The following is a 138,492-nucleotide window of genomic DNA, read 5'->3' as shown; positions in this document are numbered from 1 at the left end:
CACCTACCTATGGGGTCCTTCCACACACCTGGTATCCCAGCCTTGTACAGAGCCTGCCCTCTGTACTGAGCACAGCCCAGACAATGCCAACTTTCAAACCTAAAGGAAACTCTTCTTTCCTCCTGCTCACTTCCTACTTGTGAATAATGCCTAAGGCAAAATAGGTAGCTGGGGAGAACAGGATTTCTATGCCTTGGGCAGCAGGCCCAGGGAACATACCAACCACAGGAATGGCAGACTTGCTGGTCTTGGCAGGGGAAAGCAGTCGCTTGCAGGGCAGGTACTAACACTCCTTGGTACCACAGGCTCACATCTACTCCCTGGGGGCCACACTGAAGGCTGCCTTGGAGTTTGTGGCAGAACCAGAGCTAGAGCCCAGGCTGAGCCCAGACCTGGAGGGACTGCTGAGCCAGATGCAAGCAGAAGACCCCAGGGACCGGCCAGACCTGGAGGTAAGCTCCCAACTGGACATGCAAGTTGCACACACACAGAGACAGCCCAAACCCTGCAGCCTCAGCCAGGTTCCTTGGTTAGTCTCTGGAGGCAATGCATTATGTTGAAATAGAAGCTGGTTTTTGCTATACATTTTCTACTAAAGACTATCAGGGACAAAACTGAATCTTCTTTTTCTGCCAGGATGTATGCCTTGCTGTTTTTTATTTAATGCACCAGAAAGTGCATGTGGAAACAAGTGGCCTGATCTGGGGGTGATGGGTGCCATCCCAGAGCTGTGAAGTTGGGTGGGTCTTAGGAGGATAGGCCTCCTTGTTGAGCTGCACACCTGAGAGGCACCCTGGTACCTGCAGAGCATCATAGCACTGTGCGAGGAGAAGATGCAGCCTGCATCCTCATGCCGCCTATGCCGCAGCCTCTCAGCCATCGGAAGAAGGGTGCTCTCCATTGAGTCCTTTGGAGCATTCCAGGGTAAGCGCTACCACCTACATGTCTATGCCTACCCATGTATACATGTGTACATATACAGTCATACGTGTGCACACGGACGTGTATACATCTCCACAACCACCCGCAGAAGTAAGCACACACTATGCACATATAGGAAACATGCACCTTTACTCATGCTCTCATGTTCACATACACCATGTAAATACCACACTCACAGTCACACACTTGTTCAAATCCAGAACACGTGTATCCCATGTAAACACACTCACATGTTTATACCATTGCATATATAAATACACAAATGCCTGTTGATACTACACACTCCAGTGTAAGTGTGCACACTGGTCTACACATTCACTTGCACACCACATACATGTACACACGTACAATCTGGGCACACACTGGCATTTTCAAACTCGGGCTTAGTGACTCCAGCCAGCCTTGTCTGATGCGTTACCTCTCTACATGCAAAGCTGTTGCAGTTCATCTGGAACTCATCATAGTCTCAGGATCATGCTGGCCTCCACAACCACCCAGAGCCTCAGAGTGGCTGGAGGGTCCTCCCTGACAAGCAAGCAGCAGTGTTTGTAATGCTGCAGCCCTGGTGACTGCCAGCGTCACCCCAGCAACAGTAGAGGGTAACTTCTGAGTGTAAAGCCATAGACAAAAGATTGAGTAAAACAAGCAGCAGAATTTCTGTGCCATGTATGCAACTTTGTGCCACAGTGTGTGTGTATGTGTGTGTGTGTGTGAAGGCTGTATGCCATAGCATGTGTGCCAGACTGCACTACACATGTCATGTGTGAAGACTGTGTGCCCTGTGCCTGCCACCAGACTTCATTTCTCCCCTGAGGGAGTGGCTGGTGTAATCACAATAGGAAAATGAGGAGCTTTGGGATAAAGTAATTAGATGGCAAGAGCTGATCCCCTGGGAAGCTCAGTCGAGAGGGAGACCCGGAAGCCTCCATTCAGAGACTGTAACTGGGGACCTCTGGTGCCTGTGCTGAGGGGAGGAGTGGGAATCTGGGGTGCAGGACTTTGGGGAGGAGTCTGTGGTAATGAGTAGGACAGGGTCAGGGGTGGCTCTCAGGGTACCACTCTAGCACAGGCTCCTGATCTAAGCTTATCCTGCCTTCTGTTCAGACCTCAGCGAGAACACATGGAGGGGAAGACCTGCTCCAAGAAATGTGGGGCCCAAGAAGATGCCAGGAGACCTCAGCACTGATCCAGATGCACTGCCCTCACCAAGGGGCCTCCAGCCTCCAGACTCCAGAGATACAGAGCAGGAGGAAGGCCAGGGTCCCAGAGCCCCCTCCCCAAAACCACTGCTGTCGGCCCCCATGAGAAACGGTGAGAGCCCAGGACAAGAAGGGCTGGCCAACCTTGTCCTGGATGCCAGGTGCCCCCTGGGTGAGCTGGACAAAGACATCCTCAGGCGAAGCCGGCTGAAAAAGGCTCAGACATTTCCCAGGCTACCGCAGGAAAACCTGGAGGCCAGTACCCTCTGCCTGTCACTGACCAGCTCAAGAAACCAGTTGACCGTATCTGAGTTCTTTCCCCCAGACCCCAGAAAGCTCTTCCTGGAGGGGAAAAATGGCCTTTCTGGTTTTAAGGCCCAGTCCAAAAGCAGACTGTGGCCAGAGCAGGAGGAGCCTGGAGTCCAGCTGGAGAAGGCACCAAGTACAGGCCGCAATCCGCATAGGAGTCCAGGAGCCTCAGGGCAGTTGGAGGCTTCGTCTCCTAGCCGGGGACCTGTAGAGTACAAACCTTTGCCCTGCCCTGTAGACCCTGGAGAATCAGACCATGAAAGCCAAACATCTAGGAGTGAAGAGGAGATTCCAGAAGGATCTGGACAGATGGAAAGTGCAGCCACAGAACAGGTACGTGGAGTAGGAGGGGTCAAAGGCTGCTTGTCCTTAGCTTGGACGAGCAGCTCACACAGGACCTGCCCCACCCTGCCTTCACTCCTGGCTAATAATTAACAATGTCTTTTTAAGATTTATCTTTTTAAGATTTATTTTTTATGTAGTGTTCTGCCCAAATGTATGCTTGCAGTTCAGAAGAGGGTACCAGATCTCACTGTAGACGGTTGTGAGCCACCATGTGGTTGCTGGGAATTGAACTCAGGACCTCTGGAAGAACAGCCAATACTCTTAACCCCTGAGCCATCTCTCCAACCTCGGATTCCCTATTTTTGAAGAGAACTTCACATGCAAAGTGGGGGAAGGGCTGGATGTCACCCCAGGCATGGATCTCCAAGCCTTTCTAGATGTACAAGTTCACCTCAGGACAGCCTAGAAAGAACCAACTTCCTCAGCCCCGGTCCACCCATGTATAGGTACATTCCCATGGTTCATTACCTTCCACAATAGAATAGACAGCTTCTAGTAATACTGCTTCAAGGGTCCAATCACTTCCCAAGCCTTTACCTCAGACTGGGTCCCATGAGCTTCATATCCACAGCGGGATGAAATTCTAGTGTGTGGGTCTGCAGGTTCGACACGGACCACAGCACTGAATGTTTTCCCCCCCTTGGTTTTTCTTGTTTGTTTGTTTGTTTGTTTGTTTCTCAAGACCGGGTTTCTCTGCAGCTTTGGAACCTGTCCTGGAACTAGCTCTTGTTGTAAACTAGGCTGACCTTGAGCTCACAGAGATCCGCCCTGCCTCTGCCTCCCAAGTACTGGGATTAAAGACGTGCCACCACCACCCAGCTATCCCCCCACACACACTTGGTTTTTCAATGGGTTCCTCAAAGCCTTGTGTCCTCATGTGTTTCTCAGAGTGAGGACACCTGAGCCAGTGGCCCGGCATACATTTTTGTCTATCTGGAACCATCAGCCCTATTTCCCACCAGGCCTTGTTGCCCCAAAGGAGAGGAGTATGTGAGGCAGGTGACTCTGTGGGTGTATATTATCAGTTGTACACTGATGAAAACTTGAAGAATCCCCATGGGCAGTGTGGTTACTTAAAGAGATGTCTGGTGTAGGGTCGGTGATGCAGATGATCGGTGCTGTCTGGGCCTGTGACGCTCACATATGCTCAGTCACCAGCATTTCCCCACAGGGCACAGCCACCCGACCACACCATCCATCTTCTACATAGGCCTGGGTAGCTGGGTGGCCTGTGGTAGAGAATGCACTGCCAAGGGGAAGAGTTGAGGTCTCTAGCTTGGAAGAGAACAGAATAGACCAGTAAGCCTGGCTTTCACCCTAACCATCTGGTCAACCTGCCTCAGACAGAGTATACCCAGGACCCACTAAATCTCAGACTCCGGCATAGGGATGCACCAGAGCTGGGAGCTCTCACCTCAGCTTCAAGGCTCATTGCTCCCACCCCAGGATACAGGGCACTACCAAAAGCAGAACAGATGAGCTGGTAAGTAGGGAACCACAGGACTGAATTGTCTAATGTATCAACCCTTCCTGTGCACAGAGCCAGTGGATAGCACCTCAGGTGAAGGTGGCAGCTTCTGAAAGCTTCTGCTAACATGTATACTTCTGTGGTGACCTCCTTCCCAGACCTCCTGGTAGCCTCTCCAGGCAGGAGCTATCTTCTAGGCCCCATTGGTTCTTTTTGCTTGAAGATGTGTTAAAATACACATAAACACAAAATTTACTATCTCAACCACCTCTAAGTGCATGGCCCAGTATATTAAAGACATTCACATCTCACTATCTCCAGAGCAGCCTTTCTCATCCTGGGGGTCACGACCCCTTTTGGGGAAGTCAAAGGACCCTTTCATAGGAGTCTCCTAAGACCATTGGAAAACACAGATATTTACATTACAATTCATAACAGTAGCAAAATTACAGTTACGAAGTAACAATGAAAATAATTTTATGGTTGGGGGTCACCACAACATGAGGAACTGCATTAAAGGATCACAGCATTAGGAAGACTGAGAACCACTGCTCCAGAGGTTTTCCATTTTCTACAGCTGAGCTCTGCCTCCTGCAAACACTGACTCCCCTCCATCCCTCTGCCCAGCCTGCTCGCCTTCTATAATCATACAAATGTGACCTTATGTGTGAAATCCAACAGCTTCTGTTCTGTTGTCTAGCTTGTTTCCTCAAGATCCACCAATAATCAACACTGAGGGACTTTTTTTCTCCTCTTTTTTCTTCTTGTCTCATGGCGCCCAAACAGTACTGGAACTCACTATGGAGCCAAAAATGGCTTGGGTTCTTGGTCCTCCTGACTCCATTTCTCAAATGCTGGCATCACGGGTGCCACACCCAGCTCCTGGATGTTCTATTGACTGGGTCATGCCCTTAGAAATAGTTAAAACATTATGTTTTATGCTATGTATTTTAATACACACTCACACACTTACTAAACACACTCACATACATATATACACACATACACAGGGAAGTAAATCTCTTCCTTTTAAAGCTTGAGCAATACTATACAATATTCTGCCCCATGGATGGCCCACATTTCTTCTCTCCCTTTTTTTAAACATTAATTTATTTTTACAAATGTTTTGCCTTTATGTATGACTGTGAGCTACTGTGTAGGTGCTGGGAATTGAAAGATCCTCTACAAAAGAATAAAATGACCTTAACCACGGAGCCATCTCTCCAGCCCCTGGGCCACATTTCTTTATCCATTCATCCATTCGTGGATGTTTGAGCTGCTCCCCCTTTTTGGATCTGGTGAATGGTGCTGCCTTGAACCTGGGCAGACAACTGTCAACTTCAGGTTCCTTTCAGGTCTTGGGGTAACCTAAAAGTGGAATTGTTGGACCTTAGGGTGATTCCCTGTACTTTCTTTAAGGAACTGCTGTCTTTTCCTGTGGCAGATGTACCACTTCATGGTTGAGGACTCCAGTTTCTGCATGCACTCGCCCACACCAGTTCTGAATCTGGAGCCTTTTTCCAGCCCCTTGCACAGGGGATGCTGCATGTGGAAACCGAGTCACTATTCGCCTGCCACCCTCCATGGAAACCCTTTCTTGGCACCAAGTGGACTGAGTATTCTTACATGACCCGTCTCTTCCACAGAGCCTCTCCCTGCAGGACCTTCTGTCTAAGCTAGGCCGGCCCTTTCGAGAGTACGAGCTGTGGGCCCTGTGCCTCTCCTGCCTTAGGACTCTGCAGACACACATGGAGCACCCAGGTGATGGGTCGTCTTGCTCTGCCTGAGCCCTGGGCCCGAAAGCTGGGGAGGGAGAGAGGGGAGTAGCAAAGTCAAGGCTGTGTGCCCAAGGCAATGATTCGCTTTGCTCCAGCAACACACCCTAGGAGAAGCATCTGGGTCTTGGCACAAATAGGGACAGTAGAGACAATTGTCTAAAATGTGGTTCTAAAGCCAATGACCTCCCTCCCCCGCCCCCAGGAGTGAGGGAAGGGCTCAAGATGTTACACTAGTGTGTGACCCTGCGTGTTCAACCCTGCTGGACAGACAGATAAATGGACAGTTCATCTGTGTTCTCAAGGTGCCATGGGCAGCAATGGAGGTAGCCCCTGAGGGGACCAGGTTGCCATCCTCAGAGAAATACTCTCCAGGGACAATCTGCTGTTAAGCTGCCTCTCAACCATGAGTCTGGGAAATTTGAAAAGCCCAACCTCCCTCACCCAGCCATTCCCAAGGGCAGAGCAGTGTGGGCCGTGTCCCCACCCACCCTCCTGTTTATTCTTAACATGATGAGGGTGATATGCCCCAATAGTGTTCCCAGGAAACTCTTGCCTGTTAGGATGAAAGGCCCTCAGGTACCTGTCCAATCTTGACAGGTCTCTCTGGGCTCTCTCTGTGTCCTGGAGACCCCTGATGCTGGCGAGAGAGCTGCCCACATGCAGCTGCATCCTTGCTCTGCTCTATTGCAGCTCGCCTGTGCCTGGACAACGTGCTGGTGGCTGAGGACGGGACTGTGCTCTTCGGACCACCCCCTGCCAATGGTACACACGGGCCACTCTCGGAGGGGTGAGAGTCGGGGGCGGAGGACCAGAGCTGTCTGCTAAAGTGGGAAGGAAAACCAAACTGTGGTTGCACTTCTAGGCTCCTACAACTCACTCTTCCTGGCTCCCGAGGTGTCTGAAGAGAAACTGGTGACGGAGAAGGTAAGCGCATCACCTCTTGCGCCATCCACGCCCTCTGCCCACTCGGTCGTGGTGCCTGATGGCACAAACGTGACACCCAACTCGCGTGTGGGGCTGCTGGGGCGACGTTCACTGCAGTCCTCTGAAAGTTAACGCTGTGCCTTGGAACCTTGGGCGGGAGACACGCCTATCCCGCGGGCCTAGACTCCACCACCATTAACAGGCTAACAGGCTTTTATTTATTTATTTATTTATTTATTTATTTATTTTTCTTTTGCTAACAGGCTTTTTATAAACATTTTTTAAAAGAAATTAGCTAAATTACACTCAGAACCTGGTGCAAACCACCACCCTGGGGACCACAGCAGCTGATCCTCCTAACTTTGACTCACCTGGTACTGGGCAGGGCAGGGGCCAGGTTGCTTGAGGGGAGAGGGAGGGACAATATAGAGGGCGGGGCCTTGAGGGGCAAGGCGGAAACGTTTTGGGCGGAAGGAGTAAGGGAACAGGATGACACCAAAGAGGGCAGAGCAAGCCCAGTGGTTTTTCATCCTCATGTGCTGGACCCGCTGCTAGAGAAATGGCCCCTGGGAAACTCCGCAGAGGCAAACAGAGCCTCCCCGAGGCCAGGCTTCCTAGCCAGAGGGCCAGGAAAAAGCAAGGTGACTTCAGACGCCCTGCCGGCGCCTGCTGCTTATGCAATGCACACGGGGCCCATTGGCCAGCTGAGACGGAGAGCACAGAGGTACACTGGCCTTGGCTCTGATGCTGAGGATCCACCCACGGCAGCTGCGGGGGAGCTAGAACCTTAGATGTTTGGACAAGAAAAAAACACGAGACCAAAAGTTGAACCTGCCTGAGGAACTTGTCCTAGAAAATGGAACATTCGTGTCATTAGAATTGTGGAAGGAAAGAAAACAATGGGTGAGGCAGAAGAGTAAGCAAGTGATGAATGAAAAAGATCCAATTATAGCAATACACATTCAAGAAATGGGAAAGAAAAGGGGGATAAACCTAAAGAAACCAACACCAAGTTATAGTAAAACCTCTGAAAGCTGAAATCAAAAGAGAAAAAAGTTTATCTATGTATAGGGGAAACAGTTCAAATGGCAGTGAGTTCCTTCCAGATGACCTTTCACCTAGAATCTTCTGCAAGCACATTTGTGTCAAAATTCTCTCCTGTGACTGCAGTGAGATGGTCCAGTGGTTAAGAGCATGGGCTGGCTGCTCTTCCAGAGGACCTGGGTTCAGGTCCCAGCACCCATGTGGCAGCTCATAACTGTCTGTAACTCCAGTTCCAGGGGATCTGATACCTTCACACCAATGCACATAAAATAAAATAGATTATTTGAAAAAAGAAAAAGAAAGAAAGCAAGCAAAGAGCCTGTTAGGGAAAAAAAGAGAACTAAAAATGGATCATAGACTCTAACAGTGCTGTACTTCTAAGCAGCACTGGGCTGGCAAGATGGTTCTGTGGGTAAACAACTTGCTAAGCAAGCCTAACAGTCCAAGTTCAAGCCCCTGAATCCAGGGATTCTGTGACGGCTCAAAGGTTCAGAGTGTGCACTGCTCTTCCGGAGGATCAGAGTTTTATTCCCAACAGCCACAGCAGGTGGCTCCTGTAACTCCATCTGGTGACCTCTTGTGACTTCCTTAGGCACTGCACTTACATAGGCAAATACCACACACACACACACACACACACACACAATTCTAAAATAAAAGCACAAAAACTTTAGCTGAAGAAATAAGACTATAGATGGGGTTGTTTATGTAGAATCCAAGGAATCTACCATACAAACAAACAACCATCCTAAAACTTAGAAGTGAGTTCTGCAAGGTCACCGGATGTAAGATAAACATTCAAACAGAATTATGGAGGGTGGAGAGATGGCTTAGCAGTTAAGAGCGCTGGCCAGCTTTGCAAAGGACCCAGGTTTAATTCCCAGCACTCGAATTACAGTTCACAACCACCTGTAACTCCAGTTCCAGGGGATTCAGTGCCCTCTTCTGGCCTCAGAAGGCATCAGATATTCATGTGGTATGCATACATACATGCAGGTAAAACACTCATACACATAAATATTTTAAATGTCAAAAGAAGGCTTCATTTAAGAAAAGCTTCAGTAAACACTGAACTGGCACTTTCCCAGGCATGTGGCTTCAGTTGGCTGTGGATTTTGCTCTTGGGCTGTCTGTACCCTGAGTGTCTGGAATATGACAGTTGTGCATTGGTGAATCCGTGGAAGCTAGAGGCTGGCTGTGAAAGAATATTTGGATCAGGGGAATTACAAATGCACACATTGTGGCTCAACTACTATTTTGTTTATCAGCCAGACTATGGTTTGAATATGAACTGTCTCCCACAGGCTGGTGTGTTAAAACACTTGTCCCCGGGTGGTGCTGTGGGAGGTCCTGGAAGCTTTCAGGGGGGAGTCTAGCTGGGGGAAGTAAGTCAGGGGCGGAGTCTAGCTGGGGGAAGTAAGTCCTCACTGGAGACACGTCCTTGGGGCTGTACCACGCTCTACCCCACTCACACTTTTTCCTGGCCACTATAATAGTTTTGCCCCACATTATCCCCCTGCCATGGCAGACTAACACCTCCTTTAAATTGTGTATTTCAAGTTGGGCAGTGGTGACACATACCTTTAATCCCAGCATTCAGGAGGCAGAGGCAGGCAGATCTCTGTGAGTTCGAGGCCAGCCTGCTCTATTTCCAGGACAAGCTCTAAAGCTACACAGAGAAACCCTGTCTCGAAAAACAAACAAACAAACAAAAACAAAGTTGTATATACCAAGTACTTATTTTATCATTGTAATTTTAAAAAAACAAAAAGCAAAACAATCAGACAAAAAACTGGTGCAGGCTGGAGGGATGCCTCAGGTTAAGCACACAGACTGCTCTTCTAGAGACCTGTGTTCTGTGTTCAATTCCCAGCATCCACATAGCAGCTCACAACCATCTGTAACTCTAGTCCCAGGAGATCAGACTCTGCTGGTCTCTGGGATCATTGCACTCTCACAGTGCACAAACAAAATCAACAAAACCCGCATGCATAAAATTTTTAAAGTAAACAATATAAACAGCCCTGGTGCCAGAGATCGGGCTGACTGTTCTGACTGCCTGGAAAGTGGTTCTAAAGCCCTGGGAATTGGTTTGTGGAAATTTGTTAACACTGAATGAGGCAGACTAGAGAAGCCCTCGAAAGCTGTAAGCAGAGCTCAAAGGGCAAAATAAAAGCACAAGAACTATGGTTTCTGGTAAAAGTTCAATACAGTAGTGGGAAAGAGGTAGTGTGCGCCTTTAACCCCAACATTCCGGAGATAGAGGCAGGTGAATGCCAGAGTTGGAGGCTAGCTTGGTCTACAGAGCGAGTTTCAGGATAGGACAGCCAGGGCTACTCAGAGAAACCCTGTCTGGAAAAAGTTGTTGTTGTTGTTGTTGTTGTTTTTAAAAAAAGAAAGAAAGAAAGAAAAAGAAAAAAGGAAGGTGGGGGAGAGGCGAGGAAGGAAGTTAATTTAAAATGCTGATAGAAATGCCACCAGAAAAGGCTGGGCACACATGATTTCAAGTGAAAAGAAGACCTTACTGGGAAATGGACTGGAAGTCGCTTGTGTTTCATTCTGGCAAATCACTTCAGTAAGAGACTAAATTCAAAAGTAGTGGACTAATTACATTTATGGAGGAAGTTTCAAGATACCACATAGTTTAGGTTGTGGCATGATTCTTGCTGAGACTGATTTTCACTAGAATTTACAGTGAGACTTGGGATCAAAAAGTAGAGTGGAATTGCAGTTTGCCCCTAATAGAAGCATCTGGAAAGTTGGGGCCAAGGCAAGAGATTGCTGAACAGACTAGAACCATTAAGAAGACAAATACTGCTGGGCGGTGGTGGCGCACGCCTTTAATCCCAGCACTTGGGAGGCAGAGGCAGGCGGATCTCTGTGAGTTCGAGACCAGCCTGGTCTACAAGAGCTAGTTCCAGGACAGGCTCCAAAGCCACAGAGAAACCCTGTCTCGAAAAACCAAAAAAAAAAAAAAAAAAAAAAAAAAGAAGAAGACAAATACTTTGAGCTGGGACAATGGGGAACATGCCTGGATGGAACCTCAGGAATGGCCTGATTCCACCCATGGGGACCAATTGTAAAGGCTTTTAATAAGACCTTGCCGGTAAAGATAGGAATGTTGTTTCAGGGTGACCTGTTTGCAAAGATGAGCCTGGAAAAATGTTTTCCCGGTACTCCTTTCACTGAGCTCAGCCTTCCAGACTCTCAGACACTCCTACAGCCATGGTCCAAGTGGCTGCTGCTCCAGCTGACTGTATGCCCGGCATCATCCACGGAGTGCTATTGTGTTTTTGTTGTTTTGTTTTGTTTTTGCTGAAAGCGCAGGAGTTACAAGAGCCCTGGAGGCTCAAAGGGAAGACTTCAAAGGAAAGCAAGGCCAAGGTGTGTCCCTGACAGGTTAATGCTTGGAGCTAAAGCCTAAACTTCAAAGGAGATCTGGGACTTTAGTCAGCCACGGACAATAATATCCCTTTATCCTGTTTTTCTCAGGTGTTGATCACAGCAGTGATAAAAAATGGCTAATAAAATCAGGAGCTAAAAAAAAGTAATCTTCTACCCAGAGTTTTGGGTTCAGCTGATTATTTTGAAGTTGGGTAGCCCAGGCTGGCTTCAAACTCTCTGAAATCTACCTGCGTCAGCCTCCAAAATGCCAGGACTAAAGGTGCATGACTCTCTCCACTGTTAGGCTTTATTCTGCTGTTATCTATCAAGATCAAAGAAGGGGGTGGGGTGGCGCACGCTTTTAATCCCAGCACTTGGGAAGCAGAGGCAGGCAAATCTCTGTGAGTTCAAGGCCAGCCTGGAACTGAGCAAGTTCCGGGAAAGCCAGGGCTGCACAAACACTGACTCAAAAAAAAAAATTTTTTTAAAGAAAGATCAAAGAAAATCTCCCAGGCACGTGTGAGGAAGCATGTATTTGCCAAAGGCTTCTATTGATGATGCAGTTGAGTAAAAACTGAGGAGAGCATTCAGTATGAGCCATTGGCCCGACAAAGAGAACATCTCAAATCCTGTGCAGTGCACCCCTCCATCAGAGAGGCAGCGGCTGCTCTGTGAGCCCGAGAGCTGTCCACTCAGAGCCGGTTCTTAAGCATGTGGCAGCCACTGTTAATTGGCATGGAGTTCCTGCTGCGCAGGTTCTGGGTGATAGATTAGAAACTGGTTTTCAAACTATTGACCTTTTGATCTTGCGAGGAAGGAGATGGCAAGCCCTACTGGGGTCTTTTGCAGTGTCTGAAAACCAAACAGAATGGGGGAGTGGACCTGGTGCTGGCACTGAGCAAGCTACTGATCTGAGGGACTGTGCTCTGGGTGGGGGCCGTCAGGCCTGGTGATCTCCCCTGCTCCCACTGTTACTACCTCTTTCTCCTCCTCTGTCTCCCCACCGTCCAGGCGTCTGTATACTGTGTGGCTGCAGTTCTCTGGACAGCAGCCAAGTTCAGTGTACCCCGAGACCACAAACTGGCCCTGCCGCGCAGGCTCAAGACCCTCCTTCTGGATATGGCCAGACGCCATGCTTCAGAACGGCCGTCTGCAGCCGAGGCCATCAAGGTAACACACTATGGTCAGGCCTACTCAAAGTCTCAAGGGTTAGGTTGGGGGACAGTAGGGAGTTCATGGCCTCAGCCTATGATGCTGAAGCTGATAACCAGTTATCTTCAGAATGCCTCTCACCCGTGTAGGCAGCATGCAAAGAATTGCCACATCTTGTACATGGTCCTGATCCAGTCCTGCTGTGACCCTCCTTCCCAGTGCCTGCCTCTCAACTCCCCAATACCAGGCAACCCATGGCACCCCCCACCCGAGCCCCTGTTATCTGAGACTCCAGCTCTTCAGTTTTATTTACAGCTATGACAGGAAATCTAGACACCAGGCTGCCCAGGACTAGGATTATGCAGAAAAGTGCCAAGGGTCTCTGTCACAAATGTTCCCTACGGTATCAGGAGAAATGGGGCAGGTGCAACAGAGCCAATGCCTGCCCTGCTGCGCTATCCTGGAGGTATGTCATCTTTATTTCAGGTGTGCAGCAGCTACCTCCTTCAACGAGGCATGGACAGCAGCAAGATTCTGGCCCACCTGCGGGCGTCCACCTGCAAGGCAAGACAATGCTTCCCAAAACTCACAAGGACTATGCCATGCTGTTGCTTGCTCCCACAGGGCCCTGCTTGTCTCTAGCTGCTTTGGAGACTTAGGGAGAATCTAGGGAAGAGGCAGTGATTAGCCAGCTGCCTTCCCAGCAGCCCCTGCCGAGATGTGATGCCAACCACTGTACAATGCATGCACTTCCTCAGGAAGACTGCCTCCTCTCTGGTCCCCCCACAACCTTTACATAGGAATTTGTAATCCCCTAACAGGGAGGGGGACCCAGAAGGGAATGCAAACTGAGGATTACAGGTACTGGGCTGGAATACTGGGCTCTCTGGCAGACTTTGGGGGTTGGTTTCCACCATCTTAATATTCCCTAGAAAGCTACCCAGCTTCCCTGAAGGGGCCCGATGGCTCCGACTCTGCCTGTGCCAGCTCCCCCATGCCACAGAAACCTCCTTGAACTAGCCTGGAGGCAATGTCTGGTGACTGTAAAGCACACATCTATACAATACCTCCTTCTCAGCCCCAGTGGACCCCAACTGACCATTTATGACCTTCCACTCCAGGTTCACCCAGAGGAAGAGACCATCGGTCTCCAAAATGCCTTCTCAGTGGTTGAACTGAAACCTCCCATGGAGCCTGCTCCTGAGAGTAGTCCAGGTGGGCACTGCCCAAGCCTTCCCGCTCATTGGCCCCTGTACCCCTTAGCCACAGCTGACCCCTGTCCTCCATTGTAGTCCTGCCCCAAGTGGACACTTGCAACACATTTGACCCATAAGGCGGGATGGCCAGGTCAGAGCGTGCTATCTGCCCTTGGCCTGAGCGTTACCCTCCCTCACTGAGGACTCTGCCACCTACAGGTGCTCTTCGCAGTCAGTCCCAACCTTCCTTCCCCAGTCTTCATCATTTATAAGCCAGTGGATAACAGACCCCACCTTATAGCAGCATCGCAGCCTCCTGGCTAAGGCCCTGTCTCCTTGCTATAGCTCTTCCCAGGTGTTCTCTCTCTCTCTCTCTCTCTCTCTCTCTCTCTCTCTCTCTCTCTCTCTCTCTCTCTCTCCCCCTCCCTCCCTCCCTCCCTCCCTCCCTCCCTCTCTCTCTCTCTCTCTCTCTCTCTCTCTCTCTCTCACACACACACACACACACACGCACTCACGCATGCACCCTTAGGCTCCAGGGCTAAGCTTGACATAGAACTGCCGATGGACATATGGGTGCCCTGCTGTGGGATCGTATGTGTAGGGTCACACAAAGGCCCACTGATCCTTCTGGCCCCAACTGCCTACTGTCCCCAGGCTTCCTGCAGGTCAGCAGTGATACCAAGCTTGTCGCTGTCCCAGGACCTGTGCCTAGTCTACCCCACTGCTGCAAAGAAGCCTGCGAGCTACCAGCGGCCTTCACCTCCGAGGCCACTCACTTTAAGCCCATAGTCCTAGCTCAGGACACGGGTGTTGCCAGGTGAGTGTCCCTATCCCCTGCTAGCAGTGGTTCCAGGCATAAGTGGCCCCTCTTGAGGTCTCTTCTCTCTCCACAGAGACCAGTTTGCCTTGTCTTCAGAGCCAAATGAGAAGCCCAAAGATGGAAGCGGTCAGCTGGAAAGGGAGGGACCAGGAAAGCAGGCCTCCCGGGAGCTGGCGGAAGACACTGACTTGAAGATGTCTGACCAGCTGCCACCCGACCCTGCTGGTGACTCAGTGCCCCACAGCTCAGCCAAGAAGTGCTCCTGCCCACATGGCCCCTCTCTGGCCACCCAGCAAAAAGGAACATCAGGAACACCCAGCTCTCCTGCCTCTTCCCTGCCCCCTGAGCACAGGCCAGATGGTCAGGGTTCACTAGGAACCACTCTGCCCTCAGGGTCCACCTCAGCCAACCAAGGCCCTCGACACCCATCTAAGCCACCCAGGGGCAAGACTGCAGTGAGTCCTGGCAGCCCTAGGGGCCCAGATGGTCATCCTGAGAAACCTCGGCCAGCAGACCGCAAACTCTGTCCATCCAGTGTGGATACCTCATCACCCCCTAAGATGACAGCCTGCCCTTCACTGCAGGAAGCCATGCGCCTCATCCAGGAGGAATTCGCCTTCGATGGTTACCTGGACAACGGGCTAGAGGCACTGATCATGGGTATGGAAGTCACAGGGGACTCTCTGGAAGCTCAAGACAAGGGAGAGGTGGAGGGAGGCGGTCCAGAGAGCATCAGTATAGAGGGGACTCAGGGGTCCACACATCTGTCCTGCTGGGGTCAGTCAGGACAAACAAGGGCAGCTTCCAGTTTATATCATGTAGGAAGAGATCCTTGGGGCCCTAAGACCTCCTCCCAGTGACCCAGTGCAAGGGAACCAGAAAGCCTCCCTATATAACCTGAGCCATCCTTTGCAAAACAGGGGAGTATATTTATGCCTTGAAAGACCTCACCTTTGCCACTTTCTGTGGTGCCATATCTGAGAAGTTCTGTGACCTGTACTGGGATGAGCAGTTGCTGCATAACCTCTTCAGGGTGGTCAACGGGCCAGCCTCACCCTCTGAGAGGTAAGTACCTGGGCCCAGCCATCCCTGTTCTGGGCAGACAGAGCCACCAAACCCTGTGGGCTCAGTGCCTACAGCCACCCTCATCCACTCTGGCTGCCCCAGGGCAACTCTGTGGTGCTGCACGTGATTGTTGCTGGTGTTCACGGTTGGGGACAGTGGCAGGAAGGGAAGGAGACACTGGTGACCAGAAGTTCTACTTTTTAACAATGAAATTGCACTAGGCAGCCAGGCATGGTGGTATACATTTTTAATTCTAGTACTTGGAAGACAAAAGCCGGAGCATTGTCATAGTTAGGGGCCAACATATTGAGTTCCAGGTCAGCCATAGTGAGACCCTGTTTAACAAATATAAACAAACAAGCAAATGAATAGTCACAGGCAAACATGCTTTCCCCATACACCCAACCCTATAGTATTTCCACAGCTAAGAAGGCTCTCTGGACTATACCCACCCTCTTCCAAGTGGGGAACTATGGAGCCAGTGCCCAGGGAGATGACAGGGTCCCATCCTACCAGAGTATGCCCAGGTGACTTTCCATGGTGGTGCCACTCTGCACAGGCCTCATCCAAATGGGGGCCTGACTGATGCTCTTATTCCCAGCACTTCTGAGGAGCCTGGATCCCAGCCAGAACACTCGCCGAGCAGATGCTCACTGTCAAGCAAAAGGCCCTCACTACATGGACTCGGTAAGAGACAAGCCTGCATCACGAGGACAGGCAAGAACTATACTCAGTGGGGTCCTCTGGACAGCTGCAGGAAGACTTCTGTTGTCAAGGACAGCCCTGTGCTGGGAGACATCCAAGCAGCCCGGATCTCAGGGCATGGAATGTCACGGGACAGTTTCCCATGCTTTCCTCAGCCAGCATTGACACTGGCTCTTCACAGCTCCTCTGAAAGTAGAAGCCACTTTCAGCTCTACTGTAAGTAGAGCTGGCCTTCTAGATTGCTAGCCAGAACCAGGTCAACAAAAACTCAAAGAGCTGGACCTAGGGGTGCACGCCTTTAATCCCAGCACTCGGGAGGCAGAGACAGGATGATCTCTGTGACTTCAAGGCCTGCTTGCTCCACAGAGCAAGCTCCAGGACTGTTAGGACTACATAAAGAGACCCTGTCTCAAAAAAAAAAAAAAAAAAAAACCTCAAACCTCAATAAGCAGTTTGAGGGAGAGAGGCCCACCAACCATCTGGAGGTCCCTAGGAACCAGTGCAGGGCTGTGATCACCTGGGTGTGTCTACTGGCTAGGATAAGACCATGGTGGTGCCGGGCGGTGGTGGCACACGCCTTTAATCCCAGCACTTGGGAGGCAGAGGCAGGCGGATTTCTGTGAGTTCGAGGCCAGCCTGGTCTACAAAGGGAGTTCCAGGACAGGCTCCAAAGCTACAGAGAAACCCTGTCTCAAAAAAAAAAAAAAAAAGACCATGGTGGTGACTTCATCCCTATTTAAGTAAGTCAAGGAGCAGGGTGATCATGTCTTGGGCACAAAATTTACCTGCTCCCGCATGGCCAAGGAGCCAGAAGGCTGCTAGCACAGAGAGAAGCTTCTGGAGTGGCCAGAGTTCCGAGTACCCTGACAGGTTTGTATATGAAACGTGTGTATAGGTGAGCTAGGCTTGATTTTTAAATACTCTAAAAGTGCACATAGGAACTGAGGGAACATATCCGTTTGGGATCAGTTCTGGGAGAGGAGAAAGTCCAGGTCCCAGAGAGGTTCAAGACAGCAGGGTGAGTACCTGAGGGAGCTGGGCCTGGCTAAGTCTGCCCCTTCACAAGCACTGCTGTGTCCCCCAACCCCCGTTCAGTTCCACCTAGCACAGTAGCTGTGGCTAAGGTCCTTCATGAGGGTGTCTGGGTTTCCTCCACAGCTGAGGATGGTGGTGAGAGTGTGACCCACTGACTGTTATCTTTCTTTCAAGGCAAGGAGAAGCCAGCCGCAGCCTGGGGCAGTGGGGGGCCCTGCTCGCCCACAGCACTATCAGATATAGATTCCGACACGCTCTCTCAGGGAAACTTTGAGGTTGGATTTCGGTCCCAGAGGTCAATAAAAGTCACACGAGAGCAACAACCAGAGGCCGAAGTGGATGGGCAGCCAGGCCAGAGCCAGGAGCCAACCAGCAATGCCTCAGGCACGGTGACCCGGCTGGCCAAAGCGGAGGACCGTGGTCCAGCTGTGTCCCCAGGTGCAGCCGATTTCCAGAACTGCAGCCCTGGTTGGTCCAGTGCCTTCTATGAAGCTGACTGCTTTGGAGCTGATGTCTACAACTACGTGAAGGACCTGGAGAGGCAGAAAGCCAATGGGCACACAGAACTGGAAGCCCAGAGTCCAGTGAGTCTGGGGAATCTACCCAGTGCTGACGGGGAGGGCATCTGTGGCCTCAGGAGCACCACAGGCAAGGAGGCTTCTGCTCAGACAAGGCTTCCAGGCCCCCTAGGCCCAATGACAAGACTCTAAGAAGACCCTATCCAGGCTGCGTGTGTTCTCTGTGCTCTACCACTCGGCGGCCTGGCTCCCCGTAGCCTCCGTTAAGAGGTTCTATACTGTAGGCACATGTTCCCACAGCTGGGAGCAGAGAATGACTTCTTTCCTATTAGCTGAGTCTGTGGCTTCCAGATGACACTACTCAGGGAGGGGTCACTTGGTCTTTGTGAGCATGATTAAGTGTTGGGTTAAGCCTTCTGAAGATGGGCTGCAGGGGCAGGAATCTCTTCCGTATGGGGTCTTGACCCTAGGTGAGAGAAAACACCAGAAGCAGCATGCCTGCAACAAGTTTAAGCTGGCCTTGGGGTCAGTGTGGATTAACAAGGGTTTCCCTGACAGACAGCACCAGGAAAGACCTAGCCAATAGGAAGAAAGGAGTCTGGCCAGTATGGTATACAAAAGAACTTTGATAGCTCTAGCATGGACATGCAGACCCGTTGCTGGGAGGAGGGAGTGTCAGTAACTTGAGCACGTCTATGTTTATGGCATCTGTGAACTACAGGCATCTCCACACTTCACACAGGCGGCCCCTGCCACCCCAGCATCCTGGCCTGGTTCTAGGCCTTGCTTTTGGCATCCAGGGGAGTACTGCGGTTCAGTTCATCTTTATCTTCTTTTTGTCTACAATTTCTTGTTACTCTGCTTTCTTCTGATTGTTGTCTTATATGTATATCTGATCAATATTCATCAGCCTTTTCCCAACTAAACCCAGTTGCCTTCCTGCTTAAATTATTCCTCAAGCCCCCCCCACACACACACACACAAGGAACCAAAGCTTTTTAAAATTTTTTTTTTTTGGTTTTTTTTTTTTTTGGTTTTTTCGAGACAGGGTTTCTCTGTGGTTTTGGAGCCTGTCCTGGAACTAGCTCTTGTAGACCAGGCTGGTCTCGAACTCACAGAGATCCGCCTGCCTCTGCCTCCCGAGTGCTGGGATTAAAGGCGTGCGCCACCACCGCCCGGCCGCTTTTTAAAATTTTATAATAAATTCAGATCAGATCTGGCCATATATAGCCTGTGTGTCCAAACAGGGAGCAAACATCAGAGCCAAAACTCATTTCCATGAGATACAGAGATATGACAACCACATACCCAAGCCCACTGCCCATAAGGTCATCTGTTTCCACAAGAGCCTGACAAAGTGAAGGGCCTGGAGAGGAGGCTCCCTATGACCAAGAAGGAAGGTAGTCTACCCTGAGCCAGGATGAGCCCGGGAGGCTGGGGACAGTAGAGGGGTTTGGGGCTACACCGACGGGGCCTGCCTTTGCTTACTGAACAAGCCTCTGTCTTAGTAGACCCCGACTCTGCCGATGGTCCTTAAGAGCAGGGAAGCCACAAAGAGACTTGACCCTGGCCCTTCTGAGTCGGAGTCTAGAGAACTCTCCAGAAGCAGCCAGGTGGAACCAGCCTGGTGGGTGAGGGGAAGGATACCTCAAGAGACAGACACATCCTAAGACTGGATCATGTCTCAGGAATCATCCCTAGGGGATGATGGGGATCTTCACTGTGCCTCCCCTTTAGGCAGTCAACCCATGGGTACCGGTGGGGTCTGGCATCCTTGAGAGATCATCCGTCAAGCAGTGGCTTCAAGGTGAACCCCTGGAGCCCACTCTTAGTTTTCGTTGTGAGCCTGGCCTTTAATGGCTGAGCCTTGTCTCTCCAGCCCCCCAGAGCCCGCTTTTATGGTGTTCTCTCAATTATTTCGTTTGTCTTTCTTATGCCAACCAACTGGCTGCAGCCCTAAGACACACTTGTTCTTCCTGTGGCCGCTCAGGCAACTCACCAGGCTAGTGTGCCTTCTGTGTCTGCATCTTGTGTAGAAGACAAGTGGTATCTGAACGTTCAGTTGCTCTGGCTTCACGCGCTGTGCTTCCTCTTAGGAGCTGGAGCAGCAGCTCATGATAGAGAAAAGAAACTACAGGAAGACCCTCAAGTTTTACCAGAAACTCTTACAGAAGGAAAAACGGAACAAAGGTAACACTGTACGCCAACTACCTGCTACAAATGAGGTATGTTGGGGCGCCTGGAAACCACCTGCTGACTCTGCTCTGCCCTCAGGTTCTGAGGTAAGGACCATGTTGTCCAAACTTCGAGGACAGCTAGAAGAAATGAAGTCGAAGGTGCAGTTCCTGGGCCTGGTGAAAAAGTACCTCCAGGCAAGCAGACGTCTGCCCTGCCCAACCCCGCCCCGAGAATGAGTATGGGCCCTCAGATGGGTTTCCTTCCATCGTTCTATGTATCAAGACATGTTAGCCATACACACAGGCCCTGGGTTCAAAGTACTGAGAAGCCCTGACACCCCTAAGTCGGTAGCAAAGTGACCTATAGACACATATCTAGTGGTCAGCCATAATTCACTTCCTTTCCCCACAGGTCATGTATGCAGAGCGCTGGGGGCTGGAGCCCTGTGCTCTGCCGGTGATTGTGAACATCGCAGCGGCCCCCTGTGACACGTTAGATTTCAGCCCCCTGGACGAGTCCTCTTCCCTCATCTTCTACAACGTCAACAAGCACCCGTGCAGCGGCCGGCAGAAGAAGGCCCGCATCTTGCAGGCCGGCACGCCCCTGGGACTCATGGCCTACCTCTACTCCAGGTGTGTCAGGTACCCCAGAAGGACCTTCTGACCCTGGGGCACAGATGTTGAGAACAAAGGGGAGAAAAACAAGGAAAACCCTGTCTGGTTTGGGTTGTGTAATTATTTAGACTTTGACTCAAGACCTCCTCTGGCCCTGATACTGGGTCACGAGGTGTGGGAGCAGCACTGTGGGAGAGCCTAGGGCAGGCTGTAGGTTAACATGTGAAAAAAAAAAAAAAAAACTCAAACATGATTATCTGCAAGGGCCTCCAAGGTATCGTCTGGATCCAAATCACTAATCAAAATATGCCATAGCGGGCACAGAGCTCTAGCTGTGGTAGTTATCTTCTGTCTCTCTGAGTGTGCACACGGCTTTGGTGGCAGCCTGAGAGCTAAATGTTGCAGTGCCTGTCCCCAAGTCAGGAAGAGTCCTCAAATCTATTCACCAGTGCCCAGGGTCGCAAGGCTATTCATGGGACTTGGGACTGGACTCTCATCCCTTTCTTCCTTTCTCCCTCCCTCCTTCCATTCACCCTGCCTTCCTCTGCCCCATAGAGCTCCAGTCTTGCTTTGTTTCTAGATAATTCAAGCTCCCTGAATGAAATTCTCCTCGCCTTGATGGCTGGTCCTGTGTGTAGGTCTGGAGCCAGAAAGGCCACTGTCACCTCCATAGTCCTGACACACTTTTAGAGTCTTCTTTGAGCAAGAGGCTATCAACTTCAAATCTGATTGGCAGGTAGCATTAGGAAAACAATTAGGAAACAAACTTCCCTTTAGAGAAGCCCAGGCCTTCTTGGATACACTTGATGTGTGCATGTTTAGTAGACATGCATATGTATGGTGTTTTGAGGTATAATGTAGTATGACATGTACTGCATATGTGATGTACAGGCATGTAGTGTGCTGTGGAATATTATATAGTGTACATAATTTTGTGTGTATGAGTGGTGTGAGTTTAGTGCATATTGTATGCATGTCATGTGTTTAAGTATACATATATACTTACATGGTGTGTGTAATGTGTGAGTATGTGTGCATGATGCACATGTCAAAATGAGGTCTGGTGTGTACTGGGGGTACTGTGTAATGTGGTATATCTGATACATGTGTAGGTTTGTATGCTGGTGGTGCGTGACATTACTCCTGGGGTGACGTGAATAAATATTTACTCACCCCAGATGGGGAACAAATGACAGACAAGAGTAACGATATCATCAAAGTCTTTCTTGGTGAACCAATAAGTTTATTGAAGTTACATATAGGAATATGGGTGAGGGATTTTCAAGAGCATGGATGCCTCAAGCCAGCGATCTCACTGAAAGCTCACCCCAGCATGAGTGACTACTCACGAAAGCTAGAACCCTTGAGCTTACTGCACAACTTGTGGGTAAATCATTGGGTCACGGTCTCCTCTTGTCAGACAACACAGTTGGTCAGAGACTGTCTCTTCCACACAGGTAGTCTCAGCCTCTCCCAGACAGCTCAGCCGGTCTGGGTCTCCTCAGCAGTCCTGACTACTCATATAACTTAGAGAAGGGGAGGCTGTGGTGTATTGGTAAACTTCAGGGACTTCCTGAGACTTCTGGAGTTGTTGACTTGCTCACAGTGAGTCTCCCTTTAGAACGTCCTGTTTAAAGAGCCTCCCTTTAGAGTGGGTGGAGGTTTTGTCTAGTGGATGTGAACACTAGTGGAAGTATGTGGTGGGTGGCAGTACTGTGTAGTTTGGGTCTGTGGTGTATGTTTGAGCAGAGAGCAGAGGAAGGCAGAGCCTCCCTGTTGAAGTTGAAGTAAACGTTCACAAGGGGTTTTCTCAGCTCTGAGGACTCCATGGGCACTGTCTCTACAGGACAGGCTGGGTAGGGGACTGCTTAGTCTGTGGTTTGAAATGTGGCTATCAGAGTCCTCATGTTTACGAAACTCAGAGAGATAGACCAGTGACTAAGCATCCTTGACCTTGGATGTGGTGTCTTCCACCCTGGAACTCCTGCACAAAAGGCCTCTTGCTAGGACCCCTCACCTTTACAGTTGCCGGCCATTACATTGCCCAGATTGTTGAAGGGTCACATTTAGAGCTCCTATTAACGTCCCTTGCATGAGACTTTCTGGAAACCACTTCTCTGGGTAGATATGCTCAATGAGATCCAACAAACCCCAGAACATACTGTACTAAGGAGGGTTGTCCCTGGGAGCACACAGGGTCACTTACCTCACGCAGCAGCTCCTCCTGTACACCCCACTGAGCACGCACACCTGCCTGTGGTTCTAGCCCTCGGTACACAGGACCCCGAACTGCAGGCACTGAGAGCCACGGTGATGGTCTGGCAGTGAGGAGGGCCTTACCAAGCCTCACGAAAGGCATGGGTTTGAAACTGGGTCACTGACTCTCTATTGCTCCCCCAAGGAGTCTTTCAACAAACTACCGTGTGCTGTTCTCACACAGAACTAACCACCTCAGGGGCTGGAGAGATGGCCCAGAGGTTATGAGCCCTGGCTGCTCTTCCAGAAGTCCTGAGTTCAATTGCCAGCAACCACATGGTGGCTCACAGTCATCTATGATGAAGTCTGGTGCTCTCTTCTACTGTGCAGGCACACATGCAGGCAGAAGGTTGTATACATAATAAATAAATAAATCTTTAAAAAAAAAAAAAAAACTTACCGAGCCGGGCGGTGGTGGCGCATGCCTTTAATCCCAGCACTCGGGAGGCAGAGGCAGGCGGATCTCTGTGAGTTCGAGACTAGCCTGGTCTACAAGAGCTAGTTCCAGGACAGGCTCCAAAACCACAGAGAAACCCTATCTCGAAAAACAAAAAACAAAAAACAAAACAAAAAAAAAAAACCTTACCACTTCTCCCTACATATGCTCGCAAACACACAGTTCATATATGCTCACACAAGATTACATAAAACTCAGTTTGTTCACACCACACATAGCTTTCACACACATCACACAATACATATATGTTTCCATTGCTCTCATCCACACAGATCTCTCTCTCTCTCTTTCATACACACACACACACACCCTGAGAGGCTGCACACCTATTCACATATACACTTAGAACACACAGGCACACCCACTCACTCCAGGACACTCACTCACTGCAGGGCAAGGTTGGAGGGAGGGTCCCGGCTGGCGTAGGCTCAAGAACCAATGTCACATTCTACCCTCAGTGACGCTTTCCTTGAGGGCTACGTCCAGCAGTTTCTCTACACTTTCCGGTACTTCTGCACACCGCACGACTTCCTGCACTTCCTCCTCGACCGAATCAGCAGCACCCTATCCAGGTACCACATGGGCTCCTGGCTAACAGGGGTAGGACCTATTAGCCTGTGAAGGACCCTAACAGGGATGAAGTGTCCCTGGGAAAGGTCAGGGCAAGATGGAGAAACTGAGGGATCATGGGTAATGGAACCCAGCTGGAGTTGGCAGCTGGAGTCTATGTGCTAGGGTGGGAAAGAACACTGGCAGGGACCTGACTGCTTCCAAAAGAAAGCAGGGGATAGCCGAGGCTCAACCAAGAAGACAAGAGGGAACCAAGCTCACCAGCCTAGCAAGGATAGTCCAAGTGGAAAGAGGCCTGCGGACCATAGCTTCCTTCCACAGGGCACCTAGGCCAGCAGATTGGGGAAGGGCCACCAGATCGGTGACCAGGTGGGTGGTGAACATGAAGGGAGTGATCTGTCCTCAACCCTTATCTGGCCTGTCATCACTTGGGCTCTCCCCAAACTCCTCACCCTGCACGTGCCCAGCTGGGGCCTATGCTGACCCTTACTTACCATCTGCCTCCAGGGCCCACCAGGATCCTACCTCGACCTTCACCAAGATCTACAGGCGGAGCCTCTGCGTCCTGCAGGCCTGGGTGGAAGACTGCTACGCCGTGGACTTCATAAGGAACGCGGGGCTTCTAGGACAGCTTGAGGACTTCATTTCTTCCAAGGTGATTACTGCACTGGCCAGCTCAGTCAGCCTCCTGGGCTCTGGCAGAGAAAAGCACTCACTGCCACGTCCCAGGAACAACAGTGACACCCTGTGCCTCTGCCTAGATCCTGCCCCTAGATGGTACTGCCAAGCACCTGCTGGGCCTCTTGGAGGTGGGCACTGAGCGGCGGGCTGACAGTACCTCGCGAGGTGCAGACCTAGAGGATCCTAAGGAGGCAGAGGAGGACACCAGACCTTTTAATGCCCTCTGCAAGAGGTTCTCAGAGGATGGCATCTCCCGGAAGGTGGGGAATCTCTCCTGGGGATGGTTTCTCTAGGCAGGAGTGCATCCTAGAAGGCATGATGTGTGCAAAAATACACATGCAGAAACAAGGCATGCATGCACGCATGCCCATATGCAAGCACACATATAGACATGTACACATACACATGAGTGCTGCTTATGCATGACCCAGGCATTTTCCTGCTGGACCTGCACTTCCTGTCCTGTGGAAGGAAAGCCATGGATTAGCAGGGTTCATTCTATCCTAGCCAGGGTCCTACTGTGACTCCCTGAACTCACCTTCCTGATTCCCAGGGCAGCAGACTGAGTGGAAGGATCCACGGGGGTCAATGAATGCTCTTCCCACCAGTACATGGAGATAGCTCCAAACCTAAGCAATGTGCATGGGTGGTCTGTTCAAGTGACCACGACGGGAATCCTACCAACGTGCCTACATGGAAGGGATTTACTCTCTGGCTCTACTTGAGCCAGTCTGAAGAGTTCTAGGTTGGGCCAGCCTACCCTCACTCTGCCCCATCCTGGCCTAGCCTGGCCCACTCAACCTGGAGGGGGCATCTGTCTTACTTGCAGAGCTTCTCCTGGAGGCTGCCCCGGGCCAACGGGTTGGTGCTGCCTCACCATAAGGAACGCCAGTACACCATTGCATCAGCCCTGCCCAAGCCCTGCTTCTTTGAAGACTTCTATGGCCCTTATGCCAAAGCCAGTGAGAAGGGGCCTTATTTCTTGACGGAGTACAGCACCAACCAGCTCTTCACCCAGCTGACACTACTGCAGCAGGTGTGCGGGAACTAGCACCACCACGAAGGGGACACAGACCTCCACATTCGGGTCAGCTGCTGGTGTCATGGGATGGGCCCAGGGATGCTCTCGTGTTGATGAAGACACAGCACACACTTTGTAGGGGAACAGCTGGATGGTCAGTAGAGGGATCTGGTTGCTGGGCGCACAAGTTCTGTCTTTAAAGAAAGAACACCGTGCCCAGCAGGACTTTCCTCTCTAGCTACACAGGGCACTGGGCATCCCCCTGCCAATACAGTTCCTTAGGTCCTTGCCCAGCCTGGGCACCGATCAACTACTACCTCTGTTCTTGCCCTCATCCCAGAACCTAGGCATAGACTCTTCACCATCCTGTAACCCAATGTCATGAGGCAGGTGACAGTGCCGAGTGATCCTTGTCACTATCATCAGACCTGCACACAGGAAACTCTTCCAGCCGAGCCATGACATGCTTGGCAGGTTGATCTCTGGTTGCACAAATGGCTTCAAAGTACTGAAGCCCTCTTTGGGACACTGCCTTGACCATCAGGTCCTTGGGAGCAGTGGGCTGACCATCTGATTCCGTGTCCCCAACAGGAATTGTTTCAAAAGTGCCACCCTGTCCACTTCCTAAATTCACGGGCCTTGGGTGTCATGGACAAAAATGCAGCCATTCCCAAGTGAGTATTCACTCCTCAGGGTGGGCCTGGGAGTCCTTGGTTTGGAAGGTGAGAGGGTCTTGGGGAGGGGGATTCTTCTAAGGTCCTGGCTGAAGGGAGACACTTGGTTCTCAACCTGAGAGAAGGATACCTTGCCCCCCTCCCACTCTGCACAGAGGCCCCACACCCCCAGGGCTTGGCAGGACACATTCTCACACCCCCAGGTGACAAGCACCATGTTTTTCCTCCAGAGCCAGCTCTTCTGAGTCTCTGTCCGCCAAAGCCTGCAGTCTGTTCCTCCCCAACTACGTCCAGGACAAGTATCTGCTACAGCTTTTAAGAAACGCCGATGACGTCAGCACCTGGGTGGCTGCTGAAATTGTGACCAGTCATACCTCCAAGGTAGACACCTCCATGGCTCTAGGGTCAGAATGACCTGTGGGGTGGGTTCTGCATGGCCGTGCTCCTGCGAGACCACAGCCAGTCCCTTCTCCGGGTGCAGGGAATCCACACTTTGTGTCTCAGCGCCACAGTCAACTCAAGGCAAAGGACAAGAGTGAGGTGTTTACTAATGTCAGCAGAGACATCCCACGCACGAGCTCCTGAGTGCACGGTAGTCACGGCCCAGCCTCTGGATCTCCTCTGCTGGGGATGATCCAGACCTGTGGCTCACCCGGAAAGCAGGCTGTGTGAAATCTCCAGCAGGACACTGTGCAGGAGACTGTGCACAGTCTCTTACATACACACAATCACTCATCTGTTCTTTGTACACACAATCCTTCGTACACAGTCCCTCACAAGACACGGTCACACATGGCGGGGCAGGGAGGGAGAAAGAAAGAAACCGACGCATCGACACAATCCCTTACAGTCTCTCTCTCTCACAGCCCCTCACACCCACACAGTTCACCTATCTAGCCCTTTGCAGCCAGTCACCTGCAGCACACACAGTCCTCATGGACGCAGTTCCTTGCACACTCACAATAGCTTACACACTGCCCTTTACAAAGCTGTCAGCTTTCTTTCTTGTAACCGCAAGGGAATGTCTGACGTAAATGAGGAGGAGCGGTTTGTTTTACATAGAGCTCCAGAGTTTTCAGTCTATCGCGGTAGGGGTGGCATGACGGAGTCGCTCACATCATGGTGGACAAGACATGGAGCTGAGACAGGAAGGGGTCAGAGCAAGACACGCCCTTTCGGACCCATTTCTTCAGCTATGCCATCCTTCCACAGCTCTGTCAGAGTCCATTCGGATGTGGAAACCATCAGTAGAATAAACCATTCATTAGACTAGAGCCCCAGTCCAGTCAAGTGAACAAGGATTAGCCATTGAATACATAGTCTCTCACGCGGGTGATCCTCAAACGGCTTCGTACACACAATATAGCCTCTCATACAGAGAATCCTCACACTCCCTCATGCACGGCTGTCCACATGCACAGTTCCTCACGCTCATTTCCTCACACCCAGTCCGTCATAGTCCCCCACGGTCCCTTACACTCAACCGCTCTTCATAATACTCCTCCATACCCACAGACTCCCAAACACAAAGGTCTTCTCACACACAGTTCCCCACGTGCAAAATTTTTCACACCCATAAGTCTCCTCACATGTATCCATTCCTCCACTCAGTTTCCCTCAAACACACTCCCTCACCCCACCCCCATCCAGTCACAACACACCCCTATCACCACTGTATCTTGTCCCATCTTTATCTGAGTCTGTTCATGAAAGACTTGTCATCCTGAGCTGCCCTGCTTGCGCTGAGGCAGTGATCTTCCTGGCTAACTGCTGGCCGCTATTCCTCGTTGACAGACCCCTACACTGCAGGCTCTCACCAAGCTTGTGGAATTCTAATACTTGCTCAGTATCTGTTCAAGATCCAGCTTTTGTGGGCCCAAACCCGGGTTCTCCCTTAAGTCCTATGGGCCTTGAGCTAGACTGTGGATGATTCAGAGTGCTCCCAGGCATGTCCTGGCAGTCTAAAAGAGGCTGTCTTTGTTTGGGTTTCTATTGCTGTGATGGAACACCATGACCAAAAGGCAAGGTGGGGAGGAAAAGCTTTATTTGGCTTATACTTCCATATCACTATTCGTTATGGAAGGAAGTCAAGACAGGCACTCCAACAGGCCAGGAACCTGGAGGCAGGAGCTGATACAGAGGCCATGGAAGGGTGCTGCTTACTGGCTTGCTCCCCATGTCTTGATCAGCTTGCTTTCTTATAGAACCCTGGACCACCAGCTCAGGGGTAGCAGCACCCATAATGGGCTGGACTCTCCCCCATCAATCACTAATTAAGGAAATGATGTATAGGCTGGCCTACAGCCTGATCTTATGGAGGCATTTTCTCAGTCGAAGTTCCTCCTCTCAGATGACTACAGTTTGTGTCAAGTTGACATAAATCTAGCCAGCAAAGGGACTATCACCTGCCTCAGGTCAGGACTTCCCTCCAGGTTCCCACCCAGGAAGATCCATTGTCCTCAGCTTCTCAAGACAGGGTCCTCCCAATCCTTAGGGTCTGCACCTTCACCCAGTAAACACTTTGTTACACAAGGCTCTAATTTCTTCGCCTAGTTAGTGCAAGGTAGGATCAAGTGAGTTCCTTCCCACACAAGCAAACAGAAGATCTGACTGAGCACCAGGATGCAGAGGCTGTCTGTGTGATGCAGCTTATTCTCTCTGCAGCAATAAGGATGGGGACCTCGGACCACGGTGGACTCCCATCACCACCAGGACCACAACTCCCCCAAAGATAACTGAACCCCAGTGATCAGGGCTCCCGCAGCATAAAACCCACACTAGCTACACAAATTCAGCATTCACACTTCTGCCAGAACATGGGAGCAAAGGGTGTGGGCTTCTTAGTCTGCTGTAATCTGTGATGCCATGAGTATCATGTGTGACATTAAAATGTGTCAGGGGCTGGGTAGGGTAGCATATGCCTTTAATCCTAGCACTTGGGAGAGAGAGGCAAGTGGATCTCTATGAGCTCAAGGCTTGCCTGATCTATATAGCAAGTTCCAGTACAATCAGGGCTACATACAAAGACCCTGTCTAGAGGCTGGAAAGATGGCTCAGCGGTTGAGAGCACTGACTGCTCTTCCAGAGGACCTGGGTTCAATCCCCAGCACCCACATGACAACTAATGACTGTCTGTAGCTCCAACATCTGACACCCTCACACAGACATACATGCAGGCAAAACACCAATGTATATAAAATAAGAAGAAATAAATTGCTAAAAAAAAAAAAAAATCAGGTCCTCAACAAAGTCCATGTGACTGTGATGCACAGGACCAGAAAAAAGATGATGGAAGTCACGTCACAGACCTCAGTGTCCCTGGGCATGCCCCATCCCCAGGCACCCAGGGCCCCTCCGAGCCTGAAGTCACCGAACCCAATGGTAAAAGCCAGAGTGAATAAGCAGTCCTTCTGGGTCTGCAGGGTGGGACGTGAGGACCTACATCCTGCCCTCCAAGCATCTAAATACAAAGCACCACAGTGACAGCTTGGCCACTGCTGTCACTCACATCATGTAGAAGGAGCCATATTCAGCTATGGATCAGGAACTCTCACTGGGAGACATGAAATAAGACACCGTGTCCTTTTGACCAGTGAGCTTATCACATTTTAAAATACATGTTGTATTGAAGTTCTGCATTTACTTACTAGGGTGCCAAGATACTCCAAAGACTGAGTCTTAGCACTTATAAACTTACAGAAGATTGTTGAAACATGGAGCTTGACTGGACAGTACAGTGGGGTCAACCAAAGGCATTGGGGAGAAATAGTCTGACCCATTCAGATGATGTCATGGGAGCTCATGGGGGCTTTCTCAAAGATATTACACGTAATACACCAAACCACTTGCAGGCAATACTCAGGGCTCTAGATCTACACACCACTTTGTTTTTGAACAAAAATAATTCAAAGTCATGGGGTTCTGTTGCTTGAAAACGGGCTATTTCAGTGGGTCTCGGTTGTTCCTGTTGCTCATCTCTTTTGTTTAGTCTTGTCATGCTGGTTCTGGGCACAAACTTACTGCCTTGTGCATGCCTGTGCAGAATTCCACTGAGCTGTACATCTTTAAAGACGCCGAGCATCGTTTTCTCGTTTCAGCTGCAAGTGAACTTGCTGTCCAAATTCCTGCTGATTGCAAAGTCTTGCTATGAACAGAGGAACTTTGCAACAGCCATGCAGATCCTGGGAGGTTTGGAGCACCTGGCTGTAAGGCAGTCCCCTGTGCGTCACGTGAGACTCAGGGGGCTAAGGGTATGGGCAAATACATGAGGCCACAAGATCTCACCTGTGCTTCCCTCTCAGGCCTGGAAAATCCTGCCTGCGAAGATTGCTGAGGTCATGGAAGAGCTGAAAGCTGTGGAGGTTTGTACGAGTTCTTTGCAGAGCTTCCCCTGAATGACTTGCTGCGTATATCTTAGGGAACTCACAACAGGGAATCTGAAACACATAGGCTGGGTGTGGTGGCACACTCCTACAATCCCAGCACTCAGGAAGCAGAAGCAAACAGATCTCAGTGAGTTCAAGGCTACCCTGGTCTACATAGCAAATACTAGGCCAGCTATAGCCACCTAGTGAGACCCTGCCTCAGGCCTGCTGAATGACTGGTCTGACATCCCAGCCCGGGCTATGGGTGCAAGGGATGCAGGTCTACAAACAGAGCCTGGACCAGGGCAAGTAGGAGGCCTGCCCCAGTGGCAGAGGTGGCCTCGTGAGTTGACAGGCAGGACAGATTAAATGATTGTGCATTTCCTACTGAGGCAGCAGGAGCCTGACAGACATTAGCCTGAGGCAAATACCCAGAATAGTTCTAGCCTGTGCCGTCCCAGAATTCAAAGCCCAGGGCCTCCAGCAGCTCCTGCGGGAAGGGATTCTTTTCTGGAATCAGAAGTAAGGAATTGGCTGTTTGAGTAGCAAAAGCTTTCTGTGCCTGTCGGTGTTTCCGTGGCAGCAAGCTTATGTTATCTGGGCTGTTGACCTACAGTTCAGAAACCGCAGGTTCATTTTGGACTGTATGTCCAGGAAGATATGAGGGGGCTCTCACGCCCAAGGAGGACAGGTATGAACAGGGACAGGTGAGCAGGCCCTCCTAGGTGATGACTATCCATTTCCCATGCTCACTTCCCTGGCTGTTCCTCCAGGTATTCCTGAAGAGCGACAGCCTGTGTCTGATGGAAGGGCGGCGCTTCCGGGCCCAGCCTACCCTGCCCTCTGCCCACCTGCTAGCCATGCACATCCAGCAGCTAGAGACAGGGGGCTTCACCATGACGAATGGAGCCCACAGGTGGAGTAAGCTGAGGTAAGGGACCTTCACCCTTGTTGTGCGGAGCAGTGGGCTGCTTCCCACCACTCGGCTAGCTTTACCCGAAATAATTACATGGAAACTGTATTCTTTTGAACACTGCCTGGCCCATTAGTTCCAGCCTCTTATTGGCTAACTATCACATCTCGATTAACCCATTTTTAATGATCTGTGTAGCCCCACGAGATGGTGTCTTACCAGGAAGGATTCTAGCCTACATCCGTCTGGGGTCGGAGAATCATGGCGACTCCCTGCCTCGGCTTCTTTCTCCCAGCATTCTGTTCTGTCTACTCCGCCTATCTAAGCTGCTGTCCTATCAAAAGGGCCAAGGCAGTTTCTTTTTTTTTTTTTTCTTTTTCTTTTTTTTGGTTTTTCGAGACAGGGTTTCTCTGTGGTTTTGGAGCCTGTCCTGGAACTAGCTCTTGTAGACCAGGCTGGTCTCGAACTCACAGAGAGCCACCTGCCTCTGCCTCCCAAGTGCTAGGATTAAAGGCGTGCGCCACCACCGCCCGGCCCCAAGGCAGTTTCTTTATTAACCAATAGACATATGACCTTCCTCCATCATTTCCCCTTTTTTCTGTTTAAACAAAAAAGAAAGGCATTCATTTTAACGTAGTAAAATTATATATACTCCTACTACACACCTTGCCCAGCAGAGCCCACAGGTAGAGCAAGGTGAGGTGAGGGGCTTCCCTGTGACCAAAGGGGTACGCAGATGAAGTCAGCAGAGGTAAGGGGCTGCACCCAGTCCAATTCATCCCACCAGTGAGCACAGTCAAGTGCATGTCCTCTGCCTAGAGCTGTCCACATGGCCCCAGACAATCTTCTCACCTCCCATCTCTTCTCATTGTCCACAGTGATCAGAGAAAGGCCTTCCTAGGTAGATGAAGCCCAGGGAATCTGGTAAACAGTGACTACAACCTGCCTAATGCAAGATCTGCCTTTTGTGTGTGTGTGTGCACACGTGTATGTATGTGTCTATGTATGTGTGCACGCACATGTGCATACACATATGGAGGCCCAAGGTCAACCTTAGATGTGATTTCTTAGGAGCCATTCACCTTGTTTTCCAAGACAGAGTTTCTCATTGGGACCTGAGGCTTGCTGGAGACTAGGCTGTGTGGCCAGCAAGACTGGGGCTTCTAAATGGCTCCATGTTCCTAATACCAAGACCACAAGCCATTGCCTCTGGCATTTTTATTTACATGAGTGCTAGGGATCAACTTGGGTTCTCATGCTGTACAGCAAGCACTTTACAAACTGAGCATCTAATCAGCCCCAAGATCCCCTTTTTAGATAGCCACCAAGTTGAAAGGAAGGAAGGAAGGAAGGAAGGAAGGAAGGAAGGAAGGAAGGAAGGAAGGAAAAGAAAAGAAAGAAAAGAAAAGAAAAGAAAAGAAAACTCAGTAGCAGTACATGCCTATTGCAATAGAAAGCTATGTGGGCAAAAAGAAGTTTAAAGACGAGCGAATGCCACAGAGGTGGGTGAAGAGCTCTTATCTGCTCTTTACAACTTTATGTATGCACAGACATGACCGTCCTTTAAAGAACAAAAGCAATGAACATACTGTTCTCGAACTGAGGTGGACATGCATATCTGCAGGTCTGTTGTCCCCGGCAGGAGGAAGGGCTTCTGAGTTCCAGGAACCACTAGTGATGTGTTCCCAGTACACAGGAGCCAGAAGGCCCGAGCAGAGCTAGGACAATAAGCATAGGTTTGGGAGGTTTGTTTTTCCGTGTTGAAGACCTCAAGTGGAGCAGCCCGGCACAGAGGTTTTCAGGGAATATTTATGAAGGGCAAAAGGAGTGGGGGGGGTGGGGGAGTGGGGGTGCACAGTCATGAAGTGTGTCCTTGTGACTAAGTACAGAAAACTGCCCCTGCGGTGCTGTGCTTTGGAAAGGCGTGGTTTGCGCCATTCCTGAGAAGACATTAAGATCAGTTGGCTAACATGCAAACTAACGAACTTTTTCTTTCCCCCCCACAAAAGAAACATCGCCAAGGTGGCAAGCCAGGTGCACGCATTCCAGGAGAACCCCTACACATTCAGCCCTGATCCCAAGCTACAGGCGCACCTCAAACAAAGAATTGCCCGTTTTAGCGGGGCCGATGTTTCCATCTTAGCGGCAGATAACAGGGCCAACTTCCACCAGATCCCAGGCGAAAAGCACTCCCGGAAGATCCAAGACAAACTGAGGAGAATGAAAGCCACGTTCCAGTAGCCAAGGGCTCCATCTTGGTGTAGACTCTCTCCGAGTGGTACCAGAAAATGGGTCAAGTGGAAGGAACTCCCAGGTCTGGTTGCAGAGGCTCAGACCCTCTAAGTGGCCTGGAGAAAACTGTTTTTACTTCCCAGAACAGAATTGGAAGCTGCAAGGGACTAGCCTGAGGTCACTCACGTGGAGGGCTGAGACAACTCCAACCTAGCCCTACCCCCAAGGCAGGGTGGACACAGAGTTTGGTGGGCGGGCCTGTTTTGACTGGAATTTAAAAAAAAAAAATCACAGGCGGATCTCTGTGAGTTCGAGACCAGCCTGGTCTACAAGAGCTAGTTCCAGGACAGGCTCCAAAACCACAGAGAAACCCTGTCTCGAAAAACAAAACAAAACAAACAAACAAAAAAAAAGTCAAATTTACAAATGAAAAGGGAATGGAGTAAACTACCCCCAGAGCTTCAGACTCCTATACCTGTGGCTCCCACTATTTTTCATTGATCTCTCCAAACCCCAACACACACCCACATCTGACTCCAGAAGAGCCCAAACTTAGCCGCTTGCTGGCCAGTGTTTTTATTTCCACTCAGCAAGAAGGACCAAAACTCTCTTTTGCACTTAGCAGCTCCAAAGGGTCTGGAACCTACCACTGGAGCCCAAGGTTTCTAGCAACCTGTCTTGGCCAGGTTTATACTCCCACCCCCACCCATCTGCAGCTGATCCTGCCAAGCCCCCCTGGTCCTCTCAGCCTCCAGAGAGTGGGAGAAGCCTCTGTTCCAGCTGGGCTTTCTGCCTCAGCAATTGACCCTCCCCACGGCCTGTTGTTTTCTGCCCCCAGCTTACAACAGCTGCAGTTGACAGGGCTGCTGGGCAGAGGCTCTTGCCCCCTGGCAAAGGAGAAAGAACACTGTACACTGACGGCAGCACCAATGCAGGCTCGCCTTCTTGGGGTCTCTGGGAGCCACGTGGGCCCTGAGAATGGCTGCCTATCAGCCTTCAGCAGCCGTGCATGCGCACACCCGTCCACTGTGTTCCCTCCGCTCTGCGCTTTGTTAGCCAGACAAAGGTGTGAGCGAAGCTTGCTGCTCGCGTGGCATCAGGCACCTGGATCTCTGGATCCCCAGCCGCTAGTGTTGGGCTCTGGCTCCGTGGGATGGGGTCCCCTGGCCAGGAGGGCTGAGAATACGATGGAACGCAGCGGGTTGTCCAGACACCTTAAGCAACTGGCACCGACTGAGCCCTGTCTGCCACAAGACCAAGACTGTTCGGAATTTTAGAAGTAGGGATTTTGTAGTGAAGCAGCTAGCGGTATTTCTAGGAAGCTGTGACTTGTGACCAGATGCTGGATTTTTAATGCTGAGATGTGTGTTTCCTCACATGAATTTGCTGGAGACACCAGGCCCTCCTTACACTGGATGTAAGTGGGACTGGGAGTCCTGGCCATGCACATGCACCATAACCGTTTGGGAGCTTTTCTATAAGGATTACGTTCTGTTGATCAACGCCGACATTTTCAGACTTTGTATCTAGTGCAGGAGGTGTCCAGCGCAAACCAGCATTCCAACGGTGCTGACTTATTGCGTGGGGAAGTGAACAGGCTTTTGGCTTCAGCCCTGTTTGCATGGCGCCCTGATGTCACAAGGTACAGATTTCTAAATAAAGTCATTTCTACCAAGCTATTGCCGTATGGTCTGTTTTCATAGATTTCAAAAACAACGCTCACTTTGAGGCTAAAATAAGTCCTCCCTGGCTTGGCAGGGGCACCTCACCTAGGGTCTCAAAGGACTTCGATAGGGAATATATTCAGCCCAGGACTGAAAACCATACTTCCAGATCACACCACATTCTTGGTGACATTCACACCATCTCTGTCACAGGGACCAGGGGTGGGAGACTCACCTCTGATTCAGTCAGCTGTCCTCCCCAAAACCAAGACTTCTGATGATCACAGCTCATTTTCCCATAGTGTGGGGGAGGGGTGTGCCTGCTGTAACCTGTCCACCTCAACCAGTGTCTAATGACCAGCCTATGGACAGGATAGAGCTGGCTGGTTTGCCTGACTACCCATTGGGACCTCTCCTGAGCTCCCACGGTGTCTCAGAGACACAAAATGGGTGGGGAGTGGCTTGCAGCTCAGTGTACTCATTCAGGACACAGTGCACAGACAGGCTTAAGGCCAGGGGTTCTTTTTTTTGTTTGTTTGTTTTTTTGTTTTTTCGAGACAGGGTTTCTCTGTGGCTTTGGAGCCTGTCCTGGAACTCCCTTTGTAGACCAGGCTGGCCTCGAACTCACAGAGATCCACCTGCCTCTGCCTCCCCAGTGCTGGGATTAAAGGCGTGCGCCACCGCCGCCCGGCAGGCCAGGGGTTCTTAAATGTGTTTACTGAATTTTTGTTGTTGTTGCTGTTAATGAAAACTAGCAGGTTCTTAAGGGTGTTTCCATAATGATGACAGAGCGATCTGCCTGGTGGTTATGTAGAGGAAAAGGTGATAGTTATTGGCCTTCAAGGCTCAGTGATTCTCACCTCTCTGGTCTCTGCCCTGTGCTGAGCCTGGAGTCTGGTCCTGAGTACTGTGTTTGAGGGAAGCCTCCAACACAAGATGGAGTTTAACTACCCTAAAACCACAATACTGAGAGTAAGCTCAAAATGGACACTTGGTGTGTTGAATGGGCAAAGATGGGCCCCCACCAGCTGCCTCACCCTAGAGCCAGGAGGTACCAGCCCGGTGGGGTTTGAACCAGGTGATGAACACCCGAAAAACAACAAGCTATAGCTCAGAATGCTGTCTCAGGCAGCTAGGCTTGACTCGAATTGATATGGCCAGCTAGAGGTCATCCTGGCCTGCCCCAGAGAGGAGAAGCCCAACTGGTGATCCTTGGTCTTTGTTCAAGCCCTTGACCACAAGTCACTAAATAACAAAACAGTTTAGTGATGCAGTTCGTCCCACAGCAGGAGACTAGTAAAATCCCAGAGGTACGGCACAAGACTGGTACTTCCTCCTGACTCTACTGCTCTCTGTAAAACTACGGCTTGTCTAACCAGCCCACAGGTCACCAGGGATTATTTCCCATCTTTATACATTTCTTTTTCTTGTCTTACTATGCTAGTCAAAATGTCTACATTAACTTTAAGCATCCTTTTCTTTTTGTTTTGTTTTGGTTTGGTTTTATTGATACAAGGTTTCTTTGTGTAGCCCCAGATGTCCTGGAACCCACTCTGAAGACTCAGGGATCCATCAGCCTCCTGCCTCCCCACTCCAAATGTGAGGAATGCTGGGATTAAAGGAGTGCACCACTACCCTACAGCTTCCTTTTCTTGATCCTAACTTTGGGGAGGGGAGGTGATATTAGTAGATATATTTTACTATACTAAAGAGATTCCTTGTAGTGTATGTGAACTAGGACTCCAATGCCAGCAGCGGGTCATTGATCTCTATAAATCTAGCATCCTAGTGGCCTTCTTACAGTAATGAACACCCCACTGTTTGCTAGATTAGTAAATTAGATACAAAATATGTCTATCTTCCAAAGCCCATGGCCAGATGAAAGTAGGAAGGGTAACACTGTCACACTAATGATATGAATGAATAACAGTTCCTGTGCACAAAGACAGAAAGGGTGCCGGAGTTTTGTGTTTCTAGAGGTATTCATGAACTGTTTGTGAGCAGTAACGGACATAACAAATGTAAAAACACGCTATCTTCATCATTCAGTCTTATTATATTGTACCATGATTAGATATTTTTTGGATTCTTCATTTTTTGGGGTGGTGGTGGGGGTCGAGACAAGGTTTCTTTATGTAGCCCTAGCTGTCCCAGAACTCACTTTGTAGACCAGCTGGTCTCAAACTCACAGAGATTAGCCCGCTTCTGCCTCCCCAGTGTTGGGATTAAAGGTGTGGGCTACTTCCTCCGGTTCATTAAATGTTTTTTTTTTTAACTTTTTTTTTTAAAGTGGGTTTTGTTTTGGTTTGGTTTTTGGTTTTGTTTTGTTTTACACGGTCTGCTTAGTGTAATGGGGCAAAACTTTGTTGTCGGGGCTAGGGCCCTGAAGGAAAGAGCTAGAAAAGGGCTGGGCTAAAAAAGCACCTCCAAAACGAAACAAGGTGGGCAAGAGGGGCGGGACGCGGAGGGCGGGGCGGCTGGATAATGGGAGGGTCGTATCGACCGGTCCCAGACGCAAAGGACGGCGCGCGGGGTCCTTACCGCGTGTGTGGGCGGTTCTGGAGGAGCGTCCTTCAGTGAGGCTACAGCCTCAGAATACGCGCACCTTCTGGCTCCGGCATGCTGCTTCGTCCCCGGCGGCTAACCTCGTTCTCACCGCCGTCGCCAGCTAGCCCCGACGCCGAGCTGCGGCCGACCGGGGACGTCCGGGTGACTACGTCTGATGCCTTCGCCCCTACTCCGGGCGCGATGGCGGAGCCTGGTTCTCCCAAGGCTCCCGTGTCCCCGGGCTCGGCGCAGCGCACTCCCTGGAGTGCCCGAGAGACGGAGCTACTTCTGGGCACGCTGCTGCAGCCGGCCATGTGGCGCTCACTACTGCTCGACCGCCGGCAGGCTCTGCCCACCTACCGCCGCGTGTCGGCCGCGCTGGCCCGGCAGCAAGTTAAGCGCACTCCGGCTCAGTGCCGCCGCCGCTACAAGTTTCTCAAGGACAAACTCCGAGACTCCCATGGCCAGCCGTCCGGACCCTACGACGACCAGATCCGCCAGCTCATGGGTCTGCTGGGCGACGATGGGCACCGGCGAACCCGCCGTCGCCCTGCGGGGCCTGGACGTCCCCAGCGCCGCGGCCGCTCGACCCTCGCGGTGTTAGCGCCCGCACCTACAGCAGTCGAGCCAGGTAGGAGCACCGGTGCGGGCTGGAATGGGCTGGTTCTAGCGGGGGTGGGGGGTGGAACCGGCAGGTAAGGTTACACACGGACCACTAGCGGGAACACGCGTTTCTCTCGTAGGGGCTACGCAGCAGGTGACTGCGGAAGACGCGGACCCCGCTTCCGCTCTCAGGTTCAGCTCCTCCACTACGAAGTCTGCAGATTCCCGCCGCATTACTAGCTCCCCTGCCCCTACGGCTGAGCCCGGCCGGGCCCTCGGATCCTCCCCGCCACCAACCCTCAACTATGACACGGAGGAACCAAATGAGTCTCCTGGCCTTCCCCAGGATCGTGCGGTCCCGCAAGTTGCACCGCAGTCTCTAAACAGCGCTCTGCTGCAGGCCTTGACGCACTTGGGCGACATCTCGACAGTTCTGGGCCCTCTGCGCGACCAATTGGCGACCCTGAACCAGCATGTGGAGCAGCTGCGAGGTTCTTTCGACCAAACAGTTTCCCTGGCTGTGGGCTTCATTCTGGGCAGTGCAGCCTCCGAGCGGGGCATCCTTGGGGACCTGCGCCAATAAAGCTTGTCAGTTCTCCCCTTCAGAGCCTACACCCAGTCTACCTTGACCCCAATTAGTATCCCCACCCCAATCTAGCTTATTAAAATAAAGATTGTGTTTTGTACTTAATGGTGTGAATGAGTCTGGGTTTCACTGTCACGTCTAAGTAAGAATGGACCCCTACGGATAAAAGGGTACTAGGAAGTTAAGGGAAAGGCTAAGCAGCCCCACTCCCCAGAATCGTGCAGGCATTTCGGTGAAGGGTTGGGTGCGGTGCTCGTTTGGGTTACCAGTGTTCTCAAGGTGCGGGACTCTGCTCACTAGGAGCCCTGGTCAGCAGCGAGTGAAGCTGAGGGAGCAGGCTGGACGTGTAGAACGTCCCTAGAATTCTACCCTCTCCTGAACCAAACTCAGTTTGAATACAAGCTGTACTCCAGCCCTTGTTAACGGGGATCGATAGTCAAGAGCACAGCTCCGGGGAAGATTCTCGTAGAGTGTCTGGTCCGTAAGAGAGGCTGGTCCGTAAAAGAGGCGCTTGGCCTGCGTCCCACAGCCTAGCTTCTCGACTAGAATTTTCTAATTTTAATTGAAATGCCTAGGTCCTCCGGGACTAGAGTCAGAGTGGGGGAGGGCTCGGCCGCAGTTAGAAAAGGATGTAGCTGCAGGCACTTCACTAGCATGACAATGCCTCCTCCGACTGCCACCGGTTTACAAATTGTGGGTCCATCCGGCCGCACTGAGAGCCGCAGGACTGCCGCAGTCTGGCTGAAGGGAAGTCCTGAGGAGTTTGTTCAGGTGGTCCCAAGGTCCCTTCTAAAGACTGGGCACGGACTGTTGGTTCGGATCTACAGCCAGGTACTGGGCCTTCTCGTGGGAGAGACCAATTTGGGGAGGACCCCGCTCTATATTGAGAATTAAATTAAAAAGTCTCAGCTGGGCGGTTGGTGGTGCATGCCTTTAATCCTACCACTCGGGCCTAGGCCTACCTAGTGAGTTCTTTGACAGCCAAGGCTACACGGAGAAACCTTGTCTCAGAAAAACAAAAAAATTCCTGAAAACCTTATGGATGAGCCGGCCCTTCAAATTACCTCCCCAGCACATACACACGTGGGACCCGGTCAAAGCCACAGAAACCCTGTCTCAAAAAAAACAAAAAAGTCCCTGAATCTTTAAGGATGAGCTCACCCTGCAAATTACCAGCCCAGACATACACCTGGGAGGTCAGCAGAGCCACAGGATGTGGACACTGGAGGTGGGGGCCTCAGGTACAGCCCAGGTGTTTCTACAACTCTAAAAGATTGTATTTCCCTTAGCGGGGGTTGGGGGAATGACCACGTCTTTAATCCAAGCACTCAGGAGGTAGAGGGAATTGAATCTCTTGAGTCCAAGGCCAGTCAATAGTGAGTTCAGGACTACCCAGAGAAACCCTGTCTTGATAGATAATAAAACATGTTTGTGTGTGTATCTATCTATCTATCTATCTATCTATCTATCTATCTATCTATCTATCTATCTATCTATCTATCTAATTGTATTTACCACTAAGTGTACCCACACTAACCTTAGTTTTTTTTTTTTTTTTTTTTTTTTTTTTTCTAACCTTAGTTCTGAAGAAGCTGTTCCCTGCACCTGAGGTAGACTCAACCTGAGGGTCTGGCTGAGCTAGCTACTTGTGAGCCTGAGGAGACTGAGGAACTGGCTCTGTCTTCAAACTTGAGGAATAAGTTTTGTCTGTTTTTAATGGCCTTAGAGAGATGAAAAGTTTTGGGTTTTGTTACTAATACTTTAGCTGACCTGACCCGGGTTTGGGGGTTTTTGTTTTTTGTTTTTTTTTTTTTTTTAAAAAAATATTTATTTATTATGTATACAATATTCTGTCTGCAGGCCAGAAGAGGTCACCAGACCTCATTATAGATGGTTGTGAGCCACCATGTGGTTGCTGGGATTTGAACTCAGGACCTTTGGAAGAACAGGCAATGCTCTTAACCACTGAGCCATCTCTCCAGCCCTGGGTTTTTTTGTTTTGTTTTGTTTTGTTTTTTTCCGAGACAGGGTTTTTCTGTGGCTTTGGAGCCTGTCCTGGAACTAGCTCTGTAGACCAGGCTGGTCTCGAACTCACAGAGATCCGCCTGCCTCTGCCTCCCGAGTGCTGGGATTAAAGGCGTGCGCCACCATCGCCCGGCCTGGGTTTTTGTTTTGAGACAGAATCTCACTGTGTTAACCTGTCTGGTCTTGAGCTCCTGGTGTAGACCAAGCTGACCTCTCAGAAAGCTACCTGCCTCTGGAGTGTTGATATTAAAGCTGTGAATTGCCACTCTCAGCCCAATAGTTCCTTTTCTTTCTTTTCGAGAGAGGGTTTCTCTGTGTAGTCCTGAATGTCCTGAAACTTAGTCTGTAGAGAGGCTGGCCTCAAACTCACAGCGATCTGCCGGTTTTTATCTCCCACGTGCTGGAATTAAAGGCGTGCACCACCACCACCACCCGGCCTGGTTTCTTAAGGCTTTAAACTTAGTTGTCTCCATCCCATTGGGTGTGAGGTTCACACCTGGTTTTACAACTGATGGAGTTCTGGAAATGCCCTTATCATGAGTGAGTGTTTTGTTTTCTCCCTCATCCTAGTGGACTGTGCTTCTTGCTTAGAGTTCTGTGCTGTAGCCTGTCAGTATGATGTCTGTACAAAACAGACCTGCTCCTTTGGGCAGCCTTCCCATTTTCTGAGCCTGCTCTCAGAAACTCAGTCTCCCAGCTCAGTTATTGAGTTCCTGACTGCTGCTACCCTGAGCTGGGAGCAGGCTTCTGTAAGAAATTGCGGTGAGTGGCGCACGCCTTTAAGCCCAGCACTTGGGAGGCAGAGGCAGGTGAATCTCTGTGAGTTCGAGACCAGCCTGGTCTACAAGAGCTAGTTCCAGGACAGGCTCCAAAGCCACAGAGAAACCCTGTCTCGAAAAGCCAAAAAAAAAAAAAAAAGAAAGAAAGAAATTGTGGTGAGCCTTTGGGTAATGCCCTCTACCACTGGGCTGTCCTCGAGGCAAAGGTTTTGTATATGAGCCCCCCACTGTGAGGACCAGGCTTCCCAGGCTTCCCACTTCTTCACTGGACATCCTGTGTGGACTTCCCATCCCACCCCAAAACTATGCTGTGAGGGAACCAGCATCCTGATGCTTCCTCAAATTTATGCCTAATAAGCCAGGCGATGGTGGCGCACGCCTTTAATCCCAGCACTTGGGAGGCAGAGGCAGGTGGATCTCTGTGAGTTCGAGACCAGCCTGGTCTACAAGAGCTAGTTCCAGGACAGGCTCCAAAGCCACAGAGAAACCCTGTCTCGAAAAACCAAAAAAAAAAAAAAAATTTATGCCTAATATATGATCTGGGCCCCTGTAAAGTCAACTCTTCGAGTGGCTTAGTACAGTGTTGATAAATGAATATGCATTTATATGTGAACAGCCTTATCAGTTTGGGGCTCTTTATCCCAGGAGTAGGTGGTTCTGTGACTTTATGATTTTTTTTTCTGTGATGGAAATAAGAGGCAAGGCCTTGTCCATGTTGGGGAAGGATCTATAATAGAAGTGTGTTCCTATCTCTATTCTTAAAATTTAGCGAATGTAAATGATGAACGGCTCTTGTAAGCAAGCACTGTGCCCTCAGCTCCAGCCCTAACACCACCAATGCATAAATAATAAATCCTTTCCAGTCTCGAGTTCATGATCCCCCATCTCGTGGTTCTTTTCTGTCTGAATTAATGCTTGATCTACACATGCTTCTCTTGAATTATGTCAGGTAAACAATATCCCACGAGTAACTGGTTTTTTGTTGTTGGTGGTGGTGGTGGTATTTATTTGTTTGTTTGATTGGTTTTTTTGAGACAGGGTTTCTCTGTAACAGGCCCGGCTATCGTGGAACTCTCTCTGCAAGGCAAGCTTGACCTCAAATTTACAGAGATCCTCTTGCCTCTGCCACCAAGTACTGAGATTAAAGGTGTGCACCACCATGCCCAGCTAATTGTTTTATCTTATGAATCATCAAATCCCTTCACAGCCGTGGGACTACTTGGCTTTACTAACCAAGACATTGAATTTTGCCTTAGTCTATCGGAAAAGAACACATCTTTGGGTTTTGGAAAACCTGAGCTCACTCTTTGTATGACTTCGGAGGTACAAAGATTCCCTTTTCCCCATAGCTTTTCCCCCAACATCCTGAAGTTGTCCAGTCAGTCACTGGCTGGTCTTGCTGACCTAATGCCCACTGCGGGGCTGTCTGATTCTTGGTCACCTGCTGGCATTTCTCAGCATCATCACCATGCCTGGTAAACCTAGCTTCATCTTCTGTTTGTAACGGAGAATAACCATGCCAGCTCATGGCTGTTCCCAGGCCTTGAACATCACAATTCTTTTCCTTGATGGGCAGCCTGATTTCATCCAGTCACACACACGTGAGCAGTTGCTCTTCCACGGGAGTTTTCTGCTAAATGAAGAGTCTAGTTACTTCCTTCCTGTTCAAGCTAAGCTGTGGCACTGTGGTTCCATTCTCCTGCTTCTCTATGATGCCCGTGCCAATCTAAAAGAGAGTTTTACTCTCATTGGTTCCTCTGTGACTAATCAACCCCCCTTTACTGGTTGTATCATTTCTCACTAATGTTCAGTTGCCGACATAGCTGTCACTGCAGGTCCTGCTTTTAACTGGGGCTTGGTGAGGCATCCGACGAGGCCCAAGCTCCGTATCCCTCTATGGTCCCATGCTTTTGCTTCTCTGTGGTGCTTCCTGTACCCCCCCCCCAAGCCCATAGCTAGCTGCTCTAGTTTCCTGAGTGCACAGACCCCTCCCTCAACCTTGAGGCAGTGTGTCCCTTGGCACCATACGTGACTCTATCCTGGGATATGCTACCTATGCTTAAGTGACTTCTTTTTTAAATTTTTTTTTTTAAGGCAGGGCTTCAATGTGTAACAGCCCTGACTGTCTTGAAATTTGTTTTGTAGACCAGGCTGGCCTCGAACTCACAGAGATCTGTCTACCTCTGTTTCTGGAGTGCTGGGGTTAAAGGAGTGCGCTACCATGTCTGGTGACTTAAGTGAGTTCTTTAACAGATTTCTTTTCTCATGGTCTGGAACCACTACCATCATCTCTGTCATTCATTTCCAGTACAAGGTCTTGAACTTTTGTGTTTAAAAATGTGCTGTCTTAGTCACTGATGACTTTCTTTCTTTTTTTTTGGGGGGGGGGGGTCGAGACAGGGTTTCTCTGTGGTTTTGGAGCCTGTCCTGGAAATAGGTCTTGTAAATCAGGCTGGTCTTGAACTCACAGAGATCCGCCTGCCTCTGCCTCCCAAGTGCTGGGATTAAAGGCGTGCGCCACCACCTCCCAGCTTGATGACTTTCTTATAGTCACTGGTGAACCCAGTATACTTCGCTGTGCAATATTCCTAGGGTTGTAGAATGTTCTAGAACTCACCTGAGCCCTTGGAATCTGGCCAGTATAACCACAGAACTGAATTTTATTTCATTTGAGACAAGGTCTTACTGTGTACCTTAGGCTTTCCTTGAACTCACAGAGATCTGCTGCCTCTGCCTCCTGAGTGCTGGGACTGCAGGTGTGCGCCACCAAACCATGCTAAACGGAATTTTTTATTTCCTTTAATTCAAGACACTACCAGCTACAAGTGCCTGGGGGGGTCATAATTCTATACCTATCTGTGCTAGATGCACTTTATATTTAAATTTGTCCCAGTACAAAGTTCTGTTTCCTCCACCACAGGTTACAACCCTGGGGGGCTAAAGTTGGCACAAAGAGGCACTGGCCAGGACTCTGCTCAGTCATCTGTCTCAGAGCAGCTCCCAACCCTTAAGGACCAAATTCACCTCCAGCACCCACTCCTGTTATTTATTATCTTTGAGGAGCATCTCAAGAGCCAGTCAAAGTGACTCTACTGTCATGCTATGAACATGGCATCTTAACAGACTGCCCATGGGAGGAGGAGGGGTTCTCTGTACGGTAAGAGAGTCATGAGCATGCCATCCTGGAAGTCACACACTCAAAGGTCACACGGCAAGAGACATTAAGGGCCTCTAAATCACCAGCATTAAGAGGGGTTGGTGAGATGCTTGGAAGCCTGGGGCCAGCAAAGACTGAGCTTTCTGTGCAAGGTCCAAGCCTTCTGTCCTAGCACTGGTGACTCCGGGCCAAGCCTGATGCAAGGCGGAAACAAGCCCCCTCCCGGGAGATGGCGCTCTAATCTTATGAGTACCAGCAGGGGGCCGACTGCCCACAGCGTTCATAACAAGCTCAATCAGCAGCTGCAGCCTTCCTCCGTTACTCTCCTGCTGGGACCGGGCCTTCCCCACACGTCACGAAGCTTTCCAGTGAGGAGGGGGCGTTTTTCAAACTTGACCTCAGCTTCACCACATTCTCTTCTCACCGAGCCCTCCTGAGAGCCGTGGTGAACTGAACCGAAGCAAGCCCCTTCCTAAACATACAGGGAAAAGCACTCTGTCCTGGGAGCAGCTCCTCCACCCCCACCCCCGAAAGGCTCAGAGGTTCGGACCGAAGGCAGCCTCTCCCTGGATGCGCCCGAGGACTCAACCTTCGAAGAACCTAGAAACTTCCATTTACAAGGAGGTCTTTCCCAAGGTTGGCCAAGTTAGGACATAATTGATGCTCACGCAGCCCCCACACTCAGCCTTCCGCTCTCCACTAAAGGCATGCGGGTTTGGGGCAAGGGATAAGGAGGGTCTGGAGAGCCGACAAGGATGAGTGTGGGGATGTGATTAGCATAGAAGGCCAATAGGGAGGAAATGAGGAATGGTACGAGGTAGAGGGTCCGTAGAGAAAAGATGGGGGAAGAAAGGGTTGGAAAGTCTGGGGGCGGCGGGGGGGGGGGGGGGAAGCAGAGTGTAGAAAGGCGGGGCTGGTCACGTGAGTGAAGGAGTGGGCTGGCTGGGCCAAGGGCCCCTGGTGTGAAGGCTGTAATTCCGGATCTTCTTGATCCTGGCTAGCGCTTGAACTTGAGGCTCGCGTCTCTTCAACACCTATGCTCCCTGGAATCAATGCGCCGTTTTTGGAGGAGTGCTGGGGCGGGTTCCTGGGTCTGGAGACGGCACGGCGTCTACCGGGGTAGCGCTTTCTCTATAAGGGCTTTAAGAGCAAGAAGGTGAAGGGGAGACAGCCGGGACTAGCGCGGGTTACTCAGAAGAGAGTTGGCTGCAGGAGCGATAGGGGAGGGGAGTGGAGAGACTTAAATCCGGAGATTGGTCCCGGAGAGAAGGGAACTACCCCCATCCGGCTTAAAAGCTTCAAAAGAGAATTACGTGGTTCTGCTTCTGGGAGGTTAGTCAGGCAGAACCGTGGAGAGATGGCAGAGGTGTGTGTGTGTGTGTGTGTGTGTGTGTGTGTGTGTTACTTGATATGTACCCTAGGTGATGCCTGGTTTGTGTGGCGCTGGGGATCAAACTTAGGCATGCTAGGTAAACCCTCTGTTACATCCCCAGCTTTAAACAAACAAAAAACATTTTCTATGTACCTGTATATTCTAGACTATCTGCCCTGCACAGCGCCCTATGGAAATCAGAAGACAACTTTATGGACAAGGTTCTCTCCACTTCGGTTTGAGGGTGGAACTCAGGTTCCTAACTTCTGTGGCAAGCTGGTTCACCCAATGGGCCATCCTGCCAGCTCTGTTTTGTTTTTGTGTTTTTGAAACAAGATATCTCTACTAAGCCCGTGTGGCTTTGTATCTGGGTTTTTATGGGAGTCGTGTCCGTGCCGAGCCCGGGCTCCCCCCCCACCCCCCCCACCTCCCACCCCCCGCACTGTTTTCCCAGTTTCAGTTGTCTGCTTATTTTAGTTGTTTACCTGAAAACGTTTCTTTTTATCTGACGGCTCTGAGCCTGGACCTTCTAGGTGATTCCAGAGAACTAGACAAAGGTGTTTTTGGTTGCCAGGGTTCCCAAAACAAATCCCCACACCCACAGATTGGGTGCCTCCAACACAGTCCTTGTTCCCCAAGGCCACTCTGTGGCTGCCTGATAGACCTTTGTGAGTCTTCACATGGCCTTGCTTCTCTCTGGTTGCCCAGCTGTTTCCCTCTGGTGAGGACTCTGGTTAAATTGATTCTAGCAGACCCAAAACCTCTTTCAACTTTAATTACCACCTGAAGGCCCTATCTTGAGGTGCAGCTATAGTAGAAACTGGGGCTTCGTGGTAGCAGTTTTAGAGCGACACCATTTTGTCCAGACTTGGGCCTTGTAGGCTGTCTACTGTTTCTGAGGACAGCTTCTTAGGGAAGGAAGGCTTAGGGTCCCTGGCAGCACTCCTGCCTAGGTGACCTCTGTGGCGCTAGTGCACCCTGCTGGAAGATGCTCAGTGTGGTGGCGCAGCGGGTAAAGGGCTTGCCTCCAGCCCTAGGTCCCACTTAGTGGCAAGAGAGAACCACCTCCCTCCAGTTGTCCCCTGACTTCTACAGGTATGTGCCACTTCCTCCCCCAAAATAAATAAATAACGTGATTTTTAAAAATCAGGAAAAAAATACTGTACAAAAGGCACAGTGCCAACACTTGTGAGAATAAAAAAATTAGGAAACATCAAAACAACAGAGGGCTGGGCATTGGACAGAGGCAGGCATAGCTCTGTGGGTCTGAGCAAGCTCCCTACTGGACAAGACTACACAGTGAGGCCCTGTCCCAAAAATTAATTAACTAATTAATTAAAAACAGGAAAGGTAGAACATATGATGTGGGAAACCGTGATGGTGGCTCACACCTAGAATCCCAGTCTTTAGACAGTTTGGGCTATAAACCTACACAGGAAGCAGAAGAGGTTGAATGTGGTAGTGCAGGCCTTGAATCCTGTCTACTCAGGTGTGAGGCAGGTGTATTTCTGTGAGTTCAGAGCCAGCCTTGTCTGCATAGAAAGTCCAAAGCAAGTTAGGGCTACATAGCAAGACTTTCTTTCAAAACAAAAGAGAAAAAATGGAAAGAAAGCCGGGCGATGGTGGCGCACGCCTTTAATCCCAGCACTCGGGAGGCAGAGGCAGGCGGATCTCTGTGAGTTCGAGACGAGCCTGGTCTACAAGAGCTAGTTCCAGGACAGGCTCTAAAACCACAGAGAAACCCTGTCTCGAAAAACCAAAAAAAAAAAAAAAAAAAAAATGGAAAGGCATGAAATGAGGGGCTGGAGAGATGACTCAGTGGTTGAGAGCACTTGCTGTTCTTGTGGAGGACCTGGGTTGGTTCCCAGCACCCACATGTTGGCTCGTGACCATCCACAGATACTCATGCAGGCAAAACACTTAAGCACACAAGATAAGTAAATCTAAAAAGCTGGGCAGTAGTAGCGCATGCCTTTAATCCCAGCATTTAGGAGGCAGAAGCAGACGGATCTGAGTTCGAGGCCAGTCTGGTTTACAGAGTAAACTCTAGGACAGTCAGGATTATACAGGTAAACCTTATCTCAAAAAAAAAAAAAAAAATCAAGGGCTGGAAGCACTGACTGCTCTTCCAGAGGTCCTGAGTTCAATTCCTAGCAACCACGTGGTGACTCACAACTGTCTGTAATGAGATCTGGTGCCATCTTCTGGCCTGCAGGTGTACATGCAGGCAGAACACTATATGTAATAAATCAAAAACAAACAAAAATCCAACACACAAACCTGAGAAATGAAATGACTTACAAATGTTGGAATCAGCCGGGCGGTGGTGGCGCACGCCTTTAATCCCAGCACTCGGGAGGCAGAGGCAGGCGGAGCTAGTTCCAGGCCAGGCACCAAAACTACAGAGAAACCCTGTCTTGAAAAAAAAAAAAAAAAACAAATGTTGGAATCATGTCATAGAACATGCAGTTAGAGCCACCTGTAGAGGAGTACACCTAGAATCCCAGCCTTCAGGAGGCTGAGGCAGAAGGATTACCTTGAGTTCAGGGCCAGTCTGAATGCCCATCATCCCCCAACAGTGCAGCTGCTTCAGTATATTATGATACTTAGTACTGAGTTTCTACCAGGCTCAGAATAAAAACTGGGAAATAGTCGGGTGGTGGTGGTGCACACCTTTAAGCCCAACAGTTGGGAGGCAGAGGCAGGCAGAACTGTGGGTTTGAGGCCAGCCTGGTCTACAGAGTGAGTTTCAGGGCAGTCAGGGCTACACAGAGAATCCCTGTCTCAAATAAATAAATAAATAAATAAATAAATAAATAAATAAATAAATAAATAAATAAAACAAGCGAACAAAAAACAAAACAAAAAACCTGGAAAACAGTAAAATGTTAGTTTTTCCTTTAGCTGTCTTCCCTAGCAACCTTCCAGACGAAACTGAGTCGCTCAGAACCAGACACGGACTACGGGACATGCAGGAGGCCGACACCAGAGAACACAGAGCCATTAGCAGCAGCAAAAGTCATGGAGGCAGCTTTATTTTTCAGTGCCGCCTCTGAACTCTCTGTACTGTGTATTGCCTTGGTGGCTTCTATTCCTTGGCAACTTGTGTAGATTTGGAGCATTCTTTTCAACAGTTGCACTGATTGGCTCATGTGTTAAACAAGTGGGTGATTGCCACAGGGCAGTCATTTCCGAATCAGCAGGGGATGCAACCCCCTCCTTCCCCATTCCCCCCCCCACCCCATGCAGTGGGTACCTTGGCTGCAGGTGTTTCTGAGCCTTGTCTGTGTGGACATAGGAAGAGCACTGTAGGATGCATTAAACAAAATTGTCTGAACAAAACAAAAGGAAACCTTGGGTCCCTTGGTCATCGGGGCTGAGTCTCTGGACTCTGCTTCACACGTGTAAGCTTTCTCACTGGCTGACTGTTTGTTAGTACTGCTTGGCATGCCGGAACAGGGATGGGCAGCTGATGAGAATTTGGCCTTTGGGCCATTCCATCCCCTTTGTCTGCTCACCACCTGCAGGCCCCAAGCCGTGGTAGCCTCTCTGAACTAGGAAACACGCCCTATGTGCACGGTATTTAAGCCCCGTGGACCCAGTGTTCCCTCCTCCTCCCTAGGATTGAACAAGGAGCCCTACACCATCGCCTCTCACCCCACAGCACCCTGTGCATACTTAGTACTCTGGAGGATGTCTTTTAACCCCATTCATTCCTAGGGTCCCTAGGATGGGTAAAAAGTGCAGGTGAGTGGGCCAACATCAGGTTGAGCTGGGCTGGGTTCTTACTCCTACTCTGGGCTTGTTGATTTCTACAGATAAACATGGTTTCAGAATCATCAAATGAAACAAAGGTCCAACTCAGGACTCCCCTCTGAATGCACCCTTCTGGGGACTTCAGCATGCCCCATGACTTTCTCCCTGTCTCCCACCCTGGAGCTACCACAGCTACCACACCCCTGAGCACTCTTGCCCTGGCTCCAGGCTTTCATGATGCTCCTGATTCCTCCTGGGAGTTCTGTCAAGTGGGTCAAGTCCCCAGGCCTCTGCCTGTACATCCCCACCTCCCAGACCCTGGCAGCCAGGTACACACACTGGGATCAGCTTTGTCTGTGGGTCTCTGGGTTTGTGCACTATGCCCATGACAAAGTCTGTCTTTTGAGGAAGCACTTTATTCTGTGGCTTTCCACTGGCAGAGTTCACAAATCATGCCTGGTAGATGGTAGATGTTCTTTTTTTTGTTGTTTTGGTTTTTTGTTGTTGTTGTTGTTTTTTGGTTTTTGGTTTTTTTTTTTTTTTTTGGTTTTTCGAGACAGGGTTTCTTTGGAGCCTGTCCTGGAATTAGCTCTTCAGGCTGGTCTCAAACTCACAGAGATCCGCCTGCCTCTGCCTCCCAAGTGCTGGGATTAAAGGCGTGCGCCACCACCGCCCGGCTTAGATGTTCATTTTTTACATTTCTGTGGTGGTAGCCTAATCCTATATATCGTGGTATGAAAGCTCCCATTCCATGGATGGGACCTCAGCCCTATCTAAAATACTAGGGAATTTATGACCGAAGAAGTTTGTTTGTTTATTTTTTTTAACTTATCATCCTCCCTCCCCCCCACCTCACAAGGTGTAGCCCTGGCCCTCCTGGACCTCACTCTGTAGACAAGGCTGTCCCCAGACTCACAGAGATCGACCTGTCTCTGCCTCCTGAGTGCTGGGATTGAAGGTGTACGCCACCACCGCTCGCCATTTTTATTTCATTTGCTTTGGTGTTTTGCCTGCATGTGTGTCTGTATGATGTCATTGAATCCCTTGGAACTGGAGTTACAGACAGTTGTGAGCTGCCGTGTGGGTTCTGGGAATTGGAAATGCTATCAGTACTCTTAAAATCTGAGCCATCTCTCCAGCCTTTTTTTTGGTTTTTCGAGACAGGGTTTCTCTGTGGCTTTGGAGCCTGTCCTGGAACTAGCTCTTGTAGACCAGGCTGGTCTCGAACTCACAGAGATTCACCTGCCTCTGCCTCCCAAGTGCTGGGATTAAAGGCGTGCGCCACCACCGCCCGGCAGCCTTTTTTTTTTTTTAATAGTTTATTTTATTTTATTTTTTTCTGTTTGTGGAAGGGTATTGGATCCCTTGGAACTGGAGTTACAGACACCAGTGAGCTACTATGTAGGTGCTGGGAACTGAACTTGGGTCCTCTGGAAGAACAACCAGTGCTCCTAACCACTGAGCCATCTTTCCAGCACCAGTGTTACTGGTTTTTTCCAAGACAGAGTTTCCTGTGTAGTCCTGGCTGTCCTGAAACTTACACTGTAGACCAGGCTAGCTTTAAACTTAGTACTGAGATCAAAGGCATGAACCACCATGTCCAGCTCAGCTGAAGAAGTTTTAAAACTATTCTTTCCCTGAAAGGGTGAATTTGTAAAGTAATTGATAAGTGAGTACACAGATTCTAAAACCAGGTGTGGACTTGTTATATTTAAAGTACGTGTGTGTATACGTGTGTGTGTGTGTGTGTGGTCGTGTTTTTTGAGAAAGAATCTCTCTATACTCCTGCCTGTCCTGGAACTTTCTATATAGACCAGGCTAGCCTAGAACTCAGAGGTCCTCCTGTCTGCATTGCGAGTGCCGGCATTAAAGGTATGCACTCCCAGACCTCCCTCTGTATGAAGCTTTTTACCATATTCCACAAGGGTAATTTACTCTATAAAAACTGTTGGCAAAATTGGTTTTCCTACTGAAAAAAAATAAAAATTATCAGCCTCACAGGTAATAAAGAACTGTGGAAGGAAATGCGGGTGATAAGTTTTTCAGCTTGGCCTTGAGTCTCTGAAAGCCCTCTAGCGAGGTCCTAGCCAGTGGCCGTGGTAGCGTTGGCAGCCATGAGCACAATGACTGAGGACCAGCAGCTTCCTGTAGGGGATGGGGGGGTGCGGTACCAACTTGTGATAATGTGCACTGGTCTAAGGTGAACTTCCCCTTGTCTGTCCGATACTGAGGGTCTGCGCAGCGGCATCTGGGATGTAAGTTACTGAAACACAAAGTACGCAGCAGGGGATGGACACTCATTCCCCTGACCCTGCTCAGTCACTCAGTCTTTAGGAAGATAAGGTTGACCTTCCTGAGTCATGCCAACATGCACCACAGGTTATAGTGAAAGAGGAAATAGAAACCTGTTCTAAGGTTCTGCGTTCTCAGAAAGCCAACCTTGGACCGTGGAGCACTTAGACTTCCCCTTCTCGGTGTTCATGCTGTGGCAATGTTTACAATGAGCCCATGATTATATATAATCTCTACCCTGAGATGTACAATGACCAGCATCTAGCCAAAGCCCCTGAGGACTGTGGGAGCTGGAGATAGCTGATTATAGATAGGTCTGTAGGTCAGTGAAGGTGCTGTCCATGATTTGACAATTTGCTTATTGTACTAACCAAGGACTCAGTCCTGAGTGCCACCACAGCTCCTATACCCTTCCCTCAGTGGGTAAGGACTTGCAAGTTGGGCACCTCATGGACCAATAAGTTTGAGCTAGCTGTTTTCCCTGTAGCAGACTACCCCGGAAACTACAGTTGATCCTAGAGGGCCCAGCAGGCTCCAAGCGTGCAGTGAGGCAGAGAGCTTGGGTTCTTGCGACTGTGGCTTTCTTCACAGCCTCCACAAAGAAGCAGTCACCCTCCAGTCCACCATGCTGGGACAAGTGACTCCTACAGGCTTCTGACCTGTTTTCTGCCTCAATGCTCTTCCCTTGTGAGTCCCTCTCGTGGACTTCATGGCATTGGTGGCCCCAGGGTTTGAGCCACATTGTCTTTGCTCCCTGGAGCTCTTGGTTTCCCCAGATCTGCAGTGCTCCCATAAGCAGGCTGCCCGACACTTAGACCTTCTATAGTCATTACACTCAGGGCTTATCCTATCAGACCCTGTTGCAGCCGCTGACACCCCTCCCTCCCCACCCCTCCCACTCCCCCAATCGCTCCTCCTACTGGGCAGCTAGTGCCTGGGGACAGAAGCAAGGAACTTTCCTCTGGGAATCCCTTCAATACTTCCTCTCCTCTTTCCCTTCCCCATACTCAGGCGGTGGCTCAGAAAGGGAGATGCCCACTAGTGACATCTAGAAGAGGTTAAGGGACAGGTGAGGCACAGCCTGGGGTGGATAGTGGGCCGTGCTGCTGGACAGAGCCAGTATCTTGCTGGGCCCAATGTGGGCTAATAGGATGAAGGGCCCACACCCTCTGGGACCAGTGACTCAAGCTGCAAAGGCCTCAAGGACTCAGCAGCTCAGTTCAGAGGCTTATGCTCCTCCTTCATAAAACCCTGCCCAAGTTTTCCAACCCTGGGTTCTACCGTTCCTGTTCCCTCACTGAGCAAGTTCCCAAGAGTCCAGCCCTCTAAAGAATGAGGCAGCGTGTGCCAGCCCCAGGGCCCTACTATGGAAGTAGAGAAACCATCTCCTCATGGTTGTACATTTTGATCATATCTCCCAGTCTGTTACCTTGATGCCCCATCCCATGATGCGGGACTCCCAGTATCCCTCACACCAATGTGACATCATCCAGTGTGACTCCCCCAATGTGACACTACCAATGTCCATCTTCCCTATGTGATACCCCTCACATCCGCCCCCCCCAAATGTGACACTCCCATGTGACAAACCCCATGTGGTATTGTAATGCCCATCCCTTGCTGTGATACCTCCAGCTGTAACACCCCCATGTGATACCTCTGATAGCCCTCCCTCGATAAGACACTTTCAGTGTGGTGATGTCGCTCCCTACAGTGAACACCCCACCCGCCCACACACCCACACCCACACCAGTGCCATGGCAAGAAAGAAGAGTGCAGCAGAGCAGTTTGGTCCAAAAGTTTTTATTTTTGTCAGCTTTCCTGATTTTTATTTTCTCTCAGTTCTGGAAATTGAACCCGAGACCTCTTTACCCATCAATGGAAAGCATTCTGCCACTGAGTGGCACCCAGCCTCAGCCTGAACGTCAGCTAAAAAACAAAACAACCAACCACACCCTCCTTTTAAAGTCTACTAAAGTGACAGCACAGACCGAACCCAGCACCCAGTGAACCCTCAGCCGGCCCTTTTACCTCCTCCAACATCAGACCCACGCTCACCCCCTACTGTGAAAACGTGTTTGTACACTGAGTTCACACCTGTAAAAAAAATTTCCAAGATCAAGTCCCGAGCCCATCCACCCCTCTAAGACCCCCAGAACCCAGGATTGCCAAAACATAAACTCCTCAAACGGATCTGCCTTGGTTGCTATTCTAACACTTTCTGTAAGACCTGGGATCAGTCGGATCTGCCCCAGAGTTCCCCCACCCAGCACAAATCCTCCGATTCTAAACCTGACTGGTCCCTGAGATCTGCTTTTGTGGGGCCAGCACTGTTCCCTCGAAGACACGGGAAAGGCAGTGCAGCTCTTCTTCTCTTACAGTGCCCAGGAGCGGACAGGAAAGCGCCCAGCCCCAGGTCCAGTGGGAGGGAAGCAGAAGTCGCCTGGTCAGGAAGCAGGTCTATGGCTATATCCTTCTGGCGGGGAAGATCTCACTGCTCCATTTTCCCATGCGCTATACCTCTTTAGACAAGATCCACAAAGAAGTATATGCATAGGAAAAAGGAACAGCCAGCGTGTCCGTGCTGGTAATTCTTTCATACTTGCAGGTAGCAGCAACCACCAGAAGGGCCGATCTCCTGCAAAAGACAACCAGAAATAGCTTAGGACTGAGGCCAGGGTCATCAGGCACTGCCATCCTGTGGGTATAATAAAGGAGCCCAGCTAAGCCCAGGTTGTGTCCCCAGAGGCAAACCGGTCTTACCTAGGTCCAGACTGCTGGGGCACAGGATCCTTGGCGGCCTGAGAGTCAGGCAGAGCTTTGGAGGAGTGGTGGAGGACTTGGCTGCTGCTCGGTGGAGTCCTACTCCTTGCTACGGGGGCACCCCATTTATGCATGGCTGAGACCTTGACTACAGCAGTCCCATGTGGTCAGAGAGCTGTTCCGTGCCAAGGACCCTGTCCCACCCCTGCACGTGCGAGGCCGGGGCACAAAGACCTGCTATGAACAAGCATGCCTTTTGGCAGTGGGGCCCCCAGGGTAGGGGGCTGCCGGCCCAGGAACTGGGACAGAGCCAGTCCTGGCCAGCTGCCCCTCAACACTTTATCTCTTGCTTGCGTCAGGGGCCTGGGAAATGGATACTGAGGAGAACTACTTGTCCAGGGAGAAGAGCACTCCTCCTCCTGTCCTGGACCTGCCCGGCTCAGTGATAACTGTGTCTCTAGGTGCATCCGCAGCTCTGAGGCTGGACTTTCCTAGGTACCAGGCTTGAGGTCTATCAGACAGTGTCTTATAACTGTCCTCTATTTAGCTGGGCACTGAGATGCAGACCTCTGTCCCTGGAAAGTCCTCTTCTGGACCTCTGGTGGCTTCTGTACAGAGGGTCAAATGGGTGCTGACCAGGAGGAGCCCCAAGGCCCAGGGAAGGTTCTCTGTTACAGAGCTGACCTGAGCCTTATCATTTTCCCAGAACCACCAGAGGGGTATGGAGGACATTGCTACAAGATTTTAGGAACAAGAAAGCATGACCACATAGAGAGGGCTCTTCAGAGACAGTGAAGAACCAAGGACACCCACACAGAGACCTCAGAAAAGGGCCATTCCATAGCATCTCATGGACTAGCCCTGGCCGGGCATCTCCCAGGGTATGGGCAGTCAGAGGCTGCTGGGGAGCAAAGCCAAGGTCTCTGTGCTTCCATTCCTGGGTCTGTGTTGGCCTCAAGCTCCAGTCCTGATCTGCAGAATCAGAGACCAAGTACAGCAGACATCCAGGCACACACAGCACTCCTTGCCCAGGCTGGGCAGCTCAGTTCTCACAGTGTGTGAGCATCAACTGGTCAGTGCTAGCCAGGGCTGGGGATAACCAAATCCACATGGCAAGTGCCCATAATATTCAGAGGGAGGCCACACTGCTTTGTCTGAGGTTAACCAGACCTAAGGCTTCATCTGTAACCATGAGGGCAGATATGCCTCCCAGCAGCCCTTGGGTAGTCCTCACTCACCTGGGCAGAGAGCAGGGTCTGACAGAGATTCTGAGAGCAGGGGACAAGGACAGGACTTGCAGTGATGGGCACATACAAGGAAATTCAGGGAGGACCAATAGCCCAGAGCCTTCCTGACAAAGGCCTCGGATCCCTGCATGGTAGCACACGGTAGAGAACTTGAGAACTGCAGGTGCTGGGCTGGCATAGAGGCTGGGGCTTAAGGAGCTCTTGGGGCTCTAGGGGTGACAGGATCTGCAGACTGAACCCATGAGACCTAGGCTATAAAGGCCTTTGGATCCTGTCCTGATGGAGAGCTGTTTCACCTCAAGAGAAGGGGGTACAACCTCAAGAGTTTAGACATGCTCACATTCACACACACACGGTGTATACAGACCCACGGTTTTGTTTTCCTCTCTCTATAGCTCTAGCTGTCTCAGGAGTCACTCTGTAGACCAAGCTGGCCTCAAACTCACAGAGATTCACCTGTCTCTGCCTCCTGAGGGCTGGGATTAAAGGAATGTGTCACTATGCCTGGTTTCAGACACATTTCTGAGCTCCTTGTATTGGAGGAAGTGTTTTCAGGGGCACTAGTAGGTAAGAGAACCACTTTCAAATTATCATGGGCCTAAAAGAGGGCACTCAGAACCAGTCTTCTGAACCTGAGCCCGAAGGGCCTGAACAGAGAGCCCATCCTTGTCTACCACCTTCTAGCATAACGTCATGAAAGCGGCCTCCGCTGTGTCCCTTCTACAGCTGCAGCTACGGGGGTTGTTCCCAACCTTGGGCTGTGTCCTCGTCCTCACATTTGGGATGGAAGAGAGAAGAGGAGAGAAAAGGAGAGATGGGGGGAGGGGCTGAGACTTTTAGCGACAGAGACTGAGAGAGGGGGAGAGACAGATGAGGTAACACGTGAGACGAGTCTCGGACACTCTCTAACGCTGCTGCATGCATTGCTTTTCTCCATCTTCTCCCCTCTTCCAGATTATAAAGCCAACACTTGGTAACGGCAAGGCCCTGAAAAAGACCAGAGGACCTCACGACAGGAGAGCTGGACTGTGGCCCAGTATGGGAACAGATGTCCCTCTAAAAGTATATGAGGTACTGTCGGGAGGCTAGGTAGTGGCCCACTATGTTTCCCATGGGCCACAGGGAGTCACAAACATTGTGGCGGCTAAATGTTTCAGAGACCCCTCTTGGGTTGCTGTGCTGGGAGCCAGGAAGATAAGGATAAAAAAGACTTTAGCTTGAGCCTGGCCTTCTTGGCCATAACTTACAGAAGGTCCTGTATGTGATCCCTGGGGTCTCAGCCCCTTTCAAAGACTGGCTATCCATCAGGTTTACCTACAGGTACCCCTTTGCCAAGTTCCTCCATGTCACTCCGATACCTTGAGTGAACCCTAAACCTGTTAACAGGATGCCAGGAGCCCCTAGGGCAGCCCCACTGCCTGCAGAGCCAGGTTCCCACCTGCCCCTGGGCCCAAGCCTGAGATCTGCAGTGACAGGGAGAGAGGGCCTGAAGGCAGAAGGGGACACTCCAGCTAGACATGGACCCTCTTCCAATCCCTCATGGTGAGTTCTCCATGGGCATCCTTTCAGCACCTGGTAAGGCTGGGGGGTTGCAGCCTGATTCCAGCCCCAGGAAGACACCACCCCCCCAGTGCTCACATCAGAAGATCCCTGCTGCCAAGGGCACCGCGTAGCCCCCAGCAGTGGCCCCTGCGCTAGCGCACGAGGTTGCCTCCCTCTGCTTAGGAGACAGAAAGTATCCTTGTGCATCAGGAGGACGTGCTTGGCACGGAACTCCGACGATAAGCCGTGGCCTTCAGGCCGCCTCACTCACTCCTTCCATCCCGTGCCCTTCAGAGCTGGGAGTGGGGGGCGGGCAGAGGGGAGCTGCAGCTGTCCTCACGTAGCACCAGGCTGCAGTCTCCAAGGCGGTCCACCCTCAACCTTGTTGGACTCCCTGGCTGCGGTTCCCCACCTCCCACGAGGAAAGGGCCTGCCAGCCTGCCTCGGTAGAGACCTCAGTCCCTGCACTGGCCACTGTGTAAGGCTGAGCTCCTCCTCCAGTCTCTCCGGTACTCCGACATGCCTTCCACCCTAGTATGTCTGGCAAACCAATATGACCCCCAACCCAGTATGCCCTATGGCTCAACAAACCCCACACCCCAGTATACTGCACAGCCCACATTCCCCAAATTCAAGTATGCCTCATGGTCCAACATGCCGCGTATCCCTCCATGTACCACAGCCCAACATTCCCACACTTCAGTATGCCCCACAGACTACAGGCACCACAGCCAAACATGTCTCACACGTCAGGATGCCCACACCCAAGTAGGACTCACACTATATGTAGCATGTCCTATAGCCCAACATTCCCTGTACCCCAACATAACCACATACCAGTATGCCCTGCATCTCAGCTTGCCTCTCCTCCCTCCTTGTGACTAATAATATTCTGGGAATAACCATGTATCAAGCCTAAGACAGACTAGGCTGGCTGCCAGCGGTACCCTAAACAGTAGCTCACCAGAGCCATGCTGCTCAGCCATTTCTTCTGACCTCAGTGTACCCATCCACCAGAATAAGTGCAGAAATGGCACAAGCCCCAGGAGTCTTATAAACTTGCTGCACCCAATGGCTGGGCATTTTTTACACAAGATGTATGCCCAAAGCAAGAGCACTTCAAGTCGCTGGTCTCCCAAGAGTGGAGCAAGGATGATCCCCAGCTGGACCCCACTCCTCAGACCACAGGAAGGGCGAGAGCCATGAAGAAGGGACCAGTAGGTAGAAGCTGCATGTGTCATAACAATAGGCTGCCAGGATGCTGTGTCCCAAGAGGTGACGCTCACAGCTGCAAGCATTTGTCAAACCCCAGGACAGTGACCCTGAGAGGTGTGCTCACACCAGCTGCAAACAGGTTTAAAAATAAAGTAGAAATGCAATGAAAACTGCCCAGCAAGGTGGGGGAGGTGTCCCCATTCTGAGACAGTTTAAGAGCTGATCCCACAAGGCCTTACTGAATAAACACCAGCCAGATTCGGGAGAAGGCTCGGAGGGTCAAAGCACCTGCCTCGGAAGCAGGAGGACCAGAGTTTAAATCCTCAGTATCTGTTGAAAAAAAGCCAGGCATGGGTGTATGTCCTTGGAACCCCGGCACTGGCAGAGACAGGCAGACCCAGGGAACTCCCTGGCCAGCCAGCCTAAGGGAAACCTGCCTAACTTCTGGTTCTGTAAGAGATCATTTCTGGGAACAAGGCAGAGAGTGATAGAGGAAGATACCCAACATCCTCAAATGTGTGCCCACCAGTGCAAGAGCGTGTGAGCACACAAGCCTGGGACACGTTTGGGAGTCGTGGTCAGATTTGAATCTCAGAAAACATGGACGAGTTTTTTGGTTTTTTTCCCCTTTTTCTTTTTCTTTTTCTTTTTCTTTTTTTTTTGGTTTTTCGAGACAGGGTTTCTCTGTAGCTTTGGTGCCTGTCCTGGAACTAGCTCTGTAGACCAGGCTGGCCTCGAACTCACAGAGATCCGCCTGCCTCTGCCTCCCGAGTGCTGGGATTAAAGGCGTGCGCCACCACCGCCCGGCCCCTTTTTCTTTTTTTATTATGTAATTTGGCCCACGTATTGTGGACCGGGGATGTGTCAAATGGTAGCACTTCCCCTGGTCTTTCAATTCTTTCAGACTTCTGTCTGCAAACTTGACTGTAGAAGCTGAAGTGGAGTAGGTCAAGCCTCGCCAGCCACTCATTCAGGAGCCACAGTGCCAGGTGCCAATGGCACAGAAGAAGCCAGTGCACGTGGTGTGCTGGCTGATTTTAGTCCACCATTTCCCGGAGGAACACACCATAAATGGTCCCATTTTTAAGACAACTTTATTTTCTGTGTATGTGTGTGTGTATATATATGTGTGTGTGTGTGTGTGTGTGCCCCATGTGCATTCCTGGTGCCTACGGAGGTCAGAAAAAGGTGCTGGATCTCCCGGAACTGGAGTTACAGATGGTTGTGAACCACCATGTGGGTGCTGAGAGTCAAGCCTGAGAGCAGCAAGGGCAGCAAGTGCTCTTAACGGAGCCCTCTGGCCCCAGCTGCTTCTGTATTTACTAATAATCCTGACCTCGGTTAGTCATGCCATCACGGCCTAGGCCTGAGGCTGGAAAGAAATATAGACAACTTCTTAACATAAATACTTCATATTCCAGGATACCAAAACCAAAAATTACCCTTTCATCTGAACTTTGAGTTCAACTGGGTGTTCTGGATTTTCACCTTAATCCAGTTTATATAGAGAATGTGGATTTGAGGCCAGGAACTAGATCTTGATCTGCACCCTCAGCGGGGAAAGACAGGGGGCAATATGGAAAGTCCTCAGGGTTTGAGAGGGTTTGTGGCTAGTGTTGCCCAGGCTACTCCTGGCCCTGGAGGTGGGGGTGGGGGTAGCACAGATGGCCCTGGGCTTTGGGTGGAGCTGTCCCTGCCACAGGGCTTCATTTCAAGGCTGAAGCCTGTCACTCCCTCTAGGGAAATAATCTCAACTTCTTGATGTTTCTTTCCTTCTCCCCTGCCCACACCAACAAATCAGAAAAACTCTGGCCGTGGGAACTCCAGCTGGCCCTCCAAGGCCACGAAGCAAACAGTTCTCCAAGTTCCACCCTAGAAGAACTGGGATTGCTTTGTCCAGCGTGCTCACCTGACTGCCCACCGCAGGGAACCCTGGTACAACTGGCTGGAAGCCAGAAGCCTGCACCTGAGCTGGGTGTCTTGAACACAAACACATGGGCATGCCACCCCCAGGAACACACAACATACATATGTCTGGAAATACCCCTCCTCGCATGTGCACACATCACTCGTATACACTCGTGTATAACACATGTCGGCCTGCATGTTTGGTTGACATTTTTCTGTCCTCATGGATCTGGACACCAAACTCAATGCATATCCAGTCCCAGGACACCAGCTCAGCATGGTCACTTCCATCGATTCCTGGAACCTGGGAGTCTCTTGGAAAAGAGCTAAGCTTCCCCATGGTAGGGAGGCGTCAACACTTTAGGTCCCACCAAACCCTGCCCTTGTCCCCTTAACCAGCTGAACCGGGAATGACTCTAGGCTGACTGTGGCAGGTTTGCTCGTCCTTGCCTCAGGCCTGGGTCCCTCAGCATTGCCTGGGCATGTGGCTTCTTCCCCATTTGCTGAGAGGAAATTGAGGAACAGTCAGGCACTGGTGCCACAGTTAGCACCCGTGTCTCCTGACTCCAGCATCCAGAGTATCTCAGGAGATCTGTCCCTCCTGATCAAGGGAAAGGCCACCTGGCCTGACCTGGCTGGGCTGAAGGCTGTCATCTCTCCAGGGAGCTCCTAGGCCATGTGGCCTATGGAACTCATACCCTGGGCCTTGGGATGGCTGGAACGTCTATGAACCTCCAGAGTCTGCAAGGGTCTCGGTCCTCTGTTGTTGGACTCAGGGATGCTGTCCTTGAACAAAGAAGGGCAATCATAGGCCTCAGTAGACAGGTCCTCTATCTCCAGGTCAGGTCCAGGTTGACCCCAGCTCCAGGCTCACATCCTGCTCAGTGGGTCAGAGAGGCCAGTGGGCATGTAGGGTTGTACTGCATGCGCATGGGCGAATTTGTCTAATGGGAGACAGTGCATGTCTGTGAGTGAACACACTTCAACAAATGGGGACTCAGGCTTAAATTTGGGGTGTGTGGAAAATGCCAAGAAACTCAGATGTAGGGAGCTTCAGGCGGGGCGACGGTGGAGGGTGAAGGGTGTTCCAGGGTCTCACTGTCCCTCAACCCTCCACAGCTAAGTCTGGGAGACAAGGCAGAACAGTATGGAAAGACCAAGCTCACAATGCACTACACCTAGCCGAGGTGAGGGGTAACTGGGGCAGGTGCCAAAGGGTAGGGGACCACCAGGATACTGGGACAGCGGAATGAAAGAGAGTCATTAGGCTTAAAGAAGAATTGAGAGAGGGTCTGGCTCTTTCTGGCAAGCTTCGGCACACCAGGCAGGCATAGGTAGAACTGTGGCTCATTCTCATACATTGCTCTGGGATCCCGGGTTGGGCAGAGGTGGCTCATTGCTGCCCAGACTGTCCTCTGAGGCTGGCATCTGTAGGCTAAAGTGGCACCGTGGAGACCAGCACCCACGTACCACCCTGTCTTTACCCTGCACACCCTCCTTTCAATTTGACTAGTTCAGGGGACAAAGTGAAGGTGTTTAGCAGGGGTGGTCAGCAAATATCCCCTAAAAATAGGTGAAGCACCTCACCACGGCCCCCTTCCACCCACGTGTCCCCCTTTGTTACGGTGAGAGTATGATGAGACCACACAGCATCAACTGGCCATGGGAGGTCACCATCCTCACCCGGCCACATCCTCAGCTTCCAGGGCTCTTCTAGCTCTTATAAACACGTATGTCCTTTTCAGTTTGTGAAAATGCATATCAGAAGCACACAAGACCAAGCAGCACCAGGGTGGTGCTCTCTCACAGGCCTGGAAGGAATCATGATTTCCACTCTTCCTAACTATAAAACAGTGAATTATTATGGAGAGTCTGAGTTGTACAGAAAAGAGGTAAACACTTTCAATAGTGGGGTTTTTGTCCAGCTTTTAGGATACCCCCTCACACACAGTGTGTGTGTGTATGTGTGTGTGTGTGTGAAGACCAGAGGTTAATGTTGGCTGTCTTCCTCAAACACTTCACACCTTATTTTTTATTTATTTATTTATTTATTTATTTATTTATTTATTTATTTATTTATTTTTTGGTTTTTCGAGACAGGGTTTCTCTGTGGTTTTGGAGCCTGTCCTGGAACTAGCTCTTGTAGACCAGGCTGGTCTCAAACTCACAGAGATCTGCCTGCCTCTGCCTCCCGAGTGCTGGGATTAAAGGCGTGCGCCACCACCGCCCAGCCACACCTTATTTTTTGAGAAGAGATTTCTCACTGACCTGGAGTTTGCCAATTAGGCAAGGCTGGCTGCCCAGCAAACTCCTGAAATCCTCTGTTGTCTGCTCATCCCGAACCTAGCCCTGCCTTCAAGAGCTGAGATTACAGGCATGCACTGCTACACTGGGCTTTTCTATAAGTGCTGGGGACCCAGCTTCGGGGCCTTGTGCTTGTGTGGCACACACTTAACTGATTAAGCCATCTCTTCAGCCCCTTCACTTATTTCCTATACACATGACCTGCCTTTCATGGTGCCCACTATGGGGGAGTCCTGATAGGTCCTGCTGCCAATCACTTTGAGTTTACCACAAAGAGATGTGGCCCAGACCTTTGAACAACAGCACGGAGGGAGAGGGAGTGCCACAGGAACATTCCCAGGCACTCTGAGCATCAGAACCCCCCATGAGTACTCTGGGTCATGGTTCCCCACCCGAGCATACACACATACACATCGCGTCTTTCACTTCAAACAAGTTGTCCACTATGGCATAGGATCCTCTCCTATTTGCCCATAACACCTACTTCTGATTTCCTTCGTCTATTGTTAAGTCTTCTGGTATAATCTCTGGCTTGACCTAAAGCAGCTGAAATGAAACTTTCAGGTTTTAAATGATGTTGCTTCCTCACATGATATCACGGCCAAATCTGAGTTTAAAAAAAAAGTTTTTTGTTTTTTTTGTTTGTTTTTCGAGACAGGGTTTCTCTGTGTCACTTTGTTGCCTGTCCTGGAACTAGCTCTTATAGACCAGACTGGCCTCGAACTCACAGAGATCCGCCTGTCTCTGCCTCCCAAGTGCTGGGATTAAAGGCGTGCACCACCTCAGCCCTGCTGAGTTTTAAAATTTTTATTTTTACTATGTATTTGAGGAGTCTAGAGGAGAGTGTCGGATCTTTTGGAGTTATAGGCAGCTGTGGATCATAGAAATTCAAGTTGGGTCCTCGGGAAGTACAGTGTGAGCCGGTAACTGCTCAGCCATTTCTCCAGCTCCGGTGACTAGAGAGCGCTGTCACACCGTACCAACCTCTCTTAGCTGAGAAGGTCCACTGTGTGCACCCCAGCACCTGCTGACCACACTCCCAGCCAGCCCCACCCTTTAAAGTACTCCTGTCTTCGGTGGGAACTCGTGCCTAGGCTTCTCTGTTATCAGGAAGTGCCAGAGGCCTCTGATGAGCAGGCCCAGCACAGATCTTCTTTAGCTTTGTACACATCAGAGGGGCTCCCCATCCCAGGTGCCCTCCCCAGGAAACCTTGCAAATGGTTGATGTGAACATCAACATGAGCCTGAGTCCTTTCTAGCCAAGAAGGGGAAGAAATTAAAAGAAAAATGAGGAAAATGAGACTTTCTCATTGTGCATGCCAAACTTCAGGGAAGGAAGAGAGATCCCTGGATTGGCCAGGTGGGGTCATCCGGAGACAGAACGCAGCTGATCTTGCTGAACAGCAGCTGCAAGGGTCTTAACCACTTCCAGTCAGTCAGAGTCAGACCCTGCTGTATCACCCCGGGGAGCCAGTGTTTCTCATTTGCAAATGAGGAAACTGCTCAGCTGGGCTTCCAGGCCTCTGCAGACCTGACCAGGCATGAAGGGACTAACAGCAGGTCATTTCCATCCCTGTGTGTCCTTGAGTGTTAATAGTTACTGGACAAAGCCGGGCGGTGGTGGCGCACGCCTTTAATCCCAGCACTCGGGAGGCAGAGGCAGGCAGATCTCTGTGAGTTCGAGACCAGCCTGGTCTACAAGAGCTAGGTCCAGGACAGGCTCCAAAACCACAGAGAAACCCTGTCTCGAAAAACCAAAAAAAAAAAAGTTACTGGACAAAAGCAACTGGAACAGGCTTAACTACTTCCCTGGTGTGCCAGTCAAAGAACTCAGTAGTGGAGAAGGATGCAGAAAAGGGGTCTCAGCAGAGTGGACATATTGGGAAGAAGAGATAGGGGTTCAGTGACCCGGGTCCATCTTCAAGGAACAAGTGGAACCTAAGATGTTACAGAAAAGGGAAACAAAAGAGGGGTTAGGTTCGCATAGCTGATGGAGCGTTCGGTCTTGGTCAGTGGTCTGACTCATCAGAATCTCAACTCTGGTTCGGTGGGCATGGTCACAGTCATCACTGGTGGGAGGGGGGAGCGGGCAGGAGGCGGAAATGGTTCCTAGGTGCACACCCCTTTTCTGGGTGCAGCCCTTATGTCCTGAAAACCACTCTCTTTGCAGGGAGTGTGGTAAGTCCTGCAAGAGTGGATTCCACCGGTTTAGTTTTCTTTCTTTGCATAAAGACGTTTAGTGAGTGCTGACCCCTAGAGTGCGCTGTAACTAAAGGGCAGATGCAGGAGGACAAAGTTTCAGAGGTGACAACAGCTAAGAAGGGACAGTGGAGTTCGTGGCACAGTGAGGTGTTCTTCCTAAAAACTGTCCTCTAAGACAGGCCTGAGGGCTCAGCATCCAAGTGGCAGATCAGGGCCGCAGAGGTTGAGGCCATCTGAAGACGACGGCTTTAAGTTTGAGGCCAGTCTGGACTGTATAACAAGACCCTCCCAAAAAACAACACGCCTTTAATCCTAGCATTTGGGAGACAGAGGCAGGCAGATCTCGGTGAGTTCGAGGTCAGCCTGGCCTACGTAGTAAATGCCAGAAGAGCCAGAACTACTACACAGAGGAACCCTGTCTCGAAAAACAAAAACAAAACAAAAAAACAGCTTGGTGTTGTGGCCTATCCCTTTAATTCTAGAACTCAGGGGCAAAGGCGAGAGGATCTCTATAAATTCAAGACCAGTCTGGTTTACATGAGGCCATATTAAAACAGCAACAACAAACAAAAACTCTAGGATTACAAGTGTGTACCACCGCATCAGGAGTGAATCCTTCCTTTTTCTTTTTCTTTGTTTGAGACAGGGTTTCTCTGTAGTTTTTTGGCCTTGAACTCATAGAAAATCCGCCAGTCTCTGCCTCCTGAGCGCTGGAATTAAAGGCATGTGTCTCCACTGCTCAGCCTGAGTGAATCCTTTCTTATGGGTACTTAATTTGTTCTGGTATTTTTCATATTTCTTTTATTGCATAGCAGGAACAACTATAAAATGATTTTTTTTCTGAGACAGGGTTTTTCTGTAGCTTTGGAGCCTGTCCTGGAACTAGCTCTTGTACACCAGGCTGGCCTCGAACTCACAGAGATCCGCCAGCCTCTGCCTCCCGAGTGCTGGGATTAAAGGCATGTGCCACAATCGCCCAGCTCGCCTGGTTTATAAAATGAAATTTAAAAAGCAAACACAACAAGGACTGGGTCCTGTGGCTCCACTTAGCTTCTCTCTATACCTAGCCTTTCATGGGCTTAGCTCTTGGCCCTAAGTTTATGGGAGACATTTCCACCAAGTGGGAAGTGACACTAGCTGGTTCCTTGTACCTCACCAAAAAGTCTCTAGTTTCTCTGAAGTGGGGATGAAACTGGGTATTTCCATTACAACCACTGAGAGCAAAGGGAAAACCTGGGGTCTGTGTTCACTTCCTGGGGCTTTTGAGCTGGCAGCGCAGGCTGACCTCCAGGCATCTCTCCCCTGGGAGAGGTGAAGGCCTCAGCTGCCCTTTGAGACTTCTTTATTTGGGTCCAGAAGAACAACCTTAATGACCCTTAAACTCTAAGAATCTCAGGGTCCAACTGCCTGCCTTTAAGCACTTGGGAGGCAGAGGCAAATGGATCTCTGTGAATTTAAGAACAGCTTGGCCCACATAACGAATTCCAGAACAGCCAGGAGACTCTGTCTCAAAACAAACAAATGCTCATAAACAAACAATAACCACTCAGGGTCTTGATGTGCTATGTAAGGTCGCTAGGGCAAGAGACCCTGAGACCAAGGTAGAGAATGTCAATTAGATCATGAACGCTAGAGTCCTCTCCAAAGAATACCCCAGCAGCCCCAGGAATCATGCCAGGTCTTGCAACGAACTTTCTATCCAAAGATACTGGTAAATCTGGGGGAGGGGTACTGTAGCAGGGGGCCTTGATTCTTCATCTGTCCACAACTTTTTCTTTTTTTTTTTTTGGGAGACAGGGGTCTCTTTATTATGTAACTCTGGCTGTTCTGGAACTTGCTCTGTAGATTAGGCGGGCCTCAAACTCACAGAAACCCACTTGCCTCTGCTGCCTGAGTGCTGGGGTTAAAGGAGGGTGCGAACAATAATGCCAGGTTTGTACTTGGGAGACTTTCAGCTCCATCGCCTAGGTTACTCCTGTACTTGCAGCCCCACGAGTCTCCTCCAGGGGGCACCCTAGGTTCTCAGTCTCTCTCTCTCTCTCTCTCTCTCTCTTTCTCTCTCTCTCTCTCTCTCTCTCTCTCTCTCTCTCTCTCTCTCTCTCTCTCTCTCTCTCTCTCTCTCTCTCTCCTTCCCCATTCCCTGTGTTCCCCTCTCCCCATCAGTTTACAGAAACCAGGTGCCCCTAGCCAGGACAAAACAAGGATTTATCCCTGAAGCAAGCAGCCTGGTGTATTCAGTGGCTCCAGCCACCCTATCCCCAAAACTGTAGTTTGTAACCATTAACTTTTTTTTTTTTTTTTGGTTTTTCGAGACAGGGTTTCTCTGTAGCTTTGGAGCCTGTCCTGGAACTCCCTTTGTAGACCAGGCTGGCCTCGAACTCATGTAACCGTTAATTTTGTCAACTTCAATCTAGAATCACTTGGGAAGGGTCTCAATGAAAGACAGTCTATGTGAGTATGTCTATGGGGATTATCTTTTTTAAAAAATTTTATTTATTATGTATATATTGTTTTGGGCACCAGATCTCATTATAGATGGGTATGAGCCATCATGTGGTTGCTGGGAATTGAACCCAGGACCTCCGGAACAGCAGTCAGTTCTCTTAACCTCTGAGCCATCTCTCCAGCCCTATGGGGATTATCTTGATAACAGTAATTGAAGTGGGAAGACCTACCCACAGTGGGTGGGATCATTCCCCGGTTTGGGTACAATAAAGCAAGCTGAGCATAAAGTATTGCATGCATTCCTTTCCCTGTTTCTGAGTATGGTGTAATAGGACCAGTGTCCTCAAGCTGCTGCTGCTGTTATTGCTGCTGCAGCGACTTCTCTACTGTTGAAAAAGACCCTTTCTCCCCTACATTGTTTTGGCAGGATGTTTTGTCATAGGAACTGGAAATGAAGCTAAGACACAGGCCCTTGTGACTCTAGACATAGCAATAGCATGGGTGGTACTCCTGAGAGGACACTGGCCAAGAAGAGGTCACATGATATCATGGTCAGGGATGCAAAAGAGGAACCTTGGAGTTGTGGCCACAAGGAGTGACCAGGATTGAGTTCTCAGTCCTGGGCAAAGTCAGCCGAAGTAATTGCTTATCCTGGAGTCCTCAGGCACAGTAGCCGAGGGTTAGCATCTTGTGGGGTTGGCACCACTAAGCCACCACTGTGGTCCTGATTCCTGCTCTAGCATGACTATGTGACTTCTTTCAGGTCACCTGGGAGTGGGTATCCTAGTTCCTCATGCCTGGGGTACAGCTCAAGTCAGGCTCCTGCCCCACCCATTCTACTCCAGGTGCTTCTTGGAGTGCTGGCTTTGGGTGGGCAAGCCAGGGCTTGCCGGTGAAACCCCGAGGTCCCAGTTACCTAAGCCCCGCTTGTTTATCTCTGTTTGTCCTTGGCACAACACATACTCCAGTATTGAGTGAGTCCCGCCCCAGGGAGTGACATGATCACCCCAAAGCCTTGCTTTCTGTTTTCCCAGTCACACTTTCTGTCCTGGCCCATCAGCTGGCCCAGGCCCAGCTCGTGAGGCCCAGCAGGCAGTCCTGGAACAGGGAGGAGCAGCCAGAGCAGGGCACACTGCCTGTCCTGCCAGCTTGAGAGCCACAGCCTCTCAGGCCCCTGGGCGGCATCTCTGCCATCCATCTTGAGGCTAGCATTCTGGCACCTCTACTGGCCATCACACTGTATATATTGTTACATGTACAGTCCACATACATAATCACACAGTGTCCCACAGTTAAATACACCGCCACACAGTGCCACTGCCACTCACAGTGCCACAGTTATATGCAGTCACCCTTTGTCATGGCATGAGGAACAAAGTCACACAGTGTTACCTATAATCATACACAGGATCACACTGTCACATACAGTCATACGCATCGTCACACACGTAGTCACATCAAAGCCCACAACACTGGCCTCCGCTTCCGGGGATAGTCTGTTTACTCCTCAAAGAAGCAGCCTCCACACGGGTGCAAGCGTGTTTGTGTGTGCTACATGCCTGTTCATGCAAGCATGTGCACACGTGTGTGTGCAGCTGGCCCAGAGAAGCTGGCCTGTACTATCACTGCATGTGGGGACTTGGAGGGCTGGCCAGATATAGAGCTGCCTGGGCCTGCACTAAGCGCCTTGGCCCTTCTCCATTCTTTCTGCCTCCCTGAGGTACAAGCATGACTTTATATCTAGAGCTGTGGAAGCCCCATCTGGGAGGTTCTATAGTGATTTAAGGAAGATTTCCTTGTTTGGACACTAGGAACCTAACTATGCCACATGCAACAGAGATGCCCCCCTCTGTAATGTACTTTGGCTAGGACTGTGGGAAGATGATAGGGGCTATTCTCCTGGAAGTCCCCTGCCTCAGCTCCGAGCATCAAGCTTCTCTCTCCAGGCAGCTGACCAGAGGTGACCACTGCTGACAGAGCCAGTCATTAGGATACTGTCTTCCTGACTAATGTTCTGAAAAGTGACTCAGAGTGGAGAGGGTGATAGACCTGCGGCTAGTGACGCGCTTCTGATTCTGACTCAGGAAGGAAACGGTGCCTGGATCTCTGGGGGCAGTTGTAAAACCATGACCTCAGCCTGGAGCTTCTATTACTGCTTCCTGAGACCCTCCGGGGCCAGCCATGGCCTAAAGGCATAAAGGAGGCTGTCCCCTCCCCAGGGAGAGTGGTGACTGTGAAGGAGTAGAGGAGGCCCCAGCCAAGCCCCACTGTGGATATAGGAGCAAGGTAGCTAAACAGCAGGCAGTTATGCCCACTCCCCTGGGATGTGGCTGGTGTCCATGAAGGTGAGGATGTCCCAAAGCCTAGTGGTAGCAGCCAGGTCTTGAAACCAAAGAGTGGTACAGTTTGCCATGGCCACCTAAGCCCAGGGTTCAGGTTCACCTGACTCCCCAAACCTTCACAGCAAGGTAGGTAACCAGCCTACTTTAGAAGTGGTGTGGCATCCTCTCCTGTATCCCCTTCTCCTGCCATGCCCTGTGACCTTCCCCTTTGTGTTCACGTGCAATGGAGAAAGCCTAGCAGGCTCAGGCCTGCAAATTCTTCCAGGGGTCCCATCCATGGAGTCTTCAGAAAACTCTAGTGTGGCTGTCACTGGGGCGACATGGTTAACACTGCCCACCCACCCTGGAAGGCGACCCTGAGACATTGCCCATCCCAGCACCTCGTGAGCTCACAAGTGTGCGGTCAGTAATGATGACAAGACACTGGGGGATTGGGAGAACCAAACTCCAATCTGTCCAAATTTGGCTCCGGCCCCAGGGTGCTCTGGCCTTTACACCTGTTCTGCATTCACTTGTCCCCCTCTGAAGCTGCCTGGTCAGTGCAAGGCTCCATCTGGGCTCGGGGTCAAGGTCTGAATGACTCTGGATGGGGGCCCCTCCAGCTCTGACGCTCCTCGGGCTCAGATCTCATCAGCTCCCAGATCCGTTGGTCCTTCAGCTGTACCAGATACTCCAACCTCATCACCTTCATCTGCAAAATCTTCAGAAAGTACACAAGTCTGAACATAGCCAGAGATGCCCCCTATGTACCAGTTAGTCCCCCAAGTCTAGGTCTCACGGTTGGGGGCTGGATCAAAGGCCCTTTGTGGGGGCACTGAGAAAGATGAACACCAAGATTCTACAGCCAATGAGCCTGAGGAGCTTAGGGGGCTGGCAGGCGAGGAAGGGCGGGTTTTCCTCCGGTTCCTTGCTGGGATCTCCCTGACCTCTCTGTCTACTCCCTCTGTGTCAACTAGAAGGACTAGATTCAGGGCAGGGCAGGGCAGGGCAGGGCAGGAGCCTTCACGGCTACGAACCCACCAGAGGACTGATAGGCTCAGATGTCTGTGGTTCCTCCACACCTGTTTCAAGGACGACCTTGTCCCAAACCTTCTCCTACCGGAAACACAGACCCCACCACACTCCTCAGGCAGAAAAAAACGGGATCTACCTCATTCCCAGGAAGTGTGAAGGAAGGAATCTGTGGAGCCAGGTGGGGAGGGAGCCAGCCTCACAGCAGACAATACAAGACAAGTGTGAGACTGTTGTCTATAGTCAGTATATAAAGCCTATTTTCTAGACACCTTCCTACAACTCCTTATTCAGTGACAAACTGAAAAGCCAGGGAGCTGTGGCTAGGCCCAGCAATCGAATCCATCCCATGTGGCCCAGTCACATGCTTGATACGTCCTGTCACCACATATTTCTCCTATGACTCCTGGTGTCTCTTCAACTCCAAAGTTGTGTATCTCACTCAGTGGCCACTTACAAATGGTACTCAACCCTTAAAGGGCCAGTTGAGTGTCAACCCTTAAAGGGCCAGTTGAGTGTCAACCCTTAAATGACAAGCTGTTCTATTTCCTTTCTGAGTCTCCAGTGAAGAGTTAGTTCCCTTGGTCAGCATATGAGCCTGGGCGGCGGTGGGGAGAGCTGGGCTGTGAACAAGCAGGGCAGACGGAGGCAGGAGCTTCAGTTCTCCTTACTGCTTCCTCTCTTCTGCTCTGCAGCTCCAAAGCCACAGTGATATCACATCACTTTCCTGTTTTCACAAGAAGATAACTCATCAAGATTCGGGTACAAACGCAAGAACTGAGATGGTATCGCAATTTCCGACAGCCCCTGTGACTCTGAGGCCCATTGGCCCAGCTGTCCACTCTTCCATATTGTCCTAGCTCTTGTAGTCCCGGGACACCAGGAGACGTAAGAAACAGCAAGGGGCACCGGAAGTTGCTGGTGAAAGAGTAGCAGGGCAGATGTGTCTGCAGAACCGAGAGAATGCTCTCCCTCAGACAGCAAGCCATGCACCTCATAACCCATATATTGCAGAACTGGATGTGAACTCACAGAGCCAGGAATACATCCACAGACCCGGAGGTTGCGCCTGCAGTACCAGGTATTAGCCCACACAGCATGGCATACACCACAAAATCAGGTGTGCACTGCAGAACCTGGATATTACTACAGAATCAACTGTGTATCCTAGAGCCAGATGTGCCCTGCAGAGCTAAGTGTGTTCCATAGTACCAGATGTGTACCAAAGCCAGGTATGCATGCACATCTAAATGCTCACTAGACTCTCCATGTGGGTTCTTTCCAGAGCCCTGGTCTTTGGGGATGGGAAGAAAGATGAGGCCCAGTTCAGGCTAGTGGGAGGCAGGCAGGAGCCTCTCCAGTAAGCGTCCCCTTCGATGTGCTTTTCAGATGTTCACCCGGAACCTGCTTCCTGAGATGGGCTTTGGTCCATACAGCCATGCTGTACCTCTTGGGTGTGGTGTGGACAGAGCAATAAAGCAGGTGATGAGTGCATTAGCGAACCACCATATCATTTCTGCCTCAGAGAAGGATTAAAATGTTCCTTAAAGCCAGGCGGTGGTGGCGCACGCCTTTAATCCCAGTACTTGGGAGGCAGAGGCAGGCGGATCTCTGTGAGTTCGAGACCAGCCTGGTCTACAAGAGCTAGTTCCAGGACAGGCTCCAAAACCACAGAGAAACCCTGTCTCAAAAAAAAAAAAAAAAAAAAAAAAAAAAAAAAAAAAAAAAAAAAAAAAAAAAAGTTCCATAAACTGTTTTCTAAATAATCCCAAAAATGTTGCTTCTCTCTGATCAGGGCCCTGCACTCCCCTTACGCCCTTCACTGGGTCAGTGCCAGCTCTGCAGAAACTCAGTCAAGGAGTCTGAAACTGGGGCAAATGGGTCCCTCCGCATCCAGCCCAGATTGTCCAGGCAGCAAGGGATGCCCAACAGGACCATACCTTGACTGTCTCCTGCAGAATGGCTATTGCTTGCTCCTTATCCTCCAGCTGCTGCTGGATGCCGGCCAGGTGATCCCAGAGCCCTTCAACTGGGTCCCTGAAAGGTAAACACTGACCTTTAATCCAGGATAGGGATCATGAGGAATGGGCAGGGAGAATTTGAGAGATAAGGGTCCACCCTCTGCAAGCACAGCAGCCCTTTTTCTCCAGATCCCTTTGATTCTGAAGGGTCTTCGTGCTGACGGGGGTTGGAGGGCTCTGAAGGCCTGTATGACAAATAGACACCATCAGCTGAGGACCCTGCTTCCGACTGGCCCCCACCAGTGACAGTAAATATGGATGAGGGGACATGGTTCATAGGAGGAAAAGCAAACCCAGGATCATCATGGAAGGACTTGGTCCTAGCCTGGTGTCAGGGTCCTGGCAAGCTTGGATATGGTTTCCTTGCATAGCACACAGGCTCCCCCTTGGATGGTTGCTCTCTGGGTATTGATGGAACCAGGACCTGCACAAGTGAGGGCGCCTTCCTCAGAAGCCAACTAGCCCCTCTAGGCCTAGGGTGCACCACAGCATACCTGCCCTCTTTTGAAGATTTGTGAGCTCGTGATTGTCATGTGTCCAGCCTTCAGGAATGTAGCGACGCTCTCCATAGGCGTCCCAGAGGGGCTCTGACGAGCTGCTATTATCCACATTAAGATTCTGAGTCCTAGTGGTATGCGGGTGGGTGCTTAGCCCTCCCAAAGGTCGGACAGCATCCACACTGGAGAGGCCTGGTTCCTGCAGAGTACAAAAGTTGGGAGGTAAGGTGTAGCAGGGTTGCACATGTCTGGTCTCCACTCTGGGTGGGGTCAGTGGGCAAACTGCAGAAGAAGAGAGGGAAGGACTTAGGTTTGGAACAACTCTCAAGCGCTTTCACTGTCTCGGGTAGGTGGTTCAGGCTGGGGAGGAGCTGAGGGCCTGGGAAGATCCCAGTCAGCAGGAAAGTCAGGAATGAGCCTAAGTGGCTACTGTGACCTCATGTATGGACTTTGTTTCATTCTGGACCACTGAGACATCCGTTTCTCTGTTTTATTCTCACACAGGCAGATCGTCTGACTGTGCACAAAGCTCAGCAGGCACAGCCCACTTGCAGGCTGAGCTGATGTATGGACACTCACAGCTGCACCAGTCGGGCCTCTGTGAGCAGTGCCGGCCTCCATTTTCTCCTTCAGCGAACACAAGATAGACTCGATAACCCCAGGCTTGTTGGACACCACCTTTTGGATGTCGGCCTCTGAGATACACAAGTGCAGCTTTTGAAAGACTTTCCTGCAAAAAAAAAAAAAAAAAAAAAAAATGGGGGTACACTCTCAAAACAGTGCCGCCAAAAGAGTGGAGCCCTCCCTGCAGTCCTGTCCTTATGGGTCATGCCTTCCAGCCACGGGACAGCATCTAGCCTCCTCAGAGAGGAGAGGCTAACAAGGTGTCCTCTTTGCTCTGCAGCCCAGGGACCCATGGCTGTCTCCTTCCTGGCCTAGTAGGCCTGTGTCTCAGGAGATCATAGAACACTTGATGCGCTCTGCTCCACCAGGCCAGGTTCTCTGCACTCAACCTTGTTTGCCTGACTGCTTGCCCTCTGCTCTGGAAGTCCTATTGATACAGCTAGAAAGTCCCAGAACTCGGCAGCTGGGCCCGCTCAGGCATGATCATCTCCCTTGAGGCTTCATTCCAGCTCTAACCTCTTTTTTTTTTTTTTTTTTTTTTTTATTTTCGAGACAGGGTTTCTCTGTAGCTTTTGGTTCCTGTCCTGGAACTAGCTCTTGTAGACCAGGCTGGCCTCGAACTCACAGAGATCCGCCTGCCTCTGCCTCCCGAGTGTTGGGATTAAAGGCGTGAGCAGCTCTAACCTCTTAAACATAAGCTCAGGCCTGAGTCCTTCAGTGCCTTCAGTCTTGGGGGCTCTGACGTCCCCCATGCAGGACGTGTTCCCCACCTTGCTTTGCTCAAGCACTTCCTGGGTTCCCTCTTGATTTGACTACAGCTGACATGTCCAGCCTACTCTGGTTGTTCTTGGTGTCATGTAGCACAACAAACACACAGGTAGGGGCTTGTCTGAGGGCAGTTTGGGAGGTGGAGTAAAATGTGCCTCCACTAATCTGTGAGAGAACAGACTACCCGGTGGGCTGTCCCAGCAGGGAGTCCCCAGGAACCCTGGTTGTGGCAATAGTCAGAGACCCGCAGCTGGAAACTTGTCACAAAGGGGCATTAGAGAGTGTCCCTGGGTCAACCATGCCTTGCCTGTTGAGAAGGCTCCAGTTGCTCAACTTCTGGTCTGTACTGCAGGCTGGGACGTAGCTGTGCAAGTTCACCAGCCGAGGGTGGAAGTGCTTCACAATCTCGGCCACCAGCACTGTGGGAATGCAAGGTGAGCTTGGCTTGCTTGGCTAAGACCCCGAGTTGCAGCTGTAATCTCTGACCACATGAGAGGCACGGAGTGAAGGGGGAGGGCACGAGCTTGTCCTGGGGAACCCGTGATAGTCCCTGAAGAGTTCTCGGCACCGCACCTAGACTCTGGGACAGACCAAGGGGTAGGATGGCCTACGGAGTTACCACAGCGTGAGAGCCCAAGAGGAGCTGGAAGAGCCACAGGAGGCCATGTCTGCCACAGCCTTTCCTAAGGAGCATGAGTCTGGACTCAGGAACCGCCCCCCCCCCGCCCATCCCCGCCACGCCCCTGTATTGTGGGGGCTGGATTCAAGGGAGGCCCTTATCTGAGCCCTCTCGTCATGTGCCCCATTGCGCCTCGCCCTCATTCGCACCACCATCACTGAAGTCCCGAGCCAGGTGGCGCTTGGGGCGGCTGAGTGGAAGCCGGTCCAGCCAGGCGCAGAGGTTATGAATAACCTCAGGCGGTGGCAGGAGCGCGGCAGAGCTCTGCTTGGAAGCACTGAGCATGGCAGTAAGGTGCGTTTGCAGCGGCAAAAAGCGGCGGAGTAAATCGGGAGGCTTCAGACCGTTGCTAGGAGACGAGGCACAGCCGGAAGGGGCGGAGCCCACACTGCACCCGGCCCACCCCCGATCCCGAATAGGCTTGGTCCTCCTGTACGTCAGTCAGGGGACAGGACTAAATTACGACGATGGTTAAAATAAAAGAAGGTAAGCGAAATAGTAGATCTGGTGTAATAAAAACAATCTACTTTTTAGAACATGATCTGTAATCTACTGATAAAATAAAATCTTTATTAATGTCTAGTGTTTAGCAGTAAGTTAGACAACCATTCTGTCCCAATCCCGGAAATGAAGGCGATTCCTGTCCCATACACCCCCTCCCCCACAACGTCGGCTTTCACTCCCTATGTCTCCTACGTGACTGGGATGTAGGAGATACAGGAACTGTGCAAATCTGCCCCGGCCTTGGGGAGGGGTCACTAGGTGAGGGCGGATGCAGAAGTTGCTGGGAGGGGGGCTCCTGGCACCCTGGCTCACTGCAGGTGACGTCACCCCAGCCTTGCAACTGCAGACACATGGCCAAAGCTGGCCAAGGCCCGTGAGAGGACACTGGTTCAGGTGGGCAGCTGGACAGCAAGAGCCACATAGATTATTCCTGAGGTAGGAACAGGTGGACTGCAGGTCCAGCCCGAGTGGGAGCTGTTGCTGAAGGAGCATGTTCATAGGAGCATTGGTATCTCCGAACTTCCACAAGCTTGCAGTGGCCCTGGGGTGCCCTAGCTGGTCACCTCTTCTGGACAGGGACCTTCAGAGCAACTTTTGGACCAGCAGCGCTCTGCCAGGAAAAAAGGGAAATTGATGTTATGAGCATTTGGTCTGCTATAAGTGGTACAGCTAAGTAATTCCCATTTATAATTCTTTAAATTTAGATTCTCATTTCCCCTAACAGCAGAATTAATGACCCCGTCCACACAAGATGACTAGACTAATACTTCATATATGGTGTAGACTTCTCATTGCTATAGGAAAAGGAAAAATTGATAGCCCCTGATGGTAGCAAGCTCCGAAATGTTCTGACAGATTATAAAGCAGAATCAGCCTATTACTGAGGATTTTTTCCCATTTTCCTTTCAGATGTCAACAAAACTTACCAGTTAATAACCCCCCCCCCAAAAAAAAACCCCACCCCAGCCTCCAGAGCAGTGCCATAGTCAGCAGGATATTGCTGGTAAGCTGGACTCCCTCCCTACGGGGGCTCACCTGAGTCACCCCAGGCGTGGTCCCTCCAGTCCCAGGCTTGACTGGTGGTGTGGGAGGTGGAACGTTTGGCTTGACCTGGGAGGAAGCAGACACAGCTGATGGAGGGCATCTCCCAAGAAGGCCAAGTATGGCCCAGCTTTATCCTCCCAAGACTGCCCTGCTCATCTCCAGCCCTGAGGCCTCTGTCTTCACACAGCTCTGTAGGAAACCGGTTAACAACACCCCCCTCCCCCCCAAAAAATACCCCACCTCAGCCTCCAGAGCAGTGCCATAGCCGGCAGGATGGTTCCGGCAAGATAGAGTCCCTGCCGGGGCTCACCTGAGCCACCCCAGGCGTGGTCCCTCCAGTCCCAGGCTTGACTGGTGGTGTTGGAGGTGCAACATTTGGCTTGACCTGGGAGGAAGCAGACACAGCTGGTGGAGGGCCATACCACTCAGAGGATTAAACCTGAACCTGGCAGAGCTCCTCTTCTTGGCTATCTGTCCTAACTCATCTTGCAGCCTAGACAGTACTCCACGATGTTACCAGAAGCTCGAAAGGAAAGAATTAACTACTAAAACACATTTCTTTGCATTTCCACATTCCTAGAGAGGATGGTAACTTGACACTGCTTGGTTTTAGCATATCTTGAAGGCTTTGCTGAGCTTTCCTTCTGGGCGAGGCACATTTTGGCCTTCTTCTTCATCCAGTTTCTCTTAACCCTTGCTCAGAAATCCCTTTGCACTGCCCCCATTTTGCCTTTAGGATTGCTTCTAGGGCTTTCTTTTCCTTCCTTCCTTCCTTCCTTCCTTCCTTCCTTCCTTCCTTCCTCCCTCCCTCCTTCTTGTTTTTCTTTCTTTCATTGTTGTTTTGATATTTTTTTTTGTTTTGTTTTAATATTTTTTAAATTTTGTTTTGTTTGGTTTTTCAAGATAGGGTTTCTCTGTGTAGCCCTGGCTGTCCTGGATTCACTCTGTAGACAAGGTTGGCCTCGAACTCAGAGATCCACCTGTCTCTGCTTCCAGACTGCTGCTATTAAAAGTGTGATATGGGATTCCCCTCTGTATGCTGTGAATATGTTTTATTATCATTGGTTAATAAAGAAGCTGTTTTGGCTAATGGCTTAGCAGAGTAAAGTCAAGCAGGAAATCTGAACAGAGAGGGAGGGAGGGAGGGAGGGAGGGAGGGAGGGAGGGAGGGAGGGAGGGAGGGAGGGAAGAGAGAGAGAGAGTATGTAGAGTCAAAGAGACACCATGTAGCTGCCAAAGGAGGCAGACATCATGTAGTCCCAAGAAGCGAGAGGTAACAATCCACAAGCCTTATAGTAAAATATAAAATAATAGAAATAGGTTAATTTAAGATGCAAGAACTAGCTAAGAATACGTCTGATCTATTGGTCAAACAGTGTTGTAATTAATATAGTTTCTGTGTGATTATTTGGTCTGGACAGCCACAAAATGAATGTGCAGCCTCTATCTACAAAGGTGTGTGCCACTACCACCACCTGGCTAGACTTTTTCAGCTCTTATGTAAGTCTAAAATTAGTATTGGCTAGGCACAGTGATGTACATTTTTAATCCCAGCACTCAAGAGGCTGAGGCAGGAGGATCTCTATGAGTTTGAGGCCTGCCTGGTCTACACAGAGAGCTTCAGGCCAGCCAAGGCTACATAGTGAGGCCCTGACTAAAAAGTAAATAAGTAATTTCCCTCTTCCCTTCAGAAATGGAAAAAGAAAAACAGAAAATCACACCTATAATACCAACACTCAAGAGGCTGAAGCAGGAGGACTGCCATGAGTTTAAGGGCCAGCCTGGGATACACAGTGAGTTCCATATCAACCTGGGCTAAAGTGAGACTAAATTTAAAAAACAAAACAAAACAAACAAAAACCAGGGGCTTGTGAGATGGCTCACTGGGTAAAGACACTTATGCAAGCATGGCAATCTGAGTTCAAGCTCCGCAGCATACGTAAAAGTGGAAGGAATGAACTAGTTCTACAGAATTTTCCTCTGATCCTGCTTGCATGCTATGGCATGCATGCACACATCACAGCACACCACACACAATAATAACGATAATGATTATTAATAATAATAAGCAGCAGTAGCAGCAGCAACAGCAAGGGCCACTGAGACTGATCACCCAGTAAAGGTGCTTGCAGCACAAGCCTAACGACCTGAGCTTGAGACCCAGAACCAAGTAAAGGTTGGCCTCCACATGTGCATACATGCCCACGTACATCATACACACAATAATAAATAAATAAATAAGCCGGGCGGTGGTGGCGCACGCCTTTAATCCCAGCACTTGGGAGGCAGAGGCAGGCGGATCTCTGTGAGTTCGAGACCAACCTGGTCTACAAGAGCTAGTTCCAGGACAGGCTCCAAAACCACAGAGAAACCATGTCTCGAAAAACAAAAAAGTAAATAAATAAATAAAGGAAGAAAACATGAAATTGCTATAGCAAGACATAGTGACAATTGTTAAAGGCTAAGTGTCAAACTTTCCAAAGATGAGGAATTTTAAGAGTCTCTAGATGGGGCCTGGATAGATGGTTCAGAGGTTAAGAGCACTGGTCCTGAGTTCAATTCCCAGCAACCACATGGTGGCACATAACCATCTATAATGAGATCTGATGTCCTCTTCTGGGCTGCAGGCATACATGCAGGTAGAACACTGAATACATAATAAATAAATAAATAAATCTTAAAAAAATAAGAAAAAAGAACTCTTGAAAACAGCGAAAGGAACGCAAGAACAGAATGAAAAAGGCCAATGTTGGTGTTGGCAAAAAGCCAAAGGAGTAGATCTGCAGTGACTGATCTGCTGTGATAGGCCGACAATTTCCCAGAGGACAAATAAACTAAAAGCTTATGTGTCTGGAGTCTGCTGTTTATTGGATGTTAGAAGTATCAGGTGGCTGGGCTAGAGAGATGGCTCAGATTAAGAGCATTGACTGCTCTTTTCCAGAGGTCCTGAGCTCAATTCCCAACAACCACATGGTGGCTCACAGCCATCTGTAATGAGATCTGGTGCCCTCTACCAGTGTGCAGGCAGAACACTGCATACATAATAAATTTTTTTGAAAGAAAAAAGTCTCGAGATGATCTCCCAAGCATTCATTCCTTTCCCTAGACATCAGTTCATTTAGTACAAAGACAGTTCCCAGCAAAGAACTCACTGGCATTCAGAGCCCTATCCTGTCTTGGTTACTTTCCATGCTCTTCCAGCTAACAGCGTATCAACCCACATCCACTTACAATAAGAAGATAAGAAGTAGACAAATGAAAGGACACTCAGAAAACTGTCAACTAGCACTTTCCAGATGAGCAGTGTAGACTGAAAGCCTCTTGAGAGCCACAAGTGCCCAGAAGAGCACCTAAGGCCCTTAACAAGGGCTCGGGCAGAACAAAGAAGTAGGAGAGGTTGGGGGGGGGGGGGCATGCCCAGGATTTTCTACCTGGAAGTGACTTCACCACTGTCTCTTTTTTTCTCCCCGAGTGTGATACCCAAGCCCACCACAGGACTCTCCAAACCCCTATTCTACATGGGGTCAGCAGCCTGCCCGATAAGAGCAGGCCTCCAGGCCCTGCAGAGGTGGTTTCTACCAAGTGACCTCCGAGACCCGAGACCCACAGTGACACTAAACAGGCTGCCCCTTTTAGGTCTAAGCAAAGGAGTTCCTGTTCATCTAGAGGTGAGGAGCCCTGCGGGAATGACTCCAACACTGCAGGGAAGAACAAACTGGAATGAATCTCTACTTTCAAAGCTTTAGTAAGTGGCATTTTGAGAACTTCCAAATCTCTATAGCTTCCTCCCAAGGAAAAGTGTAGGATTATTTGTCTCTGGAGCAAAGAGCCACAGGCCTGAAGGAGGGGAGGGTCTCTTCAGAGTTAAGGCTGTCTCTTTACCTGCTTGGGTTTCAGCTTTGGGAGGGGCTTGGTAGGTGGAACAGGTCTAAGCTGTTGAAAGAAAGAGATAGAATCAGGATCCAGAGAGCAGAGCAGTTCAGAATTGGGGGATAGAGCAGTAGTACCCCTCCCTCCCAGGCTCCTTGAATCCACCCTTAGGTTAAATTTAATATCCCGGCTAGGCAAGGCTAATTTACTTTGCCAATACAGCAGCTGTTTCCTAGGGCCCCAGGCCCACAGAGTCAGCCACTAGATGCCACCTCCAGGAGGTTTCCATGTCTTCAGAACACGCATGGCTGTTTCCCAAGGCTTATTAGATTTGTTACCTGCTGAGTATAAACTGGAACTGGAAGTGGTGGACTGGACACAGGAGCTGGAGGCTTCAGGGAACAGAGATGTGAGCCTGGGCCCAAGAAGCAGTGCTTGCCCCAACCCATGCCCACCAGGTCCCCTGCTTTAAGGACCCAAGACTCTTACACTTCCCAAATGGTACTCCCTCCACCCCCGCTTCCCTGCTCACCCTAGGTGAGATGCATGGCCTATCCCATTTTCCTCTCACGGTTCAGGTCCGAGAACCCTCAAACCCACAAGTCCAAACTCCAAATATAGATCCTTAGAGGACACATCTTGATCTAGTCCCTCTCCTTCCCTTGGGGTGATTGAGATACTTCTCAAGATTCCAGGCTGTTGCAGGGCTCATGAGTTAATTTATACAAAAAGGCTTCACTATCCCTAATAGACTCACCCCTTCATTATCCCTACTGGGCTGCAACCTGAGTTCCCCTCTGTTCAACCCCATGAGCAGCAGCACCTCCGCCCCCAGAGGACAGTACTTACTGCAGGGGGCGGCCTCTTTGGTGTCACTGTAGGTCTCGGGGGCTGGTTGGTACAAACCACCTCTGGGGTGCCTGGAGGCCTTCTCTTATCTGGCAGGCTGCTGTCCCTCATGTAGAATAGGGGGTTGGAGAGCCCTGTGGTGGGCTTGGGTGCCACACTCCTGGGGAGAAAAAGAGACAAACAATGGTGTAGTCATTTCCACGCAAAGAATCCAGGATTCCTACTGAGGCTGGCATCTCTGCCCTGGTACACCCTACACAGGATGCAAGCTGTAGTCACAGGCACACGGGTGATCCCAGGAGGCCAAGGAGCAAGTCTCTTGACAGCTGTGCTAAGGTGTTTGGAGGATCTTGGAAAAGCCATGCTTTGGCAGTCAGTTTGGGGGTCAAGGTCTTGGTGCAGGGCACAGTAGGAATCTAGTGGGGCATATGTGGCCATGGCTAGGGGTAGGAAGGTCATCTCAACTCTGGACTTGCCCTATCCCTATCTGTAGCCCACACTGTCCCTTTAAAGCCTCGAAGGAGGAGGAGGAAGAGGAGGAGAAAGAAAGAAGAGGAGGAGGAGGAGAAGAAGAAGCGACAGAAGAGATCCTAGGAGTCTCCTGAGCTTCCCACCAAGCCTTCCCAGCACCCAGAGAACCCCAAGGCCCCTTGAATGCCCTGCCCGGGCCTGCTGACAGAAGCAATGTTTTTTTCTTTCTTAAGTAGCCGCAAAGCCACTTCCCAAGTGCCGAGTACAGGAAGTATATGTCTCATATGTAGATATGTCACAACTTCCATGTCCTCACCTCCTCTGGACTTGGCTCTGGACCTTTCGGTAGAAGATGACACCTGCCAGGATGACCATCGCCGCCACCAGGATCACCAAAGCCACCACCACACCAACTGGAAGGCTCCCAGATGCTGTGTGACACATGGCCACATGATCATCCAGGACTGGGACCAGCTGGATCAAGAGCTGGGGAGGGCCCTTGGGAGATACTGGCCCAAGGATCAGTCCCTTTTGACCATGTCCTAGGTCCCACACTCCACATGTGGTCAAGTGCCTGAGGACTCCAGCAGAGGGCCAGGTACATTACACCAACTCTTCAGGCGCTCCGGCAATGGGTTAGATGTGGTGAGTGCTAGCCCCACAGTGCCACCGTTGAGGCCTAGCCAGGCTCCTGAGGCTGCGGTGCTGTGAACAGCCACAGTGACCACTGAGGAGGAAGACACTGTGGGGGTTGTAGGGAGTGGCCCTGGATGCCTAGGCCAAGGCTATCTGGCCTTGTTTTGAGCAGGACATAGTCACCTTTGAGATGCAGAGATATGGGATGCCTCCTAATCACCCTCAAGCCCGACAACCCGCAAAAACCAGCTCTTGTGGTTCTCAGGACCTTACCTGCTCGCCCAGCTGGTACATCTGCCAGCAGCTGTGCACAGTGGGGCGGGGCCCAGCCCGCATGGCAGTGGCACTCTCTCTTATGGTTGCACACCTGAAGGAAAAGCTGGGCCTCAAGGACGGGTATCCCATAGGGCAGCAGAGCAGGTCGCAGCACACATAGGATTCTCCTCCATCCACCCACATATGTCAATCTTAGCCTTAAAAGGAGTCTCCCTAGTGACCACACTGGCCACTGGCCACGAGTTCAGTGGAGGGTACCTGTCCTACCTTAGCCTCAGAGAGGACTTGTTGATGCCTCCATTAGAAGGATATAGGCTAGTCTGAGCCCACACTGCTATGCCCACAGCTATCTCTGCCACAAGCTCCATCTGACAAGTAAGTGGTGGTAGCTTAAGGGCACCAGTCAGTGGGTATACCATGCCCTGAGGTCCTGGGCCACACATACCCCATGGTTGTTGCACTTAGCAGAGCAATTCTCAGATCTATATACATGGAGATCCTGGCAGCGTCCACCCATGCAAACCTGGAAGGTGGAAGGGGCTCTTGGGTAGTTGGCCTAGACTCCACCCCCACCCCACTATCTTCAAACCCAAAGGTCAGTCCAGGACAGCTGGTGTGTTCACACTCTAGGATAACTAGGTCCTCATACTTGTGTGTGTGTGTGTGTGTGTGCGCACATGCACGCACGCATGGGATAGGGGCTCAGCCATGAGAATGGTACTGGACTGGCTGACCCTAGGGACACCTTGGGTGTGGTGGTCTCCAGACAGGTGCCTCTGCTTGTCCAGTTACCTTGTCAGGTTTGACTAGGGGATAAGAGGTTCCACGCACATGACCCCACCAGTCAACACTGTCTGTATAGGACATCATCAGAGACTCATAGGGGCACATTTGGTCTTCAGCAGCCTGGGATAGCTTTCAAGTGCTTCTCAGCTCACCTTCCCCTCCTCACACTTGGTGCCCTGGAGTACCAGCTCATAGGTGTCAGGGTTGCTGTCTGTGCTGAGAGCATGGCAGATTCCATGGTGGGTGGAGAAACTGCAGGAGGAACGTTCAAGGGGCTTCTGGCCTCCCTCACAGTACAGCACCCCACATCGGTTCATTCTGCAGACAGAGGGCAGGCTGTGGTCACAGGAGTCCTGGGCACGTGCTCAGAGGCCTGGGAGCTACAGGAGATGGCCCCAGGCCTCTCCTTCCTCAAAGCTTGATGACTTGAAGCGGGGCAGACTCCAGGAGAGCCACCTGTCTCACAGAGCAGTCCTCCTCTGTGGGGAATTGTCAGTGAAGACACGCCACACCCAGCCCCCAGCTGTTACTTACTTGCCAGCGTACATAGTGACCCTGCAGCCCTGATGGATGCTAAAGGTAAAGCAGGAGTCTGATGCAGCCCGGGCACCTGGGGGGCAGGAGAAGTTAGCCTGGTGTAGGTCACAGACACTCCACAAGCTCGCCCCCATCCTATGCTCATGCCTGCCTCACCTGGCCCCCATAGATCCTGGCACTGTTGTGTCAGTGTGGGGCAGCTCCCATCAAAGCAGTAGCCCCCCGGGCAGGGTGTGCCATTCTGTTGGAAAGCATCTTCAGGGCATGTTGGCTTCTGGCCATCACAGAACTCCTCCAGGTCACATCTGTCCTTCATGGGACGACACAGCTCACCGGCTGGCTTCACCTGGTACCACAGAGAGGGTCACCGTGGAACAGGTCCACATGATGCCTTCATAGGTATCCTGTTGTCCCGGGCTTGACTGGGGCAGATCCTGGGTGGAGTCCAACTTACCTTGCAATCATGACAGCAGGCACCATAAGCACACTCTGCCCCCTTGACCAGCTGGCAAGTGGTGGCATTGCAGCAGGGGTTCTTACAGTCCTAGGAGGACAGTGGTTTGAACAGCTGTGTCCTAGCCAGCCCTGACTCCAGGGTAAAGTAGCTTTTGGTGAACTTTGGACAAGGGGCTGCAGACAATTTTTCTCCAATTCTTTAATAGGTTATTAGGGGCTCAAAGGGAAATGTGGTAACGTGTGATTCCCAAGGGTTACATGTGGTGTGGGCACATAACATCAGGCCTGAGAGGCTAACCTAAGCAAAAAGGACCTTGGGTTGAGGCCCCTACACTAATGCTGAGGCTGACCAGCAAGGGGCGGGAGAGGGTGAGACAGACCTGAGGTGTACCACAGTCACACTGCTCTCCATGCTCTACAAATTGGTTTCCACACACAGGGCCACCCACGAACCGGTTGACATCTGGGACATTGGTCAGGCAGCCTGTCTGGGGCTTCATCACGAATGACTCTAGGTCAACCTGGCTACACCTGCTGAATTTCCTTGGGAAGGTGGAGCTAAGGGAAAGGGATATGACCATCAGGGAGTTCCACATGCCAGTCTGTTCCTTCCCACCCAACATGTCCCACTGGACCTCACCCAAATATTTGGGTCATGATGCAGCCACCAGCCTCACGTGGTACAGGGCAGTAGCAGCCTGGGATGCTCTCATCATGGTTCATGCCCAAGTTGTGGCCCAGCTCATGGGCCATGGTGGATGCTACACCAATGGGGTCCCTGGCATTGTCCTATGAGGATATGATCATTAGTACTGTCTTGCTACCATCTACCCACATGCCCTCTGCCACCCTAGATGTCAACAGGCATGACGCTGCTTTCTGCTTAATACCCTAACAAAAAACAGGTTCCAAATCCATCCCCGGAGTAGGTGACTGCTTCATGGTTTCTTAGGGACCTGGACTGACACTTCTACCCCAGAACTCAGGCTCTGTGCTTGACTTTTCAGCCACCAGACAGCTTGGCAAAATTGGGTGAGAGCTCCATTTACCTGGTTCACAGCTCCTGAGTGCCGGGAACACAGGGCAGATACCTTAGCCAGTCCGACAGTGTTGCCGATGAAATCAACCCCTCTAGAGACAGACATAACATGTAATATCCTGGACATGGTTCCTGGCCCCTCTTCATCCCTTCACAGCTCTGCTCTGGTGTCCTACCCTCGAGGCCAGGCTGTACAGAAGCCAAATCTCCAGGGCCTGGCTCTATCTCATTGTGGTGGATGGGTGTGCGGGCCCACTCACGTGATAAGTTGCACGTTGTCATGTGGGTGCTGCCCTAGCAAGTTCTGTTCCCTCCAGTTCAAGAAGTTCTCCAGTGTTACATTGGCATGGGGGCTGATGTAGAACTTGTCTCTGCTCCAGATCTCCAGGCCCACCAGGACCACACGGAAATCGAGCTCCTGATAAAGCTGCAGAGGGTGAGATGCCACCTAGGTCAGGCTGGGGTTGGGGCAGACAGGGGCATTACATCCATTTCACCACTGAGGGGTACTGAGTCTAGGTGATGGCCAGGTACTGAGCTCAGTATAGAGCCCTGAACTAGGTCCCCTCTTGATCGGCTAGCTTGCCCTTTCCACCCTAAACAGCTACACCTTCTCATCAAGTATCAGCATCCCTGGGGCAACCTACCTTGTCCACGTGGTTTACTACCTCCAACACACGCTGGCGCACAGCCTCTCTGCTCCCCAGCTTCCGGAACTGGAAACATACGGTCTTTAGGCTGGGACCTGGCAACCTCATCCCAGCTCATCCAGCCCTCTCAGCCCCTGCATCCCATACCTCTTGGCTGTCTGTGACCACATACAACTCCACATATCGGGGTTCTCTGGGTATCAGCCAGTTCTAGGGAAAGAATCTAGTCAGCATTCTTGGCCCTGACCCAACTTACCCCAGAGCCCAACTCTGTGCTGGGAGGCAAAGTCTAGACATCTCCAGTGCTTTCTCTGTAGCAGCAGGGTTGAACCAGGTCCAACCACTGGCCATGGGGACTACTTGAGGACTACAGACAGCCATGCGTAGGCCCAAACATGGGCTCTGTGGCTTGACTGGCCAGCAGGGGCTGCTCACCCGAGGCTGGGAACTGTAGATTTCTAAGGCCCGAGGCCCTAAGTCATCCAGGCTAGTGTCGCTGACCCCACAGGTCCCAGCCTTCTCTTGCAGGTGCTTCTCCTGGTACATCGCATGCTGCCCCTCTTCATCACCATCCAGAGGCTCAATCAAGTGGACAGTGGACCCAACTCGGAAAAAGCCCCTGAAGGGAGAGTCAGGTGGACAGAGGGTATGGTCAGCTTGCCTATCAGGGATTACAGGTAGTCCATGCCTACTGCCTCGGAACAGCCACCTCCCACCCTTGTGGGAGATGCCCAGGCTTGTGGACATAGGAGACAAGAAGGCACATGGGTTTGGCATGGCTGGCAATTCTTAATGGAGTCTAAGAGCCCCAACCCTTCCAAACACAGAACAGCAAAGACATTTTTTTTTCAAAGTCTCATGCCAAGGCCTTTTTTTCTTTCTTTATTCCTTTTTTTAAGATTTTTTTATTTTTATTTTATATGCACTGATGTTTTGCCTGCATATATGTCTGTGTGAAGGTGTCAGATCTTGGCGTTACAGACAGTGGTGAGCTCCTATGAGGGCACTGGAAATTGAACCCAGGTCCTCTGGAAGAGCAGTCAGTGTTCACAACTGCTGAGCCATCTCTCCAGCCCCAGGCCTTTTTTACACTGCCTCAGTTTACCCTTCTGTAGAATGGAACTTCCTGCTTGGGTCTGCAGTACATACCTGAGGCCAGCACAGGTGCTAAGGCTGGCTGCTGAGCCCTGGTACCCTTCCACATGGCCCTGGTAGAGGCAGTGGTCCTGAAGAAGGGAGAGAAGGTCATAGGTCCTGCTGCCACGGTCTCATTCACCCAGGGAAGGCTGTCCTGGCACATACCTGCCCAGGCAGCTGTTCTGTCACCTCGGAGCCATTGGCAGCTGAGTAGGTCTCTGTGTAGCTCGAACCCAGCAGGTCCCTGGAAGGGAACCACTTAAGCTCCCTAGTTTCACCTTCCCCATGAGCAGCCCCTATAAAGAGCCTACACTTCCCACTGGACTCAGGAACTGACTCAAGAGCCAGAATCTGCTTACCTGTTCTTCCGAAGGTGCAGGGTGAACAAGTGTTCTTTGGTTCCAAGAGCATAGCTCAGATTCTCTGGGTACAGGCCCTGGATGGGGATTCAGTGAATGGCCTTCAGCTTACAGCCAGGGTTTCTCATAGCAGAGAGCCCCAGAAGGACCTCCCTAGGAGATCTTGGCAATTCATTACATTCAGGCAAGAAAGTAGGTGGCTGGGGCCAGGTTGAGCTATTTGGGAAGGACAGGCAAAGCAAGTCTCCAAGATGAAGAAGAAAAGCATAGAGCTTCTTGGCCCCTTGAGCCATTTCCCCATTTGTTCACAGGATGATGATGATGATGATGATGATGATGATGATGATGATGATGATGATGATGATATGACATTCCTTCCCAGAGGAAGCAGGGTAGGAAATGATAGGGAGCCTTAGCCAGATAGCCACTGAATCCAGGGCAACATGGGGGTGGGCAAGGTAAACAGACCCTCTCAGCAGCACCATTGCACAGCTGGCTATGGTGTCCACCCTGAGGTTCAGGGCAGGTGTGTGCTCTACACTCTATGACCCTTCACTCATACACCATGTGCACAACCAGCTAGCCCTAGGGACAGCATACACCAGGAAAAAGGAAAGCCCAGGCAGAGATGTTTCCTGGAGATCCAAACAAGGACAGGGCCAGGAACACTGTAGGCTACACTCAGTTCCCAGCCCCAGGAAATCCCAGTCGGAGAGGTTCTAGTCTCGTTTACATTGCTTTAGGGTAAGCAGCTGCTAGCTAATCTGAAGAACCACTGCCAACTGAAACTGAGGAGTGGCCTGGGGCAGCACAAGCTGCTGTACCTCTCCTGGGTGACAGGCCTCTCCAGATGGAGCCAATGGCCTCCAAAGGAGCGAGGCCCTAGACTCTGATTCAGGGTGGTGGCAGGAAGTGGTGAGCACAACAGGGAGAGCCCATAGTCATGCCCAGACACACAGACAGGTTTAGGTACTGCAGCAGTGCAGAGGAGCCCCCAGAGACTGCTGGTCCTTTCACAGAAACAGATTGTGCAGCGGAGCTAATGGACTCACCCAGTGGGAGGGCAGGTCTCTGCGGGAGCGGGGCGCAGCCAGGCGCCGAGGCCATACCACTTCATACTCTTTCACATAGGGCAAAGGCGGTCCAGGAGCTACAGCTGCAGAAAGGGGTCAGAAGGCACAGCACAGGTAGCGCTTCCCCTCTTATCTGGGGAATCACCAAATGGCTAGGTACCAGCAATGGGATCTGACCTGGTGGTCCAGGTAAGAGCTTTGTGCCTAAAATACCACCGGATCCATCGCACTAGAGTCTGAACCTAGCACGCCACGCACGGTGCCCCCATCCTTCCCCAGTGCCTATCTAAACCTACCCAGAGAGAAAACACATAGGCCCTTGGTCTGCCTGCCAGACATCTATAGTTGACCTGATCTCATCTTTAGTTACATGATCAGATCTAATTGATTAAGAAAGCACACCCTCCCTCAGGTTTTTCTCTTCCCAACAGAAAACTTTGTGTGCAGCAACAGATGAGGGACCCTCTATAGCAGGCCCAGTTTTAGAGACCATCTATCCCAGAGAAGTGTCCTCTCTTGACATAGGCAAAGGGTGTAGCTTTACTCCAAACTTCCAGGACTAAGAGGTAAGAGGAGAGACCTTTCCAGCCAGATGCCTCCCAGGACAGAAGTAAACCAAGCCTTCCAGTGGGAGTCAGGACCCTGTGTTCCTAGGGAGCTGGGACCACTACATCTCTAGCTTCTGACCCTGCCCAGCTAGAGGGTTCAGCATCATCCATGATCCCACAGGTGAGTGAACCTTGCTGACTGGACTCCTACAGCAGCCAGGGAAGCTGCCTTGTGGGCACCACACCTAGTGGTGTCACTCTTTCTGTAATCCGCTCAGGAGGGAAAGTCCCAGGAGCCAACTTCTCTTACACTTCACTTCTGAAAAATCCAAATTCTGATCTTTTCTGTATCTACCTTTTTTCTCCATACCCAAGGACCAACTCTTAGGGAGGCAAGGTGACCTGACTACATGATAACTGGCTACTAGGTCGAACACCAAGCCCTGAATGGGTTTCTTGAAATCAAATCATCACTCACCTGGTGTCCACAGGGCACTGAGTAGCCAGAGGCCAAGCATGATGGGATCTTGAAGACACTAACCCTAGAGGTTCCACAAAGTTCTGTCTTGAGCCCTGACTAGTGTGGTTACTTCTGAGCCCTTCCCAGAGATCAGGGCTGGCCAATCGCTAAGTCATGGGGCGGGCTGGGGTGGGGCTGGGCGGGGCGAGGCGAGATGTGTACACCTCTGTACCAGTATCCTGCTGGCAGCAACCAGCCATCAGAGCAGTCTGGAGTTAGAGAGGCTCTTTCCCACTGGCTTCTGGCTAGCTTTGCATCTCCCATAACTGTGGACCAAATTAACAGGAGCTGGAGACGATACATGGACCAACTCTACGAGCTCCTAGTCCTGGTAGAGAAACCAAGAGCTTGCCTTCTAGTCCCGCCAGAGCTGGGGAGTGCTAATTGGGTGGAGTCTAACTGGAGGAAGATGACTTTTGAAGGGGAAGTTACTTGGAAGCCTGAAACTTCAGAAGGTGGGGACCCTTTGACTTCCAGGGCAACTGAAAGCCTTAGGGAGGGCCACTGTGGTCCCGGGACCACTCTGTGGGAGCTGACATTTTCCAAAATCTCTGCCCAGCTCTACCATGCTTTTGAGGCCTCACTGGGAAGGGAAATGCAGGTAGGAACAGGTAGGTGGATATCTAGGCCCAGGTGACCAAGTGACAGCAAGCAAGAAGTCTACCTGACTGATCCTTTGGGGTCCTGATGCACCAGTCTCCATGTACAGGCCTCAATTCTGTCCTTCGTGTCCCAAAAGTAGTGCTGTCCCAGAACCAGAGGTCTCAGCACCCCTATATGGCCTAGTTCTCAGCTTCTCCAGGTGGGTCTGTTACTGTGGGAAACCAGGACTATTGGGAATATAGTCAAGCCTGTTTATTATTTGTGGTAATATCTTCTTTTGTGACTTAGCCTTGTGGACATATATGGTTAGACCTTACAGACTCCACAAATCTACCCTACCAGGGGTAAGTGACCTAAAGGGGGAGACACCCAGACTATCAACAGGGCTTGACAATTCAGCCAGAAGAAACTAGTGGGGCTGGGCTGGAGTCTTGGACCATATCCTGAGGGCTATACCTAAGAATTTAAGCTGGGGCACAAATGACACCGTTACCCCCACTGGTCAGAAATGTAGCAATGGTTTAGGAATATCTCACCAGCAACCTGCTGCGCTGCCAGAGGTATCAGCCCACAGTGCTTAGGGCTAGAACAGACACCAGGCTGCAGAAAGCAGCAGGCAGAGCTCTTTGGCAAGGCTGACTTCCACATACACAGGACCTTAGTGACAGCGAAGGTTCAAAGCAATTTTTCCTTAGTCAAATAGGAGGCACAATCGAAAGCTGTTGCCAGTATGTATGTTCCACTGTCTTGTAAGTCCAACCATCTATAGTGAAGGCAACGGAACAGGGTAAAATCAAAAGCCAGAACCAGGTGGGGCCAATTTTGTCCTGCCCTGGCAGAAATACATTGGAAATGATGGGTACTCACTCCACCACATAAGACAGACTCATCTTATTGCTCTGAAGGTTTGTAGTTGGGTCCCACACAAACCTGGGAGCTGCAGATCCAAGACCAGAGACACGGGTGTCTGGACTCCTGGAAAAACAGACCACTAAGCTCTGCTTAGTCTGGCATTTATTCTGACAACACTGGCTTGGCCAATGTACGTTTACTCAGGCAAGCCTGCACATGCTGCAGATCAGAAGAAACAAAACAAAATAAAGGCACTCCAGGGGGGCTCTGTTTAGCTAGCCAGTCCTGACTGGGTCATCCACAGTCTTACCATCTGCAGAATCAAGAGATTTGCCTCCAGTTCTCACTCCTCCAAACACTTCCTCATTCCCCAAGCTCACCTGGGGCAGATGTTTAAACTGTCCACTCCAGGACTGAAACAAAAAGCCATTGAGGTGAGGCGGCCACAGTACAACTTGTTAGATACTTTGCTGAATAATTTTCAAAAGGAAAGGCCTGCATCTAATGGATAAAGTGCATCCAGACCCTGATGGGCAGGAGTAGCGTCCAGCTTAAAGCTTAGTCTGTCTCCAAGGACACATCTCAGAAAGTACACCTTAAGGGTTCTGGGTGAAGAGTTGGGCACACACTGGCAAAGTGAGAACACCTTCAGTCAGGGATAATGCTGCCCCCTAGCGTCCATAAAGGCAGATCCAAAACATGTAGAGAACAGTCCCAACCCCCAGGCTACACCTCCCTTGCCTGGTATTTTCTAATTATATTGCTCCTTGCACAAACATGCTTTTATTGTCTGAGGCTAAAAGCACCCCCCGACACACACACACACACACACACACACACACACACACACACACTGGACTTTGAAGGCAAACACAGTTAAGCTGGAGGAAACCTTACTCTGGTACAGTCAGCTTCCGTTTTTATTCCTTTTGCAAGTACATGTACATATTTGTGTGTGTTTGCGTGCACGCATAGAAGCGAGAGACTGATACCAGTTACTTCCTCTATTACTATCCATCCTATTTTTAATTTTAATTAATTAATTAATTTAGAGACAAGTCTCTTGATCTCATGATTTAGCTAGACTGGCTGGTCAGTAAGCCCTAGGAACCCTTTCTCCCTGCCCCAGCACTGGGAATAGAATGTTCCACTACACTCAACTTTTTATACAGGTGGTGTATTGGGTGAAATTTACATCAATTTCAAATAAGATAGAGTCATTTTAGAAGAGGGAACCTAAACTGAGAAAATGCTCCAAGGCTGTTCTGTGGTGCAATTCCTTGATTGATGCTTGAAACAGGAAGGGCCAGCTCAGTGTGGACAGTGTTGCCTCTGAGCAGGCCCTGGGTGTGATTAAAAAAAAGCAAGGTAGAGAAAGCCATGGGAGAAAGCCAGTAAGCAGCCCTCCTCCATGGCCTCTGTATCGGTTCCTGCCCTGATTGTCCTGGATGACAGACTAGATTACAAGCTGTAAGATGAGACAAACCCTACCCTCTTCGAGTTGCTTTTGCTTATGGTGTTTCATCATAGCAACGAAAGCCCTAACTAAGAAAGATGGTAAGGATCTGAACTCAGGTCCTAACACTTGCACAGAAAGCACGTACTGACTAAGCTATCTCTCCAGACCTCTGGAAAGCTTCTAAAAGGAAATCTAGCACCTTGAAAAAGGAACTCATTGAGCCAAGATGGAATCTCAAACCACACTTAAACAATAATAACACACAACGCCCACGTTCAGAAAGATGATATTTAAAAAGGGAGCTCATTGTGCAGGGATGGCCACCCTGGGTGTTGATGCTGGGGGCCCCCTTGGGATGGGCACTTGGGGGGCAGCCTTCTGACTCCTCTCTGCAGACAGACGTTCCAGGCGTTCGGCATAGAAACCATTGAAATCCAGCCTTTAGAGGAGGGAAAGGAAGGTTAGGGAAACTCCAGGATAGGGCAGAGTCCAGCCCAAGCTGAGAAGATATACAAGATCTGCCATGGGTTGTCCATGTGGCAACCCCATTTCTCCCAATCATGTAAAGGTGAGTAACAGACACAACTAGGACCTCTTCCAGGTAGAGGGAAGGGCATGCTCTACCTGCCAGTGCACGGATACTCTTGCAGGTCTCAACCCTGGTGGGCTTTATTGAACACCATGGGTGAGGGTTCCTATCACACAGTATTTCCTGGCAATGGAATTCTGAGGGTGGCCCAGGCTTGGGAAGCCTGGCAGTGACTTTCGGTTCTAGGAACCCTTGAAACTAGGGCATTGTAGGACGGCACAATGTACCAGATGATTCCAGTGTACAAACTAGCACTTTTCAAAGGGTAATTCAGGGATGGTACCCAGTTCCTGGTTGAAGTCAGAGCCCCTTCCTATCCCAGTGATAAGCAGACACCCCTTCACCAGAGTATTCACAGCTGGCCCCTCTTCCTTCTTCCACCTTTGCCCAGATTACGATGCCTGCTGCTAGGGATACGGGGAGCAAGGGCTACAGTGAAAGCAGACGACAGGGCTAGGCCAAAGTCAGGTGTTTCTTACCTGGAGATGACGCTGGCCATGCCATGTTCATAGTTACTGGTGCTGTACACACTTAGTCGGTCCAGCAAATCAAGAAGATGGGCAGAAAAGTTTTTGTCAAAGTTATTGATGGTGGCCTCGAACCCAGAGGCCAGCTGAGGAGTATCCATATGCTCGGACAGGTGCTGGAGACAAACCCCAGGGAGCTCAGTATCAGTTACCAGGTAGGCACTTAGCCTCTCTGCTAGCTACAAGGATGTTCTTCCCTTTTTGTGTTTCTTTTCTTAGTTTTGAGACAGACTGTTGTTACCATAGCTCAGGCTGGCTTGTGATTCCCCTACCACAGCCTTCTGAGTGTAGGAATTACAGCATGTGCCACCACCTCTGGCTCTTTTTTGGAGACAGAGTCTCATGTTGTCCAGGCTGGCCTGGAACTCTCCTTGAATGCTTGATCCTCCTGCCTCTACCCTCTAAATGTTGTTAATGAAAGAAGTTGTGATGTTCCTGTTATTATACAAGATGGGAAGCTGGGGTAACAGAACACAGTAAATGAAGAAATACTTAGGGCAACAGGCCCACTGGGGTTCTCCAGGCTCACAGCATGGAGAGCCAACAATGGGTACTATATGCTCTCTACAGGGCTGATTTCAGCACTGGTGTGCTTTCCTCCTGTACACTAAGAAGCAAGGAGGATAGACCTTATCTTCTTTTGTCCTTGGCTTCTGACCCTCACATGCTCCCAGACCATCCCCCAATTGCCAACTCGTGGCCATGAATCCTGAAGGCTGCATAGGTCATCTGCACCAACAGGGATAAGCACTAAGCACCAACTGTAGCCAAGCAAAGCTCTGTGCTCTAGGACAGTCAGGCCCACTCCACACAATACTGTTGTATAGATGACTTGGCCACACTCTGGAGACCAGATGTCTGGAGGCTCAGTGGAAAGACTCTAATGGCTATGTTTTGAACCTAACTGCAGGACCCGTTTTTTTTTTGTTTTGTTTTTTTTTCCCCATCATATGGGTGACAACCAGGAAAGGGTTAAAAATGGTTAATTTTTTTGTTTGTCTTTTTTGGAGACAGGTCTGGTTTCAAACTGTTTGGAGCTAAAGCTGGCTCTGAACAACCGATCGTCCTGCTTCCACTTCCCAAGTGCTGGAATTCCAGGTATATGCCACCATACCTGACTTTATATTTGTTTTGATTAAGGTTTTATTTTCTTAAGTTTGCAGTACCAACACTGCCATATCTGACTAGAAAGAGGGTCTTTCTGGACAAGCCCCAAGGTCACGTACCTTCCTGGTAGGCTCCTTGCGGGGGCGCTCCTCAGTTCGCTCAGTCTCTGTGGGTGGCCCCTGTGCACTACCCTGCTCTAGTGTCAGCCGGCCCAGCTCACTGTCCAGCTTCATGCTCTGTGTAAATTTCTAAGGGTAGGTCATGAGGAAAGGTTATGATTAGTTCCAGACACAGCATACGTAGTAACAAGATAGCAAGTACTTACAGGTACACAGTACCCAACCCAGAGACACAGGGACACAAAGCTGTAGACAGGATGTTAGTTCTCAGCATTTGCAAAGCTACATTTCTCAATGGTTATCAACTGATGTTCATAAAATCATAGTTGTTTCATGTTTTCCTATATGGGAATTATGGTCTCTAAACACCTAAGGAATGAGTTTCACAGCCCTGTCTCCTCTATAACCCATCACCACCTATATCTCTTACCTCCTATCTGCTCCAGAGTGCTGCCTGAAGACCACTTGGCTACAGCATCCTCCCGCCCAGAAACCTTGGGTCATCCTTTTGTCACCTGATATTTTCTGCATTATTTTGGACACGTGCTTGTGACAACTTTAATACTAAGTTTTGACAAATGAATGCAAAAGCATTCAGAAGAGGCCTAAGACAGAGACCAGTACCAGGGATACTATGAGAAATAAGGCAGGGCCCCTAAATAGCTTTCCTGCCCGAATGGGACGGACTGGCCACAAAGACCAGGAGTTCTGAAGGGGAGAAGCTGTAGGACAGAGTGGCATGCAGCAATAGCCTGGACATTAAACATTCCCATGTTGCCTCCTTGTCCTCACCTGCATACAGTTGGTGAACATGACACACACAGACATAAGCTTGGAGAAAACCTTCAACAGCTCAGGGTTGGTCAGCATGCACTCCTTCAGGCAGTTGTCAAGGAAACTTGTGTGGTGGCCAAGCACGTCGTCAATGTTGGAAGCCTGCAAACAAAGGCCCGAGACTTCCCTGAAGTTACTGTGCACGTGGCTTTCGGTTCTGTTTGGTACTCTACTGCCTGCACATTTCCGCTGTCTCTACAGGCCTGTCATCTCTTAGAGACTATGTCGCTACCCCGTCTTTTTCTGTCTCCTCTTTCATGTACCATGTTGGACAGAAGCCCTGTCTGTACATGAGAAGGAAGTAGGCAGATGTGAGGCTGTGGACATTTCTGTGGCCACCATGACACCCGGCTAGCACATGCCGGTGCTATGAAATGCACTCTGGCTGTGAAAGAGCCTTTCAGATGCTACATGTATTTCTGCAGAGCAGAAACTCACAGATTTCAGGTTTTTCTCAAGGATGTGCCAGGTTGGTTCCATCACTTCAAACATCATGTAGTACTGAATATTCTGGACAAAGTTGAGCATTCGCTGCCGCAAAGTGAAAGCACCAGCAAACCTGAGTGCAGAAACAAGTTACTGAGGATGTGATGCAGAATCATCTACTACGTGCAGTACAGTGATGGCTCCCGCCCCAACTCCACTGCAGAGTAGACTCTCGTGAGTGATCCTAGCTCTCATGTGATGATGGTTCAGACTCAGGGACAAAGGACATTAACAAGGAAGGTGCCTCAATGCTGAAGTCTGAGGACACTCACTTCTGGCTTCATCAGGATGTCAAGTAAATATCTTACTCAGCACAACTCTTATTCCCCTACATCCTGAAAGGGTGTGCCAACTAGCCACACCACGGAGAGGCAGGGCAGGATCTGTAGCTAACTAAGTTACTCAGTACAGGTGTGGCGGTTTGGATGGCATGTTCCCAGTTGGTGGCTGTCTGGGGAGGCAGTCTTGTTGGACAAAACTTGTTACTGGTGGTGGTCTCTGAGGTTTCAAAAGGTTAGCACCATTTGAGATCTCTCACTGTCTCCTGCTTTCAATTCAAGCTGTGAGCGCTTAGCTGTTGCTCCAGCTGCCATTTCTGCCTGCTTGCTGCCATGCTCCCCACCACAGCAGTAGTGGGCTCTTATCCCTCTGGAACTATAAGCCCAAAATAGACTCTTTTTTTTTTTTTTGGTTTTTCGAGACAGGGTTTCTCTGTGGTTTTGGAGCCTGTCCTGGAACTAGCTCTTGCAGACCAGGCTGGTCTCGAACTCACAGAGATCCGCCTGCCTCTTTTTTTTTTTTATACACTGTTTTGGTCATAGTGTTTGATCACAGCAGTAAAAAAGGAGCTAAGACATCAGGTAGGTGCTAATACCAAGAACTACGACCATGGCTGGCTCCACATGCTTGTGTTTTACCAGGACAATTTTTTTTTTCAGATTTCTTTTTAATTATGTATATATGTGTAATGTATGTGGTATCCTCATGTAAGTGCAAATGCCCAGATGCTAGAAAATGATCATCCCTTGGAGCTGGAATTACATGTACTAATGAGCTTTTCAGTGTGGCACTGGGAACAGAACTCTGGTCCTCTGCAAGAGCACTACATGCTTTTAACCCAAGTCACTGCTCCAGCTTTTTGAAGTAAATTCTTTGTTTTCTTTGAGACAGGGTTTCTCTGTGTAGCCCTGGCTGTCCTGGAACTCACTCAGTAGACCAGGCTAGCCTCGAACTCAGAGATTCGCCTGCCTCTGCCTCCTGAGGGCTGGGACTAAAGGTGTGTGCCACCATTGCCTGTCATCCTGAGGCAAATTCTTGAAATTTTACCCTCAACCTTTCCACACATTAGAGTACAAAAGATTACCAGAGCACTTCCCAGCACTTACTGCTCTGTGTACTGAAGAAGAGGGAATATGGGGAGGGGCTTGTGTGATGCAGACTGAGCCTGGAAGTCAGCTCTATGAGGATATAGACAGTGAGTGTGCAGTTAGTAAGGAATTATGAAAACAGAAAAGCTACAAGTGACTTTCAAACAATGTTCTTAGAATGACAGGGAGGGCAAAATAGGACACACCACTTTGCTGAGTGCAGCGCATACTGCTTGGCGGTCTTGTTGCTGATCCAGACACTGCAGAGCTGCCTCTCCACGTGTTTGCAGTAGAACATGTGCCGGAAGAGCATCTGGTAGCGGGTGAGTGCCTTCCTGCAAAGAGGGACATGTCAGGAACCTTGGCAAGGCAGCCTGTGTTCCTGATTATCTGCAGGATGGCACCAACAGACAGCAAGAGCAACCCAGCATCCTGTAGCATGAGGCTGTCCAAACAGGCAGTTCTGACTCCTACCCATACCTGCACTCAGCTGAAAAAGCAACTAAGTTTCTTAAAAACTATGAGAAGTTAAACACCAACTGGAAAGCCTTAACTAAAAAGTCAGATTAGGGTAGAGCTCAGTGGCAAGCACTTGGCTTGACCATATGTGGCCTAGGTCACGTAGGCCTCACCTATTGATAATCAGTGACAGGGGCCACTTGACAACGTAGTCAAAGGAGAAGGCCTCCAGACCACTCAGTGTGAGCTCCGTGGGGTCAGCATGAGTCATTGCCTTCTCCTGCTTGGTCTCAATGGCCAGAACCCGCAAAAGCTGAGTGATGAGGTCATGAGGCATCAGGTCAATCTTGGGGAAAAAGAAAAAAAAATGATGTATGCAAAATTGTCTTAACCCTTACATACTCCTGAATGGAGTTGGAAAAGCAAGCAAGTTTCTTAAATACTATTAGAAGCTAACCACCCACTGATAACCCTTAATTAATAAGTTAGGTTTAGAGCCAGAACAAAGACCCACATCTTTAATGCCAGCACTAGGGAGGCAGAGACAGATAGATCTATGTGAACTGAACGCCAGCCTGGTCTACAGAGTAAAGTCCAAGACAGCCAGTGCTATGCAGATATGCAGAGACCTTGTCTCCAAAATACAATGTTAGATTGGGATATATGTAGTACAATGGCATATGTGAGATCCTAGGTCTTTCTACAGCACCGCACAAGAAAAATTAAATCAAAACACCTTCCATCAAAATGGAAGAGAAACACAGGGTTTTATAAGAAAGCAGGCTGAAGCCGGGCGGTGGTGGCACACGCCTTTAATCCCAGCACTCGGGAGGCAGAGGCAGGCGGATCTCTGGGAGTTCGAGGCCAGCCTGGTCTACAAGAGCTAGTTCTGGGACAGACACCAAAGCTACAGAGAAACCCTGTCTCAAAAAACCAAAAAAAAAAAAAAAAAAAAAGAAAAAAAAAGAAAGAAAGCAGGCTGAGCAAGCCATGAGGTGCAAGGCAGTAAGCAGCACTCCTCTGTGGTCTGTTCATCAGCTCCTGCCTCCTGGGTCCTCCCCGTTTGAGTTGCTGTTCTGACTTCCATCAGTGATGGAGTATGATGTAGAACTGAAGCTGAAATAAACCCATTCCCGCAAGCTGCTTCACTCATGGTGCTTATCATAGCATTAGAAGCCTAAGATAACTCCGAACCACAGAACCAGCTCTCCAGTCCTAAAACAGCATTTTAAATGTTTCTACTGTTGCTGTTATAAATGAGAAACCATAGGGGAAACTGAATAAATCTTAGAAGTGAAGACTTTTTACTTTACCTGTGAAGATGAAGCACATTCGGTGAGATATATGACAAAACTTATTATAGACAAACAGTACTGTCTACAACATTAATTATTAAAATACTTATCAAGAGCCAACCACATGCCAGTGTGACAAGGGCTCCTGTAAAACATGAAAGACACAGAAAATAAAAGACTGGAAAAAACAAAGCACAAAGAATAAAGGAGGGAAAAACACAAACAGCTCATGAACAAATCAAATGCTCACCATCTCCTAACAGTCATGAAAATGTAGACCACTCTACTTCTGATTGTCAAAGTAACAAAGATGGGGACATCGGGTGAGCAGACATGACTCTCATTTGCCCCATGGCCAGCACCTGAGATGGCTCTTGTATGGTCCACCTGAATGATCAGGCCACAGACTGTCACTAGAAATGTACCCCATAAAATTACTCCTGTACCTAACAAGAGATCCAGAAATACATGAAGTGAAGAAGAGCAGAACTGCAAGGAAAAATAAAGTCCTAGGAGAAAACTGGAGACTCAGGCCCACTCTCAGTAATATATGGAAGCCACATGGACAGCACTAAGAACCATCCAAGACCTGCACAGCAGAGAAGAACCCATGTGGAATCCCAGGACACTTTACAACTGATGCTACACAGAGCACACTCTACAAGCATGGCAGCTGAAGTTAAAACCAAGTAACAGTGCTGGAAATATGGCTCAATGGTTAAGAGCACTGGCTGCACTTTCAGAGGACCCAGGTTTAATTCCCAGCACCCACATGGTGGCTCACAACTGCCTGTAACTCCAGTTCCAGGGGATTGGATGCTCTCTTCTGCCCTCCACAGGCACTGCACGCATATGGTGCAAAGATACCCACACGTTTATAGTAAAATAAACAAAATTTAAAAAACAAAAAATCCTAAGTAACAGGAGAAAACCCTGAAAATGTACCAATTAGTGGAAATTAAACAAAACAAATCACTAAAGAAGAAATCATGAGGAAATTACAGATTCTCTTGAAACAAATGAAAACAAAGCATGTTAAAATAGCCTAACTTCAAAACTCAAAAAAAGTAAGAACAGAAACTAAGCCCAACACTAACAGAAACAAGTTAATAGAAACAAAGAATAGAAAGGGAGAAAAGTAATAAAACCAAGACTGAGTTCTTAAAAACATCAATGAACTGAGAAGCTTTCAGTTATGTGAGGGAGAACAGAAGACACAAACCCTGGAGTCAGAGAGATGGAAGTGGAGTTCTTACTGCCAGCTTTCTAGACCACAATAGTTCTCTGCACTGCATGGCAGCAAACACACACCCTGTTGATGGCGACAGAAACATACAGATGTCCAGGATGAACTCTAGAAGTAGATGTTAAGAAAGACCTTGACCTGTATGAGATGGAGCCTTGATGCAGAATCTTCCAGAAAAAGCCCAGTGACAGAACTCAAGTAACTCACCGGTGCACTCACCACACCTAAGAACATAGAGAAGCAGCATATATCTCCACACACTCTGTGAGGTGAGGAGAACCTAATCTGGCACAGGTGCAGACCAAACCCACAAGAAAAGCACACACCAGCGTCCCTTGTGAGAGCAGACACAGAGCCAAACAAAGTGCTTACAAGCTAGTGTTCTGGGAAGTGAGGACAAACACAGGATGGGACACCTTGCCTGGGCCCTGTTATGTGCTCACTCTAATGTCTCAGAAGCCATGTGCCGTGGACACTGCACTCACCTTGAGGTCATCTTTGAAGGGGTCAGTGTTAGCAGTGCTCATTCGCAGGGCCAGCTCCAACAGAGCCTCTAGGCGTGTGGGTGTGATGTCCTCTACCGGCTTCCTGAGCTCCTCCTCAGTAAGGTCCATGAAATGCACAAAGAAGTCCCCCTGGTCCATCAGGAAGTAGCGTTTGATGGACCTGTGCCGGGGGACAGGGGTGGGGATGAGGTGTTTGAACCCAACCTTCAACATATAAGGTAGAGGCTTGGCAGTTCTCCATGGGACATGGAGCTACTGCTCAGACATGGCAGGGGAGAGGCAGACAGCAAGGAGCTGAGAGACTCATTGGCTTGGACAGTATAAAGAACTAAGACCCTGGCACCTCACCCTAGGGCGGCAGAGAGCCTGTGCAGAGACAAAGACAAAAAAAAAAAAAAAAAAAAAAGTTGCTAAGAGGGACACTCTACTCTCAGTCCCATGGATGTGAAGTAAGCCTAACCTCAGGTGGGCCACCAGCTCCTTCTCCTCCATGAGGAAGTCCAGCAGCACCTTGCTGGCATAGTTGAATGCCTTCTCAATCTGTTCCACGTATGCTCGCTCTTTGAGTGTGTAGATGATCTCCTTGGCTACGGGACACGTGACGTCATGACCACATTCTCTGACCACATTTAGATATTTTCCTGAAAAAATAAATAAATGAAAAGAGGAAGGTGGATTCAGTATCTCTGTACATGTTGTATCTCAAGTTGGAGCTTTATGACACAAATCTAACATGAGGTAGTGGGCTAAACATGAAGTACAATTTGCTTCCTTCCCCTGAAAAGATTGTGCAATAGTGACCTGCAATGGCTCCTCAGGACTGTACTTCATGGGAAGGATTTTGAAAAAGCCTTGAGAGCTAGGTTGCTGAATCATCTCCTAGCCCTTTCTGATGCTGCTAAGCTCTCAAAGCAGAGCATACATGCCAAGGCCCCAAACACTTACCTAGTATCTACATCAGGCTTAACCTGTGCAATGAAACTAAAGGACACAGTTGGCCTGGGAGGTGTGGGTTCCTCATGTCTTTTCTTGCTATAGAATGGAGTTTTAGAGGTTAAGACCCAAGAGAGAAAGCTATGTCTAAGGCAGATAGCTTCCAGATTGGGGTGGGGGGGCCAGAATGAAGCCATGGAGAGTTAAGAACTACCAGTAGCTAACAACAGTTCAGACTAATAGGTCATTCCCAGTTACATCATCTCCAGAGGCAGAGAGGCTGGAAGGCTGTGAAGAGGCCACTGACCTCCTTGGTGAGAGAGCCAAGTAGTTACCTGTGCTGAGGATCTTGCCTGCTACCTTCTGCAGGAAGGATGGGATCTGCTGTGGCAGCACAGTATAGCGCTGGTCCCAGTACTTGTCATTGTAGTCCTCCTGGATCTTCTCCTTCTGCAGTTCGTGTTCCTCCACCATGAACTCACTGCAAGTCACACAGTCTCTCAGAACACTAGAGGGCAAGCCTGGCCAACCTCGAGGTGGTCACATACTTCTAGAAACATCTGCACAACTACTGAGTAATTGTAGCCTCACTTGGGAGCAGATGTCTACTTTGAGGCAGAGCTAGGTGGCTTCTTCCCTACTTTTCCATTATGGTCAAAGGATGGACACAGAATGACTTGTCCTGGGTCTATCACCAACAGAATCAGACCCTTCCCATAGAGTTTTAAGACCCATTTCCCTGTAGTCAGATGGAAACTGCAATGCTTACTAGGCTCACCACACCAGATTCTATAATTTGGCCCCTCAGTAAAGAAACACTAGGCCCACTCTGTGATAGAGCACATGCAAGGCCTGGGTTTATCCCCAATACAGGAGAACAGAGCTCTCTATGAACTAGTCATTTACTTTACATGGTCAAAGGTACCATGCTGAGGTGGCACGCACAACTACATGGAGGTAAGGACATGGGCTCCAGATTTAGACCACAATGTTCCTCACTCAACAGGATGAAGCCACTGAAAGGCAGTTGAGTGAGTGACACACTCCCTCAGCTCCTAGGTGACTGCTGTGTTGAGGACTGGCATCTGGCATGTCCCTTCTCAGAGGCTATCGCACAGTGGAGAGTCCAGGTGAAAGGTATCCGGCACCTATAGGCCTACCTGTATGGGTCATGAATAATACCCCTGTAGATCCACTTCTCCAGGATCTCAAAGTAGGGTGCACTGGCCGCCTTGGTCAGATAGAGGCACAGCTCTTGCGCCTGGCTGTCCCCTGTGTAGTTGAAGCTCCTATCATGGAGAAGGCTCAGCGTCAATCCGCCCACACACTCACCTTTATCCACTGAGGTGGCTGTGGGTAGAAAGGAGTGGCTCACTACCAGGTGTCTATGCACCCCTAGCAGGCAGGCAGGACCCCTCCCAAGACACCATGCTCAGATGCTAAAGCTTCAGATGCTAATGAGGCCTATCAAGAAAAGCTTCCAGGCCTGATGTGATGGCACACATCATAATGAGACCCCGACTCAAAAAACAAGAATAAAGAAAAATACTCTGGCACCTTCCTTCTATAGTTCATTAAAAGAAGACATGACAAGTGCTTTGTCCACCACCCTGCTACCAGAGTGGCCTGCCATGCACGGCCTTAGGGAGCCATCCACCTACAGCCCCTCCACCAGCAGTCCGCACCAAGAGAGGCAAGGATGTCGATGGTCCGCATGGCTGGCTGGATGTAGAACCAGAGCTTCTGCAGCGACAGGAGGCCCTGCCTGTGCAGCTGTTCCAGTTGTGTGACCAGGATCAAGTATTCCTTTACCAGGGTCCTCATAGCAGCAGCCAAGGCATGGTTCACCTGCCCATATTCGAATGAAGATTTCTCCTCAATGAACCTATAGCAAAGATACATGAGACACCTGGGGAAGGGCTAAATTTCCAAAAAAAAAAAGTTGAGCCCATTCCAAATCCCATTCTTATCCAAGAAGCAAATTACTCACTCCAGTACTTATAGCCAATGGGAATCTGTGGCAGTAAGAGTTAAACTGAGTCGGGATAGGAATTGGTGACTCACAGGCTCTTCAAAATTTATTAAGGACCCACCTGGTTACTGTAGAGTAGCTGGCAGCCACAGGAAGGATTCTGTTTACCAGCTCCCGGATGGAGAGGTCCAGGTTGGGGTCCACAAGGAAGGTACGGTTCTGCCTCCCAGCCAAGGGCTGAGCAGTGATGTACCTGCCATCCACACCCACAAGCACATAGAGCAGATCTTCCACCACTGCTGATTCCTGGGAGGCCAAGGGCAGTGTACCTGCAAGATAGAGGCAACACTAGACTTTAACTCCATAACCTTACTTACCATCTTCTCTGTAACCTCTTATACACAGATGGATGGAAAGCGGAAGTGGATTCCCTGATATGGTTTGAATATGAACATACTCCACAGGTTGTGTTGAATGTTTGATCCCTAGTTGGTAGCTCTACTGGTAGGTGCAGAAACCTCAGGACACAGGAATTATAGAAGTAGGACACTGGAGGTATACCTTTGAAGGTTATACAGGATCCCCAGCTCTTTCCTAATCTACTTCCTGTCCAGAAAATGAACAGCTTTTCTACCACACACTCCTGATGTGGTGCCTCATCTGAGGGCCCACAATCAACAGACCAAAGGACATTAGCTAAAATCTCTGAAATTGTGGGCCTCCTCTCCCCGAGCCCTGCCAAAACCCTTCCAACTTTAAGTTGTCCTCTGTGTTATTTTGGTCACAGCAAAAGTAACAATACAGAAAGTTGGTAACCTTTCAAGTTCTGTTAAACCTGACCAAGTGGTTCATAGGCTTTGGATTAGTTTGTGGGAAGAAAGTGGAAATGTTTAGAAATGCAGGCTGGAGAAGCCTAGAATTTAAGCAATGGGTGGCTGGCCCCCCGTCCTCTCCTTCTTCTTGCTCTCTTGCTCCTCCTCTTCCTTGTTTCTTCTATTTAGCCTCTCTGCCTGCCAGCTTCGCCTATCCTTGTTCCTGCCTTGCTATTGGCCATTCAGCCTCTTTATTAGGACCATCAGGAGTTTTAGAGAGGCAAAGAATCACAGCTTCACAGAGTTAAAAAAAAAAAATGCAGCATAAACAAAAGCAACACATCTTAAAATAATATTCCCCAATAAATGGGCAAGTCTTGTGAGTGGCAATGACCAGAATACATTAGGAATAGAGAGTGAAAGGCAGGCTTCTCAGCTGTCAGACAGGAATACAGACTTGAGGCCACTTGTGCTACATTTTAGCCAAGAATTTGTCTTCATACTATTTGTGCCCTGAAAATTTCTGAGTCTGAGTCTAAAAGTAATAGACGAATTAATTAATCCTGGTACGTAACTTTGAGGCAGTCATTCCTTTAGGCTATGACATGTTTATTCCAGCACCCCCCCGCAACTTTTTTTTTAAAAAAAAGACTTATTTATTTGTTTATTATATAGTGTTCTGCCTGAATGCCCGAAGAGGGCACCAGATCTCATTATAGGTTGTTGTGAGCCATCACATGGTCCTGGAACTCAGGACCTGTGGAAGAGCAGTCAGTGTTCTTAACCTTTGAGCCACCTCTCCTTTTAGCCCCCAGACTTCTTTTAGATTGGTTTTACAGTGAGAATTGGGAGCCTAAAGTAAAATGCAAAGCATAAAGACTACTCAGGAAAGCCCATGTAAGACTGGAGCTAAGGTAGGCATGGTTTCTAAAGAGATCATCACTATTAAAAAAGAAGCCAATTAAATAATGTCTTCAAGACACAGCAGGACCGATGCACACATGAACTCATGGAGACTATGGTGGCACGCACAAGACCTGTAGTTTTAAATAAGACTGGGTCCCAGCACTGAAAGGGAAATGAGCACAAAGTCCCACTCCTAACCAAGGAAAGACAAAGAATGATAGGCAAGTATTGCCAGATCTTCAGGCTAAGCTCTGAAGGAGCTGGGGAACACAATGTACAAACACCCTGAGATAGCAAACTTGGCTGGTATGCGGGGCCTGAGTGAAAAATGGAGCTCAAGGGCCAGAAGGGGCCAGCCTGGACAAACTGTCAGGGTTTCTGGGGGGGGACTAGGGTTGTCACTGGACAGGCTGACCCAAGACTCAGGCCTTGCACTGAAAGTAGGCTCTAGCTATGTTTACAGGAAGTACAGGAACTACAGAAAGGGGAGGAAGATGAGTTGTCAGATTCATGCCCCTGCATAATGCGATAGCTACTTGGATTAAAGTAATAAAACAGAAAACTAGTTGCTTAGTCAAACTTACTGAATTTCAATGTTCAACAGTTCTAGGTGTGAGTAAGCCACTGGGGGGTGGCAGGTACAGCAGCAGAGCGACAATAGTGACAGTTTACCTAGCCACTTGGGAAGGGGTGATAAAGGCGGTGGGTCCAGGACTAAACGTCAAGGAGCAGAGGCAACGTGAGAAGACAGGGGAGCTTACTGGAAAGAGCAGTTGGAAGGGCACAGAGCTGGGACAATTGGAGAAATGTTGATTCATGATGCTAAGTATTGCATTGCTGAAGAGAGTGGAATCCCATAGGAACGAGTCCTGAGGACACACAGTATGCAGAACACCAATTACACCCTCAGGCTGCAGAAAGAGAAGGTCTAAGGTTGAGGCTCCACCAAAGACAATGACTATGCTGACCACACGGTCTGTGTATAGACAGGAGAGCAGTTACCTCTACCAGGTGATGGGACAGGTGACAATAGGTAAATACCAACACTGCAAACAAGAAGTCCATGACATAAAGCCAGCTGTCTCTACCTTCCCATTAACTTGTAGAAGAATATGTCTGCTTAGGGACAGGAAAAACACTGAATTTGTCTAACAGTCCTGTAAGGTATTTCTAAAGATGACAGTAGACCTCTGCACCAACACACCGACACTACCCAGAACTCATGAGCTGTGGCAAGGCACACCACTCCATGTTCCTCCTGAATTGGGGCTGCCATCAAAGGGGTAGGATACCATATGTATGCTATACGAGTGTACAAAATTTCTTATAATCTGAAAAAACACCGTGGATTACATGCAGCCCATAGCATGCATCACACACATCTCAGATTCCAAGAACCTGCCCTGAAACAGCGTGCTGTCAAGTAGACACAACTTCTAAGGCCTTTGTAAACACAGTACTAATATTTGATGGACTCTGTAGTAATCACAAATCTCTTCAGAAAACTATGTCCTCCTGGTCTGCTCATCTGTGCACAGCCTGGGAGACCAGCTTCGGACTGTCCCAAAGGTCTGGCAGGAGGAACGCACAATGACCACTTCAAGTCCTCTGGGCTTCAGCATGACACCCATAGTTCCCCAGCCTGCTGAAGCACATGCAAGCAGCGAGAAGTTCTCATGTGTCAGGAAGAAATCCATCACATACCTATAGGCAAAGCCGTGTCTGAGCTTAAGCTCGAACCAATCAGGAAATCTCCAGCCAGTGTTGGCCTTTCATATACCCATGCTGGGAAGACCGGAAGGGGCTGGCCTGAATTTTTTTTGTTCTGTTTGTCTCGAAGCATCTTTCTTGTAAGTTCCAGAGACTAGTAAGGACATTTTAAAAAAACAAAAACAAAAATATACCATAGTGCAAACAAAACTAAGATATCTACAGAAATTAACACATCTTTTGCATAGAAAAAGTCCATCGTTTCAGCACATAGGACATTTGATCTTACTTAAAAAGGCGACATATTTCTTATCTGCCCATCACAACATCTGGGCCTAGGAACAAGAGAGCCAGGCCCTGTGAAGGTCCCTCTGTCCAGCAAGGAGCCCACAGGCACCAGGGCACCATCTAGGAGAACCATGGGGGCTATGGAGGAATGTCTGCATTTTACCTCAGAGCTGTGTCAGATCAGGACACAAAGCAAGAAGAGCCAAAATCAATTTTCTTAGCAGTGACTAGATCTAATGCCACTTGCTGAAATAAGACAGGAATTAGCAACTGACATACATCCTTGCCATATGGAGAAAATCCATCACAATGGCTAGATTCTAGGCCATGCACAGAGCACTGGCCTTCCGGGGAGACTAACAACCAGAGGCTAATAATGCTTGGCAACTTTTGGAAGCACCGACTTAGCTCTGTTGTAGGTCACACAACGTGAGAGGTATGAGTGCTATGGTTCAGGGATATACCTGAAAGGTTTTGCGGTGTCCTCTGTGCTCAGCAAACAGTGGAGAGGCTGGGGCACTATACAGAGCTGGGGCTGTGAAGAGGGGTCTGAGGGTCTCAAATGCAGGCATGTGGTGGCTATGACTCTCAAAACTCACAAAAAGGCCAATGTGAGGCAGGATAAATCCAAGCAGCAGCAATTACAATGGGAGAACATAACTTAGAGGAAATAACTGGTGATTTAGAAAGTGCTATTGTGTTAGAAACTGTCATAAATTCCGGTAGGAATGATGACTGGTGCTGGCTTGGATGCACAGCTGGTGGACGTGGTCAGACCCTCACTACACTGTTTATTCTTTTTTTTTTTTTTTTTTTGGTTTTTCGAGACAGGGTTTCTCTGTGGCTTTGGAGCCTGTCCTGGAACTAGCTCTGTAGACCAGGCTGGTCTCGAACGCACAGAGATCCGCCTGCCTCTGCCTCCCGAGTGCTGGGATTAAAGGCGTGCGCCACCATCGCCCGGCTTACACTGTTTATTCTTATGGGTCAGAATTATGACTATAGAGCACAATCAGCCTTAGCCTCACTTATGGCAGATTATTTTTCTTTACTAGGAATAGAAATATCTGTACAGCTAGCACCCTGTGGACGACGGTAGATCTGGTACCTGCTGCAGTGTGGAGCCTGTAGCCACACCCCCAAACTGGTTCCTCAGCTCTTCTAGTTCCTGTGTGGACATCTTAGAGGCTGCAACAGGAATGCTGAAGCTGGTGCTGCTGCTGGTGGCAGCATTAGCTGCGAGCTCAGCTCTTTCCTTTGCATTTTGTTGTAAATACTGCAGTGTCTGCAAACACATAAAACCATCCAGTTACACTGGGCCACAAAAGCTCACTGTGTTCTACCACCTGTCACGTCACCAAAGCAACAAGGGACAGAAAGCCTTCAGTCTTCTTTGACAGTCAATCCATAATTTTACCTCCAATGGACAAATGTTCTACTACATTCTACTCACAGCACCCAGGCTGCAGTACCACTTTCCCTGTCTGTCCTAGTGCCTGGATGGAGAGCCGGGCTCACCACACTACTCTCTGGCTCCAGACTGACACATGACACATGCAGCACAGCATCAGAGAAAAGCAAATATGCACACCTCATGCTACTACATCCATGTTTTCTAGTCTTGGCCCATCCTGCGTTATTATGATTCACTGCTATAGTTTGGATATAAAATGCCTTCCCCAAAGGTTCACATGTTAAAGGCTCGGTCCCCAGCTGGTGATGTTATTGAAAGAGAGTTGGTTCATGAAGACTCTAACCTTATCAGTGGATTAACTCACTGACAACACAAACTGAACTCTTCATGCCTGTTAGTCCATCTCTTTCTGCTTTCCAGTCCAGCAGCTCTGTCACCTCTCTAGCAGGCTACTCTCTGATATTCTGCCTCAACTTGGGCCCCAAAATAATGGGGACTGAAGCCATGAGCTAATACATCCACTTCCCTTTAATTTTACAGGTATTCTTTCAGTATGGAGAGGCTAACATTTCACCAAACACATGCCTTCAAAGTGTTGCCTTCATGAGGTACAGCTGCCAGTCAGTAAAAGCAGGGACATGGTGTGCAGGAGAGGCTTAACCTGTACCCCAGGCTCCTTGAGGACTCTGTGGAGACACTGGGGGGTGTTTTCAATGTCCCCAAAGCAGATGTGGTGATGCAGATGAGGCAGGAAGCTCACCTCTTTGTCTTCTGTGAGCTTTGATAACAGGTACACCAGCGGGTCAAGGTTCCTTGTATTTTTAGACTTCAGTTCATCATATTTCTTTAAAAAGTCCTCAGGAGTACGAGAAAATTCTGCAATTTTAACCTCAAATCATAAGCAGAAGTAAATTAATGACAGTAACAAATCAAATATTTAAAAAATATCTTAAAAAAGAAACACAAATAAACCACAGCTGAATTAGGTGAGGTAAACAATTACATCTCTGAAATAACAGGAAATTACTGTCAACGGTCCACCAAATGCAGCCACCCTTCTTTTATGATTTCTCCTGTCTCCTGCCCCACGGCCTAGGAGCACTCACAACTCTCCTTCAAGCTCATGCATTCTCTGACACTTGCTGCCTCTTGAACTTACTGCCTGTACCAATTTAGGGACGTTTCACTCAGCAATGTTTAACGATCGGGCAACAAACCAAATGAGTGTGTGTTTCCTGAGCCATGCTCTGCTCAATCCATCTGCCTGTACTGATGCCTTCATTATACTGGTTAAATAAGTGAAGCCTCACAAAGTCTATTTTATTTTATTTTAACTTTCAAAAGATTTACTTTATTATGTGTCTGAATGTTTTGCTTACATGTACATTTCTGCACCATGTGCATGCAGTGTCCACAGAGTCAGAAAGGGCATTGAAGCCTCTGGAACTGGAATTACAGATGGTTATGAGCCACCATGTGGGGAAATGGAAACTGAATCAGGTCCTCTGCAAGAGCTGCAACTGTTCTTAACCACTGAGCCGGCTCTCTAGTGTCTATGTTTTTAGTTTTAAAAACATAGAAGTAGATTTCAAATTCAAAGGTATCTTTTATTAAAGATGCATTATTGAATTATGAATTCTTTAAAAAAGAAATAATTGAGCCAGGTGTGGTGTGGCACACACCTTTAATTCCAGACAGATCTCTCTGAGTTCAAGGCCAGCCTATTGTACTACCTACAAAGTGAGTTTCAGACCAGCAAAGGCTACACAAAGAAAGAGAGAGATAAAAAGATAAACAAACAAATAAAAAAACTGAAAGAAATTTCAACGTGATTAATACCAGTAGCTTTCCTTTTCCCACCCAGTAATTTTTACATATATTAAGTCTCCTCAGAACAGAGGAGGGCTGTGTAAGTTACAGTTCAGTCTCTCTGGACATCCGCTGATTCATTTATATAACGGGATAAAATAACAGGAGCTATTGCCAGGAACCTGAAGACCAGCAGAGCACAATGAATGCCAGGTTCAAAGGAAGCATCCACCAGGTGTTGTTGGCCCAGTACTAGCCATGCTGTGGCTACCAAGGACAGCCCATCCCCATGGCCCTAGGCTGAGTGTCCACACCCGTGGCTGCACCTTCAGGCCCCCACCGCTATGGTACTGTATCAGGAACAGGTACTCACCTTAGCACTGTGGGCAGAGACTGTGGTTGTAACATATGGTGTCCGGTTCTTCTGCAGCAGGTCAATGTAGACCTCAGCCCCGCCCCCACCATGGATGCGCAGCAGACTGAGCAGCTCATTGACATCACGGTGAATCCGAAATTCACTCATAGTTTATCCGAGACACCAACATAGCAATAGTCTCCTGAAGGCAGAAGGAGGCTGTTCATAAAACTGAAACCTAAACAAGATTGGCTACTTTGGCTTCCAAAATTAAAACCTAAAATGTCTTTTGACTGATTCAAGCTTTTGACATTAAAATCATTGCCAAGATTATGTCAATCATGAGCTTCTCCCTGTCCCTAGCAGTCTGATCTATCAAAATGCTACTGAGATCTGCCAGCCATTATCACTGCATTCACTTGTGTCATGCCCCTATTGACAGAGCCTCCAGTTGTTTTCCAGCTCACACCACCATTAAAGGAGCCAGCTGTCCGGGGTGAATCACAGAAACGGGCCCACAAGCCTGTTCTCATTTCCTGGTCCAGCCATCCTCATGTGACCATGGGCCTGCCTGCAGGAGGCAGATCTGTTATTTTGTCTCAGTTTTTCAGGCCCTGGCTGGGCAGACACAAAGCCTGCCCTTTGAGGCGCTTGCACAGGCCTATGTTACTGTCTCTGTCCTGATGTATTAAAACTTCCCACTCATGAGGGCATACCCAGTTCTTAAACCCTAAACCGTAAGGTTTAAGTCTGGCATCCTTTTTTACACTCTAAAGCCTTCAATGTTTCCTTTTCTGGCCCAGGCCTGGCAACATACAAAGATATTTTAGGTAGGTAAGATTTCCACATATTCTAGCTTTCCTGATGTTCTAGGACCAGCAGTATCAGGGTAGAGACATTGGCCAAAGTGGTGGAGATCAAAACGACTTCGGAGGCTATAACCCCAGAACTTGAGAGGGGAGGCAGAAAGATCACAGTCAAAGCTAGTCTGGAATGCACAGCAAAAACTTGTCTCAAAATCAAACTGTATCCAATGTCCCAGCGCAACAGCAGAAGACAGCACGTGAATTTCCACTGGTTAGGAAAGAGGGGGTGACTTCATCCCATCTATCCCATCATTCCAGTGGAAAGTAGCTGACCACGTGGAGACTGTATATAATGTCCTAGTGGTAACTGATGTACCAACAGCTGACAACATGGGGTCTTCCACTCTTCTACCGACTGCTGAGCTAGTCGGTATCAGAAGCACTAATAAAGAGCACTGAGGAAAACAGACACTAGCTACAGATTCAAAATTAAGCCTAATAAACTTGATGATTATAGGAACATGGTAATAAACTTTTATAGGATTCTTAATTTGAGATCCACAAACATTAGTGAAGTTATGCTTGGAGATGAGACTTTCCTATTCAGACCTGTGAATTTTCTGAGCATTCTTGAAAATTCTCAAAGGTGTTGTAACTCAGAAGTTAAGAACTGCTATGCTAACATCTCCAACTGAGACAAGCCTTGAGTTAAGCAGTGCCAAGGGCACTCAGCACACACTCCCACAGTATGCTAATGTGCAAACAGTGCCATCTTGGATCTCTACCTTGAGAGTTTGACACTGTAAACCCGTGTAATAGAAAGCAGTTTCTTAGTTTGTCAACCTCCACCGATGGTCAAAACAGGTGTCTCCAAGAACTAAAAACAAGATGTGACAAAATGCTAGCTAGCCTATTGCATGCTTCTCACGAAAAGAGGGAGTAACAGAGCTACCCAGAGTTGCTATGGAGATTAAATAAAACCAATGCTGTCTCAACATGTTTGCTGTTATCTGCAAACTGGTTATGCTTACTAAGTAACGTGGACATTGTTTGGTTTTAGAGAGATACTAAGACACTGGCAGTACTTTAAATGACAGGTCCCTTAGGGCTGGATACACAGCTCAGCAGTTAAGAGCATCTGGCTGCTCCTGCAGTGGACCTGGGTTCAGTTCCCAACTGCCACACGGTAGTTCAAAACCATCTGTAATTCTGTTCCAGGAGACCTGACACTGGCACTGCATGCACATGGTGCACAGATAAAAATGCAGACAAACACCCATACATACGAAACTAAAAATAAAACGCTCAAGGAATATTTTTTTTAAATATTGGTAGGTCTCAAAAGAGTTGCTTTAAGCTACCTGGCATGCAGAATGCAAAATCCCAAACTTCCCCCACATATGCTCTCTCCAAATTCAGCAGTACCATGTGGTTTCCCAGGCCTGAAGGCTGCCCTGCAACATGCTAGACAGCAACGAAGGTGTGAGCCGCCAACACACAGCCCTGACCGTCAGACCCAGAGGGCAGAGCTGCTCACATGGAAAGACCATCTACACAGATACTTGTTTAATATCCTATCCAAGTAAACGCGTAAATCCTCAGATATCCCCACTTCTTATATATTAATCCAAGGAGCCTGCCATGCTTCCTGATTTATACATAATTCCAGAAAAAATAAAGGCTTCTCTCATCTCTAAATGGTAGTTTCCTTTAAGGCTTTAGATATGCCCTAAGAGTCATATCTAAAGTCTTGACAGTTAGTGGGCAAGGGACACAGACAGGAACATCAACAAAATTGACATCCTTACATACAGGAAGACAAGGTCACAGTTGAAAGATACAACTGTAGAGAAGTCTGATTAACCCTTAACAGCCTGCTGGACCTTCTCACCCTCCTTGGTTCCTACCGCTCTCAGTCACCACACATGCACTGGACTGAAACACAACTTACTTAGCAAAGTCTGGCGCAACCAATTATGAGCAAGGCAGGTGCATTCTTTCAGTGAACAATGACAAAAATGGGCTTGGGGTGGGGGTAGAAGAGGTGTGAAAAGGGGAATCTCGAGCAGCGATTCTCAGCGATTCTCAACCTGTGGGTCGAGACCCCACAACCCTTTCACAGGGGCCGCAGATCAGACCTCCTGCGTATCAGATATTTATAACAGTAGCAAAAGTTACGAAGAGCAACGAAATAATGTTATGGTTGGGGGGGGTCACCATAACATGAGGAACTGTATGTATTAAAGGGTCGCAGGCATTAGGAAGGTTGAGGACCACTGGATAATAGTACAAACCAGCCTGTCTGTGCTGGTCGGGTTTTTTGCCAACTTGACACAAACCAAGACATATCTAGGGCCGGGCGATGGTGGCGCACGCCTTTAATCCCAGCACTCGGGAGGCAGAGGCAGGCGGATCTCTGTGAGTTCGAGACCAGCCTGGTCTACAAGAGCTAGTTCCAGGACAGGCTCCAAAGCCACAGAGAAACCCTGTCTCAAAAAACCAAAAAAAGACATATCTAGGAAGACAAAATCTCAACTGAGGAACTGTCTCCACCAGACTGGCCTGCAAGCAAGTCTGTGGGGCATTTCTTTGACTGACAACTAATGACTAATGGGAGAGGGCCCAGGTCACTGTGGGTGGTGCCACCCTTTGAGCAGGTGCTCCTGAAGTGCGTGAGAAAGCGGGCTGGCTGGGTGTGGTGGCAGACTTTTTAATATCCCAGCGATCAGAAGGCAGAGGTGGGCGAATCTCTGTAGTTCAAGGCCAATTTGATCTACAAAGTGAGTTCCAAGACAGCCAGGGTTGTTACACAGAGAAACCCTGTCTCAAAAAAGCAAACCAAAAGGCAAGAGAGAGAGGGAAGGAGGGAGGGAGGTAGGAAAGGAGACAAAGAAGGCAGGCAGGCAGGCTGAGAAAGCTCGGAGCGTTTAAGCTTCTCTATCTTCTTCCATGATAATACCTTCTAACCTGTAAGCCCTGCTCGGCCGTATTTTAGGAAAGGAGGAAAGTTAAAGCCCCGAACGTGTCAGCTGTACATCTCAATCGCCTTTTTATTTAGGTTAGGGTTTCTTCCCAAGTCTATCTCTACTGACTCCTTCACTCCAGAAGACAGGCAAGTCAGTTCCGCAGTCACCACGGGGCTCTCAGGAGAGAGGAGTCACAGTCACATTAACCGTGAACTTCCCACGGCCACTGCCTCCTCCGACCGGACGCCTGGAGGGGACAGAAACAGCCAGAGACTGTCGCACCGTGGAGCTGTGGGGCAGGCCCGGGCAAGCAATCGGAACTGCCGGCGGCGGACGCCAAAGAGAATCAGACTCTTACCACTGCAGGCTAGTCCGGTTCCCGTACCCGGTCCCGTCGTCCGGCTCCAGCCCCGCCCCGACCGGTTCCCGCCACAACCCAGACCCAGCCCTCACTCACCTCCCCGCGCCGCGTTCCGCCCCGCAGGGTCGCCACAGGAAATTAATAAACGTCACGTCCGTTCCCACCCCGCCGACGGTGGCCGAAGGGCTGCGGCAACTGTGGAGATGTTGCTTCCCCCTTCGCTATATTCCCGCCTAGCCGGGGCGCCCGGGGCGGCCGAACCGCTGCCGGTGGAGCGGAACCCTGCAGCTGGGGCAGCGCCCTTCCGGTTCACACCGCGCCCCGTGCACTTCCCGCGGGATCACGAATTCTTTGAGGTGCGTGAAAACCTGGGCGGAAGGTTTCCTGAGCCCCCGACACACAGGGCGGGGCCGAGGAGCGGGACTGTGGCTGTGGGCGGGGCTAGACTGGGCGGAGCTTGCCTGTGTGGGTGGGATCTGTGGGCAGGACTTAGGGGCTGGAAACAACTCTATAGGTTGGGGCGTGGTTCAAAGCTGTAGGGCGGGGCTTCGGGTCCCAGGTCCACCCATGGTTCTTGGCGCCTGTCTTCTGTAGGATGGGGACGTGCAGCGGCACCTCTACTTGCAGGACATGCTCACGCAAGTGTCCGAGACGCCGGAGAAGTCCATGTGAGCAGCTTGGCTTCGAGGCCTTTCTCTGCTTGCTAGTGCTACCCTTGTTCCTCCTCTCCCGTCCGCATACAGGCTAGGATTCGGACCCCTCCCAGCTGACACCCTGAGTACTATTGGCTTAGCGCCACCCTGCCCACACGCATGGCTTGGCTGGGTCCTCCCTCCCCTAGTCTATTAGTAAGGCTTGGGGTGGCGCAGGAAGCTCAAATCCCCCCTGGAATTCCTGCCTGGGGTGGGGGCATCCTTCCAAGTGACACGCCTCCTTTCCCAGGGTGCCCGAGTTCACCTGTCAGGTGGCTGGCTGCTGCCAAGTGTTTGCAGCGCTAGAGGACTACCAGCATCACTATCACATGCTACATGGAAACACCTGCTCCCTCTGCAGCCGGGCCTTCCCCTCTGGGCATTTGTTGGATGTCCACATCCTGGAATGGCATGACTCTCTGTTCCAGATCCTGGCCCAGAGGCAAGACATGGTGGGTGCTGGCTACACTCAGCGCGGCTACAATGGTTCCTGGGATCGGGGCTTAGGGCAGGGTGAGAGTGGAGGTGACACCTCGTCTTTTGTAGTACCAGTGCTTGGTGGAAGGCTGCCCAGAGAAGTTCAAGACCAGCCAAGACCGGAAGGATCACATGGTGAGGCTCCACTTGTACCCTGCGGATTTCCGATTTGATAAGCCCAAGACAAACAGAGGGTACGTGAGGGAACCAGTTGTGACTGTCCCCAGTCTTGAGCCAGGGAACAGACACTCTAGTTAAATTTGACTTAGTTTTCATACATAGGTAGCTGGAACTCTGAGCACAGTGAGTTAGTATGCTTGGGTTATATGTCAGTGGAGACAGGAGGGCAATTCCTGGCTGGGAGCAGAGGGAGTGGTACTAGCGGGTGCTTGTGCTGGTCCGTGCCCTGCGTGCCCCTATGAATCTACCAACAAGGGGCATTTGGGGACTGTCCCGGTGCATGCACTCTTCACACTTCTCCCATGGAACTCCTAGTTTTGTTTTGTTTTCATTTTTTTTTCTCTCTGCTGACTTTTAAAAACTTATCCACAAAGCTGTCTGTTACCATGACTGTTTACACTGCTCTGGGGAAAATAAACTCCCGGAATAACTCTTAGTGTAATGCTTCTTTGCTTCCTTTAAAAAATGATTCTTTTTGCCGGGCGGTGGTGGCGCACGCCTTTAATCCCAGCACTCGGGAGGCAGAGGCAGGCGGATCTCTGTGAGTTCAAGACCAGCCTGGTCTACAAGAGCTAGTTCCAGGACAGGCTCCAAAACCACAGAGAAACCCTGTCTCAAAAAACCAAAAAAAAAAAAAAAAAAAAAAGATTCTTTTTGAGCCAGGCAGTGGTAGTGCGGTAGTGCACGCCTTTAATCCCAGCACTCGGAAGGCAGGGGCTGGCGGATCTCTGTGAGTTCAAGGCCAGCTTGGTCTAGCTAGTTCCGTGACTGGCTCCAAAGCTACAGAGAAACCCTGTAGAGGGGGGGTCCTTTCAGTGAACTCTCATCATCATTAAATATTACATCGCTTGGGCATGGGGAGACAGCTCATTCAGTGAAGTGCATAAGCTTGAGGGTCTTTCCCTGTCACCTAAAAAAAGCCAAGCATGGTGGTGTACACATATAATGCTAGCACCAGGGAAGTGGAGACAGAAGTCACTGGGGTTAGGCCAGCTAGCCTAGGCTAATCCGTGAGCTCCAGGTCCCAGTGAGAAATCCTGTCTCAAAAAAATAAGGTAAATGGTTGCTGTGGAATGACACCTGAGGCTGCCTCTGTCCTACACACTCACGCGCATGCACCACACACATGGGTGTACACACACATAAGCACACATAATAAATAAATAAAAACTTCGTGAGTTGAAGTCTATTTTGTTCAAATAGCGCACCTTTCTGTGTAAAATAACTTGAGAGCCTTGTGGAATGCCCCATGCGAATCTGAGCCCTCATCATTCCTCTACGTCTATGGTGCTGGATTAGCTTGTGGATAGCAGGGGCAAGAATCCATGTTACCGAGTTCGTTTAGTAACTCTCTTCCTCATGGAAAGACATCTGGGGACTGGGAATACAGCTCAGTAGTAGAGTTCTGTCCACAATACCCATATCAGATGGTTCGCAACTGCTTGTAATTTCAGCTCCAAGGGATCCAGTGCCCTTTTCTGGCCTCTAGATATCCACACATGTGTCGCACTGAAGAGAACACATACATATTCATAAATACAAAAATAAAAAATCTTGAAGTTACTAGTAGGGACTGAGCATGGTGGTTCATGTCTCTAATCCCAGAATTTGGAAAGCAGAGGCAGGCAGATCTCTGCATTTGAGGGCAGCCTGGTCTGCATAACAAGTTCCTGGTCAGCTGTCTTTTTTCTTTTCTTTTGGGCTTGGGTGGGGCAAGTGTCTCACTATGTATATGCTGTAGCTCTGGCTCACCAGGAACTCACTTTGTAGACCTGAGTAGCCTCTAGAGCTCACAGAGATTACCTGTCTGTCCCTTCGCAGTGCTGGGATACACTACTGCACCTGGCCCCAGGTGTCTTTAAAAAGGGGAGGGATGATGAATCGTTATTATTTTTTTTAATATTTTTTTTTATTATGTACACAGTGATCAGCCTCCATGTATGCCCACAGGCCAGAAGAGGGCACCAGATCTCATTACAGATGGTTGTGAGCCACCATGTGACTGCTGGGAATTGAACTCAGGACCTCCGGAAGAGCAGTCAGTGCTCTTAACCTCTGAGCCATCTCTTCAGCCCAAGAATCGTTATTTTTAAATTTATAAATTATCAGACTTAGTTATATGAATGCATGACCAGTGACCATGCCATAAAATATTCTTTTTCCAATAATTTGCAAATTTAATTGTAACCTTAGAATGTGCCAAAATAGTTTTAAAAAAGAATTGCAGGGAAAATAATAAATAGCGTCTTCCTTGCAAGTTTAGTACTGGGGAACCAGGTACAAGTGCTGCTCACTGCTTTTCCTCTACAGCCCAGCCATGACAGCTGCAGCAGAGCCACCAGCCAGAGCCCTGAAAGATGACAGTGACGCCATGGAAATCTCCTCTGAACCTGCTGCTCCACCTCCCTGCAGGCGGACCTACAGTCACAGGTCAGTGTGTACGTCCTTCTGTGTGTGTTAATGACCCTAGACTTGAGAGTGGGTGACACTGGGCAGAAAGATGGGCTTCATGGCAGGTGACAACCTGAAGGTTCTAGTTACCCTCCTTTCCTGTGCTTTGGACCCTGGAGCCCCGCGTGCAGGCACCCCCACACCCCCATCCCCACCCCCTACCCCCGTCCTTTCACTGTCATCTCTGCTTCTCCCGTGTTTGCCTGGCACAGATTACACTCACATCAACTTCAACTATTATTTTGGGGAAGGTTTTGAACAGTAGTGGGTGGCGGGGTGGCCCCAGAATCCAAACTGGCAGGAAGATGGACATGTGTGTCCCTCAGTTGCCTCCCAGCAGCCATCTTCCATAGTTGTTTGGGCCTCAGCCTGTGAGTACCCTGCCTGCCCGTGGTGATTAGGTTTCAGAAATGGAGATAACAGGAAACCGATGCCATAGGGGCCTCAGCAGGAGCCGACCTTGCTGGCTATGTTCTTCTAAGCAAATGCACATTGGTACCAGGAAGGTATCCCACAGGAAGCAAGCCTGAGACCAGGGGCTGATCCTAGGGCCCAAGAGGGCAGACTCCATTTCCTGAGTGTTCCACAGAGCAAAAGGAGAACATTCCAGAATACAAATGTGAAGGAAGTACAGAGAAACTGTGTGTTGTCAGAGATAATGCCTTTGTTTGATATGACCGTTTTTCTCTTTCAGAATACCCTCTACTGTCTGTTTTGGCCAGGGTGCAGCCAGAGGATTTAAAAGCACTAAGAAAAGAAACAAACAGCACTGATGGATCCTGGCAAGAAAAGCCAGACAGACTTTCAGGGAGTGGTGTGCCAGGGCCTTTCTCTTGCTTCTGGATAGCTGCCCTGAGCTGGACCCTTGCCACCTCCTTATTTTCATACGTGATCACATGAAGCAGCCAGTGTGTCGAAACCCAGAATCTGCAGATTCCAGAAATAACCAGGACACACTGAAGGAATGAGATGGAGAAACCACCTACCTGCTTCGTGGGGGCTACTTGAAGAGTGCCACTATTAAACATATGAAATAAAATTTTTCACTGTTGATCTCTGGTCTTCCTGTGTTCTTGAGCCAGACAGAAAAGGGAATTATTGTGAGCCATGATTATTCTGCTTTCAACACAAAATTTCAGGGAGATTCATACAGAGCCTGCATCCCACAGAAGCTATGAGGGAGGGGTCCAGCACAGCCACAGGGGAATCCAGGATCCTTATGCTCTAAGAGACATCCTTGTTGTCCTTGTGCCCTGCTCAGCCAGTTAAACCCTACTGGATCATGGTATCTGGAAGGGAGCAGGAAGAAACCCTGGGAGGGATTTTGGGCACACACTGCAGAGATGGTGGAGCAGTCGTGGAGTAGATGATGAGAGCTCAGAGGGAGGGGTACCGGTCCTACCCAAAGATACCAGAAGCTTGAGAAAGTCAAACACAGGAGAACCAACCATCTTTACCAAAACCCTGATCTATCTACCCATAAACACACCTGTAACAAGACCCAGAGTTGTTCTAAGATCAATTAGTTGTTACTAATGTCAAATTTAAACATCAATGAGAGGTCTGAGAAGGAACAGAAGCTGCCTATGAGGTGGCGGAATGCCAGGACTATCAGAGAACTGTTAGACATGTTCATAAGACTAAGGAAGGTGGAACATGGCCTCTCACAGAGACCTTCAATAAAGAACGATGTTTTAGGTTTTTTTTTTTTAATATTTATTTATTATGTATACAATATTCTGTCTGCGTGTATGCCTGCAGGCCAGAAGAGGGCACCAGATCCCATTACAGATGGTTGTGAGCCACCATGTGGTTGCTGGGAATTGAACTCAGGACCTTTGGAAGAGCAGGCAATGCTCTTAACCTCTGAGCCATCTCTCCAGCCTCGGTTTTTTTTTTTTTTTGAGATTTATTTTTATTATATGCATGTGCACATGAGAGCAGGTGCCCACAGAGGCTCTGACCTGGAGCTAGGGTTACAGACATCTGTGGTTGATAGGAATCCAGCTAGGGTCCTCTAGAGGAGCAGCGTGTGCTCTTAACTGCTGAGCCATCTCTCCGGCTTTGAAAAGAGCCAGATGGGAATGCTGGAGCTGAAAGTACAGTGCTGGAACCTTAAACACCTCACTGAAGGACTCACACGGAGAGCTGAGATGGCAGAGGGAAGACCAAGTGAGCTGGACACATCAACTGCGCAATGCAAGTCAAGGAGCTGAGAAAGATGAAGACGAGGTTATACGGCTCTCATTTGTTATACCAACGCCGGCAAGACTGAGAGTTCAAAGTCAGTCTGGGCTACAGAGTCAGTCCCAAATTTGATGGAGGACAGGAAACTTTTCACAGAAATGGAAAAGGTAACCTTAAAATTCATGTGGATGCACAACAGTGTAATGCTAGAGCTATCACCATAGCACGGTAAAGGCAAACAGGTAAGTAGGCTGATGAGAATAAAGTGACCAGAAATAAGCTCATAGCTATGGCCATCTAATCTGAAAACAGTGTCAAAAATATACATGGGAGAAAAGAGGGATTCTTTTGCGTATGGTAATGGGAAAGAGTGGGTTCCACATGCAGAAGAATAAAACCAGGTCCTTGGCTCTTACCTGCACAAAACTCAACCTGGATCAAATGTCTTAATGTAAGACCTGGAATTCTAAAACTGTTCAAAGAAAGCAGGAGAACATGTCAGGATAAAGACATGGGCAAGGGCTTTCTGCTAAGGACCTAAGCAACTCAGAAAATCCAAGAGCTGACAAATGAGGTTTACAAGAAATAGAGGCTTCACAATGAAGAAAACAGACAGCTTGCAAAATCTCCGTGCTAGCTATCTGATAAGGTATTACTATCTAAAGCAGTGGTTCTCAACCTCTGGGTCACGACCTCCTCAGGGGTCACATATCAGATGTCCTGCATATCAGATATTTACATTATGATCCCTAACAGCAGCAAAATTATAGTAGCAACAAAATAATTTTATGGTTGTAGAATCACCACAACCTGAGGGACTGTATTAAAGGATCACAGCTTTAGGAAGGTTGAGAACCACTGATCTAAAGTATAGAAAGAACTCAAGACATTAAATGCCAAAAGAATAAAGAAATGCTATCAATATGTAGACAATTGTTAGAAGTGGTCAATGAATATATGAAAAAGTGTTTGACACTGAGAGATTCCACTTGATGTGTCAGAATTATTACCATCAATAGAATCAAAACAAAGACTTAGTACTAGAGAGCATATACCGCACGTGGAGACCACACGTGGAGAGGGCCAGAATTTGGTTCCCAGCACTGACATCAGGCAGCTCACAACCGCCTGGAACTCTAGCTCCAGATTACCTAATACCTACTTCTGGTCTCCATGGTAACCCACACTCATACGCATATAACCCCACATTGACACACACACACACACGAGTAATTTTTAAAAAATAATATTTTGAAACAAGGTCTCACTATGTAGTCTGGCTGACCTGGAACTTGCTGTGGAGACCAGGCTGGCCTTGAGCTCACAAAAATCTGCCTGCCTCCACCTCCTGAATTGTGGATTAAAAGCATGAACTATTATCAGCCATTTCTGTTTAATGCATGAGTTTGTCTTAATAACGCAATCAAATACCATGTAGAATGCAATGTGACAATCATAAACAGCAAAACATGTATATTTAGACAATACTTCTTCAAAGTAAAGATGATATTAGCAGACTCTCATGCAAAGTGCACAGCAATCTTCACAATGTTTCAGGGAAACATGGACCCACTGAGTCAAAGGCTTCCCAACAACACCACCAGACTGGGTGCTGGAGAAGACTGGAAGTACAAAGAGGCCAGAAGACAGTTGCTCTTCCCCGGCACCTGGCTTACGTTACTAAGGTGAAGTATCCTCACCATTCCTCAAGCAAGAAGAGCTGACATTGTCCTTAAATGCTGTGCAGAAATCCCCAGGAGGAGGAACTGCTGCCCTCCAGATCTCTTACATCATCCAGGGTCTGCTAGTCAGGTCTGAAGAGTCCCTCCTAGAAACACCGACAGGACTGACTAGGCTCCACCTCCTGAGTGGTCCACAGCACAGTACCCATGTCCTCAGGTCATTGTGCTGGAGGCCTTAGCCAAACCTCTTAGACCCAGAGGGCACAAAGCTGACATGGGTAGCGAGCCCCAGCTCTGTTTGGGAGCTAGTGGGTCTACGAGCCCTGAATCCCCCCCCTTGGAGGTGATTCTGACCTTAAAGACCTCAGGGCTGTTTGCCAGAGCTCAGGCAATACTCTGACCACCCATACGCAGCCTACACATCAGGTCACTCTAATGGGAAAGATGAGACACTTATACTTGACGGGTAAGTCACAGTCCAGTCCTTTGCCCAAGGCCATCTGGAGTCCACATCATTTCACTACTTCTCTGTTTTTTGCTCTGTCTGTTTCAAGCCCAGAGAGGCATGGCCCACCCTGAACAGTGGCCTCCCTGACACAAGTTCCCAAAAGCAGGGTAGGCTCTCCAAGTCCACCCTCGGTGGTCCTGAACTGGCAACTGGAGGGGCTCAGACTGGAAGCCAGCACTCTGGGATTCAGAAGTCTATGCATAAGATGCTGAATGGCAGAGGTTCACAATCTGCACTGTCACAATAAGGAAATCCTTTCACAACTGACTCTGGGCCACTTCTGGTCTTTAAAGACCTTGATCTCAAAGACATACTCTGCTGAATTCAGGATTCGATCCGTGGGTTGTACAACTTCAGGTCATGGCTGGAACCAGGAGTCTGCGTCCTGTAAGAAGACTGGTTTTTATGCAGCTCCCTCCCAAAAAGTGTTAGTGTGCCTCAGTCTTGTCCTAAAGGCAAACATGGCTGGGCAACAGGGAGAGCGTCTGCTGAGGTGATGTAAAGGTATGGATACATCCCGCCTGTTAGACTACCAGAGCCATGCCCACCCTCAGGGGGAGGACTCTGGGAACCTGGCACATAACTGGACTGACTCAAAGTATCTGGGGGAGAATATTCTTGGCTGGTTATTTTGGGTCAGAGAGAAAAACCATCAGGCTGGCCACTTAGCTCGCCAGCAGTTTCTACTCAGCCCTCGGTGGCCCGTACCATCACATGCTCTTGGCCAGCAGACACAGATCTGCCACACAGATAGAGCTCCACTACGAAGAAGCAGCACACTCCCGATTTCCTGGACTGTACATTTGGTGCTCACTATCCTGTGGTCTCAGGACCGTCAGTGTTCTGGCTGTGGTTGAATATGCTGGGGGTTTGCCCAGGGTCCCTCAGTACCTCAGATTTGAGAGCAGAACTGAAGCAATGATGGGACTTAAGAGGCAACAGCCTGGCTGGGAGTCCAGGCTCATGTTTGTAATCCCAGGACTCGGTGGGCTGAGATAGGATTGCTTTGAGTCTGAAGTTAACCTGGGTTACACAAGTAGTCCCAGGTCCGCTTTCCAAGAAGCAGATTCGTTGGGTGAGATCTCAGGATCCTTCCACCGTATTCTCTGCACATCAGTATTCATACACCAGGAGAAGGTCTCTCTCTGACCTTTTGAGAGTGGCAATAGGACTGGGTTTAAGTTTACGCAGGATAGGCTGAGGAGTTCTGCACACACACGTGAGAGAGACAGCTACTCTCCCTTGTAGCTACCCTCCACTCTCTGCGTCTGAGATCTCCCAAAACTGAGCCATTTAACTTAAAAAAAAAAAAAATCACATAGCTGGGCATGGTGGTGTACACCTTTAATTCCAGCACTTGGGAGGCAGAGGCAAGTGAACCTTTGTGAGTCTAAAGCCATCCCTGGAGAATGCAAGCTCCAGGTCAGTTAAGGATACATGGTGAGAATCTGTCTCAAAACAAACAAAACAAAAACCTATCTGGTTCCCATTTTCCAAGAGACACAGGACTGAGGAATGTCAATGGGTACCAACAGGCAATTCCTTGCAATATCATCTCTCATATTTGGAGCAGACAGAGCAATGAAGGACACAGGACAGCAGCTTCTCTGGAGCAGTTGTTCTGGCTTAGGTTGCTGAGCATAGCCCAGTGTTTCCCCTCTTCCCTACCAGAACATCCTAACCCAGGGCCATCACTGTGAAATTCCCAGTCCTCATGAACACACAGCCAGTACACCTCTGCAGCCCAGTTCTCCCTCTCCATCTCTAAGGCAGCATCTTGAGGAAGAGATTTGTCCATGTCCAGGCTGTGACCCCAGAGGATCTTTGTGAGCCCCCGGCACACTCCAGACTTAAATCTCGAGATTGTGGAAACAGCCGCAGGTTTTATCAGGATTGTTGACAGGTACCCGAAGAGCCTCAGTGACAGGGATGAGAATCCTACAGGGCATTGGGACAGGAAAGCTCAGATAGTCTGTTTTCCTGCCTCAAATAAAGGTAGGGGTCCAGATTCCTAAACCAGCCCACCGTTTTTCTAAGGCCACCAGGATTGCAGGGGCTTCTGGCACTCGCAGCAACCCTGCCTCCTACTGTGCCCACAGCAAGGCTCTTTCTCAATCCTCAGTGTCTTCTATTAGGTGGACACCTGCCGGCAAGAGGCTAAGGCTTGCTTCCTGCATCCCGCTGCCTTCAGCGTGGCAGCCAGGGCCCTCCAGTCTCTTATTTGAGTGCTTGGTGCCAGCGGCACATCACCTCCCTCACGCTCCCACCCATGCAGCATTTGATGCAAAACCTAAAACAAGTGTAAAAATTCCGTTTGGTCACAGCGTACCACATTTAGTTAGAATGAGAATAATTTCTAAGTTTTTTTTTCCCTAGCAGTCCTACCGTATCATTTTTATTTTAATTTTTTATGGAATTTTTAAATGCCAGTCCAAAAGAGCCTCTAAAGTCTTCGGTGCAGCTTTGTACGAAGTAGGGAGATCTACTTTTGTCCATTTCAGGAACTGTATGAAGTTGTGTTCACTGTCTTTCAGAAAACAGACTAGCGTGACCATGACTTTAGGAAGGTTTAAAGTATTTGTAAGATGCCTACAGATAGGCTCCAGTCATCAAATATAACATCGTATGAACAGTAAAAAAACGAAAAACTAAAATAAAAGGGATACCTAAAGTTCAGAAATCACCAGGAGCATCAGCAGCGGGCTGGGTTGTGGCACAGGTCTGAGTCCAAGAGAATAGGACTTGGTTCCATGGGCTAAGACAGATAGTACATGCCATAAGCCGCGACGGGCCCGGCGAGGATCCCAGGAACCGCACCTCCGCCGAACGCAGCTGCGGAACTATGCAGCTGGGTGCCCAGCGGAAACGGCAGGCCAAACGCCGGCAGTACTGGCTTGGCTGCCAGCTTCAGCTTCTCCAGCTCAGCCTCCTGAAGCCGCTTGGCCTTGGCTCGGCGGTTCTGAAACCAGATCTTGACCTGAGTCTCAGTGAGGCTCAAGCTGCTGGAGAACTCGGCGCGCTCAGCAATGGACAAGTACTGCTTCTGGTGAAACTTGCGCTCAAGCGCCAGTAGTTGAGCGGTGGTGAAGGGCGTCCGTGGCTTGCGGTTGTTTTTGTGTTTGCGAAGGGTGCAGGGTGGAGGGCTGGGGGCACCTGAAAGGAAAGAGAAGCAGAGAGCGAGCGCTCAAACCCTGGCTGCACACCCCTATCCCGACACTGTCCCGCCCTCTACAAGGAAGATTGGTGCTCCGTGGCTCCGTGACCACTCCGCTCAGCGTAATGAGGTCTCCAAAGCCACGTGGATAAGCAAAGCAAGGGGGAAGGGAAGTGGGGGGTGGCGCTCTAGACTCAGGTCTGCTCTCTCAACCGGTGACCTCTTTCAACCGGAGACTGGCCACTTGGAAAAAAGCTGGGGCAGGAGGCGGCTGTAATTAACTGAGGGTGAGTAGAGTTAGGGCTATATGGAGACTAGTTAGCTGTCGCTAGTATATGCAAAGTGGGTAAGGGGTGCAGAAGCGTGAGCAACCCGGAGTGGAAAAGCATTAGGAGTGTCTGTCTAGGGCTCCGGACCTCGCCCAGGAAGAGACGTGGACGTGGCTGTTGGGCCTGTGCACAACGTCAGGCTCCCATCACTAGTTAACCCATCACTTGGGTTGGACGGGTTAGTGACTAGTAATTAAGTTCGGGGCCACAGCGCGCATCGCCCCCTGGACTTCTTTGCCTTGAATGCGCGCGCGCTTTTCAGGGCCTGGGACCCGGACACTGAGCACTTACGTGGGGGGCACGTGTGCGTGACCGGTGGCGGCCAGGCTCCGGGCTTCGAGGCACCCGGCTGCCTCTCCTCCCCCAGCTCCCCAGGCTCGGAGCCCCGTTCGCGCTCAGCCTCCAGTAGTGACTCGACGCTGAAAGGGAGTGGTCCGTGCCCTATGTGGCCCCCTCCGCGTGCTCCGAGCCCCTCCATGTTCATGTCGAATGTCGCCCGGGCCATGCATGGGATGGCGGGTGCAGGGCTAGCCGCCCGGCTGGTACTCTCGGACGCAGCGACGGTTTGTTTTGCCAGGACCCTGGGTTGGGTGGTTCTCGGGCCCACTCTGCACTCTATAAAAAGGTGGCGCCGCTTTCATGCGCCGCTACCCAATGGTCGTTCCAGTCGATGTGCGGGCCTCAGTGCGGGTTGGACTCACTGCTTTCGGGGGCGGGACCGACAGGGATGGGCGTGGCCGCTGCCTGGGAACCGAGTGCCCCGAGACCTGAGGTGGCATTGTCGCACCCATATCGGGCTTTCGGAACCTACTGCCGTCTGTGGGGGCGGTTGTCGAGCTCCTCCTGCGGGAAAGGCTGAGGGGAAACCCAGGCACCGATGAAGAGATGGCCACAGCTGAGGACTGGAGAAGGCGTGGGCGCATATGGTGCAGCCACCCCTCTAGACATCAGTTCTTGACCTTGTTCGGATTTCAAGCCTAAGCACTTAGGCAGAGCGGAGCTTCGAGCTCGCGCCTCCCACAGTGGCGTGTAATGGAGCTGACAGGCTGCTTTTCTTGCTGAGAAACTTGGCTCAGGACTATTTTAGTCATAGCGTTCTCTCTGTACTCTGGGATTCGAATGTGACCAACAAGACTCTGTTTTCTGATCCCTTGAGGCCGGGTTGTGGTGTTTTAGTCTCGAGTCTTTCTTTGGGCTTCTAGGGCTTCCAAACATTTTCTGAGCCATTAGAAACTTTGGGGGCTGCATTTGCGTGCCAGTTTGGGCCAGTAACCGGCTGGAGAGAAACGTCTTGGATCCTGAAGGCAGAGCCCAAGGGAACGTGGTGGAGGCAGACCTCTTACTAGCCTTAGACGCAGCTGAGACGGAGCTCAGGATGCAAGCGCCTCAGCTGCTCAAATCCTGGAGTTCTCAACTGGACATTGGGTGCATTGTAGTCTTCCGGTGTCTTGTATTTGCCTGGCTAAACCGCCGATGCAGATTACAAAAGGCCACGGGAGAGGGTCTCCAGTGATGCAGTTTTCCCCTGAACGGGACAAGCAGGGTGGGAACCTCCCCATCGCTTTCGAAGGCATCAGTTGAGGATTCTCTGTGCTCGAGAAAGGTGGGACTGAGGCCATACAGAGTTCCTCAATTCTGGTGATTCTTGTCCCCCAAACCTCAGCGCTCTTCTCCCACGCTGCAGAGCAAACTGGCGCAGCAGCCTCTTTCGGAAGGAAGAAAACCGGGCTTGGGTTTTAGAATATATAGGAGATTGGTTTAGGAAATCAAGTCTGATTAATATCCTAGAGCACAAAAGCAGCATTTACTATTTATATTTATTTGTTATTTATTTCCTATTTTTTCGTATAATGCATTTGATCATATTCCAACTCCTCCCAGATCTTCCCAACCTCCCTTCCCACCTAACTTCATGTTCTCTTCCCCCACGCCCCCACAAAAAAAGGAAAAGCAACAGAGTAGCAAAAACGAAATTAAGGCCGGGCGGTGGTGGCGTATGCCTTTAATCCCAGCACTCGGGAGGCAGAGGCAGGTGGATCTCTGTGAGTTCGAGACCAGCCTGGTCTACAAGAGCTAGTTCCAGGACAGGCTCCAAAACCACAGAGAAACCCTGTCTCGAAAAACAAAAAAAACAAAAAACACAAACAAACAAACAAAACCCCTAAAAACTAACAAAAACAAAATTAAAAAAGAAAATCAGTTAAGAGAAAAAAGTGCCAAAACAAAACAAAAATAGCATAAAAATCGTGGAGTCTACTTTGTCTTGACCAACCAACTACTCCTGGGCATGATGCCTGGCCTGGAGTGTGGTAGATATATCCAGTTGTATATACTCCATTGGAGAAAGTTAACATTCCTTATTTCCAACAAGCATCAATTGCAAATAGCTTCTTGGCTAGACAGGAGTTTGTGTTCACTGCCCATTTTCAGTGCTGGGATTTTGTCTGATCTGAATCTGTACAGGTCTTGTACCGGCTGTCAGAGTCTCTATGAGCTCATATTCATATCAGTCTGGTCGTGTCTAGAAGACCCTGGTTCCTCGGAGTCATCCAGCGCATCTAGCACTTCTGTTTAGCTCCATAAGCCGTGAGAGGAGGGATTTGATAAAGACATCCTGTTTAAGGCTAAGTACTCCAAAAGCTCTCTCTGCACATTGTCTAACTTTAGACCTCCTTGTTAATTAACATGCACTGGAAAAGGAAACTGCTCTGATGCAGGCCGAGTGATGCGCTGCTCTATGGGTGTAGTAATATGTCATTAGGAGTTGTTTTGTTGTATGTTCTTTCAAAAATTGTTTTATGTGCATTGGTGTTTTGTCTGCATGTATGTCTGGGTGAGGATGTCAGATCTTGGAGTTATAGACAGTTGTGAGCTGCCATGTGGGTGCTGGGAATTGAACCCAGGGCCTCTGGAAGAGCAGTCAGTGTTCTTAACCACCGAACCATCTTTCCAACCTCTGGTGTATGTTCCTTTAGCAGAAAAATAATAGTGGGTTTCCTATTAGGCATATGATTCATTCAGTCTCTGGTTCTTGGCCACTTTAGCATTATCATATGTGGGTTCCTTCTGATAGAGTAGACCTTAAATCCAATCTAAACCTGTTTGATTATTCCTGACAATTGGCCACTAAGGCATTCTTTGTTTTTTTGAGACAAGATCTCTTTATGTAGACTGTGCTGGCCTTAAACTCATAGAGTTCCACCTGTCTTTGCCTCCCGAGTTCTTGGATTAAAGACTTGAACCACCTTGTCCAGTTTCTCATTTACTTAAAAAAAAAAAAAATCTTAACTTGCTACTGTTGTATGATTGAACACATGCTTTTGCCACGGCACAGGGGTGGAGGTCAGGGTCAGAGGACAACGTTGTGGAGACAGTTCCCACCTTTATATACATTCCAGGGTTGTCAGACTTTCGAGGCAATTGCCTTTACCAACTGAGCCATCTTGCCAACCCCAATTCATTTTAATTTTTTCACAGTTTGTTTTATAAAATGTTTAATTTTTTTGCTTTTTCATGGTTTAAACACATTCTATAGGCAGAAAAGCAGACGCACCCAGTAAATGTTACAGTTGGCAGCATCAGCCTTTACATTGTGCTCTCAAGTCTCGTCTGTATTCTCTTTTGTTCGTTTGTTTGAGATAAAGATCTCTGTGTAGCCTTGACTGGTGTATTAGTCACTGTTCTGTTGCTGTGAAGAAACTATGGTCAAAGGAACTCCTATACAGGAAAGCATTTAATTGAGGGCTGGCTTGCAGTTTCGGGGGCTTTAATCCATTATCATCAGGGCAGGGGGCATGGCAGCAGGCAGGCATGGTGCTGAAGAAGTAGCTAAGAGCTACATCCTGAGAGAAAGAGACAGAGAGACCGGGCCTGGCATTGCCTTTGGAAACCTCAAAATCCACCCCCAGTGACATACCTCTTCCAACAGGGCCACACCTCCTGATCCTTCTCAAGTAGTGCCACCTCCTTATGACTATGCATTCAAATAAATGAGCCTGTGGGGCCCATCCTTATTCAAACCACTTCAGTTGGCCTGGAACTTGATATGTAGGCCACGCTGGCCTTGAGCTGCCAGACCCCCCCACCCCCATTTCTGTGTTGGGATCCAATGCGTGTGCCACACAACCAGTTCTGTATTCTTGAGTTCTCTTCTGGGGAAGTCACATCATTTGGAAGTATGCTGGTCCTTTCAGGTCTGCCTTTTAAGATATCTCAGGTGGGGCTGCCACACTGCTTGACCAGGGTCAGTTCTCTGAGGCCAGGCCCTCTGTGCATTTTGCTAATACCCCCTCAGCCCCAGCTAGACTTGGGAAGCATTGTGGGAAGACCTCTTTCCTGCAGACTTACAGCTTTCTGACACTCGCAGAAAATACCCAAGCTAGGGCTTCCAACCTTTCAGTCCACAGTCACCTGGTCCTGTTGTTGTTTCTGAACCTGTCGGAACATTGTGGGAGGGAGCGTGTGGTAGAGCAAGGCTGTTCATTTAGTGGCAGCTAGAGGCGAAGGGGATGGGATCAGAGACAAGACGCCTTCTTCAAACAAAGAGTCCAGGAATAAAATATAGAAATAAAGGGTCCGGTCTAGGAGTGTAGAAATATAAAATTGTAAGCCCAAACACATTTTGGAAAAAAATTAAAAATAAAGCTGGCAGCCACTGTTAACCTTTAACAAACACTTTCTGCCTTAAGTGCAGACATCCTGGCAGCCATGTGGACAGAGGTAAACTTTTAACATCTGTCTCCTGCCTCCCAGCTTCCCAGCTAGGCAGGTACAGGGACAAAGGTTAGCTTCTAACTACTGTCTCTATGGGACCCTCTGCTTGTATTCCCTTCATTTTCAACTGTCCCCGGATGTGCTACTCTCTGCCTTGCATCCTTTCAGGGACAGTGAAAAGCAGCTGTGCCCGTTACAGGCTTTTGCAAGCCTCCTAAGTTAACATCCTATAACCAAAAGTTGCAAAACTTAAAACGTAATGTGACTTTAAGCCTGGCTTCAAGGTTGTAAAATCTCTTTGACCTAGTGCTTGATTTAATGTAAGAGGAGGCCCAAACCCAGCCCTCATGGCCACAGCTCCAGAAGCCCCATCTCTGGCTGTGGTCACAGCTGTAGCTGATAAGCTTTGTGTGCCCCATGGTGATTTTTTTTTCTGGAATAAAGCTTGCTTCTAGTTTAATAAACTTTGGTGGTCTGTCCCCCATCACACAAGGACACACCTCCACCCATACCCGTCTCCTACACAGAGCGTACAACCTCCCAGTACTGTCACAGATTTGGTAAATGAGCCTTTTTAGGGTCAAAACCTGGGTTCTGGAGCCCCAACACACTGTACGTGAGCACTCATCTCCAACAGGCCAAGAGACAAGTAGGAGTGAAGGGCAGAGAAAGGGGATTTAGTCCGTGTGGCCACAGGTCTCACAGCCATATTAACAGCAATACTCACTGGGAGAGGAAACTCAAGAGTTGGGCAGAGAGCTCCAGAAATGCAACTTCTGTTGCATTCTCATCTATACTGGGGTGGGCTTTTCAGTGATGCGACTCTCTCTGACTCACCCACACTCCTGTAAATAACCCCTTACAGTCATACTCTTAATACTCTAGATTGGAATAGTTCCTTAGATCTCTCTGTGACCCCTTTCTTGGTGCAAATAGACATTTGTTCCCATCTTCCCAGTGTGGGCATTGGGGGTGGCGAGAGGGGTGGATCACACAATGCCAGTTCAGCATTAGGATGGGATGGTTGACCTTCCCAGATATCTAAGTGCTGCAGCTTGGGCAGTTTTTCTGTGGCTCTACCTTCTGTGAAGGCCAGTTTGTGTGCCCATCTGCCCTGCCTAGCCTCCATTCCACCATGGGCCAGTGTAGTAGGCCTTTTCTTTTGGGCCACCAACCAGCTCCCAAATCATGACTCAGAGACTTAATATTAGTTATGGATGCTTGGCCTTATGTTATGCTTGTTTCTTGCTAGCTTTCATTTTATAACCTAACCTGTTTCTCTTCATTTACATTTTGCCTTGGGACTTTTTTTCTTTCTGTATATCTTACTTTCCTGCAGTCTTGATGGCTGGCAGGTGACTGCCTGGCTTCTGGCCCAGGTGTGACCCTCTCCTTCTCCATCGTCTCTCCTTTTCCCTTTTTCTTCTCCTATTTATTCCCTCCTGCCCACCAGCCCAACCTATCCCTCTTTGGCCCAGCTAATGGCTGTTCTGCTTTTTATTAGACCCATCAGGTGCCTTAGGCAGGCAAGTGAAGCAGAAACACATTTTTACGTAATTAAATAAATGTAACACATATTAACAAAGTCAGCAGAAACAAATGTAACTCACCTTTACAGTTAAATTCTGCAGCATAAACAAATGTAACACATCTTTACATAGTTGAAATAATACTTCACAACAAGGCCAGCTGGGCTCATGTCTACTCTGGGTATCTTCAGATAGTTTAACTTTTGTTGGTCAGCCCTGATACACAGGTTATGCAAAACAACAATAAGAACAAACAAACAAACAACAACAACAACAAAAAGAAAGTCAGGATTATTCTTGGGTCTGTAAACCCAAAGAGAAGTTGTTTTTTTGAGGCACTGAAAAAGAAAATTGTGATCAGTGCTTGAAAAACGGAAGCAAGAACATGTTTGTGGTCTTAATAGGTGACAACCCTGCACCCCTAACTCTGGAGGGGCTGGGACTAGGGCAACAGCCTAGGACAACCCTAGAGAGAAGTCCCAAGAGGAGATCCCTAGCCTACAGAGAAGCAGTGTTGCCTTTCAGAGACGGGAAGGAGGAGCATGCACCCTGCCATGTGACAGACAACACAGCTCCTCCCATTCCTGAACCCCCAAAGTTCTCACAGTCAATAGCTCCCAGCCTGGGCTTAACTCTACCCTACTCCTGACTCCTTGTATCTCAGGAGCAAGACCATGGGGACCACAAAGGACTACCTTAAACCTTCCACCATTGCACACAGACAGTACTGTGCATCCAGGTGTGCTGGACATCAAAACCTGTAGCCAGATGGGTATGAGATCTCTTAGGCTGCAGGTCAGGGGAGGTGCAATCCTGGTAGAGGTTGGTTAGCCCTATGTGTTAAGGGTGCTTGTGGTCAACTAGGTATCTTGAGAAGTAAGGATGGGAGCAGGCCTCTTGAGATGGAGATATCTCGGTCTCTTCATTTCTGTGGGTCCTTCCCTTGCCTCACCAACATGTGGGTGAGAGGTGCCCTTAGGTCAGCTCAGAATGGGGTGAGAAGGGGTTAGAGATCGCCATTCCTCCATTCAGCCTTCTCACTGTCAACACTATCAAGGGAGCTCTCCAGCCCATCCTGTCCTCATGAGTCTGATCTCTCTCCCACCTCCCGTCAACCTTGCTAAATTACACAGAGGAGGTAAAGGGGGTGAACAGCTGCCTGCTACAGCTAGCTCCACCAGCCAGCACGCACTAAGATCCTGGCTCCACTTCCAGCTGTGCAGAGAGAGAGAGGCCCTGTGGCCACTGCACCCTGCTATCTCGCTGGCGTCCCGAGGCGCGGACGGCCGCGTCCCCAGCGGCGGCCAGATGTTGTAAACGTCCGGCCCCTTTAATCACTGCCCGGCGGCTGTACGCGCATTGTTCCGGGTTCAGTAGGATTCTCCCAGGCGGCCCCGCCGCGCAGGGCAGTGTTCAAAGGACCTGGATAAACAGGCGGTACACTGCGCGGACAAAGCACGGCCGTCTCCGGCGGGGTGGGACCTGGGGAATCCGAGCCGCCGGCCGCCAGGCTCTTTGTGCGGCGCTTAATGAGCTGGAAAATACAATTGGCTTCCCCGGCTGTGAAAATCGTTTCAAGGACCGCGGCGTCACTTGGCTGCTGGGAGACCCCGGAATTGATCTCTTTTGTCCCCAGAGCCTCAGCGTATCCTTGCAGGGATGGCGACCAGGCTTTGCCTCTAGCAGAAAGACCCCTCGCAGACTCTAAAGTGGGAGGGGACCCAGGATTCCAAGCTTGAAACTCAGATCAGACCTCAGCCTAGTTCTCCGTCCTGCCCCATTCGGTGCCGGCCTTACTTTATTTAGTTCCTGGCTGTTCATATCCAGAGGTGGCATCCACTTGCTTAGCCCTGCCCAAAGGCCTCGGAAGACACTGGCCACCCTAATTCTACTTGGGCAAACGCAACATGCCCCCTACACCTTTCAGGTCTGGAAGCAGGTGCCCCCTACTCCTTTCAGGTCTGTACGGCAGGTTTCGAGCGAATCACCAGCAGCCTTAACAGACTTCTGAGTTAGAAAATAAAGTGTCCATTTTTTTCTCTTTTCAAGAGTACTCATTGGACTATATGAATCTCATTACTGGAGTTTCCTAAAGTCCAGGGAAACGGGAATCAGCTAATGCTACAGTGTAGCACGTGTGCCAAGCCTCTCCTCTGGATCCCACACACTCCTAGAAGGGGCATTCCTTCTACCTGGGTTCTCACGCTGGCACACTGATATGTCAGACCCATAGTTTAAACAAAAACAACCTTCATTCTGGTTATTTCCAACCCTGCAGCGTGGACTTTGCTCCCTTCTCCATCCTGAGGAAAGCACACTTTCTTCCCTAATCGACAGCCCCAAGTGGATATTATATGCCGAGGAGTTGGGGCTGCCTGGGAGCCCTGCACAGAACGGGCTGTCCACTTAAGGTTAGGCCTGAGCATGATCGGCAGGAAACAAGTCCAGGTTTCAGGTTGCAAGTTCAGCCCAGTCTGTGTTTGTGACTGGAGTTGGAAGAAGTATCCAGTTTGGACCCCTGTACCTAGTGGGCCTCTCTGTGTCCCAAGCCCTGCACTGACTTGGTCACAAAGGCAAACTCCAGGCCTAGCACTAGCTAGGTCCTGTCCAAATGTCAGTTATATCAGGATTTAAGGAGCTGGGTGAGTATCATGGATGTTACATAGTCTCCCCCTGTGAAGGTACTGGCCATGTAATGGAGAGGAACACACCTTGATTTCTTTGCTGTTTTATGACAACAGTCTTGCTATATAGCCCAGGCTGGTCCGATAATTGCTATATAGTCAGGCTGGTCCAATAATTGCTATATAGCCCAGGCTGGTCCGATAATTGCTATATAGCCCACACTGGCCTTGACCTTGAGGCTGTCCTGCTGTTTCAGCCTAGGTGCACTACCATGCTTGGCTGTGCAATTTACTTTATAAGTAGAAAGCTTACAAAGAAGGCCGAATGTGATTCTTGCCAATGATTCCAGAACTCGGAAGGATCCTGAGTTGTAAGCCAACCTGAGCTACAAAGCGAGACCATAAGTGCAAAGGGATAAAGAAAAAGTCAGTTAGGTATGATGTGGCCCTTAGAGCCCTGCCCACCTCTCCATTTCTTGGACCTGGGCAGGGGGTTATGGTGTGCAGAAAAGCAAGGGCCAATGGGTTACACACATTTGCCTTCTCCTGCTTCCTATACTCTAAACCTCAGCAGTCTGGGCCAGCCAATGCAGAGAGGCCTCAGCCCACTGGGGACCATGTAATCCGGCTTAATCCTGTCAGCAGCCCAACCCCATCTCTGCAGGCACTGGGAGGCCACACACAGTGGATTTAGCTCAGAACCTGACTTTTGGTCCCTGCAGACAGTAGGCCCCAAGGGACCTGGGGCTCCAGCACACAGGTTTGGTTCACAGTATGCTTGCTGACAGGCAAGTGTACAGCCTTGCCTACTTCATCTGGAGTAGGATTGAATACAAAAGGCAACACTAGCTTGGCTGAGGTTGAGCCCAAATAATAAAGCAGAGGCCTCTCTAATTATCTCTAGTCAGCATCAACAGGAAGACCAAATTGAATACAAGTCTTGTCTTGAAAACAAGGACATTACTAGGCATGGTGACATACCCCTTTAATCCCAGTACTTTGGAGACAGAGAAAGAGGCAGATCCCTGAGGTCCAGGATAGCCTGGTCGAGAGGGTGAATTCCAAGACAGCCAGGACTACACAGAGAAACACTGTCTTGGAAAAGAAAACAAGGATTTGGTAGCCTCTAGGGCCATAGCCATTCTAGGGATGGCCAAATTGCTTGTACCCACCCTAGCCAGCCAGTGAAGCCAGATGTTGGGAAAGGTGATCGTGAGGTCAAGTGAGGCCCAACTGCTCT

General features: G+C 49.7%; 7 protein-coding genes across 14 annotated transcripts in view; 3 read left to right on the top strand and 4 right to left on the bottom strand.

The window, feature by feature from the left end:
* The window catches only part of Kndc1 (kinase non-catalytic C-lobe domain containing 1), a 46,706-nt gene extending 12,435 nt beyond the window's left edge, over positions 1-34,271 (top strand). The window contains exons 4-30 of the mRNA XM_057778049.1: positions 306-452; positions 807-924; positions 2,047-2,783; positions 5,910-6,024; positions 6,732-6,803; positions 6,904-6,965; positions 12,405-12,563; positions 13,032-13,109; positions 13,667-13,760; positions 14,396-14,558; positions 14,635-15,221; positions 15,482-15,626; positions 16,228-16,313; positions 17,541-17,950; positions 19,981-20,074; positions 20,159-20,256; positions 20,474-20,694; positions 23,848-23,961; positions 24,467-24,614; positions 24,721-24,900; positions 25,470-25,676; positions 26,253-26,335; positions 26,566-26,716; positions 30,433-30,555; positions 30,637-30,696; positions 31,473-31,630; positions 33,622-34,271. Of these exons, the coding sequence (XP_057634032.1) occupies positions 306-452; positions 807-924; positions 2,047-2,783; positions 5,910-6,024; positions 6,732-6,803; positions 6,904-6,965; positions 12,405-12,563; positions 13,032-13,109; positions 13,667-13,760; positions 14,396-14,558; positions 14,635-15,221; positions 15,482-15,626; positions 16,228-16,313; positions 17,541-17,950; positions 19,981-20,074; positions 20,159-20,256; positions 20,474-20,694; positions 23,848-23,961; positions 24,467-24,614; positions 24,721-24,900; positions 25,470-25,676; positions 26,253-26,335; positions 26,566-26,716; positions 30,433-30,555; positions 30,637-30,696; positions 31,473-31,630; positions 33,622-33,853 (4,842 nt within the window). The 3' untranslated portion in view covers positions 33,854-34,271. The remainder of the gene's footprint in view (positions 1-305; positions 453-806; positions 925-2,046; positions 2,784-5,909; positions 6,025-6,731; positions 6,804-6,903; positions 6,966-12,404; positions 12,564-13,031; positions 13,110-13,666; positions 13,761-14,395; positions 14,559-14,634; positions 15,222-15,481; positions 15,627-16,227; positions 16,314-17,540; positions 17,951-19,980; positions 20,075-20,158; positions 20,257-20,473; positions 20,695-23,847; positions 23,962-24,466; positions 24,615-24,720; positions 24,901-25,469; positions 25,677-26,252; positions 26,336-26,565; positions 26,717-30,432; positions 30,556-30,636; positions 30,697-31,472; positions 31,631-33,621) is intronic.
* Positions 34,272-38,124: 3,853 nt separating this feature from the next.
* Positions 38,125-39,241, top strand: Utf1 (undifferentiated embryonic cell transcription factor 1). The gene is made up of 2 exons (XM_057780020.1): positions 38,125-38,686; positions 38,799-39,241. Exons 1-2 carry the CDS (start codon positions 38,128-38,130, stop codon positions 39,239-39,241), a joined length of 1,002 nt encoding a protein of 333 aa, XP_057636003.1. The 5' UTR covers positions 38,125-38,127.
* A 31,917-nt stretch (positions 39,242-71,158) lies between these two features.
* Positions 71,159-76,478, bottom strand: LOC130880681 (sperm flagellar protein 1-like). Its single transcript, XM_057779838.1, has 7 exons — positions 76,343-76,478; positions 75,822-75,933; positions 74,702-74,852; positions 74,120-74,321; positions 73,723-73,810; positions 73,545-73,641; positions 71,159-71,293 (listed from the first exon to the last, which is right to left on the bottom strand). The coding sequence occupies exons 1-7, from the start codon at positions 76,476-76,478 to the stop codon at positions 71,159-71,161; spliced, it is 921 nt and encodes a 306-aa protein (XP_057635821.1).
* A 256-nt stretch (positions 76,479-76,734) lies between these two features.
* Positions 76,735-91,482, bottom strand: Adam8 (ADAM metallopeptidase domain 8). 2 transcript variants are annotated; one of them, XM_057779209.1, is made up of 25 exons: positions 90,907-91,482; positions 89,860-89,963; positions 88,808-88,884; positions 88,614-88,692; positions 88,461-88,537; positions 87,747-87,930; positions 87,459-87,521; positions 87,309-87,377; positions 86,922-87,088; positions 86,672-86,753; positions 86,263-86,411; positions 86,003-86,180; positions 85,621-85,710; positions 85,323-85,512; positions 85,164-85,239; positions 84,782-84,947; positions 84,289-84,366; positions 83,841-83,934; positions 83,248-83,362; positions 82,461-82,620; positions 81,950-82,003; positions 81,624-81,674; positions 78,052-78,126; positions 77,733-77,807; positions 76,735-77,307 (listed from the first exon to the last, which is right to left on the bottom strand). In XM_057779209.1, the coding sequence occupies exons 1-25, from the start codon at positions 90,944-90,946 to the stop codon at positions 77,257-77,259; spliced, it is 2,544 nt and encodes an 847-aa protein (XP_057635192.1). In that variant the 5' UTR covers positions 90,947-91,482; the 3' UTR covers positions 76,735-77,256. The 2 variants fall into 2 exon arrangements, with proteins under 2 accessions (XP_057635192.1, XP_057635193.1); XM_057779210.1 differs by lacking the exon at positions 84,289-84,366.
* Positions 91,483-91,674: 192 nt separating this feature from the next.
* On the bottom strand, positions 91,675-117,119 carry Tubgcp2 (tubulin gamma complex component 2). Of its 6 annotated transcripts, XR_009057594.1 has the most exons (19): positions 116,823-117,118; positions 112,612-112,795; positions 111,190-111,318; positions 110,124-110,300; positions 108,725-108,884; positions 105,424-105,631; positions 105,016-105,215; positions 104,491-104,680; positions 103,666-103,811; positions 102,858-103,038; positions 102,377-102,557; positions 99,524-99,696; positions 99,098-99,226; positions 97,477-97,597; positions 96,997-97,140; positions 96,205-96,333; positions 94,931-95,094; positions 92,088-94,301; positions 91,675-91,762 (listed from the first exon to the last, which is right to left on the bottom strand). XR_009057594.1 is itself a non-coding variant. In XM_057779205.1 (18 exons), exons 2-18 carry the CDS (start codon positions 112,759-112,761, stop codon positions 94,166-94,168), a joined length of 2,715 nt encoding a protein of 904 aa, XP_057635188.1. In that variant the 5' UTR covers positions 112,762-112,795; positions 116,823-117,119; the 3' UTR covers positions 93,340-94,165. The 6 variants fall into 6 exon arrangements, 5 of the variants coding, with proteins under 5 accessions (XP_057635188.1, XP_057635187.1, XP_057635189.1 ...); XM_057779205.1 differs by lacking the exon at positions 91,675-91,762 and having other exon boundaries at positions 93,340-94,301; positions 99,101-99,226; positions 116,823-117,119; XM_057779204.1 differs by lacking the exons at positions 91,675-91,762; positions 116,823-117,118 and adding an exon at positions 116,724-116,786 and having other exon boundaries at positions 93,341-94,301.
* Znf511 (zinc finger protein 511) lies at positions 116,846-121,567 on the top strand. The gene is made up of 6 exons (XM_057779213.1): positions 116,846-117,082; positions 117,321-117,394; positions 117,669-117,870; positions 117,965-118,089; positions 120,386-120,505; positions 121,221-121,567. Exons 1-6 carry the CDS (start codon positions 116,930-116,932, stop codon positions 121,297-121,299), a joined length of 753 nt encoding a protein of 250 aa, XP_057635196.1. The 5' UTR covers positions 116,846-116,929; the 3' UTR covers positions 121,300-121,567.
* A 6,091-nt stretch (positions 121,568-127,658) lies between these two features.
* On the bottom strand, positions 127,659-128,921 carry Ventx (VENT homeobox). 2 transcript variants are annotated; one of them, XM_057779217.1, is made up of 2 exons: positions 128,678-128,921; positions 127,659-128,056 (listed from the first exon to the last, which is right to left on the bottom strand). In XM_057779217.1, exons 1-2 carry the CDS (start codon positions 128,889-128,891, stop codon positions 127,659-127,661), a joined length of 612 nt encoding a protein of 203 aa, XP_057635200.1. In that variant the 5' UTR covers positions 128,892-128,921. The 2 variants fall into 2 exon arrangements, with proteins under 2 accessions (XP_057635200.1, XP_057635199.1); XM_057779216.1 differs by having other exon boundaries at positions 127,898-128,058; positions 128,612-128,891.
* Between the last annotated feature and the right edge of the window lie 9,571 nt (positions 128,922-138,492).

Source organism: Chionomys nivalis, chromosome 8, assembly GCF_950005125.1.
Source record: "Chionomys nivalis chromosome 8, mChiNiv1.1, whole genome shotgun sequence".
Taxonomy (NCBI): domain Eukaryota; kingdom Metazoa; phylum Chordata; class Mammalia; order Rodentia; family Cricetidae; genus Chionomys; species Chionomys nivalis.
The sequence above is the reverse complement of the archived record's forward strand: the minus strand, read 5'-3'. Positions and strand labels throughout refer to the sequence as shown.

What these genes read in the sequence shown, in the direction of transcription:
- Adam8 (XM_057779209.1), bottom strand. Translation starts at nt 90,946, where the DNA reads ATGCTTGGCCTCTGGCTACTCAGTGCCCTGTGGACACCAG. An exon ending in AGCACCTGTGCTGGCCTCAG is followed by an intron (nt 87,931 to 88,460) that starts GTATGTACTGCA and finishes CTCTCCCTTCAG; the next exon opens with GGGCTTTTTCCGAGTTGGGT. An exon ending in TCTACAGTTCCCAGCCTCGG is followed by an intron (nt 87,522 to 87,746) that starts GTGAGCAGCCCC and finishes TTCTTTCCCTAG; the next exon opens with AACTGGCTGATACCCAGAGA.
- Ventx (XM_057779217.1), bottom strand. Translation starts at nt 128,891, where the DNA reads ATGGCCCGGGCGACATTCGACATGAACATGGAGGGGCTCGGAGCACGC. An exon ending in CACGCACACGTGCCCCCCAC is followed by an intron (nt 128,057 to 128,677) that starts GTAAGTGCTCAG and finishes CTTTCCTTTCAG; the next exon opens with GTGCCCCCAGCCCTCCACCC.
- Znf511 (XM_057779213.1), top strand. Translation starts at nt 116,930, where the DNA reads ATGTTGCTTCCCCCTTCGCTATATTCCCGCCTAGCCGGGGCGCCCGGG. An exon ending in TGGCCCAGAGGCAAGACATG is followed by an intron (nt 117,871 to 117,964) that starts GTGGGTGCTGGC and finishes CGTCTTTTGTAG; the next exon opens with TACCAGTGCTTGGTGGAAGG. An exon ending in AAGCCCAAGACAAACAGAGG is followed by an intron (nt 118,090 to 120,385) that starts GTACGTGAGGGA and finishes TTTCCTCTACAG; the next exon opens with CCCAGCCATGACAGCTGCAG.
- LOC130880681 (XM_057779838.1), bottom strand. Translation starts at nt 76,478, where the DNA reads ATGCTCAGTGCTTCCAAGCAGAGCTCTGCCGCGCTCCTGCCACCGCCT. An exon ending in AACTGGAGCCTTCTCAACAG is followed by an intron (nt 74,853 to 75,821) that starts GCAAGGCATGGT and finishes TTTTTTTTGCAG; the next exon opens with GAAAGTCTTTCAAAAGCTGC. An exon ending in GAGGCCCGACTGGTGCAGCT is followed by an intron (nt 74,322 to 74,701) that starts GTGAGTGTCCAT and finishes TGTACTCTGCAG; the next exon opens with GAACCAGGCCTCTCCAGTGT.
- Utf1 (XM_057780020.1), top strand. Translation starts at nt 38,128, where the DNA reads ATGCTGCTTCGTCCCCGGCGGCTAACCTCGTTCTCACCGCCGTCGCCA. An exon ending in ACCTACAGCAGTCGAGCCAG is followed by an intron (nt 38,687 to 38,798) that starts GTAGGAGCACCG and finishes TTTCTCTCGTAG; the next exon opens with GGGCTACGCAGCAGGTGACT.
- Tubgcp2 (XM_057779204.1), bottom strand. Translation starts at nt 112,761, where the DNA reads ATGAGTGAATTTCGGATTCACCGTGATGTCAATGAGCTGCTCAGTCTG. An exon ending in AGACACGGCTTTGCCTATAG is followed by an intron (nt 105,632 to 108,724) that starts GTATGTGATGGA and finishes TCTATCTTGCAG; the next exon opens with GTACACTGCCCTTGGCCTCC. An exon ending in GAGCTGGTGGCCCACCTGAG is followed by an intron (nt 102,558 to 102,857) that starts GTTAGGCTTACT and finishes CCCCCGGCACAG; the next exon opens with GTCCATCAAACGCTACTTCC.